The sequence below is a fragment of the Balaenoptera physalus genome (assembly GCF_965194825.1).
Source record: "Balaenoptera physalus genome assembly, chromosome: X".
Classification (NCBI taxonomy): domain Eukaryota; kingdom Metazoa; phylum Chordata; class Mammalia; order Artiodactyla; family Balaenopteridae; genus Balaenoptera; species Balaenoptera physalus.
In genome coordinates, this window is record NC_138903.1 from 21,186,451 (window position 1) to 21,316,358 (window position 129,908).

Sequence of the window (129,908 nt, forward strand, 5' to 3'; positions counted from 1 at the left end):
TCACTTCCCCTCCATGCCCCTGCCCATGATGGTCAGCTTTATGTATCAACTTGGCTAGACTACAGTCCCTAGGTGTCCAATCAAACACTAATCTAGGTACTGCTGTGAAAGTTATTTTGTAGATGTGATTAAGTCCATAATCAGTTGACTTAAATCTAAGTGGGCCTGATTCAATCAGCTGAAAGGCCTAAAAGCAGAACTGAGGTTTCCCTGAAAAAGAAGTTCCACTTACGGACTATAGCTTCAGCTCACACCTGAGAGCCTGCCCTTCCTGACACTCTGTCCTATGGATTCTGGACTTGCCTAGCTAACCCCCACAATCACCTAAGCAAATTCCTTGCAATAAACCTCTCAATATATATCTCCTACTTGTGCTGTTTCTCTAGTTGAACCCTGATTGATAACACTCAACTCCACTCCCACCCTACACAGCCCTAAGCAACCACTAATCTACTTTCTGTCTCTATGGATTTGCCTATTCTAGACATCTCAAGTAAATGGAATCATACCATATGTGGTCTTACAATACAATATGTGACTGGTTTCTTTCACTTAGCATAACGTTTTAAAGTGTCATCGATGTAGCATTTATCAGTACGTCATTCCTTTCCATGGCTCAATAATATTCCATTGTGTGAAAATACATTTTGTTTACCTATTCATCTGTTGATGGACATTCAGTTGTTTCCACTGTTTGGCTGTTATGAATAATGATGCTATGGACATGTGTGTACCAGTTTTCATGAGGACCATGTTTTCATTTCTCTTGGGTATATACCTAGGAATGGAATTTCTGGGTCATATGAATACTCTAGGCTCAATATTTTGAGGAACTGCTGGACTGTTTTCTCCACATTCTCATCAATGCTTGTTATTGTCTGCCTTTTTTATTATAGCCATCCTAGTAGATGTGATGTGGTATCTCACTGTGGTCTTCATTTGTATTGCCCTAATGACTAAGGATGTTGAACATCTTTTTCATGTATTTATTGGCCATTTGCATACCTTCTTTGGAAAAATGTCTGTTCAAATCCTTTGCCCAGTTTTAACTGGGTTATTTGTCTTTCTATTGCTGAGTTGTAAAAGTTCTTCATGGGCTTCCCTGGTGGCGCAGTGGTTGGGAATCCGCCTGCCAATGCAGGGGACACAGGTTCGAGCCCTGGTCTGGGAGGATCCCACATGCTGCGGAGCAACTAGGCCCATGAGCCACAACTACTGAGCCTGCGCGTCTGGAGCCTGTGCTCCGCAACAGGAGAGGCCGCGACAGTGAGAGGCCCGCGCACCGCGATGAAGAGTGGCCCCCGCTTGCCGCAACTGGAGAAAGCCCTCGCACAGAAACGAAGACCCAACACAGCCATAAATAAATAAATAAATAAATAAATAAAATAAATAATTAAAAAAAAGTTCTTCATATATCTGGACACCGACTCTTATCAGATATACGTCTTATTATACAAATATTTTCTGCACTCAATGGGTTGTCTTTTAATTTTCTTGATAGTATTGTTTATAGCACTAAAGTTTTTAAATTTTGAGATAGCCCAATTTATCTATCCTGTCACTTGTACTTTTGGTGTTGTATCAAAGGAACCATTGCCCAACCCAAGGTCATGATTTACTCCTTTACCAAGATTTACTCCTATGTCATCTTCTCAGAGTTCTGGTTTTAGCTCTTACATTTAGGTCTATGATCCCACACAGTCTAAAAGTCTTACCTATTTGGTAGCGCTTTCCCAGGGAAATATTTATGGCACCATCAAAAAACAAACAAACTATTGTGTTTAAAACAAAATGTGCAATGTGTGCTCTTTAGCATTCTGATCTAGGCTGAGAACAATATTTGAAATGAGCTAGTGCTCTCTCTGTAGGACAAATAAATGCTTTCATAAGTACGTCACTTTTGAATGGAGTGCAGTTTATGACCTATTTACTTATGAACTAGCCCAAACAGCTTGCCTCCATAGCGTGAGGGAAGGAAGAAAGACTCTATTGTAAGAATCAGAAAAAAAAATCCAATCACTAATTTGGTCTAAATAAGGGAGCTTAGAGTTTTTGGTGGCTTTCAAAAACTACTTTCTCTTTGCTTGAGGAAGACGAATAAAAACTGCTTTTTTAATGTTTTGTGACCTGGAAATATTTAATGTAAATATAATAGTCCTTTTATATTTATGTTTTTCCTCTAAAGCAGAGGGGAAGATGGCACAACATAAATTAAACAAATAGCATCTCAACATGCTGTTTTGCGTGTCCCCAAGATTACCCACACATTCGGCAATTCGCTGAGATGACTCACAGGACAGCATACAGTTGTCCTCGTGGCTTAGGTTTATCACGGCAAAGGGTACACAACAAGACCAGCAAGAGAAAAAGACAAGGGCAGAATCTGGAGAAATGCACGCATAAGCTTCAGAGGCTCTCTCCCTCCCAGCCTAGCAGGGATACATGAGTGTCTTCCTTTCTCCAGCGGAAAACCTGCAGCCACACAGGTGCAATGCTTCTGCCACAGGGAAGCCCATTATAGAGACTCAGCACCCAAGGTTTTTACTGGGGGCTGGTCGCAGAGGCAGCCCCTGCCTAGCAACTACCAAAATTCACGATCCCCAGAAGGAAATCAAGTGCTTGCCATAAATCACATCATTTGCACAAACAATCTATGTGACCTGACAGAGCAGAGTCTGGTGCCCCAGCCTTTATCAGCTTGGGGAACTTCTGAGAAGCTGAGTTTCCTAAGGGCCAACCCTGCAAGCAAGTCTTTCTAAAGATGGCAGTCTCAGGCCTGCTATGTTAACTCTCTTCTGCACAGAGGCCATCGCGTTCACTTAAGCTCTAATTTGAAATTTACTTAAGGAAACATTCAAATTTGGTGTCTAATAATATTCTGATTTTGTCATCATTTTAGTGAGATGAAGTTTATACTATCAATGAATTTTAAAAAGTATATTACAACAGTAGATATTGTATGGTACATGTTTAAGCTAAGAGATTTTTAAAGGACAGTGGCATACCTTACTATGCAAACAGATATTAATTTTATAGCTACTTTATTTATTTATTTATTTATTTATTTGGCTGTGTTGGGTCTTCGTTTCGTGCGAGGGCTTTCTCTAGTTGCGGCAAGTGGGGGCCACTCTTCATCGTGGTGCGCGGGCCTTTCACTATCGCGGCCCCTCCCGTTGCGGGGCACAGGCTCCAGATGCGCAGGCTCAGTAGTTGTGGCTCACGGGCCCAGTTGCTCCGTGGCATGTGGGATCTTCCCAGACCAGGGCTCGAACCCGTGTCCCCCGCATGAGCAGGCAGATTCTCAACCACTGCGCCACCAGGGAAGCCCAGATATTAATTTTAAATTAAACATATCTATCCATTAAAGCATGACCTGCAGGATCTCAACTGGTACTACTCTTAGCCAGACATTTAAATTCCTATTCATACTGAAAGTAATAAGACATTAAATCTTGTCTAGGACTTCCCTGGTGGTGCAGTGGTTAAGTATCGGCCTGCCAATGCAGGGGACATGGGTTCGATCCCTGGTCCGGGAAGATGCCACATGCCTTGGAGTAAGTAAGCCCGTGTGCCACAACTACTTAGCCCGCACTCTAGAGCCCGCGCACCACAACTACTGAGCCCGCATGCTGCAACTACTGAAGCCCACGCGCCTAGAGCCCATGCTCCGAAACAAGAAATGCCACCGCAATGAGAAACCCGCGTACTGCAACGAAGAGTAGCCCTTGCTCGCCGCAACTAGAGAAAGCCTGCGCGCAGCCAAAAAAAAAAAAAATCTTGTCTATATGCAATAACATTAAGGAATAAGCTAGAAGAATAAAACAAGGGTGCCTCAAAAGCCCAACCTGGGCTAACTCCTGCTGAACTTACTACGGAAGGTGTTCCAAGGGGCAACAGTGATTACACAAAGAGAGCACAAGTTAGGTCCTAACGCAGTAAAAGTAAAATCACGCATTCAATGTCATCTGTTTTACCAGGCTTGTTTCCTCTGATTACTCTTCTTTCTCTAAAAAACTTACTGTACACAAAAAACGTATAACCACTGCCTAGGTACATTACGTTCATGTTTTAGACAAATATCCTTGGGTGCTTCTTTGCACAAGACCAATATACGGAATCACTATCTATTAGATAGTTAATCTGTATGTTACAATGATGCTCCCCTGTAATTATTCTGATTGTTTTGTGTACTTGCTTTGTCTTTGCATCTGAATTGTAAACTGTATTTCTCCTCTCTGCCTATCAAAACAAAATATCTAGACCATGCGCTCAACTGATGCTTAATAAATCTAAGGAGGAAAAGTTACAGGGACTGAAGGCCTTTACAGAGTACCTAGCCCAATCTCCTCTGTTCGTAGATTTGGAAGTCAGAAACACAGGGACACACACTCTCAGGTTGGTGGCAATGAAATAATTCTAATACCTATGGGTACCCTCAAAGGCTCGACTAAAACAAAATCATAATGCAATTTTGAACTTTAAAGAGTTCACTCAACACACATTTTGCAATGTATACATCAGTACATTAGGTCAGCACTGGGAACACAAAGAAGAAAGATACTTGCCCTGGCCTCAAGGAGATTATAGTCCACTAGAGATCAGGTATGAGCTAACAAGGGTAGAACATGCATAAAGCCATAAGAAATCTAGAAAGTGATCCAGGAGTTCAGAGAGAGAAGATTTTTAATGTCTGGAAATTCAGTTCTTCAGAACTGAAGAGTGATGGTGAATTCAATAGGAGTACAAACAAGTTAAAAATGGTTTGCAAGGGTGCAAGTTTTTCCTAAACCTCACATCCTGCCTAGAAACAAGTAACAAGAACAGAAGATGTCCCAAGGGGTAACAGAAATCGCACAAAGAAATCTATTAGTAATAAGTTAAGCCTCTTTAGGTCAGTGGGACCACAAAGAGCCAGTAACACAAAGTGAGGGGTAGGAAACAGTGCCATGTTTGCTTGATAGGATAGAGGGCAGGTGCGGAAAGGAGACACATTCTCCTCTCCACCCTCACCAACAGGAGGCAAGTGGGGTGCATCAAGTGGGGAAGGCCCTGGAAGCACTACGGCCACTTCCGGCCCTGAAGAGCCTCAGCCAGGCTAATGATACACTAAGCACTTTCTGCTTTTCTTCACGGAAACAACGGACTTCCTATTCCAGAGAACATGCGCCCAAGTGCATCACAGCCTCCCTCTTGAGCAATGTTGCAATAGAAAGTTGCCTTCCCAAGGGAGGATCCAGAAAATGAATCAGAGATATGACCCACAAAATGCCATAGATACAAAGACACACCAAAACCTTCTCAAACTTTAAAAAATGGGGAGAAATGTATCGTATTGCATTCATTACAGGAAGGGCCCCATTGGACATATGGAACCAAAGTTTACAAAGTAAATATGACACTTTTAATATTAACTTCCTTGCTTTTCTTAGAACTTGTTTTTAAATGTTTTTGTTATTTCTATTTGTGTCAATTTTATATGGGTTCAGGGTTTCAAGAGTCAAACAGTTCCACTAAGTCTGTTGCAAAAAACAGGAGTCCTATTGTCTCCCTCTCCCCAGCCTTTCCTTGTGTGCTAGTGCCATCCCTTTCTTCTTGGCTTCCTGGGGTTTCAGGCGAAAGTAATGTATGTGTTCAGACACTATCATTACCCGAAAGCCATTTTCTCATAATTTAGAAGAGATATGGAAGATAAATGAGATGGCTGATACTTAAAAGCTGATATTTTCCCTGTAGTGAACGAAAGCATTTAAAATCATTCCTCCAGACTTCCCTGGTGGTGCAGTGGTTAAAGAATCCGCCTGCTAACACAGGGGACATGGGTTCGAGCCCTGGTCCGGGAAGATCCCACATGCTGCGGAGCAAGTAAGCCCGTGCGCCACAACTACTGAGCCTGCACTCTAGAGCCCGCGAATCACAACTACTGAAGCCTGCGCGCCTAGAGCCCCTGCTCCACAACAAGAGAAGCCACCATTATGAGAGGCCCGTACACTGCAATGAAGAGTAGCCCCCGCTCACCGCAACTAGAGAAAGCCTGCGCACAGCAGCAAACACCCAGCGCAGCCAAAAATAAAATAAATAAATTTATTTAAAAAAAAATCATTCCTCCAACCACACTCAAATTTGGGGTCACTAACAAAATCCCAGTATTGTGTCAAATAAGCATTTAAAGGACTCACTAATGACTTCACTTTTGAGTGTGGGGAGCAGTCTTTGCATCCTGTATTTTCCTCCATCTTTGCATTTGTTTTTTGTTCCACCTGTCCTGTACACTCCCAAAACAGGCCAGCACTGAAGTGAGTCTTCAGTGTGTACCTTCAGGGTGTACCTGAGAGGAGAGAGAGTTTACGGAGTGACTTTGCCAATGCTGAGTCTGAAGACTACGTCACAGGTGGGAGGGTGGGCAGGGAGAAGAGTCACTTCCTTCGCTTTTCTTTTGCCTTTAAGAGTCACAGCTAAAGTTGAACAACTAAGTTCTAGAGCTGATTAAGATGATAAAAGCCCTTAAATATGAAATACAGGTGACTCAGCACTGAACAAAATGTGAACAAAATGTGAAATAGTGAACACTTGTTTATGAAAACAAACTTTTCTCCCACTGAGAAATGTGCTTGGCTATCATTTCATAAACTTAAATAAGCCTGAACTTCGGTTATATCTGGAGTTTGACCTAATTGTACCTTTAGAACTATGTGCTGGCTAATTATTGACTTGAAATCTGAACCTCTCAGAAGGGAAACAAAACATCAGACAGGAGGTGGACAGGGTGAAAACCAAAACCTCAGGCAAGTTTCTTTCAACCAGTGGTGAACAAAACCATTATTGCAAATATTTACTTTTAATTAAAATTAAGCCTCGGATGAGGGTGTAGTCCCACAAATATATTGCTGGTCCCTCTGACAGTGGTTTTTGCATTAACTTGGGTGGGTGCAATGAATTAAAAAGTGAAAACTTACACTCACGGTAAATTCCTCAGCTCCTATAAATAATCATGAATAGTGCTGGTCACAGACGAAAATGATCCTCTAAATACCCAGCCTTTTCCAAAAGATTGTGCCAAGTGTGTTCATCAAGATAGGAGAATGAGGAAAACATAATCTGTCTCTTTTTTTTGCTGAGCTCAAGCATTCTGAATTTTATCTTTAAACTAATGAAAATCATCATTACTCATTACTTGGCCTAATTTTAACTGTCACAGATTTGCTATTTAACCACAAGCTAGTTGCATTTTTCTATCTCTATATGTGAACACAGGCATTTTACATATATTCTGAATTTTCTTTGAGCCATTTAGATATAATGTCATTGATCCATTAGGGAAGTGCCTTGCATCACACAGGCCTCTACTGGGCTGGGATCCAGCACTGCACTTAGCACAAAAGTTGCTGACCCAGCGGCCCAGGCACCTGCTACTCCACTGCCTGGGTGGGTGGTCCCTCAGCGGGGCTGGATTCTTCTATCTACTACTATTATTGTGACTCTGTCCCAAGGCGTGACATAGGTGATAAGATTGATGAAGGCATTCTTTAGCGCCACTAGTCCCTTTCTTCCCCACTGAAACAATTGCTTTTAAATCTTGATTTTTGACAAAGCAATCTTTCTCAGGACACATTATTACAGAACAAAACATGCCACATCTGTCTCTTCAGAGAAGCTTAAATCACTCCATATGGTAAAGAACGTTCTCTCCAAAGCCCTAAAGTTATTCAAATAGATCCATACTGATTAAGTTAGAGATAAACTGGATTGAGAGTCAGTCTTATAATAAAAAATGGTCATAAGAAACAGAATAAAGAGTGTAAATGTAAGTAGAGAGTATTACCTCAGGACAGAGAAAAACAGAGTACAAATGCACTGAGGTCAGGAAATAAGCCAAAAAGGAAAGATATAAAATAGCACTTAGAAAAGTATAAACAGCTAGGGAAATGCAAGATACTATAATATGCAAAATTTATATTCCCTGCAGTTCAAAGTTCATGGAAGGCACGCAAAAAGTATTAAATAAAAAAAAGGCAGCACTGGATACAAACAGCCATGAAAGGAAAATATCATAGTATAAAAGCAACTGAGTTGCCCTGGGTGGGAGGTGATTCTCTTGTTATCCTAAATATGGGCCAGATACTACCGGGTGCCAGCTCTGTGAGACCCACCCTCCTTGGAGGAGTTAAGAGATTTTAAGGCAATGTTTCAACACGACTAAAGTGTTAAAAATGGAAGTAATACCTTCCAATTAGGAGACTCTGAAACACCTTTTGATTGATGATCTCCAGAGCACGCTGTGGTGGGGGCCATTCCTTCATCTTCTCTAGATCAACAGTGAGGAAACCTGTGGATTCTCTACTTTCTGGAGGCGACAGAGGAAGCCAAGCCAATGGGAAAAGCCTGAAACAATAATAGTATATTTATAGTGAGATATTATAATTTAGGCACAGCTTTAATGTATTTGGTTGACTGGTACAGTAACACGAAAGTATTTCAGTATAGCAGGAAATAAAACATTTCTGGGTCACTAGGGGGATTATTCTAGAGACAAACATGCTTCGGCTCATTAATCCAGTAACAATGCTGGCACCATTCCTGTCATCTTGGCTCTGTCAAATGTATTTAACATTAACATGTGCATGTTCCATTCGTGTATTGCTATCTTACCAACTGCTATCAGTTCTGGAAGGTCAACAATTTAGGAATTAAATTGACACTATAAGAATACAAAGATGACTTATAATTTCTAAGCTTGATTGAAATTTGGAAATTCTCAACCCTCTTTCATATAGTTTCCCCACCCATCCTTCCTGGCTGGCTGACAAGTCAAAAGAAACTCCTGCTGTTCCCACCAGCACTGGGAAGACGGAGTTCAATGAGCTGTGCATTTAGAGGCCACAAAGGCAAATACAAGGCCTACACACAGAGAACCAACACACACAACCACATACCATTCCTCCACTGGCAGAGGACAGAGACTACGTCATTAAGCATCTCCCGCTGGCAGTCAAGAACTGGAAGATCTGTACAAGCTGGGAGGCAATGGCACACAATAAGGGGTCACGGTCATTGTTTTCTTTTGTATGTCTTCTCATCACGGTCAGGCAAACTATTACTTACAAGTTTTGTTCCTTGTGCTGGCAATAGAAGCATCGTCTCTCAGCTCCAGAGCCACTTTTCCCAACTTGACCTTTGGAGACTGCCTGACAGCTGATGCTAAGAAGCAGAGTGAATGGTTTTAACACACACACACACCATGCACACACGCACACACGCATACCCCCCCCACATACATGTACACTCAGAGACACACACAGGGACATCAGATACACTTAAACTGTCACTCAATAAATAATAAGAGAAAAAAAAGCAGGACAACTTTTTTTTTTAACTTAGAATTTTAATTATGTACATAAATAGCAACATGAGAACGAGGAGTTCTAAGGCTTATACATTATCTCTAGGTGAAAGAACTTCAGATTAGTCCACTTGGAGTATGGCATCACCCAAGATAACAAAGAGGCCTAGTATAGTTTCTCCTGAAGAAGAATGCCAATTTACTACATTCAATACTAACTTCTGCCATTTTTCTGTAGAAATACTGGTTTACCATATGGAGTTTCCAATGTTTACCTATAACTAAAAGAAAAAGAAAAACATAAATAAACAGTTCCTCCCAAAATAAAAACAGCTCTAAGATTTTGCATTTTGAAAATTCTTTAGGTTTAAGTAATCACATCAAATACTTATAATACCATTATATGACCATGAGGATCACAATGAGCCAGAGAAAACAGTAATTATTCCCATTTTATAAATGGGTACACTAAAAACCAGAAAGGTTTTGTGTTACATCAATACTACATGCAGATTCTCAGCTAGCTGTGTATCTGAGATAAACAGATGGATGGGTGAATAAATTAAAAATAAATGCTTAAATGGCACAGGACACACTACATCGCTCCCCTTCTGAAAACCAAACAACTACATTTCCATCCACCTGCTGGAGGAGAGCATGATTATATCATTGCTAGTCTGACGCATACCTTTCCTCACATCACCCCATCATTCTTTTCTGGAATGAAACACACATCAAATCCAAAGACACCAAAGACAAACCAATTCTTCTCCAGATTGCCTTTTTCCTAATACGTAATGAATCTACTTAGCAATTAGAGGTTTATAAATATTTTAGAGGCCAGTGACTACCCACTTGATCTTTTAATATAAAACTAAAAATTCTTAAACATCTAAACCACTAACTTACCTTTTCTATCTCTGTTTATTAATCTGTTTTGAACTTCTCTAAGAATTCAATAGATTTACTGCACTGTTAAAAAAACCCTACAAACTGCCAGTAATCTATATTAATAAGGATTCAATAGATCATGGTAGTCCATACTAGGAAATTATGAAGCAGCTAAAGGAGGAATGAGATAGACCTATAAGTACAACAGGGAAAGATGTACACAACATATTAAGTGGAAAAAAAAAGCAAGTTCATTCATTCATTCAACATAACTAAACATAACACTGTCTACAAAGTATTCTTACCAAAAAATTGAACCAAAATCTGATTTAGCCTTCAGATCCAACTATCAGTTTATGGGAAATGCAGAGAGGAGAGGAACCAAGAGATAAACAGAATGACACTAAATGGATGCACTCAGCCACAGCCAGAGCATGGGAAATTTAAAGGACAAATAAGCCCAGTTTTTCAACAAATAAATGATAAGAGAAAAATGAGGGAGAAGGAACTATTACAGTTTAAAAGGGACTTAAAACATCTGAAAATAAAGACAGTTTATATCTTTGTAAAAAAATTTAAAAACAAAAAAATAAAAGGGACTTAAGAAACTCATCAGTCAAATGCAGTGGGCAGATCTTGTTTGGATCCTGACTCAAACAAAATAACTGTTAAAAAGTTATTAATGAGACAATCAGGGAAATCTGCAAACTATCTGAATATTAGATGATATTACGGAATTAGTGTTAATTTCTTTAGGTGTGATAATAAAACTGCAATATGTGCCTGCATGGAGCTTTCAGTGTACTTGCAAAACAGTACAAGGAATATGATCTCATTCTATCAAAAACCCAAAAGCATGTATGGATGCGTGTGTGTGTGCGTGTGTGTGTATGTGTATGTTACACATAAAGAAAAAAGTCTGGAATGATGTACCAAACTATCAACAGAAATTACCTCTGGGAAAGGAATGGAGGACAAGACAAGCTTTAAAAATATTTATCTAAAAAAAATTCTTTACAACAAATATGCATCGCTTTTATAATTAAAAATTACGTCTCCAATAAAGAGCTAACAAAAATTAAAAATGAAATCAAGGCTGTGTATATAGTAAGCTGAACTCTGGCCCAGAATATTTTTGAAAGAATGAAGTGGATATGTACACAGTTTTCCTTTATTCTGTGGCTCGTTGCCCCTGTAAAGAAATATAACAATATTCAGTGTAAAGTCTCTGAAGGACACGTGTGACTTCCTGGCTGCTTACCCACCAGTCGCCTTTCTAACAGCATATCTGATGCACATCGGGTCCCACTTTCCAGAGATGCCAGTTCTAGGGTAGGGCTTATGCCGCTGCTTTTTAACAAGCTTCCCAGGTAACTTGTATAACAAAATTTGAGAAATGCTGATTTGGGGTTACTATATGAAAGGCTGTGATGTGAAAGAGGATCTGGATTTATTTTCTGTGACTGCTAAGGCAAGATCAGACCATTGTGTAGGAGTTACAAGGAGACATATTTTTGCTTAGTATAAGAAACAGCTCCCTAAAAATTAGGACTGCCCAAAGATGGCTGTCCTGTGGGATGCTTTTCCTATCAGTGGAGGTGAAAAGTGGGAACACACAGGGCTACAGAGAATTTACGCTTGAGGCTGGGGGTTGGGCCAGATGATCCTTTTCAAATTCTAAGATTATATGACTCTCTAGGTCTCTGAAAACACGGAGACAACTTGAGAAAGAAAACCTCAAACCCAGAGCTTTCATGAGTTTTAAATAGTAGCCATGACTTATGATAAATGTGACACTGATTTTTTAAACAAATTTCTATTATAAAGAAAATGCATATTCATTGCAAAAAATTTAAAAATACATAAAGTTACATAGAAGAAAAAATATAAAAATCATCCATAATCCTACCATCCGAAGATACATACTTAAATTTTTTGTTGTGCTTCCTGGTCATTATCCTCTCTAAATATGTATCACACTAGCTTTTTTTTTTTTAATTTAATAATTGTGCATATGTTCCCATGCAATTAAATATTATTGAAACACAATAACATTCCTCTTTATGGACATACCATAATTAAACCATTTTCCTGTAGCTGAATATTCAGATTGTTTCCAAATTCAATATAATCTAATTACCATGAAATCATAAGTGCTATTATATAATTTTTAATATATACACAAAATAATATTAACATAACTAGTGTTTTCTACTTAGCAAGTACTCAATGGGTAAATATTGAACATATGAATGAAAACAAATGGTGAATTGAGTATACGACCAGAAGAAATCACACTGATTGACTTTATCAGATACCATCCTAAATTTCTCTATAGACTCAAGTTACTCAAATCTTCAGAGAAAGATGACACCTATGAATTCCCTATGTCACTTACTCTATATAATCTTGAGCTTCTCTACAATAGTCATGCATTCAGCAAATGTTTATTGAATGATTATTAGATGAATACAACTGTGCTTACTATAGTGAAATGCTGTCTGAAAAAAAAAATAAGCCTAAGAAATAATTGTTTGAAATAGGTTTATAGACAAATCCCAAATGTCGAGTTCTAGCTTGTCTAAAAAACCCAGGTACTTCTCAGGAACAAACACAATTAAAAACTCATAGCACTTAAGCCCAGAAATTAAAGATGGAATGAAATATCATCCTGACCCTTATGTGTCCACACGATGTTGAAATGGCTACAATTAATCAAATTAAATTAATTAAAGACAAGTCATTTCAATTGGTGCTAATAATGCTAAAAATAACCACAGAGTTTTCTTGTTCTTTACCTGATTAAAATGGGCAGAGCATGGAGTATTCTACTTATTTCCGGGTGAATTCTTCACATTTTCCGACTTGTAAAACAGAAAGTAAGAATATTAATGCAGTTTGAAAAGAAATAGTAAAACTTCTAAAGAAATAGTAGACTATCTCAAAGCGCACATCTTCACTATGTGACTGAATATTATCTGATGCAAAGTGACCCATGTTTCGGTAAACTGAAGGAATTACTAGGGCTCCCTGAGGGCCCTGCTGTAAAAAGTGACTCAGGCACAGAGAGCAGGAAATAAAGCTCCATTAATCCTCACTACACAGATTCGGCCAACAGCTGATTTGATAAAAAATCCAATCAATAGTGAAAAGATTTCTTTACTACTTCATGCCACTGTAATTGTTAAAGAAGGTTACTGAATCACTTTGCTGTACACCTGAAACTAACACAACACTGTAAATCAACTATACTCCAATTAAAAAAAAAAAAAAGAATAATCATCATGATCTGAAACTAAAAAAAAAAAGGTTTTACACCTATGGGACGGTTTCCGGTGGGTACTCCACTCCGTATATCATCCACCATAGGGGCCAAATCACAAAACATGTTTACTCTGAAAGAGGTTATAACCAGACCGCACTCATTCCGCCTGGCCACCATCTGGGAACATATAATTAGGTCACGTCATCAATGAGAAGTAAGGTAGGAAAGGTTCTAGTGGGAAAAGTTCACGTGCTAAATGTTTAAGGCCTTACTTTCTTTCCCAGATGTTTTTAAGACTTTAATTCTGAAAACACGTTAATAAGACCTGATGTACGTCAAGGATCTGAGCTCTCATGAGATGGCAATCTGAAAAACACTAGGCTGTAGTTGGGTGGGCAATAGGGCTGTGATTCTGTGGTCTAGACTTGGTGCAGGTTCTGCCGGTGGCCTTCTCTCAGAGTTATCCACGGGTGAAGGAGGGGGAAATGTGAGAAAGCAGGACCACATGCCTAACCCTGTAATTTCAGAGCATGGTTTCTAGGCAACTTCAGGCTTACTGAAGTGGTTGAGAACCTGTCTCTAAGCATAGTGATCATACATCTTGGCTTGCCCAAGTTATACATACTGGTTTATACCTATTGTCCCAGCATAATTAATAGTGCCCCCTTTCACTCTCAAGAGTATCCTGGTTTGGATGATAAATTATATGGTCACCCTATCTACAGACCACATTCACTTGATGACGGAGTTCTGGGGAAAAAGGCCATACGTATTGCTTGGTGGATCATCATACAATATCCAGGTCTACTTGTTGCTCTGAACAGAGCTCTACAGGACTCAGCGCCTATGCCTTACGCTATTCCTTGAGAGCCACTTTCACACACACACACACACACACACACACACACACACACAGAGGCCTTCTTGCTGTTGCTCTTCCAACTTGCCAAGCTCTTTCCTGGGATAAAACCTTTGCAAAATAAATCCCTTGACCTAGACTGGTCCATCCCAATTTTGGCCTGGCTAAATGCTATTCATCCTTTAGATCAAGGCTTTCCCCTGTCCTCCGCCCTTCGATTCAGATAAGAACCTTTTATTCACATTGATAGCACCCATGCACTTCCTGATTTGTGTAATTCTTTCATTCATGTTTGAATCCTTCACAAATATATGTAAGTTTCATGAGGGCACAATACTCCTAGAACCTCCTAGCACACAGTATTCAAACATTCGTTGAATAAACAAATGAAATGAGGTAGAACCTAGAGACCTGATGAGTGTTTAAAAAAAAGTTTGGGTATTAATGAAGAAGAGATAAAAAGAGGCTTATGAAGGCAAGTGAGATAACCATGTCCAACAACTGGGTCTGTCATAAAAACCATGTGGTTCCCTACTTAGTTAAATGTATTTTAGGTCTGAATTACCTTAACATAATGCTTGCCAAATACTTCTAGTGATATTCTTATATATTCTACTACCTATATTTGCCAGCAACTCAATCTCAAAAATATAAGATAAGATATATGATCTTAGAATAAGATAAGAATATAAGATGCTAAATTCATAAGCTTTTTTTATCCTTTGGACATTAAGAAAATGAGCACATAAAAACATTCTTCTGGTTGAAGAAAACAACTCTGTTGCTAGGAAATTTTTCTTGTTTGATTACATATCACTTATAGTATAACAAAACATGACAGTCAAATATCTCACTAGTGAAGTACTGAACCTATCCACCCTATTACAAATCAGATCTCTCTTGGCAGAAACCATCATCATCTCAGCAAAAACAACATTATGACTTCAAAAGACAGTTTGTGACTTAGCACAAGCCAGAAATTAAATTTTTTTGCATTTTCGGACAGTTTTATTTAAAATATTTTACAATGCAACCATTCTCCTTATAATCTAATTTCAATACATATTGGGTTTCATCGTTTTTTAAAAGTGATTGATACATTTTATTTAACCCAACACATCTAAAATACTATTATTTCAACATGTAATCAATATAACATCAATCAACATTAAAATTATGAGATAGTTTACAATCTTTTTTATCTGTACCATGTCTTCTAAATTTGGTGTGAATTTGCGCTTACAGCATACCTCAGTTCAGATTAGCTACACTTCATGTAGTCAACATCTGGTGCCTGCCATATTGGATTGCAAAGGGCTAGAGGAATAAGCTAAACAGCACTGCACTGTGATGGTTAATTTTATGTGTCAACTTGGCTAAGCTACAGTAGAAATTTTATTTTCTTACCATGTCCATGAACATGAATAATAATTTCTATTAGCAAAATTGAAACATTTGTTTTAATCAAAATATTTATTTCTAATTAGTATGCACTGCCATATGAAGGGGGATTTCCAGCCAAACTTTTGAGGTACAGCAATCCACTTGAAATGTCTGATCCCCTCACCAGTTGAATTATTTTGATCAATTACTTAACTCCTCCAAAATGCAGTTTCCTCGTTTATAACATGGAGATAGTAATAGAACCTGCCTCACAGACTCTTCCTGAGCATACAGTTAGCACCCAGGGCCAAGCTCACAGCAAGTGCTCAATAAAAATGACCTATCCCAAAAGAAACGAAATTGAGTTATATGTAGTGACGTGGATGGACCTAGAGACTGTCATACAGAGTGAAGTAAGTCAGAAAGAGAAAAAATAAATACCGTATGCTAACACATATATATGAATCTAAAAAAAAAAATGGTTCTAATGAACCTAGGGGCAGGACAGGAATAAAGATGCAGACATAGAGAATGGACTTGAGGACACGGGGAGGGGGAAGGGTAAGCTGGGACGAAGTGAGAGGGTGGCATGGACTTATATATACTACCAAATGTAACATAGATAGCTAGTGGGAAGCAGCTGCATAGCACAGGGAGATCAGCTCGGTGCTTTGTGACCACCTAGAGGAGTGGGATAGGGAGGGTGGGAGGGAGACGCAAAAGGGAGGAGATATGGGGATATATGTATATGTATAGTTGATTCACTTTGTTATAAAGCAGAAACTAACACACCATTGTAAAGCAATTATACTCCAATAAAGATGCTAAAAAAAAATTACCTATCTTATGTGGTAGGTCACTTAAGTTTTTTGATGAGGAAATAAAAGCTAAACATAAATGACCTGTTAAAGACCCCAGTGAAATTCCAGTTCACTGGATGTGGTAGGCAGAATAACGGCCCCCTCAAAGATGTTTGCACCTTAATCCTGGAACCTGTGACTGTGCTACCGTACATGGCAAAGGAGAATTACGGTGGCACTGGAGTTAAGGTTGCTAACCAGCTGACCTTACAATAGGGAGATTATCTTGGATTATCTGGGTGGGCCCAATCGAATCACATGGGTTCCTATAGTCTAAGAGGACGGAAGACAGGGTCAAAGAAATGGGACATGAAAAGGACTCATCTGCAGCAGCTGGCTTTGAAGACGAAGGAAGAGGGCTGGGAGTCAAGGAATGCTGCAGCCTCTAGAAGCTGGGAACTACCCTCAGCTGACAGCTAGCAAAGCAGACCTTGGTCCTATAACTGCCAAGAAACTAAATTCTGTCAACAACCTCAATGAGCAGGAAGCGGATTCTCCCCTGGTACCTCCAGAAAGGAACGCAGCCCTGCTGACACCTTGATTTAGCACCGGACTCCTGACCTACAGAGTCTAAGATAATAAATTTGTATTACTTTCAGCCAGTAAATTTGTGGTCATTTGTTATGGCTGCAATAGGAAACTAAAACAGATAGGAGGACTTTTGACTAAGGAGTATAATAAGCCCTAGGGCTCCATTTTCCATCAGGAAATGCTACCTTCTCCTATGCAGATGTCACATGACATCTATCATGGCTACCATTTCTAAAGTCTGTCCATTTTCTCAGCTTCTCACATGGATAAACTCAATCCTTGAAACAGCCCCATGAGGTACCACCCCCATTTCCCAAGAGCACCAGAGCAATTTCCCAAGGTTTCAAGGCTTGTAAGAGGTGGGGGTGGGGTGGGAGTGGGGGAAGAGCCCGGTGCACCCACTCTGGAGTCCACTCTCTTGGCTACCAGGCCATGCTGCATCCTGCCTTGTCTACCTTTCCTCATACCAAAAGTGTATGCCTTTCGAAAAAGGAGACATTTTTTTTCAAGATTTCTTACTTTTTATTTTGCTAAGTAATGATGTTTTTTTTTTTTTTAATTTATTTATTTATTTATTTTTGGCTGTGTTGGGTCTTCGTTTCTGTGCGAGGGCTTTCTCCAGTTGCGGCAATCGGGGGCCACTCTTCATCGCGGTGCGCGGGCCTCTCACTGTCGCGGCCTCTCCTGTTGCGGAGCACAGGCTCCAGACGCGCAGGCTCAGTAATTGTGGCTCACGGGCCTAGTTGCTCCGCGGCATGTGGGATCTTCCCAGACCAGGGCTCGAACCCATGTCCCCTGCATCGGCAGGCAGATTCTCAACCACTGCGCCACTAGGGAAGCCCAGTAATGATGTTTTTAAAAAAAGAAAGGGACTTCCCTGGTGGCGCAGTGGTTAGGAATCTGCCTGCCAATGCAGGGGACACGGGTTCAATCCCTGGTCCAGGAAGATCTCACATGCCGTGGAGCAACTAAGCCCGTGCGCTACAACTACTGAGCCTGCGCTCCAGAGCCCACGAGCCACAAATACTGAGCCTGTGTGCCACAACTACTGAAGCCCAGGCGCCTAGAGCCCGTGCTCTGCAATAAGAGAAGCCACCGCAATGAGAAGCCCATGCACCGCAACGAAGAGTAGCCCCTGCTCGCCACAACTAGAGAAAGCCCATGCACAGCAATGAAGACCCAACGCAGCCAAGAAAAAAAAAAAAGAAAAATCATTGCCTAGTACCTTTATTTCTTAGAATTTTAAACAGCAAAAACTAGAAAGGGCACAAATTCAGAACAAATTTAGCTTTATGGAAAACCCACCACACTGTCCTTTTTATTTTATTGTGGTAAGAACACTTAACATGAGATCTGCCCTCCTGACAAATTTTTAAGTGTACAATACAGTAATGTTAACTACAGGCACTATATTGTACAGCAGGTCTCTAGAATGTATTCATCTTGCATAACTGAAACTTTATACCCATTGATTAGCAACTCCCCATTTTCCCCTCCCCCCAGCCCCTGGCAACCACCACTCTACTCTCTGCTTCTATAAATTTGACTATTTTAGATACTTCATTTAAGTGGAATCATACAGTATTTCTCCTTCTGTGACTGCCTTATTTCAAAGATGATCATTTTAAAATCACATAACTTACAGCAAAACTTGAGTGTGTTTAGAAAGCTAAGGAATTTCGAATGGAGAAAAAGAAAGCAGGACACATTTACTCAGGATGATGGCTGCTGCTTCCCTTTCATTTTCCTGCTGAGCCAGCAAAGGCTTGAATACAACTATTAAAAGCTCAGCTTTAGAAGTTCTGCTCAGTTTTCATGTTAGTAACAGGTTTATATTTCTTTTATAGTTTCCTTACCTTCAAAGAATTATTAAGATTTTTTTTAGTTACTGTTGGTCTTTAACAGTCATTCTACAATTCTTTGATAGTAACTTGTCACATTTTTTAAAAATCTAGTGAAAATTAAACATGACTTTTACTGAAACACACTGCTGTGTTTGGCTAATGTAGAAGACAACTCCAAAAGAGCTATCTGTGACCCTGGGGACTGACACCCACAAATAGCCTCCATCTCTGAAACTCAGGCTTTGAGCTGGGACTATTCTGAAAGGGTTTCAGATTAGCAATGGACAATCAATAGTTTCATGCTTTTATTAAACACCAAGAGTCAAAGAGTGAAAACTGTAATGGAAAAGATCTATGAATCAACTACATTAAGTACTTCTGATCATCAAAAGACACCAAAACTGAAGAGACAAGCCTAAAACTGGGAGAAGACATCCGCAAACATGTGACCAAAAGTATTAGTATCTAGGAAAAAATAAAGAACTCTTACAAATCATTAAGAAAGGAACTAATGACCCACATAAAAAATGGCCAAAAGACATGAACAGGCATTTCAAGAAGAAACCAATAAACATGTGAAAAGATGCTCAACCTCATTAGTAATCAAAGGAACATACAATAAAACAACAATGAGAGATTCTGAGACCATTTTGACATGCCAGACAGCGAGGAAACTATTGCAGTCCTTGCGTCATGTCAAAAGGACGCAGAGCCAACTTCTACTAGCCAAAATGGAACAATCTGAACTCCAACAAGGATAAGAAATATAAAGCATTCAAACCCAAATATATTTAAGTCTACAAATTCAAAATGATTCTAAAAAAAACCCCACTAATTGGTGACCTTCTGAGGATAAGAGGGAACCAATTTATTATTTTGAAAACCAGATAAATAAGAGCAAAAATTGAGCATTTATCCTATCTTTCCTATAACTGAGTAACTAAATAGTATATGAGGGGAAGTCGTTCCTTATTAAAGTGTTCTAGCTATTATGTGAAAATGAACTGACAGAAGTAGAATATCACCATTTTCCAACTCCCAGTGGATCAGTAGGTCTAGGCATTGAGCCTCAACAGCCACTAACGCCAAAATGGTAAACTGAAGCAAAAACTTAGATGCCTACATAGAACTATAGCCTTGCCAATAGGATCAAACACGAACTTGATTAGGCAGCCTCTGGATCCAGTGGCCAATCTACAGGAAACGTAGAGAAGAAAGGAACACGTTCAACTGCACCGTAAGCGTGCAATCCGCAAAACCCAAACTGTTGGAAACTCTACAGGTCCGACACGCCAGGTTCCTTCAACAGATACAGTGTAAGGAAAATAAGAGGATGGAAGGGGAACCTGTAGATTAAAAGTGACTTAAAAGGGAAAAAAAGACTTAAAAGGAATATCAAGTCAGAAATAATCATGGGCAAGACTAAAGTGACAGGGATAAAGACTTAGGTGATAAAGCCATTAAGAAAAACAGGGAAGTTACTTCCTACTATGAAAGTCAGGATAGTAGGTAGTTTTGGATGGAAAGAGAGGAATGTGATTGGGGTGAGCTACATGGAAGGGCTTCTGGGGAGGCTGGCAAAATTCCGGGTTTTTGTCCTAGATGATGGTTACAAGGGTGTGTGCCTTATAAGAATTCACTCAGGTATAAAAAACTCAATTTAAAAATTGTTGAAGGAAAGCACATTATTGTGGCAACTGAAGAAATCTGACTATGGACTGTATATTAGATAATGATTATGGAAACAATGAAATGTCAACTTTCCTGAGCATGATAATGGTATTGTGATTATATCAGTAAATGACCATGTTCTTTAGAAATATATGCTGAATTAGATATGGGTAGAAAGCGCAATATCTACAACTAACTCCTAAATGGTTCAGAAAAATAAAATACACGTGTGTGAGCACCCAAGCATGTGTAAAAAGACAAAGCAAATGTAGCAAAACGTTAATTGGTGAACCTAAGTGAGGGGTATATTCATTATACTATTCCTGCAACTGTCCTGTAGTTTTGAAATTTTTTTTCAAAATAAAAATTGGGGAACAGGGGCTTCCCTGGTGGCGCAGTGGTTGAGAATCTGCCTGCCAATGCAGGGGATGCGGGTTTGAGCCCTGGTCTGGGAAGATCCCACATGCCGCGGAGCAACTGAGCCCGTGAGCCACAACTACTGATCCTGCGTGTCTGGAGCCCGTGCTCTGCAACAAGAGAGGCCGCGACAGTGAGAGGCCCGCGCACCGCGATGGAGAGTGGCCCCCGCTCGCTGCAACTAGAGAAAGCCCTCGCACAGAAACGAAGACCCAACACAGCCAAAAATAAATAAATAAATTTATAAAAAAGAAAAAAAATTGGGGAACAAAGTAAAGACACACACACGCACACACACACACACAAACACACAAACACACCCCACAGTGAAAAACTATTTTAAAGGCACCAGACTGGCAAAAATGGAAAACTTGTCATCTAGTAAAATTGATGTGCAGACCCTATGAACTAGGAATCTTGGCCTAGAAAAACTCTTTTTTAAATTAAATTAAATTTGATTTAATTTTTGGCTGTGTTGGGTCTTCGTTGCTGAGCGCGGGATTTCTCTAGTCATGGCAAGCAGGGGCTACTCTTCGTTGCAGTGCGCGGGCTTCTCATTGCAGTGGCTTCTCTTGTTGTGGAGCATGGGCTCTAGGCGCGCAGGCTCCAGTAGTTGCAGCATGTGGGCTCAGTAGTTGTGGTGCACGAGCTTAGTTGCTCCGCAGCATGTGGGATCTTCCCAGACCAGGGATTGAACCCGTGTCCCCTGCATTGGCAGGCGGATTCTTAACTACTGTGCCACCAGGGAAGTCCCTGGCCTAAAAAACTCTTAATAAACCATGACACATACAAAAATATGCTCAAAGCTGTGTGTGCAACAACAATATACTGAAAGCCATCTAGCTAGCCATCAACATGGGTATTTTCCCACAAAGAAATATTCCAGAGCAGTGTAAATTAATAAATTATGGGCACACAACCCATAAACATAATGTTTAGGGAACAAAACAACTTGCAAAATAACACATATAGTAAGACTCCATCTAAACTATATATTTATTTATATGTATATTTGATAGTTATTTATATTATAAAGGCAAAAAACAGGCAAGCTCAACTACAGTGTTTTAGAATAAATACGTTATGTGGTTCAACTAAAAGAAAAAGTTTAAAGAAAAACAATGGAATGAAAAGCACAAAATTCTGGATAGTGGTTCTCTCTGGGGAGATGGAAGGGCCCAGGAAGAACTTGGAAGACATTGGTAATTTCCTATTTTTAAAGATGGATGGTTTGTTGGTATATGTATGGTCATTATATTGTTGGATTTTAAACTGTAAATATACATATATATGCAGTTATTTTATATATATATGTTGTATTTTATGACATATTTTATATGTTCTTTTATCTCAAAAAAAGAAAAAAAAAACCTAGACCCATTATGATGACAATATTTCTGGACACACCCATCTTTGCTTCACAGTTCTGACAAAGAATTCATTTTAGCTGAAGCAGATAAATTCCTCTTCACTGACCAATGACAGGACTGAAAGACCACCTCATCCAAACTTCGTTGATAGAAGACTCAGTGCAAACATTTAGAATTAATTCCTAAAAGGGAAAAGGGATATGGCAGAGCAATGCCACAGACTGAGGGTTTCTGAGAGTAATACAGCTCTATGGGAAATAATATAATTGAGAACTGAACCATCATTCATACCACTTAAAATTTCAGGGCCCCATTATTTGATAGTGAAATGCCATTGTCTTTTATTGATTTCCCTGCCCCCCACTTGTTGGACTTTGTGGGTTTCAGTATTTTTTGTTTGTTTGTTTTTGCTTTATTAACGAGAGCAAAGACTTAAGCTACCCTGGAACAGGAATCTTTTGGGGCCCGGGAACTCTTTGAAGGGAACTGAAGAACACCTCATGGAGGAGATATTTGTTTGTTTCTTAGCGTGTTTGGAAATTGGTTTTCAAGTTAGGCTTCAATTACCAGTCTCAATTAGGTGCAATCTGATTCATAATTGTTTGTACTATAATAATGTAACAGATGTACCTACTTTTGGTTGTAAATAGTCAAAGAAATTTGTGGCATGCAGGGATCTAGTTCCCCTGCATTGGAAGCACAGAGCCTTAACCACTGGACCACCAGGGAAGTCCCTCAGGGCCCCATTTTAAACACAATGTCCACAAATTTCTTTGACTATTTACAACCAAAAGCATGTACATATCAAATAATTCCCAAAATCTAACTATATCAAATCTTGAATTAATAAGGCCTTCTGATATTTTTCATTTAAAACTTGTGCTAGGGCTTCCCTGGTGGCGCAGTGGTTGAGAATCTGCCTGCCAATGCAGGGGACACGGGTTCGAGCCCTGGTCTGGGAAGATCCCACGTGCCGCGGAGCTACTAGGCCTGTGAGGCACAACTACTGAGCCTGCGCGTCTGGAGCCTGTGCTCCGCAACAAGAGAGGCCATGATAGTGAGAGGCCCGCGCACCGCGATGAGGAGTGGCCCCCTCTCGCCGCAACTAGAGAAAGCCCTCGCACAGAAACGAAGACCCAACACAGCCAAAAATAAATTAATAAATTAATTAATTAATTAAAAAAAACACAAAAACTTGTGCTAAATGTTTAAGTAGTCAACATCCATTTTATTATCTTCTATTCACAACAGATAGCTGTCAGGACAACTGTGCTTTGAGAGTAAATGAATGGAAGAACACTAAGCTCTCAGTGACGCTCAAGAGGGCAAGAGCATAGAAAGAAGACCAGAGGAGACATGCAGACCAACTCCAGGCTAATTAGGCATCTTTACTATCTCACTCCCCAAAGACTTGCATGTAAATACGAGTAGCTGTAATAGGCAACGTTTTCAAATTACCATAAAATGCTGTTCTGCTTAGCTTGCATTCCAACCACAGTCCCATTGGTGTGCACGTGTCTGCCTAACACCACAGTGAGCGCTCAGAGGCTCCCAGGGGATCCCCCCCACCATAGCTTTCATGTGCATCGGTTCTGCACTGACACCACAGTGAGCACTCAGAGCTGAGGAGGAGTTTCATTTTCCACATTTCTTTCTAAGGCTGTGTATAGCTTTCCTGACATTCTGTTTCCTTTCCCATATTAAACTCAGTGTGGACTTAAGGAATTTTTTTAAACAGGAAAGAAAGCTTCCAAAGAAAATGTCAGAGAAATGAAAATAAAACTATGAGCGTTTATTCTTTAAAAGGGATTGCCAAAGGGCACTTGATATTAATACAGAACTTCCTACTCAAGAGCTAGTATAAACAGGCTCAACAGAGACTAATTCATTTACAAATCACCAGTACAATAATTAGTCTTATGATTTCACTGGAAGATTATTTATGTAACTAATGAGGAGGGCTTATAATTTATTCCGTTAATGTTACTTCCATTCCAGTTCGAAATCCTGGGTTTTGAGATAGGTATGTATGTATGTATCTATTTATCTATCTAGCTATTTATTTATGGGCCATGCCGCATAGCATGCGGGATCTTAGTTCCCCGACCAGGGATCGAACCCATGCCCCCTGCAGTGGAAGCTCGGAGCCTAACCACTGGACCACCAGGGAAGTCCCTAGGTATTTATATTTTTAAAAAGGGTATTCTGATTTGAGATGACAGGAGTCAAAAGTATTCTATGATACAGAAGGTATGTTAATAATAAGAACCCTAATTCTTCCTTATCGAGCTGTGCCTCTGAGTGCTTGGAGGAGACATGATGCCTTGTTCTATATTCACTAATCCTTATCAGAGGAAAGAGAGAATGTCCCAGCAAACATGGGCAACATTTAATCAGCTAAGTGGCTGTGAGAAGAGACAAAAAAATGACCTGTCCTTATAATTCCACAACCTTTTCCCCTCTGCTGTTCGCCCACCAATCAGCACAGTGGCCTGTAACTGGTGGCTGGTCCTGTATATGCCCTTAACTGGGCCCACAGGCTAGGGGATGAACAGTTACAGTACTGATAAAGTGAAGAATGAAGCCTATGATGAATGAAATAGCAAGAGGAGGAGTCTCGGTTATTTGTCTTTTGCTGGGAGCATAGCATGTTCCCTTTGAATCTAGTTTTGAAAAAACTTTCAGATAATATGCAACACTTTGAGCCAACTGTAAATACAATACAGTGGAAATTATGGTCTAAGACTGGGGTGGAATGTATTTTATGGTCCCCACTTATTCAGCCCTGCTGAAAATAATCAAATGCACAGAGGTTCTATTGCTCCTCCAATAAAGGCCACCAGAGAATCTGAGCTAGAAGCATAAGGAAATACAAACAGAAAAAGCAAGAGCAAGCAACAGGGCATCAAGAATTTTATAAAACCCGAGAGAAACCACATATTTAAACCAAAAGGAAGATAATGAAAAAGATCTTTCTCACCTTTTGGATATTCTCCTTCCACAAATCTTCAACGACTATGTATCCTCGTAAACCCCAGTCATATAATTTCTCCCCACTGACCTTGAAACAAAATATAAAAGATCCATTGCTATTCCATACATGAAGTGGTAAGGAAGAGAATTTTCTGTTTTCTTTTGTCCTGTTTCCAAAAGAACTGTATTTAAGCATACAACAAACACAGGAATCTTGGGACATACACATTAAAACTGTGCAATGTAAGCAAATAAAAGATAGTAAGAATGATAGCATAAAAAGAAAAAATAGCTTGCCCGTGTATAGTTACTGTTTAAAATAATTTGCCATAAATTATAGGTGTATATTTCAAACTTTCACAATTTCAAGGAAAAAAAAATGTGGATCATTGCTGATATGGGAAATGCCTGAAGATCAGACAAGAAGGAAGGCTACTACCTATCACATCTAGCACGTAACAGCCAAACAAGTCTGAAAATCAAGCTTAAAATCAATCATTCATTTTAGGGGCTACGTAAAAAAATAGGTGAGCTCAGTAAAGATGCTCTCAGTCTTCCCAGATCCCTCAAAACATAAAGTCTTTGAGTTTCTACAGTGATTTTGCCTCCTGTTTCAAAATCCTTTCTACAACATCCTGAGAGGTAGGCCCCAGGGTCAGAGAATATTTTGGGGTCAGTGAGCTCACTACCTTAAAATGCACTTGTCCAACTTTGGCCTGCTGGCTTTAATTGTTGGAAACTTTTTTTTTAAGTATTGAGCTTTCTTTAAAAAAATGCTTCCAATAATTTGCATTCGTTGGTCCTACTTATGACCATATTGATTATTCTTCTAAATGACAGTACTTCAATTTTCTGAAAGCAGTTATTATTCTCTTCCTAATTTTTACAATAATTTGTCAATGTATAGCATTTTACTTTACAAAGCACATTCACATGATTTATCTCTATTCTATATAACAACCCTATGTGGTAAGTAGGCAAAGACTGTAAGGAAATATTCAGAGGCCAAGTGACTCATCCAAGATCACAGTGCTAGTAAATCCAGGGGTTGCTGCAACATGCTGGTTTTCTTACAAGTTACATTCTTCCAGTTGCTCCAACTGTTCTTAGAATATGATATGATTCTCAGACCCACTGGTAGACATATCAAGCATTTATCATGAGTATGGCACTGTTTTCAGTGCTTTAAATTTGAGAGAAAAATAATATTTGCCATCACTTTAAGGGTTTTCTTACAGTACTTTTCTCCAAACACTACTGAACAGAAAACAGAATATAAGTGATTAAGTGGCTTGTCCAAGGTCATGGCATTCATTAAAAAAAAGAATAAAAATGAAGAGGAAGTAGAAAAGAAACTGTGAAATAGGAACTAAATGACACTAAAACAGTATCAGAAATTCTCTTTCAGTCACTGATGTTGTTTTGTTTTACTGTGGCAAATACACATAATATAACATTTACCATTTTAACCACTTTTAGGTGTACAATTCAGTGGCATTAATTACATTCAGAATGCTATGCAGCCATCACCACTATCCATTTTCAAAACGTTTTCATCATCCCAAACAGATCACTAATGTTTTATATCTAGTGAAACTAGTTAATTGCTTTGCTCTGGCTTACCCTAGGTACAAAATAAAAGACAAAACTCCTTCCCACTGACTTTAAAAATAAATTAGAATACAACTCATATTTGCATGCTACTATCTTGGTTGTGAATACAAAAAATCTTTTGCAACATATGCTGTGGCATATAAGATAAAAAAAGACCTCTACTCTGAGGGCAGCCACATATGCTTCTCAACCAGCAGCCAATTTACTATTTACACCATAACAGACTGAGATGATGTTTGATCATTTTTATGATCTAGGGCAGGCAGACACGATTCACTGTTCCAGAGCTGGGGCTGAAGCAGGCAGAGGATCAGTAACTGTCTGCCTCCAGGACTGCTGTAAACAATGTTAAGGCCATGCCACGAAGATCTTACTGGTATTTGCCACCAAAGGCAACAATTTCCCGCAGCTGGAGCCACTGGGCTCCCACCTTCAACTGCAGCACCGTCTAGGAATCTAGACTCGATACTGTCACAAGGACTCCAGGGGGCACAGTTTCAGGTCAGTTTGGCTCAGAGCCCTCAGGGCCCAAATCTGGTGATGGCACTGCTATTCCTCCTAGGACCAAGTCTCAGTGTGAGATGGCAATTCTGGCAAATGAGTCCTTGTCTCCATAAGCTGTCTAGGACCTCAAAACCTCGAGTCTGCCTTGCTCTTGCCAGTTTTCCAAGGGACTCTACATGTAGAGTCGCACTAAGTCCACATACCACTGCCCGGAGAGAGTCTAGTCTTTATCAGTGGTTCTCAAATATTATGGGCTTGCTAAAAATCCCCCGGAGGGCTTGCTAAACCACATATTGCTGGCCCTAACCCTCAGAGTGTCTGAGTCAGTAGGCCCGGGTTGGGGCCTGAAAATGTGCATTCCTGACAAGTTCCCAGGTGATCCTGATGCTGCTGGGCCGGGGACTACACTCTGAGAACTGCTGGTCCAGCTGTCATGGACTGAATTGTACCCCCCAAAATTCATATATTGAAGCCCTAACCCACAGTGTTAATACAGTAGACTGTATTTGGAGACAGGGCCTTTAGAGAGGTAATTAAGGTCAAGTTCGTCATAAGGGTAGAGCTCTAATCTAACTAGTGTCATTATAAGGCAAGGATGATAAACCAGGGGAGTGCACGCACAATGACAAGGCCATGTGAGGACACAGGGAGAAGGTGGCCATCTGCAAGTCCCGGAGAGAGGCCTCAGGAGAAACCAACCTTGCTGACACCTTGATCTTGGACTTCCAGCCTCCAGAACTGTGAGAAAATAAATTTCTGTTATTTAAGCCTCACAGTCTGTGGTATTTTGTTACGGCAGCTCAAGCTGACTAAGGCATCAGCTTTATCCGTGTTCTTGCCACTGTGTTCTACTTGCCAGGATGCCATCAAACTGAGGCCTGAAGGGTAGGAAAGGAGCAGCCAACTGACAGCCCTGAGAAAGGTGTTCCCAGCAGAAGGGACTGCACTCCCTGTAGTCCCCAGCAAGGAAAGCGAGGCTAGCACCAGGATGAGGGAGAAGGCGCAGAGGGCCAGAGCACAGGCCCGTGCCTGCAACTCCAAGGAGGGCAGGTTGTGACCAGATAAGCCCAAACTGAGAATGACCTGTAACTATTAGCTTTGGAATTTGAGTCTCTAGATTTCCATGTAATTATGCAAAAAAAAAAAGGCATAGCAAATTTTCTTTGATTAATATTCAAATTAGCATGCATTCTCTGAATACTGACATTGGAAGGAGGGCCAGAACTGAGGTACATAGTGCAGAAAAACATTTAAATTTTTTGTAGTTCATTTATATGTGCAAACAAATTTTAGTCTGGTGTTAGAAAGGCTGCAAAATAAAATTAAATTAAGCAGTAAACCCATACATACATAAGCAAGAACAAAGGACATGCAAGCTTACTGGATCTAACTTACCTGGACAAATACGATGGCTTGTTGTGGATAATAAAGAGAGGCAGCTAATCCCATGAAACCAGGTGGATACACCAGCTTCTTTATTTTTGAACCTATTAAAAAAAAGGTTATGGACACCATCAGAGTATTCATTATCTTCACCATTACAGTTTCCGTCATATATCTAACATTGAGTAAGACTTCTTTGGTCTTAGACTGACAGAGAATGTGCCTAATATATGAACCAAAAAGGACCACCACATTTTCATAGCTTTAGGAAGATACAATTCACACAACTCACCCACTTAAATTGTACCATTCAACGGCTTTTAGTGTATTCACAGAGGTACACGGCCATCACCACAATTAATTTTAGAAGTGATCACCCAAAAAGAATCCCCACATCCGTGAGCAGTCACCCCCCAATTCCTCCATCACCTCCAGCCCTAGGAAACCATTAATCTACTTTCTAGCTCTATGGATTTGCCTACTCTGGACATTTCGTATAAATGGAATTATATAATATGTAGTCCTTTGCACCTGGCTTTTTTCATCAATACAATGTTTTCAAGAGAACTACCATTTCTAAGGAAACAGAAAAAAAGATTGTTTTAAAAAGAAAACCAGACATTATTTTGGTTTCTAAGGTTTACATTCTTTCATAGTAAACTGGCTTCCTATTTAAATACTGAATGCAAGCATTCCTCTCCTCTCCTTTCCAATACCCCATAAAAATAACAGTAAAAGAATAAAATACAGATAATAAACCCAAAACGAAGAGAAAATGTATGGAGGGGCTATTGGCTATTAAGAAGTCTCAAGCAAGTTTCAGAAAACGGAGAGTGGATGGGAGCAAGAGGACAGACAGCCTTTAAATCCTGAGCAGGGGCCACAGCAGAGGAGGGAGCAGAATGTCCCTGGCAGCCCAGAGATGTCAGGTACCATGCAGGGTGGAGAGGGCAACCAGGGATCAAGATAGAGGGAGAAATACAAGTCCTGTGCATGCACCAGGTGAGCCTCTCCTTCCTCCATGCCATGCCAGTGCAAAACTGCCTGTGGTCATGCCATCTCGCCAGACAAAATCTTAAAAGGGGGGCAGGGTATCGCGGAAGAAATGCCATGGATTTGCTGCTGAGAACCGAGACAGCTGGTGTGAGTGCATGTGCGTGTTAGTGCTGAGGGTCCAGCCTTCCCCAGGTGGGCACTGTCACCCCCCCACCTAAGGGCAGTCCCCTTTTGGCTCACCCTGAGGGAGAACCTGCTTGCCAGCAAGCCCCATCTATACGCAAAAAGTTCTTATTAGAGTTTCAATTGCTTTGTTCTTTCTTGTTTTGTTTTTTGCCTTGTTCTTAAACATGACTGTACAACTGAGGAAAGTTGAGGAAAGCCTGCAACATAAAAGAGAAGATCAAGACAAGCAAGAAGGAAAAATGACCCTAAAGGAAAGAGAAGAACTTAAAAACAAAACTAAACCTGTTATTAAGTATCATCAATAAATTCAAGAAGCTACTGCATTAAAAGAAAAATGAGTTCTGTGAAAAGAGAGCAGAAAAGAGCTCTTGGAAATGACCAAAGTAAACTAATGCAAAAAGAATAAAATAGTCAAGAAAATACAAGAGACATAGGGGGTCAGTTTAAATAGCTCAATCACAAATGAATTCGTGTTCAGGAAAGAAAAAGAATGAGAGGAAATTTTCAAATAAATACAAGATATATATTTGCCTACAGCTGAGGGCTGCAAGCCACCAAAATGCCCAACCAAAGAATGAAAAACATCTATATGTAGTCACAGCACCATGGAAGTTCAGAACACTGAAGACTAAGAGAAGATCCTCAAAGCTTCCAGAAAAAAAGAAAAAAATGAATCACTTCATACGGAACAATCATGCAGACTGGTTGCTGACTCTCACACCTGCAACGCTGGGTGCTAGAAGATGCAGCCTTCAAAGTTTTGATGGAGAACAAATTCTACGACCAACCAAACGATCACTAGGTATGAGTCCTTTCAGACTTGCAAAAACTTGGAAAGTTTACCTCCAACATAGGCTTTTTCGAAAGTGACTTAAGCATGTAGTTCAACAACAGGCAGCAAACCTAGGAGAAGACAACATGGACCCCAGGCAAAGGGGGTCAAACCCAAGAGAGCGTGGAGCCATGTCCCAAGACAACAGCTGTGTTGACTGAGTCTCAGTCTAGACTGTGAGAATACGTACAGCCCTGGAAAAGGGGAAATGAACAGACAGAAGGATGGAGAGCTGGGAGAAATGAGAATGAGATTAAGAAAACTGGTAGAGGGTAAAACTGGAGAATACACTAGAAATGGACTTGACACAAGAAACAGTCTCCACTCAGAGGCACGGGGTTTTTGAGATGGGACGCATATAGATGCTAGTGCAATGTATGTTACTCACATTTACAAAGAAGAATGTAAGTGCTGTTTATCGGTCTTAAACTTTAAACAGACAAATCCCCCAAAATGGAACTGGGGTTACAGAAGAGAATACAAATACTATCAATCTAGACTCTTAATATTATGTTTCTCTCCCTGTCCTACTGCCTTGACTGAAAGGCTATAATTACTCTAGAAGAGAAAAGCCTTTTACACCTCTGGAAGCCCACCTGTACACTTGAAGCTTTAAGCACCTGGGCAGCTCATGAAGGTGAGGACCAGGTGAAGGACAGCAAACCCTCCAACCAGCCATTTTTCACTCCTCTAGGGAAAGCTGATAGGCAGCAGCTCTTGAGCTTCTAGCTCCTAGTGGTTCACACAATGAGCTGGGGGCCCCAGAACTTCTGGAAGAAAGTGCAATCCCCTGTCTCCCTGCCTATCTCCACACCCACCCCTCCCAAGAAGCCAGTGGTCTACACTGTAACCGTCAGCATTGCCAGAGGGGAACCACTGGCTGCCAGTGCTGGAGGGAGCCACCAGAAGGCAACAACGGTGGGCAACGACCACCTGCCACCCTTGGGTGTCCTGGCTGGGCCCACTTCCTCTGAATGATCATCCACTCATCTCTCTTCCAGAGAAGTACCTCTTGTCCTCACCACAGTCCTGGCCACCCTCACCACCATTATCTGCCGAATGCTCAAGAAACCTATCCATATGATCCAGCAATCCCTCTTCTGGGTATATACCCAAAGGAAATGAAATCAGTATCTAGAAGTATCCCATGTTCACTGCAGCATTATTCACAATAGCCAAGACATGAAACCAAACTAAGTGTCTTTCAATGGAAGAATGGATAAAGAAATTGTGGTATATATTTGCAATGGAATATTATTCAGCCTTTAAAAGGAAGGACATTCTACCATGTGCAAAAATATGGATGAACCTGGAGGACATTATGCTAAGTGAAATAAGCCAGACAGAGAAAGAAAAAACAGTGCAAGATCTCACTGATATGTAGAATCTAAAAAAGTCAAATACATAGAAGCAGAGAGTAGAAGGGTGGTTATCAGGAGTGGGGAGGTGGGAGAAATGGGGAGATATTGGTCAAAGGGTACAAAGGTGCAGCTATGTAGGATGAATAAGTCTAGAGATCTAATGTACGGCAATGATGACTACAGTTAATAATACTGAACCCTGGACATTTACTAAGAGGAGATTTCAGGTGCTCTCATCACAAAAAAGGTAACTATATGAGAAGATATATTAATTAGCTCGACTCTAGTAATAATTTCACTATGCATACGTGTATCAAAACATCATGTTGTACACCTTAAATACATATAACTTTTATTAAAAAATAAAATTAAAATAAATAAAATGTTAGACTGAAAACAAAGAAGAAATGAAATTCCACCAGGAGGGACCTTCTGAGCCCATCGTACTGCTGCCAGCATAGGGGACCTGGAGGGGCCTGAAAATCACTCTGACCACCCATGAACATAGCTACCCTCCCACTCCCCACTCATCTTGCTTAGGGATCCCCCACCCCAACATTGTTTACCTCAGGCCCTTGTACCCCAGCACCCACAGGAAAAGATCTGTTGTTTGGTATGTGCGCATGAGTATGTGTGCGTGTGTACTTTTCTGAAAAAGAATTAAGGTTTTAAATTATTTTAATACAACCGAGCCCTCTCAGGAAAAGGAAGGAGAGAGAGGAACATATAAACAAGCAAGAAAACAAAAGCAAAGACAAAGGACCCGCAGTAGTGGTGTCCTTCTGCTGCTGTTCTGCCCAGGAGAGCATAGCCCCCAGTCGTCCTCAGGACAGTCACCACAGTGGATATGCAGGAGATAAACACGGTGTAAAGAGCACACATGGCACAGGGAGCTCTCTTTAGGGCTGTAAAACTGCTCCACATGCTCTACCCATGGAGAGGGAAGGAGGAAGCTAATCTCACTTGATTCCACGTTCCTGGCTCCCTAACACCCAGTCAAATTCCAACACCTTGGCCTTGGGATCTTCATAAATTCTAAACACTATCTAAATAAGATAGGAATGCTTTCCTAGACAGCTTTACAGAAGGAGGGGAAAGAAGTTTGGGACAAAAAGCTGGTTCAACTATTGCCCAAGCTGATTAGTAAAAATAAACTCTGCATTTAATTCTTATATATCCTGCACAAGACAGGAGGAGGACACAAAAACTACAACAGGAGTTCACTCCACACACTGGGGGAGTGGCACCAGGGCAGCATTCTTCCAGATTCTAAAAGAGCGGTTAAGGCATGTATAGGAAGGTTTTTAATATTGAGAAATGGTTATAAGACCAGTCTCTATAGTTATCTTTTATGGGGACCGATTACAGGGTTCATAATCTTTATAATTTAGGAATTTTTGTGAAGTCTGAATTTTACAATCAGTGAAACTTCAAGTAGTTCATAACAAATTCATCTCATTATAATGAAGTATTTTACCATCCTGTATTTCCTATGAATGTTTTGTAATCCAGCAGTAAGGTGTAGTAATATCTTTAAGTTGATATTTGTTAGCTTTTAATTTTAAGTATATTTTTAAAAAATATTTATTTATTTTGCTGCATTAGGTCTTAGTTGCGGCACGCGGGATCCTTGTAGCATGCAGGCTCTTCGTTGCAGTGCACGGGTTTCTTTCTAGTTGTAGCGCGTGGGCTCTAGAGCACAGGGGCTCAGTAGTTGTGGTGCACGGGCTCTCCAGTTGTGGTGCAAAGGCTCCACAGCGTGCGGGCTCAGTAGTTGTGGCACGCAGGCTTAGTTGCCCTATGGCATGTGGGATCCTAGTTCCCCGACCAGGAATGGAACCCGTGTCCCCTGCACTGGAAGGTGGATTCTTAACCACTGGACCCCAGGGAAGTCCCTAATTTTAAGTATTTTTAGAAGTTTTTATCATCACTGACTGAAGGTACAAGACATCAAGAAATTAATAAACTCTCCATGAAATCACTGTTACTAGGAATAATAGCCTGATCTTTTATTTTAATATAAATTTATTTTATTTATTTTTGGCTGCATTGGGTCTTTATTGCTGTGCACGGGCTTTCTCTAGTTGCAGGGAGTGGGGGCCACTCTTCGTTGTGGTGTGCGGGCTTCTCATTGAGGTGGCTTCTCTTATTGTGGAGCATGGGCTCTAGGTGTGTGGGCTTCAGTAGTTGTGGCACGTGGGCTTCAGTAGTTGTGGCTCGCGGGCTCGGTAGGTGTGGTGCACGGGCCCAGTTGCTCTGTGGCATGTGGGATCTTCCCAGGCCAGGGCTCAAACCCGCGTCCCCTGCATTGGCAGGCGGATTTTTAACCACTGCACCAACAGGGAAGCCCTAATAGCCTAATCTTAATAGTGAAACATTTACAGTTTCTCAGGTGTGACAGATCTTCATTAATGAAAGTTCACTCTTTCTGTATCAAAGAGCAACAGGAATTTGACCAAGTAAGTGTACCTATAAAGGATAACTAATTTCTTTTTTTTTATTCTAATTAATTTTTTTATTGGAGTATAGTTGATTTACAATGCTGTGTTAGTTTCTGCTGTACAGCAAAGTGAGTCAGTGATACATATACATATATCTACTCTTTTCTATACTCTATTCCCATATAGGTCATCACAGAGTATTGAATAGAGTTCCCTGTGATATTCAGTAGGTTCTTATTAGGGAAAATTATCTTTTTTTTTTAAACATCTTTATTGGAGTATAATTGCTTTACAATGGTATGTTAGTTTCTGCTTTATAACAAAGTGAATCAGTTATACATATACATATGTTCCCATATCTCTTCCCTCTTGCGTCTCCCTCCCTCCCTCCCTCCCTATCCCACCCCTCTAGGTGGTCACAGAGCACCGAGCTGATCTCCCTGTGCTATGTGGCTGCTTCCCACTAGCTATCTATTTTACGTTTGGTAGTGTATATATGTCCATGCAACTCTCTCACTTTGTCCCAGCTTACCCTTTCCCCTCCCCATATCCTCAAGTCCATTCTCTAGTAGGTCTGTGTCTTTATTCCCCTCTTGCCACTAGGTTTTTCATGACCTTTTTTTTTTCCTTAGATTCCATATATATGTGTTAGCATACGGTATTTGTTTTTCTCTTTCTGACTTACTTCACTCTGAATGACAGACTCTAGGTCCACCCATCTCACTACAAATAACTCAATTTCGTTTCTTTTTATGGCTGGGTAACATTCCATTATATATATGTGCCACATCTTCTTTATCCATTCATCTGTCGATGGACACTTAGCTTGCTTCCATGTCCTGGCTATTGTAAATAGAGCTGCAATGAACATTTTGGTACATGACTCTTTTTGAATTATGGTGTTCTCAGGGTATATGCCCAGTAGTGGGATTGCTGGGTCGTATGGTAGTTCTATTTTTAGTTTTTTAAGGAACCTCCATACTGTTCTCCATAGTGGCTGTATCAGTTTACATTCCCCCCAACAGTGCAAGAGTGTTCCCTTTTCTCCACACCCTCTCCAGCATTTATTGTTTCTAGATTTTTTGATGATGGCCATTCTGACCAGTGTGAGATGATATCTCATTGTAGTTTTGATTTGCATTTCTCTAATGATTAATGATGTTGAGCATTCTTTCATGTGTTTGTTGGCAATCTGTATATCTTCTTTGGAGAAATGTCTGTTTAGGTCTTCTGCCCATTTTTGGATTGGGTTGTTTGTTTTTTTGATATTGAGCTGCATGAGCTGCTTGTAAATTTTGGAGATTAATCCTTTGTCAGTTGCTTCATTTGCAAATATTTTTTCCCATTCTGAGGGTTGTCTTTTCGTCTTGTTTATGGTTTCCTTTGCTGTGCAAAAGCTTTTAAGTTTCATTAGGTCCCATTTGTTTATTCTTGTTTTTATTTCCATTTCTCTAGGAGGTGGGTCAAAAAGGATCTTGCTGTGATGTATGTCATAGAGTGTTCTGCCTATGTTTTCCTCTAAGAGTTTGATAGTGTCTGGCCTTACATTTAGGTCTTTAATCCATTTTTAGTTTTCTTTTTGTAACCAAAAGTATATAATTTCTTTCATTTTATTTTTTTACAATTTCTATATATGTTTAAAATCAAATATACTGGAGAAAACAACCATATCAATTATACATCAAGAAGGCCATATTCAGGAACTAACTCATTACTCCAAAAACTGGTAAGTGAAAAGAAAGAATCAAATGTATATGTTATGTCTCCCTTATGAACTGTTTAAAAAAAAAAAACTACAAAATTGTACCTACCTCTAGCCAAAAGGAGTCCAACAACTCCAGCAAAACCAATAACACCAAGTCTTGGAAAAAATCCAGGAGGTGCATTTTGGAGATATTCATAGCTGTCTACAATAGAATCAGACCAGGAAACAGTTTTATAAATTGCTCATTAAAAAACAAAACATGTACATCAACTATATTTCAATTAAAAATAAACATAAACAAAAAGAACAAAACAAAAAAGTCAAATATAAGCAGCATATGTAGTAGCAAATGCTTTTCAAATAATGTATTCTTTGCTTTCTGTTAATATGCTTCTTTTCAACAAGTTCTTTTTATGTAAGAGATAAACATGATTTACTAGTTACATCGCAAGTATCCAATTTTCAAACAACTTTTTAGCCTGATGACATTCTGACAATAAAGTAATGTTAGATTACCTTCATATTCCTGAAGGCAACAGATCTGAATCAATTATTCATAAGGGCAGAAAGACAAATATAGGAATCCCTTGCTATCCAAACACAGAAACAGAATAAATTTGGATAAATCTTTGGATAGATCTGTCGCTATCAGAAGCTTTGCTGCTTGCTCTCTAAAATTCAGGAACCAAATACATTAGACTCTGGAAAAAAAATGTATCTTTTGCCATCTGAATTCATTATTTAAACTCAAGATAAGAATAAATCTGGATAATGAAGGAAACTTGTAGTGCAAGTATATGCAGGAAATAGTCACTGTTGATAGATAAAATAAATACAAATAAGTGCAACACGTGAGTCTACTTGCCACACCTGACCATGCATTATGACCTCATTCACATGATGCCGCCTCTCCTCTCCCCTGAGCCAATGCCACCAAATAAAAGCCAGCTTAAGTCCTACCTCCTCAGAAAAGCCTTTCCTATACTCATCAGCCCACACCTCTCTTTCTCCTCTAAAGTCCCACCATATTTATTTTCTCTACCGTCATCTGATGCCTAATTGTATGGCCCTTGTTTTTAATTATTCAGGGTGTATTTTATGTCTCCTCAAAGAGAATATCTGCTCCTTAATGGTGGACTGCTTAGACTTCTATGTCATTTTCCCCCAGTGGTAAATAGTGGATGTTCACTCAACAGATACTTATTTGAAGCCCTGCTAGGAGTTAATGGATACTGAATGAATTAACAAAGGGATTTCAGCTAGGTCATGACTTGAAAAGCCTGCAGGTCTCTCAATCTCATCTTCAGCACTCCCGACCTGCTTCCAGTTCCCGGCACACGCAACACTAAGTCACCACTCCAAGCCTTGGTCATGCTGTGCCCTCTGTGTGGAATGCCTCCCAACTCCCACCCCCATGTTTTGGTGTGGCTAACTGTTCCTTCAAGACTCATCTCAGAACTCCTTCCCTGACTGCTCCCATCTCCCCAATCTCTGTTAAACTAGTCTCTTTCCTCTGTACCTTCAATGGTGGTCTACGACTGTCTCTGTATTTGTGCTAGTATTGAACACTTTATTATATGCACCTCACTGGCTGTGACCACTGTCTCAATCAGCCTCTCTCTTCAATGCCTGCCACGATGGTGACTTAACAGACATACATGGAACTGAACTAACTGGAATACTCAATAATTCTCTCGTCTAGATAATACTAGGCATGTGCCAGTTATCCTTTTCTTGGTTTCTTTGGGAAATGTGGTGATCATTTTAAATACTACTATACAGCTTGTGTTCTTTGCACCAATTCCTGTCTGGCCTTTTACTTATTTTGCCTTTAACCTGGTTTTAACTTTTCATCCTCTTGTCTGGGTCATTTGAGGCAATTTTCTGCTTCCCTTTATTTTTGCCTACCAGCATGGTATTTTCAATTCTAGACAGGCACACAGAGCAGGTGATAGAAGGACACCCAGATGCCTTGGTGAGCTGAGCCAAAGTGGGAAAATCACAAAGAAATGGGAAAGAAGGTATGCTGTAAGACTACACTAAATATGAAGCCCAGCTTCTAGCAACATGTCTTGGCTATGATTCCTGGGAAATGGACTGGTTGCCTTGGCAGACAACAATGCAACTCATAATGGAACGTTTCTTAAGTCTTTGCAGTAACTATGAGTCCAGGAGAAGAAAAAAAAGACTCATATTGCAAATACTGCCTACTGCTGTGAATCAATGGGAAATGATAGGCGACAATGAAGAGACACCTCAGTCACCCATATAGATAAAAGATCAGCAGTTCTTTAGCTTTCTCAGGTAAAAAATGAAGGTAACAAAGTACCTAACTGCCAAGGTTGTTATGAGGATTGTACATAAATTAATACTTTCAAAGCACTTAGACTAGTTCCTGACACATAATAAGCACTAAATAAGTGTTTATAAAATTAAGATATTAATTAACATACATGAATAATTTAAAGAAGTGGTAAGCTACTGATATGTCTGTCTTCAAATGAAGAATTTACTTATATAGTAGTCTCAGGGGTATCAGTGCATCAGTACTATGATAATCTTCACAAAGAAACAAATTGTACTCATGCTTATTTTATTCTGTCACGGAAACACTTGTAAAAACAAGAGGATGACTGGCTGAGATGTCCAATAAAGGGAATGAAATATGATCAATGTCTATTAATTTATCAGTTCCTGATATTAGTTAGAACACAGTCTGTGAAACCAGTTTATGAGTGTATATGTTAAGTGAATGTGAAAAACAATCAAAGGCAATAAAAAACAAATGAAAACATGTAAGAACACTACGAATTATGCAATAAAGCCTTTCCTAGGCACACCAGCCCAGTTCCTTCCTGCCTCTAAACTTCTATAAAATGTGTTAATAGCTGTGCCAATGAGCTATCCTGATTCTGAAAACCTATAGATGAGTTAGGACATTGCACCTGGAAATAGATTTAAAGAAAGAAAATCCAGTGTATCTGCACCTGCTAGGCCAACAATCCTAATGATCTTGAAGAAACTTACCTGAGTGTTTGGGGACACTAGTTCTCTGAAATCTGATGAAAAACATAGATCCTCTTTCCAGAAAAATCCAAATAGCTCTAAAATTCTACACACAATTTTAAGGAATTCACAGATCTCCTGGAGCCCATCCATGGACTCCCAGTTAAAGAATCCAATGTCAAACAAACTGATTATGCCTAATTAAAAATCAACTTACCTAACCCCCACTGAACCAAACTTTGCATCTTGGGCTTAGTTTGGGAGTACATTTCCTAAAAAGATGAGAAAAAAAAAAGAATCAATAGGATTTGCTGATTAGAATGTAGCAATAAATATATTTGTCTTTACTGAATAAATTATCATGTTATTAGCACTTTTTGAACAAAGGGATACACTGTCTATCTGGGTTTTTTGTGTTGTTTTTCCTTTTCTAATTTCCCCTTCACCACAAATTGCTCAGCAGAATGGCTTATTATTGCCACAGGAAGCAAAGATTTCAAGTAGGGTGGTTTCAACAACCCAGCCTTTTCATTCTTCTATTGAAATTGAAGAGGACGAAAAAAAATCAATCCCCTTGATAATTAAAGTGGATATTCTTTCCCTGTGAGATTAAATCATTCATATTAAGTCTGTTTCCTGATTTGCCATGATTTTAGAGCCTATATCTGAAAACTGCCCATTTGAAGCAGGAATGACCAGCTGTAATGGGACAAAGGAGTCTATATCCAGGTTTGGAGAAACATTTACCCCAAATGAGCAAATGAAGTATTAACATTCTCTTAACGACAACAATAAAAAGGCTTTGTACATGAACATCAGATGATCCTAAAGAAAGCAAGGGACTACTTCAAAAAGTGTACAGTAAAGATGGGAAAAGAGATATGTGGGTATCAGAAGATATCAGAACCAGTTGCCACTTGGAAAAGGATTTGTTTATTTTAATTCAGTTCAAGTCAGAGCAAGTTACCCTAATACTGTTAAATGGCCTTAAATAATAAGTACTGAATTTGGGTGAGGACATAAAGAACATTAAAAAAACCTGAGTACTGCTTCATTAAAATCCATTATTAGTTTTTTTTCTGCACATGAAAAGAGAAAAACTACAGATCAATGTCTAGACTGACTGCCCACTTCTTTTGCTAGCATAATCTGTTTACTATGAAGAAAAATTAAATCAGTTCTTGAAGAAAGGGACTAGAACTTGTAGGCCTGAAAATGGAGCCAGGAATGAGAAAAATTTTCATTCATGAAGACTTCAATCTATAGGAAAATAAAACCAGTGTAATCACAAAGAAAAGCTTTTTTACATATAACTAGTACAAATAAACATGTTGATAACTATTCTGAGGCATTTTGTTGCACTAGGCATCATGCACAGACGAAAACGTAAAAAACAAAAAGCAACCTTGAGTTGAAGGGTAGAGACAAAGTACTTTTATAACCACAAAAAAAAAAAAGAGGAAGAGGGCTTCCCTGGTGGCGCAGTGGCTGAGAATTTGCCTGCTAATGCAGGGGACACGGGTTTGTGCCCTGGTCTGGGAAGATCCCACATGCCGCGGAGCAACTAGGCCCGTGAGTCACAACTACTGAGCCTGCGCGTCTGGAGCTTGTGCTCTGCAACAAGAGAGGCCGCGATAGTGAGAGGCCCGCGCACCGCGATGAAGAGTGGCCCCCGCTTGCCGCAACAAGAGAAAGCCCTCGCACAGAAACGAAGACCCAACATAGCAATCAATCAATCAATCAATCCTTAAAAAAAAAAAAAAGAGCAAGAGAGAAATAACAGTAGCCATGCCTACATGATACAGAAATATTTGCAAATGTGCTGACCTTATCTTAACCACCAGCAAATGGTTTAAAAATCTTCTAGTCCATTCTCTACGTCTGCGTCTTTATTCCTGTCCTGCCCCTAGGTTCTTCAGAACCTTTTTTTTTTTTTATATTCCATATATATGTTAGCATATGGTATTTGTTTTTCTCTTTCTGACTTACTTCACTCTGTATGACAGACTCTAGGTCCATCCACCTCACTACAAATAACTCAATTTCGTCTCTTTTTATGGCTGAGTAATATTCCATTGTATATATGTGCCACACCTTCTTTATCCATTCATCTGTTGATGGACACTATGTCCTGGCTATTGTAAACAGAGCTGCAATGAACCTTGTGGTACATGACTCTTTTTGAATTATGGTTTTCTCAGGGTATATGCCCAGTAGTGGGATTGCTGGGTCGTATGGTAGTTCTATTTTTAGTTTTTTAAGGAACCTCCATACTGTTCTCCATAGTGGCTTGAGGACACGGGGAGGGGGAAGGGTAAGCTGGGACGAAGTGAGAGAGTGGCATGGACATATATATACTACCAAATGTAAAATAGATAGCTAGTGGGAAGCAGCCGCATAGCACAGGGAGATCAGCTCGGTGCTTTGTGACCACGTAGAGGGGTGGGATAGGGAGGGTGGGAAGAAGACACAAGAGGGAGGAGATATGGGGATATATGTATATGTATAGCTGATTCACTTTGTTATAAAGCAGAAACTAACACACAATTGTAAAGCAAGTATACTCCAATAAAGATGTTAAAATTAAAAAATCTTCTAGAACAAGAGAATAAAGTTTAAGTGTGTTACAACACATTATGTATAAAGTCTTTAGGTATTTCATAACTCAATAATATGGTTACGGTACTTTAGTATAATGGCCTAATTTATGCTATTTTCTTTCTAAATTGGTGAACAAAAGTTCAGCACTGGCACAGACAGTGGAAATTAAAAACTTTAAAACAAGTTCTGGATGAAAATTGAGTTTATCATCTCAAGCAAAGTAAATCTAGACCACGTCACACACATCTACATTCTTTTACTTTGTCATCAGTTTTCAAAATCAAGATCAAGTGTGGCAAATACACATATCAAAGCCCACGAAAACATTCTGTAGACTGTAAACTTCAGTTTCCAATGTTAAAAATTGCACACATGCTTTCATGAACATAATGACAAATGCCTGATTTAAAACCTGAGCAGTAAAAGTCAATTTGTATATGCAGATCTTTGGTCACGAAGGGAAACAGTTAAGTACTCAAGTATGTAATTCCACCCTCTTTTAGTTATCTACACTCCTATTATAGCATTCAAAATCCTCTGTACCCATTCCTGTTTAAAGTGGTACTGGGATTCCCCTGGCGGCACACTTGTTAAGAATCTGCCTGCCAACGCAGGGGACACGGGTTTGAGCCCTGGTCCAGGAGGATCCCACATGCCACAGGGCAACTAAGCCCGTATGCCACAACTACTGAGCCTGCGGTCTAGAGCCCGTGAGCCACAACTATTGAGCCCGCAAGCCACAACTATTGAGCCTGTGTGCCACAACTACTGAAGCCCACGCACCTAGAGACCGTTCTCTGCAACAAGAGAAGCCACCTCAATGAGAAGCCGGCGCACCGCAACAAATAGTAGCCCCGGCTCGCTGCAACTAGAGAATGCCTGCACGCAGCAACGAAGACCCAACACAGCCAAAAATAAATAAATAAATTAAAAAATAAAATAAAATAAAGTGGTACTGACTTGTAGAATCTCTGTGGGGAGAGAAACTTCCTAATTTTGATATAAATGTTTACATTGTACCCTTTTCCTTCTTCTGAAGTTCCAGCCCCATATCCTCCCCTGGTGGACAATAATGTTTTCATAGCCGCAACCAACAAGATAGGCACCATGGGGGAATTCCCTGGCAGTCCAGTAGTTAGGACTCGGCGCTTTCACTGCTGTGGCCCAGGTTCAAGTCCTGGTCGGGTAACTGAGATCCCACAAGCCGAGCGGCCTGGCCAAAAAAAAAAAGAGAGGTACCATGGGCCTCTGCTCTCTAGTCAACATGACACAGGCTGCCCAGTGGGAGGGAAACTCTCTCTGCAGCTATGGCGACAGCTGCCACCAGGAAGGTAGGGCTCTCTGCTCCCCTCCAGAGATGGCACTGACGAACATTTTTAAGTCAGGCACTCTTAAGTTGGGGCCCTTTATTCTGCCTTTTTCTGAAAACATGGAGCCAGTATAGACTTTTTACTACTGACTCTAAACAGAAATGCATTCATTCCATTTTCAGAACAGCTGTCTGTACCTGACACCAACTTGTATATGGTTCGCAATAATGTCGGAGATGGGAGATGCTTTCTTCAAGTTGGGTCCTTGGCTCTTCCACATATTTAGACTGACCCTCAGGAACAGAGTAGAGTGAAAGCTGCAAAGATTGAAAAACAAAATAAAAAGAAATTAAGAAGTGTATACAGTAATGAAATAACAATCAATTATTAAATTTGTAATAACTCACAAACTACAGTGAATAAGGGTTATGTGCACCCTGAACCTTGCTTCAGACGATCTTTGCACCTTAATCAATAAGGACAAGGCCAAGAGAGCAGGGCTATGAGGTGTCCTAGCCTCCCCCAACCCTACTCAGAGCAGACAAAGCAGTCCCCTTTTACCCATTTTATATATTAGTATTCGTTATTTCATCTTAGATTTAGTTTGGAAAAAGGATTCTATTACTCTAAATGGTGGGTTGAAGGTGGGATAGGAAAAAAAAGCTTGAGAATAACTGAATAGCATATGACTTAGTTCTAGTGATCAGTCTAGTGCTAATCAAAGCAGAATAGCAGGTTTGTTCCCCACCAGAGAGGAAACGTTTCACAGCCACCACTGGCTGCCTTCTTCACCCTCAAAAATGCCACTGTCCCAAGGCCTGAGAAGAAGAGAGTAAAGGGCAAAAAAACAAGCTATTTAGCTTTAGGTAAACACCATTCAAGTAACCCTGACCATAACTGAAGGTAGATCTTTTTTTTTTTTTTTTTAATTTATTTATTTATTTATTTATTATTTTTGGCTGTGTTGGGTCTTCGTTTCTGTGCGAGGGCTTTCTCTAGTTGTGGCGAGCGGGGGCCACTCTTCATCGCGGTGCGCGGGCCTCTCACTGTCGCGGCCTCTCTTGTTGCGGAGCACAGGCTCCAGACACGCAGGCTCAGCAGTTGTGGCTCACGGGCCCAGCTGCTCCGCAGCATGTGGGACCTTCCCGGACCAGGGCTCGAACCCGCGTCCTCTGCATTGGCAGGCAGATTCTCAACCACTGCGCCACCAGGGAAGCCCGAAGGTAGATCTTTATGACACTTTACTCAAAGTCAAAAGAAACCAAATATCTAAAATAATCAGTGGGAAATATAGACAAAAAGGAATGTAAACAATGGAGAGATGATTTCCTGTTTTATTTATTTAGTATTTATTAAGCATCTACTTATGAGCCTCTAATCCAGCCAAGAAGCAGGATGAGCCCTGGTCTTTAATTTCTTAGGAGAGGGAAAAATGTGAATGTTTTCCTGGCTTGATAAGCAGTCTGGAAGCAGGTAGATCACTTAGAAGTGACTTGGGCTTACAATCTACTGGGACAGAGCAGATTCCCCACTAAAAATCTAGGAGATATTCCTTAACTATGCCCTTAGCTAAGTGCCATTAATTAAAGTTGAAAAAACCATAGTCTAGCAGCTTCCCACAAGGAAAAACTACTTCCTCCTTTTAAATATCTTCTGAATTGTCCTATCTTCCTGATATTCAATTTGTATGCTTCCCATAGTAACTAAATCACATGTTCAAAATATATCACAACATGTTACCTCATTAACCTTCACAGCAGCTTTGTGAGATGAGTCCTTTTTTGCTGATGCATAGACTTTGAAGGTGAGCAGGCTCAGGCTGGCCGGCCCCACAGACCTCTGAATTACCTGAAACACAGAAACAATCTTAAGCTTTCTCTCAATTCTACAAACTGAAGGTACATAACGTGGGCACATTTGCAACCTCAGCCACTCCTGCCCTGAGAGGCTTATTGAGCATTATGAGAAATGTATTCCCGAAGTTTTATGGAAGTCAGAAACTAAAAAACATGTTCTCGGGCTTCCCTGGTGGCGCAGTGGTTGAGAGTCTGCCTGCCAATGCAGGGGACACGGGTTCGAGCCCTGGTCTGGGAGGATCCCACATGCCGTGGAGCAACTAGGCCCGTGAGCCAGAACTACTGAGCCTGCACGTCTGGAGCCTGTGCTCCGCAACAAGAGAAGCCGCGACAGTGAGAGGCCCGCGCACCGCGATGAAGAGTGGCCCCCGTTTGCCGCAACTAGAGAAAGCCCTCGCACAGAAACGAAGACCCAACACAGCCAAAAATAAATAAATAAATTAATTAATTAAAAAAAAAAAGAAGAACCTCTGCTTAAACAAAACAAAAAACAAAAAAACAAAACAAAAAAAAAACATGTTCTCGTGGACTTAAAATTCCAGGTCACCTTTATCTTCATTTCCAAAACAGCAGTTCCTGAGTTTTCTACTTAGCCTTTCAAGGAAAATAAAAGATACACCTCCCCTACTCTCCCCAATAACAAGAGGGGAAGGAGTTTGTTTTTTTTTTTTTTTTTGGCTGCATTGGGTCTTCGTTGCCATGCACGGGGCTTTCACTAGTTGCAGCGAGTGGGGGTTACTCTTGGTTGTGGTGCGTGGGCTACCCATTGCGGTGGCTTCTCTTGTTGTGGAGCATGGGCTCTAGGCGTGCAGGCTTCAGTAGTTGTGGCACACAGGCTCAGTAGTTGTGGCTCTTGGGCTCTAGAGCGCAGGCTCAGCAGTTGTGGCATACGGGCTTAGGTGCTCCGCGGCATGTGGGATCTTCCCGGACCAAGGCTTGAACCTGTGTCCCCCGCATTAGCAGGCGGATTCTTTAACCACTGTGCCACCAGGGAAGCCCGGGAAGGAGTTTTTAATGATCTCACCTAGTGATTCATTGAACAGAGTGAAGATTCTTTCGATAATTCCAATAATCAAACTTTGAGCAGCTCTCCCTTTCCATTCCCACCCAGAACCGCTCTCCTCCAACCTCAGTTCCCAAACTCAGTCTCTTTCTGTGCCTTGCTCTCCCTGACTAGGTCACTCATGCCCATGGCTTCAACATGAAGCCAGTGACCCCTAGATATGCAGCTCCAGCCCAGAGCTCTCTCCTGAGTTCCCAACTCCCTTATCCTATTGCTTCTGGACATTTCCACTTGGATGGGACACAAGCTCCCTACACCAAGAACACCCAAAACCAACTCATCAGGATCCTGTCTGTGCCTCCAAGTCTATACTAGGCCTGACAGGTGAATGTGTGCTGTGGAATCTAGAAAGCTTTTTCAAAAGTGATACATTTTAAAAATTAATACACAGCACTTGACCATCTTGCATCTTTACCCCAGAAATGCCCCCTCTTCCTCTACTTCTTCTCTCAGGAATGGTGCCACCATCCAACTAGACAACCCAGTCGGAAACTCTGAGGTCATCTCCACTGCCCCCCACCCCGCCATCCTACTGGTCATTAAGTCCTGTTAATTCTGCCTATTAAATGAACTTAATTCACTCTCTCCTCTTTATCTTCTCCTGTACAATCTACCCTTGGGCCCTTGTTTCTTTCCTGGATTGTTTCAACAGCTTAATTCTAAATGTTCACCTGGCCCTCTGATGACTCAAACCACCACACTGCAAAAGAACGATCTTTCTGAACTGCAAACCCGAATATCTTCTATCCTTATTTGAGATCCTTTGGTATTCATTACCTAGGACTTTTATGTGAGCCAAACAAGGCCCATTTATGATCTGACCCCAACCACCTTCTTAACTTCATCTGTCACTCTGCCTTTTCCCACAAAACTTGAACTCCCTATATTTCTCCCATGCTGCTTCCCAGCCTCATGGGTTCACACATGCTGGTTCCTCTGCCTAGAATGTTCTATATTTGCTTTGCCTTTCTGTACAATTGCCTAAGAGCATGGAGACTTATTGCTTTTCTTTTCTTATTTATCCATTTATTTATGTCTATCAAGTTCTCCCTCCCAAACTGGAAGCCCTTTCAGGATGGGGCTGTGTTTTACCCTGTATTCTTCATGTCTATAACTGTGCCTAACACATAAGAAATGCTCAAGAACTGTTTAATGCCTGCATGAATGGACAGAAGAGAGGCAAAAAATAAATGACCGGTTGACTTGTTCTAACTACTTAGGCATGATTTGGCATCACGGAAATCATATTCCTGAGATCTGCAGTGCCCGTAATGTGAAAGACTATGCTACTCTGTAATACTCACAAAACATGTAATGCTAGATAAAACCTAAAAAGGTCTGTTGAAATGTATGCCTTGGGCTTCCCTGGTGGTGCAGTGGTTAAGAATCCACCTGCCAATGCAGGGCACACGGGTTCGAGCCCTGGTCCGGGAAGATCCCACATGCCACGGAGCAACTAAGCCCGTGTGCCACAACTACTGAGCCTGCGCTCTAGAGCCCGCGAGCCACAACTACTAAGCCCACGCACCACAACTACTGAAGCCTGCACGCCTAGAGCCCGTGCTCCGCGACAAGAGAAGCCACTGCAGTGAGAAGCCCGCGCACTGCAATGAAGAGTAGCCCCTGCTCGCCTCAACTAAAGAAAGCCTGCACGCAGCAACGAAGACCCAACGCAGCCAAAAAAAAAATGAATAAATAAAATAAAATAAAAATTTTTAAAAAAATGTATGCCTGAAGTTGCACACAAAAAAGGAAATACCCATATTTCAGAAGCAAATAAAGAGCTAGAAGCTATTTTTAAAAGGAGTGGTTATTACTTAAACTGGTTTAAAAATAATTAACACACCCTAAAGCATTAAGTGGAATACTTAAAAGATATTTATTTCCAGGCAATATTGCCACTAATTTTTTTTGCTTCCAGGATAAAGGTTAGTGAGCCACTGCTGACAGTCAGTGTGGTCCCTCCCTACTTCCCAGGAGAGGGCCTATTAGGCTGCTGGTATCTGCAGGTGCCAACTCACTGCTCTCTGCCTTCTGGGTTTGTCCACAACTTACTGACAACACTGCTTAACCTGGGGACTTTCCACTGAGCCAGCTGGCAGGCACCGCCCCAACTTTGTTTCAGATTCCCTTTCTTACCATCAATGGCTGGTGCCCCACCCCTTTTCCCACTTCCTCATCCAAGCATTTTGGGTTCATGTTGTCCCCTTTTTCATCCTCATTTGATATAATGCCTTGTGTTGACCTTTTAAAGTCTTTTCTTTTTTTTAATAAATTTACTTATTTATTTTTGGCTGCGTTGGGTCTTCGTTGCTGCATGCGAGAGCTCTCTAGTTGTCGCGAGCGGGGGCTACTCATCGTTGCGGTGCACGGGTTTCTCATTGCAGTAGCTTCTCTTGTTACGGAGCACGGGCTCTATGCGTATGAGCTTCAGTAGTTGTGGCTCGTAGGCTCCAGAGTGCAGGCTCAGTAGTTGTGATGCATGGGCTTAGTTGCTCCATTGCATGTGGGATCTTCCCGGACCAGGGCTTGAACCCGTGTCCCCTGCACTGGCAGGTGGATTCCTAACCACTGCGCCACCAGGGAAGTCCCCAGATACCTTTTCGAGTTAGTGTTTTTGTTTCCTTTTGATATATTCCCGGAAGTGGAATTGCTGGATCATATGGTAGGTCTATTTTTAATTTTTTTTGAAGAACCTCCATACTGTTTTCCATGGTAGCCGCACCAATTTACAATTCCATCAGCAGCGCACAAGGGTTCCCTTTTCTCCACATCCATGCCAGCATTCATCTCGTCTTTTTTTTTTTAACATATATATTTATTTACTTATTTTATTATTTATTTTTGGCTGTGTCGGGTCTCAGCTGCAGCATGCAGGATCTTCGTTGCGGCGCGCAGGCTCTTCGTTGTGGGGAGTAGGCTTCTCTCTAGTTGTGGCGTGCAGGTTTTCTCTCTCTAGTTGTGGCACTCAGGCTCCAGAGTGTGTGGGCTCTGTAGTTTGCAGCACACATGCACAGTAGTTGCGGCGCATGGGCTCAGTTGCCCCACAGCATGAGGGATCTTAGTTCTCTGACCAGGGATCGAACCCGCGTCCCCTGCATTGGAAGGCGGGTTCTTAACCACTGGACCACCAGGGAAGTCCCTCATCTCTTGTCTTTTTGATGATGGCCATTGTAACAGAGGTGAGGTGGTATCTCATGGTGGTTTTAATTTGCATTTTCCAAAAGACTTGTGATGTTGAGCATCTTTTCATGTACCTTCTGGCCTTTTGTATATCTTATTTGGAGAAATGTCTACTCAGGTCCTTTGCCCATTTTTTAATTGGGTTATTTGTTTGTTTGTTTTTTGCTATTGAGTTGTATGTGTTCTTTATATACTTTATTTTTTTTAATTTTATTTTTAAGGAATTCCTTTATTTTTATTATTTATTTATTTAGTTTTGGCCGTGTTGGGTCTTCGTTTCTGTGTGAGGGCTTTCTCCAGTTGCAGCGAGCAGGGGCCACTCTTCATCGCGGTGCGCGGGCCTCTCACTGTCGCGGCCTCTCTTGTTGCGGAGCACAAGCTCCAAACACGCAGGCTCAGTAGTTGTGGCTCACGGGCCTAGTTGCTCCACGGCATGTGGGATCTTCCCAGACCAGGGTTCGAACCCGTGTCCCCTGCATTAGCAGGCAGATTCTCAACCACTGCGCCACCAGGGAAGCCCTATACTTTAGATATTAACCCCTTATCAGATATATGGTGTGCAAATATTTTTTTTTCTGTTCTGTAGGTTTTTTCGCTTTGTTGATGGTTTCTTTTGCTGTGCAGAGGTTTTTCAGTTTGATGTAGTCTCACCTGTTTATTTTTTATTTTGCTGCTTGTACTTTAGGTGTCATTAATTTCTACTTTATTTTTCCCTCTTGTCCATTTTTCTAGTTTTAATATTATGCTAAGCCTGCCCTTTTATTGCCCAAGTTGTTTTCTTCATCTCCCTCTTCTCCTGTTAGTCACTCCCATTCCACAGCAAGAACTGTGGCCACAAGGGTGGTAGCACTCAAGAAAGGTCCCTCTTGCAGTTGCCCTTTCCATTTCCTGCAAGCTCTCAACAAACAAAACAAAACAAACAAAAAACAAACCTCATCCCCAGAGACTTGGGAGATACAGAGATTAACACTCCCCAGGGCCACAGTTCTCTCTGCAGAGGTTTACTTCAGGGTTTATCAATCTCAGCACTGTTGACATTTTGAGCTGGATCATCCTTTGTTGGGAGGCTGTCCTGTGCACTGTAGGAGGCTTAGCAGCATCCCTGGCCTCTACCCACTAGATGCCACTGCCAACCACTCCCAGCCATAAGTCAAAAATGTGTCTAGACATTGACAAAAGTCTCCTGGGGGGCATCCTCCCGCCTTGAGAAGCACCAATCTACATGAATAAATATTTTCTGATATCTCTCACCATCTAGATTTTTTTTTTTAAGATAAAACACAAGTCAAATTTATTGTTAGATTTGTCCACAGTCAGCAGTGGTGATCTTCTTGCTGGTCTTGCCATTCCTGGACCGAAAGCGCTCCATGGCTTCCACAATATTCATGCCCTCTTCCACCTTGCCAAAGACCACATGCTTGCCATCCAACCACTCAGTCTGGGCAGTGCAGATGAAAAACTGGGAACTGTTTGTGTTGAGGCCAGCATTTGCCATGGACAAGATGCCAGGACCCGTATGCTTCAGGAGGAAATTCTCATCATCAAATTTCTCCCCATAGATGGACTTGCCACCAGTGCCATTATGGCATGTGAAGTCACCACTCTGGCACATAAATCCTGGAATTATTCTGTGACAGCAGGAACCTTTATAACCAAAGCCTTTCTCCCCAGTGCTCAGAGCATGAAAGTTTTCTGCTGTCTTTGGAACTTTGTCTGCAAACAGCTCCAATCTGTTAACATAGCTTTATGGATTGGATGAGCAGTCACTTCTTGGTTTCCAGGTCCCTTACCTCGAAGGAGACACGGCCCAAGGGCTCACCGTCGATGGCGATGTCAAAGAACATGGAAGGGCCGACCATGGTTGGGCAGCATGGGAGGTTCCGGGGTGACGGCGTCTGCAAAGCAGCCACCATCTAGATTTTAAGATCTGTGGCCTTAAACCTAATACACAGTGATAGAAATCAGAATAGTCGATGCCTGGGAGGTGAAGCTTGCATGGGGTAGACTTACTAAGAAGGGGCACAAGGGAACTTTCTGCAGTGACAGAAATGATCTATATCTTCACTGGGTGTGAGTTACAGAAGGTGTATACACTTGTCAAAACTCAAATTGTTGCACGATCTGTACAACGTACAATCTGTGCATCTCACTGTATGTAAATTACATGTCAAAAAAAATCCACACAGACCTAAACCATGTCAAGTTTATGCCAAAATATGGGTGGGAACTGCAGGTCAAGGGTCATTCTTAGGAAGGAGTCAGCCATACACCTGACCATGGTAAGGATCTAGGTGGTACTGACCTGTGCAATGGAAACTCACAGGAAGAGCCTGGGTAAAAGATCCACAGGCAGACAAGCCTGACACTGATGCACTACCCAGCATCTTGGGCGGTTCACTTTCTTTTTTGGCATCAAAGAGGGCTCCTCATCACGAGAGACTACCCCATCCTGCCTTGACCAGATGTTATCACAAATGGGGATTCTCAATGCTGAGTCCCTACTGGGTGGCTATCATGATTTGTTAGAGCTCATATTGATTATACAGGCTAACCCATTCAACATCAGAATTTAAGAAGGAAAGTCTGTTAAAATAGGCAGAGATCACCCCAAGAAAGTGTGAGGGCAATAAAGGGGGCAAAGAATCTTCTTCTTCAACCTTTTGTCTACCCAAGGAAGAAAAAGAATATGAATCTGGAAGTTAGATCTCCTGAAGAAAGATTTAACCAACTGGGTCATAATCACTAAAGCTCTAGCTTTATCACCTTTTCTCCCATGGGTACTCCTGTTGAGTTGCCTTGTGAGACACGAACACAAAGGCTTTCTCTCTCCATGAGGGGTCCTGACCCATTATGGTACAACCAGAATGAAAATACCTCCTGGGAAGTGAGATCTCCCCTGGACCTCTTCTGATGAGGGGCTGGAACCTCTAGACTGTGTGTACCCATGGCCTGAGCACTCACTGTCCCAAGTGACAGTCCTTGAGAATCCTTGTTTGCCAGGCTCACTCTCCACCCAGGGCAGATGGCTTGGCTCAGAAACTGGGTACACATGCACCTTCCAAGAGCTGATTAAACATTCTCTACTTTGGATTAGATGAGTTTGGCTTGCTAGATCAAAGTCAAGCCCACTCTGTTAAGAGCTGTATGTTCAATGAGTGCTAAGCTACAGCTACAGACTAATTAGATCCAAAGGCTGCATTGCTTTACATCCAGCCTATCCTCTGGAGTGTGCCCTTCAGTCACTAGATGCCCCTCCTGGAATTCAGCTAGTTGAGGGTCTCAAATTAAGGACCCAACGTATTGGCTTGTTTGAGGTTTTAAATACAGCTGTAAGAGACCCACAGTCAATAGGGGAAACAGGTGAGTTGGTGACCCTGAGCTTTGCAAACCTCAGAGGGAGTGTCACTGAGTTCCCTGGCTCATGTGGTTAAACACTCTTTCTTTCTGTCTGATTATATTCCCCAGCAAGATATCTTATATACTCTGCTTATCAAGGTATATTCTCCATCTTAGACCTTTGGACTCTCTTTGCTCTCAACTTTTGTTGAGTCCTCAGAGTGCTTAATGGTCAACAGAAACTGAGCACCAGGATTGGCAGTTGGTTGGATGGGGCCCTAACAAGAAGTGTTGTAAAGGAGTAGGTCACCACTGTCTAAAAGGCTTTTGCTTCTTACTCTCTCCACTGGAGCTCATCAAGGACTGATGAGAACAAAACAAATCTGGCTAGGGAAGCAGGGTTATGTATGATATAACAATTAGAAGTGGTCAACTAGAATTTTATTTCAAAAACAAATATTTATTACATATCTATTCCACATCAGGTACCATGCTAAACAGGACACAACACTTAAGCAGACATGGTCCCTGCCCTTACAGAGTTTCCAGGAAGCTTATGAGTTTACTCAGAAAAACTCAGGTTACAACTTTAAAAAAAAAATGTTTTTTAAGACTGAGGCATAAGATTGAGTTTAGCCTTCAGCTCTAGCAGCAAGGGCAGATTCTTGTACACAGTTAACTAAGATATGAATCGGGTGAGGTTACACTCAGATCATAATGGGTACCCAGAAGGCTAAACTATCCTTGTTTTGCAAATAAAAGTGTACTGCCCAGAATTCTAGCTCCAGGACCACTTCCTGATTGTGTCCCAGTAAAACTGCTTCAAGGACAAATAAAACTCTCAAACTGAATAAGCCACCCTCAGAATTATTCAAGGATGCTCAGGAATGGTGGGGCTCAAAACCCTGACAATTTGCTTTCTCTGTCAACTTTATGGAAAACCCAGTATATAGTCTCTCTCATTATTAAGAAGGGTATGCTTTTGGGCTTCCCTGGTGGCGCAGTGGTTAAGAATCCGCCTGCCAATGCAGGGGACACCGGTTCGAGCCCTGGTCCGGGAAGATCCCACATGCCACGGAGCAACTAAGCCCGTGCGCCACAACTACTGAGCCTGCGCTCTAGAGCCCGCGAGTCACAACTACTGAAGCCCGCGTGCCTAGAGCCCGTGCTCCGCAACAAGAGAAGCCACTGCAATGAGAAGCCCGCACACCGCAAGGAAGAGTAGCCCCCGCTTGCCGCAACTAGAGAAAGCCCGTGTGCAGCAACGAAGACCCAACACAGCCAAAAATAAATAAACAACAAAAAAAAGGGTATACTTTTATTCCCCCACAATTACAGATCTATTATTTTATTAGACCTTCCACTAAAAATATATACCAGTTTCCTAACACAACATTTTAAATCAACTATACTTCAGTAAAATAAATTTAAAATATATACATACATACACCAGTTTCCTTTTCGATAAAACGTAAGCCTCACTTTCCAGGACTGTGTAACATAAAAAGTTTCAGAATCACCTGGGGAGTTTTTTAGAATCACAGATTCCATTGCCTTCCCCCAGAGTATCTGACTCAGTAAACCTAAGAGAGTCCCAAGAATCTATTCCCACAATCAACCAAGTTTAGAAAACCACTATTCTAAAAGCAGATGCTTGGGGAACAGTTATTCAACTTAAGTTTGTATAAACACTCAATCGTACTTACTTTTAAAAGCATTTGAAAGAATGAAATGAAAACTGTCCTAAACATAAAAAGAAACAGTGACTGGTCAACCAGTCTAGAGAAGTTATGGGATTTATTTACATTCAAGAAAATCTTTCCCATCTTAAACACAACACAAACAATACCCTCCACCCCTAATCCCCTTTCTAACTACCACCCTATTCTTCTATCTCCCTCCACTGACAAAATTATTTTTTAAAAAAAGACTGGTTAGAAGGCAGAATAATGGATATCCTTAGCAAGCTGGGGAGTGACTAGAAGGGCCCTGAAGGCTTCTCGAGTGCAAGATATACCAGTATGGTCAGTTTGCAAAAATTCCTTGTAATCTGTGCACCTTCCTGTATGTATGTTATATGTCAACACAAAGTTAGAAAGATAGATTCTGCCTCCTTTCTCTGCTTTATTCCCTCCTCCCCTCACTACTCAAGATATCTAAAACTGGCCTTCCCAAAGCCACCAATGGCCTCCCAGTAACTAAACTCCAATGGACATCTGGCACCTCAGTTGTACCCTGAAACTGGTGACCACTCCACCATCTTCAAACTCTCTCTTCCTTTGGTTTCCAAGTTTCTACTCTAGCTCCATTCTATAAGCTTTGTAGGGCACTCCTTCCATCTCTCTTTGGGCCTTCTCTTCCTCTGTCTGCCCATCTCTTCAAGGCTGACAAGTCAGAGTAGTACTTAACCAACCCTCTTCTCACTCCAGAGCAATTTCACTTAAATCTAACTCTTCAACTCCCACCCTATGCTATTGATACCCAAATCAGTATTCCCAGGCCTGGCCACTCCCTAAGGCTCCGGCTTCTGTGTCTAACTCCCCATGGACATCTTCACCAGGTTTCTCAATTGCTACCTCATAACGAATTCTCTTTCTCCAAAAACCTCTTTTTCTCTGGGTTTCCCTACCTCATTTAATAGCCTTACAAGCCACACAAAGGACAACATCAAAGCAACTCTTTAATGAAACAACGAAAATAGACTTCAAAGACAATAAAATGTAGTCGCTGCCTCCACAATCTAATAAAGCAGATAAACGAATAATTACACCACTTGTGATAAGTACATTACCAGAAAAAGGACAGGAGTAACACAGAAAAAGGAATAATGTACCACGACTGGAAATTCTAGGAAACAACTGTAGAGAGAAGGCAGAATCAACAAAGTTCATGCCTTTCTGCCTGCCTTCCTTCCTTTCTTTTTTAAGCAAAGTCACCCAACAGATTGATGTAAAGACTCAGCGTCACTAGGAACAGCCTCCGTAAAGAGCAGTAACAAAAGAAACAAAGGTTTGGAACGTGAGGATGATTTCTGACACACTACAATCTTTTCAGCTATACTCATAAGTAGCTACAATCTCTAGATGGAGCAAATATAGGCAACCATAAACCATGACTGCTACATATCAACATTCTCAATCCACAAGTTCCCTTTTAATATCAAGATCAGATGAGGTGGGACTTCCCTGGTGGCACAATGGTTAAGAATCCACCTGCCAATGCAGGGGACACGGGTTCGAGCCCTGGTCTGGGAAGATCACACATGCTGTGGAGCAACTAAGCCCGTGTGCCACAACTACTGAGACTGTGCTCTAGAGCCCGCGAGCCACAACTACTGGGCCCGCGTGCTACAACTACTGAAGCCCGAGCGCCTAGAGCCCGTGCTCTCCAACAAGAGAAGCCACCGCAATGAGAAGCCCGCGCACCGCAACGAAGAGTGGCCCCCACTCGCCACAACTAGAGAAAGCCCGTGCGCAGCAACGAAGACCCGATGTAGCCAAAAATAAATAAACAAAATAAAATTTTTAATTATGAAAAAATAAATAAAATAAAATTAGATATTCCTCTATTTACAGGAAATGAGACACAGTTATGTATTTTTTCCCTAACTGTTACACTGCTTCTTTGATCTTCAATCAATCTTTTCTGCAAAAATTTCCATCTGAAAGCATTTTTCATTTAAAAACAAAATGCTTTTAATCTGATTCTTTTCCGTTGTTTAAGAGGTAAAAATGTGATAGGGATTTTTAAAGGTCTATGAAAAGTGACAATACTTTTGAGGTTATTCTTGTTCTAAAAAAAGAACATAAAACAAAAAATAAATTATGTAAAAGAATTTAGGGTAAAACAAAATGATGAAAACAATCAACAATTTTGCCCACATCAGGCTGCATTGCTGTCCTTAGTAATGTGTCATAAACTGAATTAATAAAGAGAAACTAAATGAGTCCATAACCTCCAAAGATCAAAAGAATATGCCTCCCCCCACAGTGAGCATTCAGTACAGTTCCTACATTTTATACAGCAATCCTTTCTAATCTGGAGGGCCATATACCAAACTGGCAACAGAGGCTTTCTCTGAGAAGAGAATTAGAGGGAAGCAGATGATGGGAACCATATAATTACCATTAACTGTACTGTTTGACTTTTTACAAGTTATTTCAGCATTACTTATACAATTTTTAAAATAGGTATTTTCTCACCTCATACCCCTCAGGATGGCCACTATCAAAAAAACAGAAAATAACAAGTGTTGGAGAAGATATAGAGAAACTGGAACCCTTGTGCACTGTTGGTGGTATTATAAAATGGTGCAATCACTAAGGAAAACAATATGTAGGTTCTGCAAAAAATTAAAAATAGAATTACCATATGATTCAGCAACTCCCCTTTTGGGTATACATCCAAAAGAATTGAAAACAGGGTCTCAAGGATGTACCTGCACACCCACGTTCATAGCAGCATTATTCACAACAGCCAAAAGGTGAAAAGTCACCCAAGTGCCCATGGACAGATGCATGGATAAATAAAATGTATATACATATAATGAAATATTATATAGAACCTCGAGGATATTATGTTAAGAGAAATAAGTCAGTCACAAAAGACAAATACTGTATGATTTCATCTATATGAAATGTCTAAAGTAGTCAAGTTCATAGAAACAGAAAGTAGACTGGTGGTTACCAGAAGCTGTGGGGGAGGAGAAAATGGGGAGTTTTTGTTTAATGGGTACAGAGTTTCAGTTTGGCAACAAGAAAAAGTTCTGGAGACCTTTTCCACAACAATGTGAATATATGTAACAGAACTGAACTGTACACTTAAAAATGGTTAAGATGGTAAATTTTATGTTATGTGGGTTTTATCAGCATAATTAAAAACTATGGAACTTAAAAAAAATGCAACCAGAAAAAAAATAAATAAACAGTATGCCTCCTCCTCCTCAAAAATAAGTATTTTCTCTCCAAAGCAGTAACCTTGATGGATCATATCAGAACTCACTGTAACTATTTATATAACAAATTAATAAAGGAAATTTACTTTTTTTTTTTGGAAATTTACTTTTAATATGTGATCATACAGCTTCCATTTCTAAATACCTTCACATCAAATTTTAAGCCTATAAGAAAATCAGTCTCAATATATTTGAAATAAAAGCAGATTAGAAAATGAAATAAATTAGATTGTTTTAAAAAGAGGGGGGAGGATTTGTGAGGTTTTTGAAAATGTTAGACTGAGGAGGTCTATTTAAGTATGCCCAGAAATGAGTCTGAAAACGATGTTAACAATGGTTATCTACAGGTGGTAGGATTAAGGGTGATTCTTCAGTATTAACTGAATTTCCTGAAGTTTTTGCAATGAATATTAATTTGTTTTGTAACATGCAAGAAACAAAAATAGCTGGCTCCTGAGGATATTCTAAAGAATCTGTCAGAGAGTATGACCATAACTCCAAGTGAAAAGAGACAAAGTGTTTTGATCAGGGATGATATTTCTGGAACAAATACATTGATCAGTGACGGCGTGTTTGGAAGAGATGTATTGACAAGATAATTAAATCTGTCCTCTCAATAACGACTGTTTTGACAGGCACTCATTTGGATGTATAAATCTGGGAGCACTTACACTTCAACAACAACAAGACAAACCACAATCATTTCAATCTGTTTCATAGTGAATGGATTATGAAGCCAATATTTTAAGAGTTCAGACTTTAACCAACAAAAAGAAAAACTGTCTTCCAACTATGACAAACATAGAACTATCTTATGATAAACTTTCAATTCTGTAATTCTGTACTGGGGTAACTGATATTTTCTAGTTCTTCCTCATCCACTATAAACACGCTGTGGTCTAAAGAGATAAGCGAAGAAAAAAAACCAAGTGAAGAAAAAAAAACCAAGGCTGTTTTCAAGATTAACATCAACTTTTTTTTTTTTTAAAGAGAAAACCAGCTTCTATTTTATCTTTGGAGGGCAGAATTCACCCAAAATTAGGTCAGCAAAGCAAAGCAAGTATGTTTCATTTGCAATTGTTTCACCTTTAAAAATAATCATTGGATTTTGTTAAATTCACGCAAAAAAAATAATAAACTTGTCTGATAAACAGGAAGGAAACCTCAGAGCCAAAGAGTGAGATAATTGTTCGTTCAGGCAGGTTTTGAGTCATCTGGTTGGGCTGTACTGGTTTCACAGTCTTGGAACACAGATGACACATAATTTACCATGTTGCAAATTTATTTTGAACTTCCTCATTCAGACAGAAACTTAACAGTGCTTACCTAAAACTCCAAAATATAAATATATTTCTTTTCTCTCTTGGAATGGCATCCCAAGATCCATTCAGTCTTTAATGAGTTAAGAAAATAGAGGCAGGAAAAAAAAATCACAGAGGAACATTTACTTCAAAATTTGCCTTTCAAATGCTTCTATATTTTCAAACAACTAAAAAAAATTCCATTTTCTAAGAGGAAGAGGTATTCTGTCAAAGTAAAGTCTATCTAGACCCAAGTTTCGTTTCCTAATAGACCGCTGTGTGCACAGAGAATGCCGAACTCACTGACAACAACTGCCTTCAACCTCATCTCAGTTATTCACAGGCTCTTCCTTCTTTAAGGAAAAGGAAACTACAACATTCTTTTGGAAAAAAAATCATGGGCAAGGCTCAATTCAGCTGATGACAATCTGGATTCATAATGAAAATCTCTGTGAAAATAAGGAACAAAAACAAGAGAAGTCAATATTTGGACTAAACACAGCAATTTTTAACAGTGCTCCCGAAAGATGTGACTCCACAAACAGGCTCAGTCAATATTTGCCAAGTGAGGTAAGCCATCAACAAACGATTTAGGAAACTTGTTGGAGTCCCTGTATCACTTGGTTCTTACTTACTCACTCACCAGTTTAACCCATGTCATAATACGACACATGAAGCAGCACCTCTAATGGGAGAGATTCATTTCAGCAAGCACAAAGAAAAGCAGGCTGTTATTTCACAAGGACTGACATCTATGGAATGGGGGAAAAAACAAAAATGAACGTTTATTATTTTCATATATCCTATTTAAAGACTGTTCAAAGGAATGAACAGGAACATCTGAAAAAAAGAAACCACTGGGTATCCCTCCCAACTAAAGCAATGAACATGCACTTGTGAACCTATCTCTAGCTCCCACAGAGGGGCTCCTCATCCTCACCCAACCAAAGACGTCCTTAAGTTGGAGCCAGTGTGGGCTTTGAACAAAACACGCTGCATTGCTTCAAAGACTTAGAAAGAAGTAGGAAGACAAAGGGTGACTGTATTTAAAGTGCCTTTAAAACAATATTCATTCAAAATACAACTTACTGTCTATAATGGTATTATCATGAAAATATAGCTTAATATTCAAAGTTATAGGCTCTCGGTATAATGAAAACTCTACAACCCTTGCTCTAAATTCCTCCTTCTACAAGTTTTAGTGTACAATGAACACAAGTTTTTTTTTGTTTGTTTGTTTTTTTAAATTTATTTATTTATTTATTTTTTTGGCTGTGTTGGGTCCTCGTTTCTGTGCGAGGGCTTCCCCTAGTTGCGGCGAGCGGGGGCCACACCTCATCGCGGTGCGCGGGCCTCTCACTATCGCGGCCTCCCTTGTTGCGGAGCACAGGCTCCAGACGCGCAGGCTCAGTAGTTCTGGCTCACGGGCCCAGTTGCTCCGCGGCACGTGGGATCTTCCCAGACCAGGGCTCGAACCCGTGTCCCCTGCATTGGCAGGCAGACTCTCAACCACTGCGTCACCAGGGAAGCCCTGAACACAAGTTTTAAAACCCACTAAATTAAGAAACTGGCACTGTTCCAGTTTTCTAATAAAACTGGCATAAGGCCATGCAAAAATCAGGAAAAACTCAGCAAAAGTGAAAAACAAATAGCTTCCAAATTCTACAATATACCTCTAGACTGAGTTTTTTTTCCCCTGAAAATATCCACATAAACTTTCATGCTGTATGCACTAACCATAAATTTCCGCTTAAGCATTACTGGGGAAAATTAACTGATACAAACTATAATTCCTCAAGGAGAATTCCCTCGGAGATGTTTTAACTGTAAGGGCAAAAAATCTTTATCATCTTTCAAAATATGTGACATTTAAAATAATATTCAAGTAAAATAAACTTACAGTACTTTTCCAATTTACAGATGATTTTCCTTTTCCAGTTATCAGTGTAATTCTCCCCTTAGTTTGTAATAGTAACATACTATTCACGATAGGAAAATTTATTTCAGGACTTCCCTGATGGCACGGTGGTTAAGAATCTGCCCGCCAATGCAGGGGACATGGGTTCGAGCCCTGGTCCGGGAAGATCCCACGTGTCGTGGAGCAACTAAACCCGTGCACCACAACTACTGAAGCCTGCACTCTAAAGCCCGCAAGCCACAACTACTGAGCCCGTGCGCCGCAACTACTGAAGCCCGCGTGCTCTAGAGCCCGTGTGCCACAACTACTAAAGCCCGTGTGCTCTAGGGCCCACGTGCCACAACTACCGAGCCTGTGTGCTGCAACTACTGAAGCCTGCACACCTAGAGCCTGTGCTCCGCCACAAGAAGCCATCAAGCCACTGCAATGAGAAGCCCGCACACCGCAACAAAGAGCAGCCCCCGCTTGACGCAACTAGAGAAAGCCTGTGCACAGCAAGGAAGACCCAACGCAGCCAAAAAAAAAAAAAAAAGGAAATTTATTTCAGAAAGATAGGCAATAAAGGCATTACATCAAGACCAAACAGCCACAACAGGTAATAATGCCTTATAGCCAAGGATACGGTCACCTCAGGCTCCTATGAGCAGTGAGCTCTGAGTGGAGCTCACATCTCCGTCCTTCAGGAAGAAAGTGATGCAGACCAGCTTTCACTAGGCCATCTTCTGGCCCTTGAAGCATCTGATGATTCCTCCATCTCCAGCCCACATCTCTCTCAGGAAAACTCCTCACTCCTGGATTCCATGTCAACTGATTACCACCTCTTAATGTCCACAGATACTTCTCCAAGTCCAACCTATTCAAAAGCAAGTTATCACCTCCCCGCAAACCGAACTCAGCCTTCTTCCACTCTCCCATCTCAATCAACAGTTCTAAGAGCCACTCAATTTTCCAAGCCAAAAGCCTGGGCAGCATCCTTAAATTCTCCTTCTCCCAACTCTGCCACATCCAATGAACTACCAAGATTTGACACTAAAAAATACTTCTGGAAAGTTCCAAGACTGTGCACCACCATAACACTACCATAGCAGCCTCCTACAAGACGCCAACTAAAAGTTATTAATAACTCACGTTTACAGAGAGCTTACTTTGTACCAAACACTGTGCTAAACTTTGGGTCTGAGTTAATTTAATCCACGCAACAATTTAAGGTTGGTACTAGTCATATCCTTGTTTTATAGATGAGGACACAGCTACAGAGAACTTTAGTGTCTCACCCTAGGTAACAAGGTTTTAACTTGGCACTGATCTCTCAGTTCTGTGTCCTTGCATGAGCGTTTCTGCTCTGCTTGGAAGGCCCTTTCAACCATGTCTGCTCAGCTTCAAAGGCATGTTCTCCTCTATCAAGTCTCCTTATGCCCCCTGCTGGTGCTTGTTCCTCTAAGTCAGTAGTTCTCAAGGTTGGCTACATGCCCTATATGCCCTATAAACTAGATCCCTAAATCTCAACCCCAGAGATTCTGATAGCACTGGTCTGGGTGCAGTCTGGGCATAGGGACTTATAAAAGCAACCCAGGTGGGTCTAATATGCAGTCAAGGTTGAGACCTACTGCTCTATATTTCCCCAACCCTTTTATATCAGAGCACTTATCCCACTGCATCTGAATGAACTGTTCCTGTCTGTGCCACTAATTACATTGTGAGGTCCTGAAACCCAAGTTTCACAGTCACCTGGGGGGCTTTTTCAAAACTAGAGATTCCTGGACCTCACTTAAAAACTAAATCCGACCCATGGGCAGGCCTTGGAAACTGTCTCACAAATAATTCTGATATGTGGCCACACTGGGGGACTCTCTCCTAGGTAAAAAATGGGTCTTTTCATTTATACCTGCCAAGGTACCGCAGAGTGCCCAGCCCATAGATGAACTGTGATAAACATTTGTGCAACAAATGAAATCTAGTAACATGAATCTGAAGACTGGGTGTATGTAGTCAGTATTCAAGCTTCTTGCAGCAGCACCTGGAAAAGCTGCTTCCTGCAATAGAATGCAAACACTGGGCAGCTTTTCAAATGTGTTTTGTGATCCACCAGTGCCCCCTACTGACTTGAAGATGGATAGCTAAATCAAAACAACGGTTAAAACACAAATATTTTCATTGTATATGCACATAACTAGCCACACAAACTGTACTTTTTCCACCAACACCTATACTATCAACTCTTCTGCCCTCCAGTCCTAGTTGACCCAAGCTGATAAGTCTCAAACCTGATCAAGCCCTACCATGTGCTCAGCCCCACTCCCAGGCTGCAATCATGAAAGACGGCCAGTAGCAGTTCTCAGCAGCGCCCTCAAAGACTCTCACTTATCTTTTTTGTTCTTTGGTCAATGCCTCTTCCAAATCCCACCACACTCATAAAATCACTCACCTGGAAAATACAAGAAACCATTCATCTACCAGTTTGCCTCAGTTCTTACTATTCAACGTATGACAGGAGACGACCAGCATCTACATCACCCAGGAGCTTGTTAAAAAATGAAGACTCTGAGGCCCCCACCCAGACCTCCTGGATCAGAATCTGCATTTTAATAAGAGTCGCATGCACATGAAAGCTTGAGAAGCACTGGTCCTCACCTACTAGACCTGACACCGCCATTTTATGACAAATAATTTTCTAAGTAACTCTTGCTATCTTGAAGTAAAATTCATCACCCACCTACATACATAAGTCCAAAAAAAAAGAGAGACCCGTATATCAATTTGATGGTAACACAATGGAGAAAAGGAAAGACTTATAAGCATTATATTTCAGCATACGAATGTTCAACACAACTAAATGAAAGATGTGAAGAACAAACCAAGTTTCTAAAACACGCTCGAGGCAGGTGGTACCATCCAGATGAGAACCACTAGTCTACAATTACTGCCATCCTTCGTTCCCTTCCATCTCACAGGTGGAAGGGACTATCTCTCCTCCTTTTCGAAGATAAGGGATTCTCTTTTATAAAAGTTCCCTCCCTACATTCCTCCCGAGGCCATAAACATTGCCAAATCTTGAATACTGGAACAACCACAAAACAACTCTAGAATCTTGACCAAACATGTCCCTCAAGTTACTATATTCTCCCTCCTTCCCTTGACAGTCAAGCTTATAAACCCCATTTACTCATCTTTCAGCCACCAACCCATATTAATCTAGCTTTCACTTCCATCAGTAAACCTACATGTATAAACATTGTGAAAGCCTTCCAACCAAATTGCCCAAAACAGTGAACACTTCTCCAAACCCATCTAACTCATCTTTCTGTAACAGACATTGTCGTTGCACATCCAGTCTCCATTCCCCCACTGTGTTCGTGGATTCATTTCTCTCCCAGGTGATTAATGTAGTGATCCCATCCTGAGCTGATCCTGTTTAGTCTAAGCCAATCAGGGCATGGCATTCCCCTGGCACTGGCTATTGGGTCAGGGGCACTGGTCCAATCAGACTGAAGAGTGTAATCCAAGTCTGGGAGTTTTGTCCTCTCTCTTTCTCTTGCTCTAGTGGATGGGAAAGCATGTGTTACTGGCAGTCATCTTGCAACCATAAGGAGAACCAATCTTACTTCGGAAAGCCAAGAAAAGAGATGGGGACCTTGAGGACATCGTTGACCCGCTGGAGTCCACCCTTTCTCTGGACTTTGTGAAATAATTTTCCTTACTATTTAAGCAATTGGGTTTTCCCAACTGGAAGCACCCTAACATAGCCTGTCCTTGAAACTTCCCTCCCTTAATTTTCTAAACATCACTCTTGTGCTCCTACTTCTACTTATCAAAAGTTGCTTCTCGAAAATCTCTGGCCTTCCCTCTTCCTCTTTCTCCTCCTTCCATTTTGGTATCCACCAAGGTTTGTCGTTAGTTTTTCTACTCAAAGCACATATTTCAACAATTTCAGCTCCCTTTATCTTTCCCTTGACACAGCACAGCTGAGCTACTGGCACTTCCTCAATGGAGTACCCCTGCTGCTGTTCCCCAGCTCATCCACCTGAGGAACTCCTGTCTCTCAAAACTTGCCTCCCCTGAAGTCCCCAGGGGTTCCTTCCCTTTTTTGTGCCACTGACCTCTTTGGCAGTCTGGTGAGCGCTATGGACCCCTTCTCAAAATAATGCTTCTAATTGCATAAATGCCAATTATAGTGCAATATAATTGTTTTTTAAGACCCAAAATCTGATACAGTAATATGTGCTTCTTTATTAGCTCATTAATACTAAAAAGATCTAGTAGTGAGTCATAACTACTATAACTTTGATGTAGTGATGAGCATCAATGATATTTGGAGATCTGTAAGAACTGTAATGTGACATGAAAATGTCTGTGACATGCACTGGTCCTGTTAACTTCGACTGGTGACAGGTACTGCCAATACTACTGTAGTTTGTTGCTGTAGTAGCTTATTAAATGAATTGCTCCCAAGCAATCACATGTCCTCATATCCATGCTCTGTGTAGTCCCCCACCATATTGACTCTGGGCTTGGCCATATGACTCATTTTGACATCAACAAATGTGATGCAAGCAGGTGTTTAGCATCAGGACTAGCCTTCTTGGAACCCAGTAACCATGTTAGGAAGCCCAAGATAGCCACACTGAGGGGCCCTAGGCCCACAGATATGGGAATAAGTCCACCTCATAGTCTAGCCACCAGCTGAATTCAGCCACTGGGAGATGCCAGCAGAACTGCCCAGTCAACCTATAGATGGTGAGAAATAATAAATCATTGTTGTTTTAAGGTCGTTATCTGGAAATAGATAACAAACAGTTACCTACATTCATAACTGAAGGAAATCCTAAACTGCAGTGAAAGATTAGTGAAAAAGAGTATTTTTTTCCCCTCAGAGTTCAGGGACCCCCTGAATGCTATTCGCAGACCCTCTGAAGGGCCAATAACCACAAACCCCTGGTAAGACAGATCCTGCTCTTTTTACTACCACAGTACATTGATAACCATATAAGCTGATCACAGCATATCCTTTGTTGTTCCAACCTTAAAACTGAGCCGAGCTCCTAGCACATAATAGATGTTCAACATAAATTTATCAAATGAACCAAGTTTCTTATGGGATCTGTTGTCCTAACTAAACTGTGAGCTGCCTGAAAACAAAATAAAAGCAAATACTTGGATGTCACTTCTATGTCCCAGGACCTCTTCCAAGTGCTTAACACATACTAACTTATTTATTCCTTATAACAACCCTATGAGGTAGATATTATTTCCCCAATTTCACCAATAGGAAAACAGGCTCAGAGAGGTTAAGTGACTTGTCCAAGGTGACACAGCTAGAAAGTGGCAATGCCAAGATTGGATGGCCAAATCCATGTTCTGATTTTATTGTCTGTCCTAATGCACCCAAAGCACATTGCAGAAGCTCAATAAGAGTTTTAAATGAGTAGTGCAATTCTGATATTTCATTAGCAATATTTTATGGGTGCACTGCTTCTTCAAGACTCGATTTTGTAGACTCCTTTCTAGTAGCCTGTGATTTGTTTTTCATGATAGAAAATATCATTTACTTTTTTTTAAACTAGGAATAACACCTTCATGTGTACAGATTTTCGAAACAGTCTTCCCCGTAAAAGTGTATTTCTTTCAAAGGACATGAGTTCACAGAATGTAAATGGAGTTGACCTATCCATACTATATACTGTTCACTGGAAATGGCAGAGAAGTTCCAGCTTCTCCCTCTCACCCAGCCATTCCCATGCCAGCCTCCCCGACTTCCTGCAGCAGCTTCTCCGAAGGTGACCCTCCCCCATTCATACACCAGGTTCTGAAACCTGACCTTACCAGGCAACCAGAACCGAACCCCGCAGTGCCCTGAGGTGGCCTAACCCTACTCACGAACCCAAGAGGGCACCAGACGAAGGGTGGATACTTTGTACTTTAATTTTTTAAGTGTTTTATTCACAAGAGCACAACCCAAAGGGCCCCACCCACCCACCCCCGGGTCTCACGCCTCCGCCCGGCAGCGCCTCGCTCCACGCGGACCGGTGAATGAACTGCGGAGCCGGGACGCAGCCGGCCCGGAGGCGGGAAAAACCTCGGGGCGAGCCGGGCCTGATCCCCGGAGAGGCCCACGAGAGCGCGGGGAGGGCTCCGGGAGGCCGGGAAGGGGCGGTGACAGCTGTGACCCGGCTCCACTCTCTCACCTTGAACATGTCGCTGGCAGCGGCGGCTCCGGCGGGGGTCACCCGGCCTTGACCCCGCCCACTACAGAGAGGTGGCTACGGCGGCCGGCTAGGGCCCGATTCCTCCGACCGCAAATGGGCCTCGGTGCGGGTGACGGCCGTACAGCCAATTCGATCCGACCAAGGCTTAGCTCGGAAGCCTCGGGGGGAAACCGCGACGTTGAGCAGCAGCGCGTCGCGCCTCGAGCGGCGAGCGAACGCAAGCCCCGCCTTCCAGAGGCTCCACCCCTGCGCCGACGGTTGCTAGGCGGCGGGAAAGCGCCACCTCAGTGTGGGCGGCACGCGGGGGTGAGAGGAGGGAGGTACCGGCCCCGCGCCCCGCTGGGAATCGGCCTTCGCCGTTGCGATTGGACGCCCAGTGGTGTGGGCTGAGAATCGTGTGTGCGGAGGCCGCCGGGCGGGGGCGCTCGGCAGGCCTCGGGCGGCTTCGAAAGCCTAGCAGCCGCAGCTGCCGACCTCTGGGGCCTGGATTTACCTCACAAAAGGTTTTTAGTTTTGTGGGGATTTTGTTGTTGTTGTTGTTGTTGTTGTTTTACTCTGGGCTGGACATTTCTAAGATTTTAAATTTAAACTAATTTGCCACGTCCTTTAATCTCGAAAGACCTGACATTTTATTTTTCCTCTTGAAAATACTTAAGCTCTGTCCCTCACTGGGAATCAAATGTCCCTTAATACTAGTAGAAATAAGTAATAATGACAATAATTATCTTTTTTTTAAAAATTAATTAATTTATTTATTTTTGGCTGTGTTGGGTCTTCGTTTCTATGCGAGGGCTTTCTCCAGTTGCGGCAAGTGGGGGCCACTCTTCATCGCGGTGCGCGGGCCTCTCACTATCGCGGCCTCTCTTGTTGTGGAGCACAGGCTCCAGACGCGCAGGCTCAGTAGTTGTGGCTCACGGGCCTAGTTGCTCCGCGGCATGTGGGATCTTCCCAGACCAGGGCTCAAACCCGTGTCCCCTGTATTGGCAGGCAGATTCTCAACCACTGTGCCACCAGGGAAGCCCCGACAATAATAATCTTATTAACAAGAGTAGCAACCACCAATAGCGTTTACTATATGCCAGGCTCTGACCTAAACTCCTCATACATAGTCGTCTTCTCTTTCCAACAACCCAAGTAGGTGGGCACGATTATTACTTCCCATCTAATAGATGAAGAAACTGAGGCACAGACAAGTAATATGTGCAAGGCCACACAGAAGGAAAGTGGGAAGTCTGGATCCAAATCTAAGTTGTCAGCCTTTAAACCCTGTGATCTCACCTAAACAATTGTTACAGTGGCTCATAATGGGGTTGTGTTTCATATTTCATTCTGTATTTTATATTCTAAACCTATAGCAAGTGTAAGCCCATCCAGGCAGGCATCCAGAAGATTTGGGGGATTTTTGTGATGCAGTGTCACTGCCCTGCAGCCAAAGACCACTAGGAACACATCTGTAGTTGAACAAGTTGGGTTTTTTTCTTGTTGCTGCTAGGAAAATGCACACCTTGGGAAACAGTGGGGCATCTCAGTAAGAGGGTGTTAGAAAGATTTATTCTAGGATTGGGCTTTGGTTGGGTGATTTGGGGGCGGGTTCAAGGAAGCAGGGCTTTGCTCTGGGTTCGGTGGTGTTAGGAAGCCAGGGTTAACACTAAAGCCCAGCTGTGAGTGCCAGGCCAGCTCCTGGATATATATTTTTTTAATATAGATTTATTTATTTTTTTATTTATGGCTGCATTGGGTCTTCATTGCTGCGTGCGGGCTTTTCTCTAGTTGCGGTGAGCAGGGGCTACTCCTCGTTGCGGTGCGCAGGCTTCTCATTGCAGTGGCTTGTCTTGTTGAGGAGCACGGGCTCTAGGCACACGGGCTTCAGTAGTTGTGGCTCTCGGGTTCAGTAGTTGTGGCACGCGGGCTCAGTAGTTGTGGCTTGCGGGCTCTAGAGCGTAGGCTCAGTAGTTGTGGTGCATGGGCTTAGTTGCTCTGTGGCATGTGGGATCTTCCTGGACCAGGGCTTGAACCCGTGTCCCCTGCATTGGCAGGTGGATTCTTAACCACTGCACCACCAGGGAAGCCCCAGCTCCTGGATATCAAGGCATGCTTTTCTCTTTCTCGAGAGAATAGTGTATTCCAAGCCATCCACATCCCCATCCCTAAGGAGAAATATTAAGGAGACTCTGAAGGCTCTGCATCAGTAATGGAATGTCACATGTATATAAAAGTGTGACTTATAAGTGATAAATTAGGGCAGAAATTCTTAATTTGGGGGTACATGAACTTGGGGAAAAATTGCAACTTTATTTTCACTAACGTCTAACTGAACTTTAGCATTTCTTTCAATTATAGTGTAGGTAACAAACCACAGTAGTATCAGCAGCACCTGTGACTTTGTCATCCATAGAAAGCACAGTATTTTCATATCATGTTACAGTCACGGCAGATTTCTTGAAATATCGTTTCTGCTCATTACCACTTCACAAGTACAGTGATTATTAGCACTCTCGTATTATTTAATGCATAAAGAAGACACATTTCTATAATTTTGTTTTTGAAAATGTTTTGACAATGATTTCAATATAATTGGAGTCTTTTGTAATCCCATATAGTTTATGTTATGCGTCTTAAAAAACATAGTTCGTAGAAGGAGTTTGTCCATAGGGGTCCATGGCACCAAAAGAAAAGATAAAGAGGACCTGGTTTAGTACAAGATACTAAGCAGCGACTAAGAATTTGGCAGCTGCTTCCAAATTGGAGTAATGTGTCAAAGGATAGAAAACCAGAGATGGAATCAGATCACTTACTACACGTCCTCTCACTTTACCAGGGAGGGAACTGAGCTACTGAAAGGTTAAGGGACTTGCCCAAAGTCTCACAGCTATTCCATGGTAAAAACCAGGATGAAAAGTTTTTAGAAAGCATGTAAAAACCCTCCACTGTGATAGGCACTGGGGATTCCATAGTTAGCAAGATGCCTCCTGCCTTCAACAAGCTTGTTGGGGTGACGGCCAAGAAACCAAATTATGATGCAATATGAGAAGTACTGTAAAAGAAAAACACATACAGTATTATGGGACCTTGGAGACAGTAGTCAGTAGTTCTGGAAAAAAGACAGTGGAAAACTTCAGAGAAGAGGCATCAATTAGCTGGGGTCTTGAAAGATGAATTGATGTTTGCTGGTGGTAGGGAAGCATTCCAGGTAGAGGAAATGGCATGATCAGCAGCACAGAGTCGTAAAACATTGATTTTGGCAAGAAGTTCTTGTTCTCACAGAGTATAGAGAGGAATGCTAGTGGAAAGTTGATATTTTGAGATTTGAGAAAGAATGGAACTAGATTGTGAAAAGAGTTGAACGCAATTCTAAGGAGTCTGGACTTTAGCTTGGAGGAAATGAGGTGTCCCTGAAAGATTTTAAGTTGAAGAGTGATAAGGTTGGATTATTGCTCTGAAAAGTTAACTCCAGCTGCAGTGTGGAGGATGGAAGAGGCTGCAGACAGGGAGACCAGTTAGAAGGCTATGGATAGATCCACTTGTCTTTCCCATATACCTCATAATATTTGTAGTACACAAAGAATGTAAGCAACATTAAGAGATCTAGGAATAAAGACGCAGACGTAGAGAATGGACTTGAGGACACGGGGAGGGGGAAGGGTAAGCTGGGAGGAAGTGAGAGAGTGGCATGGACATATATACACTACCAAATGTAAAATAGATAACTAGTGGGAAGCAGCCGCATAGCACAGGGAGATCAGCTCAGTGCTTTGTGTCCACCTAGAGGGGTGGGATAGGGAGGGTGGGAGGGAGACGCAAGAGAGAGGAGATATGGGGACATATGTATATGTATAGCTGATTCACTTTGTTATAAAGCAGAAACTAACACACCATTGTAAAGCAATTATACTCCAATAAAGATGTTAAAAAAAAAAAAGAAAAAAAAGTGTTACTCATGGCTCAAAAAAAAAAAAAGAGATCTATGAAACCTTCCTTTTTCAGGGGTTTTGGAATTAGCACAACAATCATAATGGCACTTGAGTCTCATCCAAACAGTATAATAACATAGATTGTGACCTCAAATGTTTAATTTATGTATTTCAGAGTACTTCATTGTGAGGAAAATGAGTCATTCCCCAAAGACATCAGTTACTGGTGTCCCAAAATCAGATAGTCCACACTTGGGAAAAGGTCACAAAGTACATTTGTCAAATACTGTAAAGACAAAGGGAAAACAACAGTAAGTAGCCATCTTTCGCCTTGTATCATCTTCCACAACTGAACAGTTTCCGTATGGTATTTACCCAGCTAACATCAAACACTTCTTGTTTGAAGAATTTGTAAATTAGAGGTTTTTTGTGTGTTTTAAAATTACTTGTGAATTGAATAATAATTATTATAATTATAGTATTTCATAACTGACAAAGCATGTTAACACACATCTCTTTGATCCTGACACAACCCTGTGATGCAGTCTTGTTATTACATTTTATAAGTGAGGAAGTAGCAACTGGAAGAAGGTAAATGATTTGCAGAAGGTTAAACAGCTTATAAATGGCATCAGCTAGTATTCAAGGGTTTGTTTCCATACTTCAGGCCTTTTCTACTCTACATCTTGTAGTCTGCACTTTGCCAGTCAACAGTGGCATTATACAGGAGTACCTACCTCTCTTTGTAGCCCTATGAGGGGTAATGATGGGGTTGGGGGGGGCAGTTCTTGGAGAGTGAGATCCCTATTATCTGCCAGTGCTGGGACATGATCCAAAGTAGAATAATGCTGTGACCTGACTGGGATGAGCCTGGTTCAAACAAAGATCAGAGAAGGGAGTTTCTTTTTCTAGGGCATGGTCATCTGCTCCCAGAAGAAAATTGGGCCTACTGTAACTTCAACTATTCTACATTCTATTTTCTTAGCACTTGAACTAGTTGGACAGTGTTTTTAAGAACTATAATGGAATCATTTTAGGTCATGGATGTTTTTAGAAAGCACATTTTTTTGACGATAAAGTTTTAGCCAGGATTTTTTTTAATCTCAAGGGAAATATTCTCAAGCATTTCATATCCTCATTCTGACTAGATTCTGCAGATGACCAGTTCTAATTACCACATCCAAATGTTCCTCATTAGGTCAGTCTTAGGGTGGAGGATGGGGAGATGCAAGAGGAGGAAGCATAAATTCAGAGTTCCCCAAGACTTTAGGAAAATGAAAACTACTTCACAAATCTTAAGCTCTTTTTTTTCCTCTCAGAAATAATAAAGATATTTCAGCTCACACGATACAGAGAGTGTGGTTATCTCATCTCGACAAATCAATGTTTCAACTCCTTAAGTGTACAATTTGTGCAGCGGTATGTATTTTGCTTTTTGTTTGCTCTGACAGATATAATTACTTATCAAGGTAAAAGGTGTGTTAAATAGAGAAAGAATATATAACCTTTTAAAATCTCTTCTATTTGAATATAATAATATTGCATGGAATTATGGGATTTCTTCTTTGGTTGACCCTAAATGAATATTTCTGGATTTACTTTTAACATGGGTAACTACTGTGTCTTTTTCTGAAACCAATATGATTTTTTTAAAATCTATTTCGTATTTGAAGATGTGAGACAGTGATCTTCCAGCACTAAAAATCTCTGAATTAAAAGTGCCTTTGCCTTCCACCCAGCAATTTCACTTGTAGGAATCCATTCTACAATCTATGTACAGTTTCATTGCAGTATTGTTTGTAACAGCAAAGAGAGTAAACCCTATAATGTCCATCGATAGGATACTGGTTAAATAAATGTTGGTGCTTTCATACTGTTAAGGCTTGCAGCCTTGCATATGATTCTGCAATAGAAAGATAGCTAAAATATCTCATTAGTGAAAAGGCAAGTGCAGAACATTATGAATAATATAGTCCTATTTGAATAAAAACAAACAAACGAACAAAAAGGTGCACATCCCCCACTCCCCAAAGAAACAACTCTGGCAATGCTGGCAGAGTATTAAGCCTTCTTTCATATAGTACTAAATATTCTCCTAATAAAATCACCTGTGATTACAGTAATCTATAATTAGTAATAGTCACATTAAGCGAATTTTAGCAGCTCTGAAAAAAATGATAAACTCTGAGAAATGTGTATACTTTTTCACCGTCTGACCCACAGACCCATTGCTTTATTTATTTTTTAAATTTATTTATTTTTTTAAATTTTTTTTCCCTCTTGTGTCTCCCTCCCTCCCACCCTCCCTATCCCACCCTTCTAGCTGGTCACAAACCACCGAGCTGATCTCCCTGTGCTATGCGACTGCTTCCCACTAGCTAGCTATTTTACATTTGGTAGTGTATATATGTCCATATATACACTACCACTCTCTCACTTTGTCCCAGCTTACCCTTCCCCCTCCCCGTGTCCTCAAGTCCATTCTCTAGTAGGTCTGCGTCTTTATTCCCATCTTGCCCCTAGGTTCTTCATGACCATTTTCTTTTTTTTTTTTAGGTTCCATATATATGTGTTAGCATACGGTATTGGTTTTTCTCTTTCTGACTTACTTCACTCTGTATGACAGACTCTAGGTCCATCCACCTCACTACAAATAATTCAATTTTGTTCCCTTTTATGGCTGAGTAATATTCTATTGTATATATGTGCCACATCTTCTTTATCCATTCATCTGTTGATGGACATTTAGGTTGCTTCCATGTCCTGGCTATTGTAAATAGAGCTGCAATGAACATTGTGGTACATGACTCTTTTTTTAATCAGTCATCAATTTTATACACATCAGTGTATACATGTCAATACCAATCGCCCAATTCAGCACACCACCATCCCCACCCCACTGCGGTTTTCGCCCCTTGGTGTCCATACGTTTGTTCTCTACGTCTGTGTCCCAACCGCTGCCCTGCAAACCGGTTCATCTGTACCATTTTTCTAGGTTCCACATACATGCATTAATATACAATATTTGTTTTTCTCTTTCTGACTTACTTCACTCTGTATGACACTCTCTAGATCCATCCACTTCTCAACAAATGACTCAATTTCATTCCTTTTCATGGCTGAGTAATATTCCATTGGATATATGTACCACATCTTCTTTATCCATTCGTCTGTCGATGGGCATTTAGGTTGCTTCCATGACCTGGCTATTGTAAATAGTGCTGCAATGAACATTGGGGTGCATGTGTCTTTTTGAATTACGGTTTTCTCTGGGTATATGCCCAGTAGTGGGATTGCTGGATCATATGGTAATTCTACTTTTAATTTTTTAAGGAACCTCCATATTGTTCTCCATAGTGGCTGTATCAATTTACATTCCCACCAACAGTGCGAGAGTGTTCCCTTTTCTCCACACCCTCTCCAGCATTTTTTGTTTGTAGATTTTCTGATGATGCCCATTCTAACTGGTGTGAGGTGATACCTCATTGTAGTTTTGATTTGCATTTCTCTAATTATTAGTGATGTTGAGCATCTTTTCATGTGCTTCTTGGCCATCTGTATGTCTTCTTTGGAGAAATGTCTATTTAGGTCTTCTGCCCATTTTTGGATTGGGTTGTTTGTTTCTTTAATATTGAGCTGCATGAGCTGTTTATATATTTTGGAGATTAATCCTTTGTCCGTTGATTCGTTTGCAAATATTTTCTCCCATTCTGAGGGTTGTCTTTTCGTCTTGTTTATGGTTTCGTTTGCTGTGCAAAAGCTTTGAAGTTTCATTAGGTCCCATCTGTTTATTTTTGTTTTTATTTCCATTACTCTAGGAGGTGGATCAAAAAAGATCTTGCTGTGATTTATGTCAAAGAGTGTTCTTCCTATGTTTTCCTCTAAGAGTTTTATAGTGTCCGGACATGACTCTTTTTGAATTATGGTTTTCTCAGGGTATATGCCCAGTAGTGGGATTGCTGGGTCGTATGGCAGTTCTATTTTTAGTTTTTTAAGGAACCTCCATACTGTTCTCCATAGTGGCTGTATCAATTTACCCCACCAACAGTGCAAGAGGGTTCCCTTTTCTCCACACCCTCTCCAGCATTTATTGTTTGTAGATTTTTTGATGATGGCCATTCTGCCCAGTGTGAGATGATACCTCACTGTAGTTTTGATTTGCATTTCTCTAATGATTAATGATGTTGAGCATTCTTTCATGTGTTTGTTGGCAATCTGTATGTCTTCTTTGGAGAAATGTCTATTTAGGTCTTCTGCCCATTTTTGGATTGGGTTGTTTGTTTTTTTGATATTGAGCTGCATGAGCTGCTTGTAAATTTGGAGATTAATCCTTTGTCAGTTGCTTCATTTGCAAATATTTTCTCCCATTCTGAGGGTTGTCTTTTCGTCTTGTTTATGGTTTCCTTTGCTGTGCAAAAGCTTTGACGTTTCATTAGGTCCCATTTGTTTATTTTTGTTTTTATTTCCATCTCTCTAGGAGGTGGGTCAAAAAGGATCTTGCTGTGATGTATGTCATAGAGTGTTCTGCCTATGTTTTCCTCTAAGAGTTTTATAGTGTCTGGCCTTACATTTAGGTCTTTAATCCATTTTGAGTTTATTTTTGTGTATGGTGTTAGGCAGTGTTCTAATTTCATTCTTTTACATGTAGCTGTCCAGTTTTCCCAGCAACACTTATTGAAGAGGCTGTCTTTTCTCCATTGTATATTCTTGCCTCCTTTATCAAAGATAAGGTGACCACATGTGCGTGGGTTTATCTCTGGGCTTTCTATCCTGTTCCATTGATCTATATTTCTATTTTTGTGCCAGTACCATACTGTCTTGATTACTGCAGCTTTGTAGTATAGCCTGAAGTCAGGGAGCCTGATTCCTCCAGCTCCGTTTTTCTGGTGTACTGTCACTTTGCCATGCCCCCTCTGTTATTTTCAATAGATTGTGCCTGGGCAGGGTACCGCATTCCATTTATAGCACCATCATCTATTTCAGGAACATCATGTGACACATGAAATTTTGAAGAAAGTGAGCCCTTTAGAGGCTGAGCTTGTTAAAGATCCTTGCATGAAGTGTAAAGTTAGATTCAGGTAATGTTTTTATGCTGATTTATTTCAAGCAGTACTTCGTTAATGTGAAGGAATCTTAGAAATTTATTTTCTTAAGTCCTCATATGTAATTACAAAGTAAATGTGTTGTTCTTATTTACATTTATTATGTGAAGAAACTGAGGCATGACTCTTGGGCCAAAAGTTGCCTTGAGAGTAGCTCTCATCTCTCATGATGTGTTCAGTCTGACACACATATGAGAATAACTGTGAGCACACATGCCAAAGTGTGGCTCTTTCATACTCTGTGATCCGTTTCATTATCAGTTCTTTTTATGCTCTGGTATAGCCTTTACCCTGCATGCAAAAAACTATGTGAATGATCTTAAGTACAAGGAGGAGAAGTAACAGCCCCAAACCTGATGCCAAATGACTAATTTTGGTCTTTATTTCAGATTTAGTGGCGAAACATTTCCACCTTTCATCGTGTTTAAAATTTTTCTTCATACTGAAGGCCTTGGTTACAAGTATTTCAGTGGAAAAAGTTTATTAAAGCCATCAAGTGAGGTGATATTTCATGATGTAGAGTTTGTGTTAATTTAGCTTCTTAACATCTATGCAGTATCTGAATTGCATTCAAAGTGTACAGAATACGTTATTTCACCCAGCCCAGCAGGCAGGTAGTATTTTTTTAAGCATCATGTTTCAAAGTGTCTCTGTTTATTAGCTAAAAAAATATTTGGAATGAATTTCTTATATAAGGCCCTAAAAAATACCCATCAGTTTTCTTTGTATGAAAATTTTGGTTTGTTAATAATGAATTACAGTGGCCTATTGGTCAGGGCTTTTTAATTATGCAGAACATTTGATGCAATTTTGTTTTAATGGTATTTTATCATTGTTTCTTTGATTCTGGTAGCATGTTTAGAAAAAGTGTGCTAGAGTATTGAAAAGGAACTTTTAAAATGTTTATCCTTTTTTACATGAGTTCTCATACTTTTAACTTTCATGAATATTCATCATAATTGTGTCTACAGCATAGGACTCACCTGAGGATCTTATTAAAATGCAGTTTTTGATTCAGTAAATCTGGGACGGGTCCTGAGATTCTGCATTTCTACCCAGCTTCCAGCAGCTGCCACTGCTGCTGATGCATGTACCACATTTTTAATAGTGAGGATCTACAGCATAGGTTTTATTCCTTTGACCCTTATATATGACTATAGTTGAGAAAAATGTGTACATTCTCATATTTAGCCTTTTATAAACCACATATCAAAGGTTGTGTTCTTGTAGCCTTCTGGAAATATCTTACATGAAAAGTATGACCCACCCGAAATCATCAGTAATGGCATGTATTCAGGATAGAAGACCACACCACCTGGCAGTTTCTGACCAGATCCAGCATGTGCAGCATTTATTCTCTGAAGAATATTAGAAAAGGAAAAGAGACTGCTTTTCTATGTCTTCTCAGGCAATATCAGAGAAAATTTAGCTTGGTTTCAGAAATGTATCAAAAGGACTAGTGGTTTCATGTGGAATATGGTGTTTCAGAAACATTAATATTTGTTCATTTATATAGAATGACTTCAAATGGGAAAGTAGATGTTTATTCTCCATTCCAGAGATAAATTCATGCCACATTTATCTACAGAGTAAGCTTATAGTTGTCCCTATAAAATGTCATCAACTTTTGCTTTTCTGAGGTTATATAATGGGGCTTTTTTAGGAACTGAAATTTTCCCAAGACAGCTAATGGCAGACCCTGCTATGCCCAGGCTGGGGCAAATGAGAACCTTAGAGGCCATGACTGAAAAGCACTGTGTATATATCCAATGCATTAAAATGCTGTATAATAACTTAAATTTTATTTTAATTACAAAGTAACTGTTAAAAAAGGGAAATAGCACAGAGATTTTTTTTAAAAGGAAAATATGCCTTTATGCCTTTCTTCTTTGTGCTGCAACTTTCATTCACCTTGGGTGATCACTGTTAATAGTTTGTTGTGTATCCTTCATTTTTTTCCATAAAAATACACATATTATTGCGCATATTTTTCCATAAAAATACACATATTATTGCGCATATTTTTCCATAAAAATATTTTTTTATTTAAATATATTTTTAAATTTTTCATTCTTATTTTAAAATGTGATTATACTATTCAGCTTGAGTTTTTCACTAAACATTATAAGGGGTTTTAAATGATCAGAACATACCCAACTTGGAGAGAACAGTTTAGGATTCCTTTTTCCTTTAGTTCAGGTTCAAAACAAACTCTGGCAATACTTGGATTCATAGTTAATAGAAAGCCTGTAGAAATGGAAATTTTCTCACTTTAAGTTCACTCAACTTTTTTGCTCTTTGAATGTAGACACTGTGTCTTTAGCAAACTGATACAACTTTACTAAGTTTATTTATTTCTCCATGTGAAAGAAATAAGTCAGTTGTAGTCCATTCAGATGTTTAATCTAAGTTCATTTATGAAGGAGGGGAGTTTCACCAATTCTTTTTTGTTCCATCTTTTCCCTCGTTCTTATATCCAATTCTAGTTTCATTTCCTTATCATTTTCCAACAGAATTTCTCATGTATTTACAAACACACACACACAGAAGCAAAAACAAGTGAAAGGATGTAGAATAGCCTGAACAACTTTGGAGAAGAAGAACGAAATTAGGCTATTTACACTACCTGATTCCAAGACTTAAAACGCTATAGTAGAGGGCAGACAGCAGAAGCAAGAAGAACTACAATCCTGCAGCCTGTGGAACAAAAACCACATTCACAGAAAGATAGACAAGATGAAAAGGCAGAGGGCTATGTACCAGATGAAGGAACAAGATAAAAACCCAGAAAAACAACTAAATGAAATGGAGATAGGCAATCTTCCAGAAAAAGAATTCAGAATAATGATAGCGAAGATGATCCAGGATCTACGAAAAAGAGTGGAGGCAAAGATCGAGAAGATGCAAGAAATGTTTAACAAAGATCTAGAAGAATTAAAGAAGAAACAACCAGAGATGAACAATACAATAACTGAAATGAAAACTACACTAGAAGGAATCAATAGCAGAATAACTGAGGCAGAAGAACGGATAAGTGACCTGGAAGACAGAATGGTGGAATTCACTGCTGCGGAACAGAATAAAGAAAAAAGAATGAAAAGAAATGAAGACAGCCTAAGAGACATCAGGGACAACATTGAACACAACAACATTTGCATTATAGGGATCCCAGAAGGAGAAGAGAGAAAGAAAGGACCCGAGAAAATATGTGAAGAGATTATAGTTGAAAACTTCCGTAACATGGGAAAAGAAATAGCCACCCAAGTCCAGGAAGCTCAGAGAGTCCCATACAGGATAAACCCAAGGAGAAACACGCCGAGACACGTAGTAATCAAATTGGCAAAAATTAGAGACAAAGAAAAATTGTTGCAAGCAGCAAGGGAAGAATGACAAATAACATACAAGGGAACTCCCATAAGGTTAACAGCTGATTTCTCAGCAGAAACTCTACAAGCCAGAAGGGAGTGGCATGATATACTTCAAGTGATGAAAGGGAAGAACCTACAACCAAGATTACTCTACCCGGCAAGGATCTCATTCAGATTCGATGGAGAAATCAAAAGCTTTACAGACAAGCAAAAGCTAAGAGAATTCAGCACCACCAAACCAGCTCTACAACAAATGCTAAAGGAACTTCTCTAAGTGGGAAACACAAGAGAAGAAAAGAACCTACAAAAACAAACCCATAACAATTAAGAAAATGGTCATAGGAACATACATATCCATAATTACCTTAAATGTGAATGGATTAAATGCTCCAACCAAAAGACACAGGCTTGCTGAATGGGTACGAAAACAAGACCCATATATATGCTGTCTACAAGAGACCCACTTCAGACCTAGGGACACATACAGACTGAAAGTGAGGGGATGGAAAAAGATATTCCATGCAAATGGAAATCAAAAGAAAGCTGGAGTAGCAATACTCGTATCAGATAAAATAGACTTTAAAATAAAGACTGCTACAAGAGATAAGGAGAGACACTACATAATGATCAAGGGATCAATCCAAGAAGAAGATATAACAATTATAAATATATATGCACCCAACATAGGAACACCTCAATACATAAGGCAACTGCTAACAGCTATAAGACAGGAAATCGACAGTAACACAATAACAGTAGGGGGCTTTAACACCTCACTTACACCAATGGACAGATCATCCAAACAGAAAATTAATAAGGAAACAGAAGCTTTAAATGACACAATAGACCAGATAGATTTAATTGATATTTATAGGACATTCCATCCAAAAACAGCAGATTACACTTTCTTCTCAGTGTGCATGGAACATTCCCCAGGACAGATCACATCTTGGGTCACAAATCAAGCCTCAGTAAAATTAAGAAAATTGAAATCATATCAAGCATCTTTTCTGACCAAAACACTATGAGATTAGAAATCAATTACAGGGAAAAAACCATAGAAAACACAAACACATGGAGACTAAATAATATGTTACTAAATAACCAAGAGATCACTGAAGAAATCAAAGAGGAAATCAAAAAATACCTAGAGACAAATGACAATGAAAACACGACAATCCAAAACCTATGGGATGCAGCAAAAGCAGTTCTAAGAGGGAAGTTTATAGCTATACAAGCCTACCTCAAGAAAGAAGAAAAGTCTGAAATAAACAATCTAACCTTACACCTAAAGGAACTAGAGAAAGAAGAACAAACAAAACCCAAAGTTAGCAGAAGGAAAGAAATCATAAAGATCAGAGCAGAAATAAATGAAATAGAAACAAAGAAAACAATAGCAAAGATCAATAAAACTAAGAGCTGGTTCTTTGAGAAGACAAACAAAATTGATAAACCTTTAGCCAGACTCATCAAGAAAAAGAGGGAGAGGACTCAAATCAATAAAATCAGAAATGAAAAAGGAGAAGTTACAACAGACACCGCAGACATACAAAGCATCTAAGAGACTACTACAAGCAACTCTATGCCAATAAAATGGACAACCTGGAAGAAATGGACAAATTCTTAGACAGGTATAACCTTCCAAGACTGAACCAGGAAGAAACAGAAAATATGAACAGACCAATCACAAATAATGAGATTGAAACTGTGGTTAAAAATCTTCCAACAAACAAAAGTCCAGGACCAGATGGCTTCACAGGTGAATTCTATCAAACATGTAGAGAAGAGCTAACACCCATCCTTCTCAAACTCTTCCAGAAAATTGCAGAGGAAGGAACACTCCCAAACTCATTCTATGAAGCCACCATCACCCTGATACCAAAACCAGACAAAGATACTACAATAAAAGAAAATTACAGACCAATATCACTGATGAATATAGATGCAAATATCCTCAACAAAATACTAGCAAACAGAATCCAACAACACATTAAAAGGATCATACACCATGAGCACGTGGGATTTATCCCAGGGATGCAAGGATTCTTCAATATACGCAAATCAATCAATGTGATACATCATATTAACAAACTGAAGAAGAAAAACCATATGATCATCTCAATAGATGCAGAAAAAGCTTTTGACAAAATTCAACACCCATTTCTGATAAAAACTCTCCAGAAAGTGGGCATAGAGGGAACCTACCTCAACATAATAAAGGCCATATATGACAAACCCACAGCAAACATCATTCTCAATGGTGAAAAACTGAAAGCATTTCCTCTAAGATCAGGAACAAGACAAGGATGTCCACTCTCGCCACTATTATTCAACATAGTTTTGGAAGTCCTAGCCACGGCAATCAGAGAAGAAAAAGAAATAAAAGGAATCCAAATTGGAAAAGAAGAAGTAAAACTGTCACTGTTTGCAGATGACATGATACTATACATAGAGAATCCTAAAGATGCCACCAGAAAACTACTAGAGCTAATCAATGAATTGGTAAAGTTGCAGGATACAAAATTAATGCACAGAAATCCCTTGCATTCCTATACACTAATGATGAAAAATCTGAAAGTGAAATTAAGAAAACACTCCCATATACCACTGCAACAAAAAGAAAAAAATACCTAGGAATAAACCTACCTAGAGAGACAAAAGACCTGTATGCAGAAAACTATAAGACACTGATGAAAGAAATTAAAGATGATACCAACAGATGGAGAGATATTTACCACGTTCTTGGATTGGAAGAATCAATACTGTGAAAATGGCTATACTACCCAAAGCAATCTACAGATTCAATGCAATCCCTATCAAATTACCAATGACATTTATTGCAGAACTAGAACAAAGAATCTTAAAATTTGTATGGAGACACAAAAGACCCCGAATAGCCAAAGCAGTCTTGAGGGGAAAAAAACGGAGCTGGAGGAATCAGACTCCCTGACTTCAGAGTATACTACAAAGCTACAGTAATCAAGACAATATTGTACTGGCACAAAAACAGAAATATAGATCAATGGAACAGGATAGAAAGCCCAGAGATAAACCCATGCACCTACGGTCAACTAACCTATGACAAAGGAGGCAAGGATATACAATGGAAAAAAAGACAGTCTCTTCAATAAGTGTTGCTGGGAAAACTGGACAGCTACATGTAAAAGAATGAAATTAGAACACTCCCTAACACCATACACAAAAATAAACTCAAAATGGATTAGAGACCTAAATGTAAGACCGGGCACTATAAAACTCTTAGAGGAAAACACAGGAAGAACACTCTTTGACATAAATCACAGCAAGATATTTTTTGATCCACCTCCTACAGTAATGGAAATAAAAACAAAAATAAACAAATGGGACCTAATGAAACTTAAAAGCTTTTGCACAGCAAAGGAAACCATAAACAAGACGAAAAGACAACCCTCAGAATGGGAGAAAATATTTGCGAACGAATCAACGGACAAAGGATTAATCTCCAAAATATATAAACAGCTCATGCAGCTCAGTCTTATAAAAATAAACAACCCAATCCAAAAATGGGCAGAAGACCTAAACAGACATTTCTCCAAAGAAGACATACAGATGGCCAAGAAGCACATGAAAAGCTGCTCAACATCACTAATTATTAGAGAAATGCAAATCAAAACTACAATGAGGTATCACCTCACACCAGTTAGAATGGCCATCATCAGAAAATCTACAAACAATAAATGCTGGAGAGGGTGTGGAGAAAAGGGAACCCTCTCGCACTGTTGGTGGGAATGTACATTGATACAGCCACTATGGAAAACAGTATGGAGGCTCCTTAAAAAACTAAAAATAGAATTACCATATGACCCAACAATCCCACTACTGGGCATATACCCAGAGAAAACCGTAATTCAAAAAGACACATGCACCCCAATGTTCACTGCAGCACTATTTACAATAGTCAGGTCATGGAAGCAACCTAAGTTGCTTCGTCCCATCGACAGACGAATGGATAAAGATGTGGTACATATATACAATGGAATATTAGCCATAAAAAGGAACGAAATTGGGTCATTTGTAGAGATGAGGATGCATCTAGAGACTGTCATACAGAGTGAGATAAGTCAGAAAGAGAAAAACAAATATTGTATATTAACGCATATATGTGGAACCTAGAGAATGGTACAGATGAACCAGTTTGCAGAGCAGAAATTGAGACACAGAAGTAGAGAAAAAACGTATGGACACCAAGGGGGGAAAGCGGCTGGGGGTGGGGGTGGTGGGGTGATTTGGGAGATTGGGATTGACATAGATACACTAATGTGTATAAAATTGATGACTAATAAGAAAAAAAATACATAAAAGTTGAGTGGAAATATAAAGAAAAAAAAACGCTATAGTAATCCCAAAGGTGTAGTGATGGCAAAAAGGCAAACATGTAGATCAATGAAATAGAATAGACAGTTCAGAAATAGACCCACACATATATGATCAGTTGCTTTTCATCAAAGGTGTGAAGGCAGTCTAAATGGTGCTAGAACAATTGGATAGCCATGTGTATAAAAAAGAGATCTCAATTCAGTTACCTACTTCGATGATCTATTTTCAGAGCTATGCTTATTTAAGGAGGGTTGTCACTATTGTAGTCCACCAACTATACTTAGAATATTCTAAAGCCTTGCTACTGAAAGTGTGGTCTGCAAAGATAAAACTAAAAAAAATCTTTCTAAAACAAAAAATTTTTTTAAGTAAATAAAAAATAAAATAAACAAAGTGTAGTCTGCAGACCTGCAGCAATGGCATCCCCTGGAGCTTATTAGAAATGCAGGCTCTCAGGCCCCACCTCACACCCACTAAATTAGCCTATGCATTTTAACCAGACCCCCAGATGATCCTAGGCACAATATAGTCTGACAAGCACTGTCCTAAAGGTGCCCTCCCCCATGACCTGGACACCCCTGGGTAATTGACAATTCTTAAACATTAACATCCAGTAACTGTTATTTTAAATTGAAGATCCCTGTTCTTTTTGAGGATTGGGCATTTATGTAAAAAGGAAAAACATTATTATTAATAATAGCTGCCCTTATTGAGCACTATCAAGTATGATGTTAAACATTTAATGTGCATTATCATTTAATTCTCATAAACTCTAGAATGTAGATTCTGTTATTGTCTTCATTTTAAAAAGACTAAGTAACTTGCCTAAGGTCTCACAACTACAAAGTGAAGGAACTGACATCAAGACCCAGTGAGCCTGACTCCAGAGCCCATGCTCTTAACCACTTCTGTGTCAGGAACCCTGCTAAATACATTCTCTTATATGGCCCCCTGATAACTCTGATGAGGTACATGTCATTCCCATTTTGCCTGTGTGGAAGCTGGAACTTGGAGAGGCTCTTCCGGGCCAGAACTGAGACTTCACTTCTCCATATTTCCGCTTGACAAGCCTAACTGTAGATCTTGGCCAGCAGGTAGCCGCAGGGCTGTGGGGGACTGATGCTGGCTATCAGGGGAGGAGTCAAGTTTAGAGATGCCCCCCTCTGACCCTTTGAGTTGCCCACCAAGAATGGAACCTGCCTCTTGAATCCTAGTCTGATTGGCTGCTCTCCTGGAATCGTTGCCTAGTTTTCACCCTTCCCTTTCTCCTGGGGCTGGGCTCTTTATTCCAATCCCTTCCTATCCAGAAAGACTTTCCTGAATCTGGCCATACACGGCAAATGTCTGAGAAAGAACATCTTGACCACTGGAGGGCAAACTTTTTTCAAACCCCTGTCACAAGTGGGCAACAAGCCTGCCCTGTGCTGCCAGGCATGGGGTTTTTTTGGCTGAGAGCCTGGGATGGGCTTGACACACCTGAGCCACACAGCTGAGGCACTGTATGAATAAGGAAACTGGGGCTTGGAGAGATTGGTGGTGATGGCTGAGTGGAGTAGAGTAGGAACTGACAAGAAATACCTTTTCTAAGTAACTTGAGCTAGTAAAATATATCTAAAGAAATTCTCAAGGCAGAAATTATATGGTTTTCAGACCTGTTCAGCGTACAACTATTTGCTTTTACCTTTAGTGTCACTGTGGAGATGGTTAATTAGAACCCACAGGAAATAAATTGCAAGAAAGCATAATGGAGATAGGTGCCAATACTGCCTTTTCTTTAGATGAATAGTGTTTAAAGAAACTAATGAAACGGAAAGCCAAAATGATCTGCCTAAAGGAAGTTTCCATCACATTTTTAGTAAACTGTTTCTGTCCCTTCGATTTAGTGCATTAGGAATCAAACTACAACCATTTGAATATTTTCTTTCACTTTCCCTATGTGTCTGTGTTCTAAGCTTTGGAATTTAAATAAAGAAATAAATAGGAAATATTCTGGATAACAAAAGTGAGAATTGGAATAAGAAGTACATTAAGGCTTGCTATTATTTTGCGTGTTAAGTAAAAACAGAGATTCCGAGTTTTAGTCCTGTCTCAACCACTATTCTATGGTCTTATATCAGCATTAAAACACAGAGTTCCCATACTTTCACAGTATCACATTCTGAGATACAAAGGAAAAAAGAAACTGATCTGGAATCAAATGATGCTTGAATTTTCATCTATGCCAGTCTCCCTTCACATAAGCATAACCTTTGTGGCCAGAAGCACAGATATGTAATACAAATATGTATTAGAATAGTCAGCACATATTTACGGGGGGTGGGAAGGAGGGTGGGGAAGCACTTAATTCTCTATTCACAGTCTATGTATAGCTCTTAGCACAAGGATAGGTATACGTGGAAGGGTATGGTGCAAATACAGCCAGGCTGGATTCGAGCCTCCATGTTTTCTGTGATTCTTCTGTCTCTGCCCTCTCAGGTGCTTTCCTTGAGTAGAAAATGTTGACATTTGTGAGAGAAAAAAAACCCTTTGTTTGCTACTCTTTTGCTACTGAGAAAAGCCTAAAGGAGAGGGAGGTCTCAGCCCTCTGAAATGTACATGTTTCCGTTTGAGGGCGAGATATTAACAACCACATAAAAGAGAGCTGGCCCTAGTACCTTTCATTGCGGTTCCTAGGGCAACCTGTTTAATAACCAGATAAGCTTTCTCTGCATTCACAGCATGAATAACGTTAGAGGTTTGTTTTGTTTTTTAAAGGAAAATAATGTTTTTTCAGGGGGAAAAACTTTTTTTTTTTTTTAAAAACCTGTTGTCCTCTGAGGATTGTGGACTCAGCTACTCCTCTAGCTACATTTTAAAACTATTTAGATATGGTTATGGAAACAAATTTTAAGTGGTTTAAAAATCTATATAATCTTTTCTTTGTAAATACAGTCTTTTTATTGAATAGCAAGCTACTAGAAGAAAGGAACAATATTTGATGTATTTGTCTCAAAAAATATGTAAACTGTGTGCTGATAGTTATTGCTATTATACTACTATTTTAAAAGTATTTTTTTCCTCTTTATAGGCTGTGGTTGATGCTTGCAAAATAATGGGGAAAAAGAAATTTTATCATCAAATTATGGAAGATGAACGTCTTTTCCAGAAGTTCAAAATAACTGATGAAAAAGATATTGTCACCCTGAAAGATTACATGCAAGTAAGGAATTTAGATTTGGATATTGAAAACAAACAACAAAATAAGCCTTGTGACCCTATCCTCCAGGAAGAAAGAATCATGTATCAGTTTACTGTGGTGAAATACACACAATATAAAATGTACCATTTTAAAGTGTACAATTCAGTGGCATTAAGTACCTTCACAGTGTTGTGCAAACATCACTACCGTCTAGTTTAAGAACCTTTTTGTCACCCCGAAGGAAACCTCACATCCATTAAGCAGTCACTCCCCATTCCTCTGTCACTCCAGCCCCTATCAGCCACTAATCTGCTTTCTGTCTCTCTGAATTTGCCTGTTCTGGATGTTTCATATTAATGGAATCATATAATATGTGGCTTTTTGTGTCTGGGGAGTGATAGGTAAGGAATGTAGGGTGTTTTTCGGGGGTGATGGAAACGTTTTGGAATTAGTAGTGATAGATATTGTGAATTTACTAAAAAAAAACCAAAACACTGAATTTTATACTTTAAAATGGTAAATTTTATATTATGTGAATTTTATCTCAATAAAAAAATCAAAAATAAATACATGGTGCTAAAAAGAGTACCTGACGGGGATTTGACCTAGTAATGAAGGGGTCTATTATTGTTTCGATGCTTTCTGCTACAAGGAACAGAATATCCCCAACCACAAGAGGCTTAAACAATAAAGGACATTGTCCCATGTTAGGGAGCCCCTGGACAGGTCCGTCCTGGGATAGCTAGTGTCGCAGCTCAAGGACATCAGGGTTGTTTGTCAGCTTCTCTACAGTCCTCTCAGCTTCCTTCACACAGTAACAAGATGACTATCACATTCTCAACTACATTCAAAGGCAGGAAGAAAAGGACTCAGCATCATTTTCTCTAAATCTCAAGAAGAAAAATCTTTCCCAGAAGCCCCCAACAGACTTTCTCTCAGGTCCCATTTGTCAGAACTGGATCACATGCTCCCCCTAAACCAATCACTGTAAAGGGAAATGGGATCGTTTCCCATGTGACTTAGAACAATCATGGTTCATGTGCTGGGGCCTTCCTTCCCAGAGCATATGTCTGTTCCATATGTGAAAAAAAAATCGGGGCTCCATAAGTAAGGGAGAAGAGGGAAGTGGGTGATAGGCAGGCAATCAACAATGTGTCACAGCCTCGGTCTGCGGCTGAACGGGTGGTGCACCCCAGGCAAAGGCTCTGTGGCAGGACAAACTGCAGGGCATGAAAGCAGGTTTGTGGGCCTGAAGGGAGAGCACGGAAGGTGTGGTATGCAGTCAGGCTAGAGGGCTGGTGAGAGATCATGATGCAGGGCTTTTGACCATAGTAAGGTGTTTTTTTTCCTTGATTCTGTGTGCAATGAGAAGCTGGTGCAGTGTTTCGGGAAATGAGGTGACCTAATCTAATATGTGAAGAGATCCGTCTGGCTGCAGTGTATTATAGATAAGGGATTAGAAGACAGCAAGAGCCTCCTTCTAGTTTGGAGATTCCTGCAATATTTTAGGAGAGATGGTGGTATCTTGGTTTAGGGCTGTGAGGCTGGAGATGCAAGAGATAACTAGAGAATAAAAGCAGTGGGCCTTGGGGACAGAGAGGTAAGCTAAAGGAAAGTGTCCAACATGGCTTCTAGGTTTCTGGTTTGCATAACTGGTCGGACAGCAGTGCTGAATCAGGGAACTTAAACTAGATACCTGAATAGTAATAATAGCAAATGCTGGTGTAATAACAACTCCTTTTATTCTCATAACAACCCTAAGAAGTAGGTACTATTATTACCCCTGCTTTATAAGTTCTAAAGAAACAAGGTATCCCAAAATTCTAGCTCATAATAATAATAATAATATATGGCCTTAACTGTTCACCTAGTTGCTTGCATGTGAAACATGAAATTAACACGGTGCTTTAGAGACTCCCAATTGTGTTATCTTTCTTTTAGAGCAGTAACCTAGAAGATTCAGGGACTGAACCAGGAAATAAGTAGAGCTTGGGGATGTCAGCTATCTTTGCTAAGGACATGGGTGGCATACTTCCAGATTGTCCCTATGCCAAGGACTGGTGTCATAGAAAGAAGTTCCCAGATAGACATATTGGAAGAGAGAGATCTGATGATTGCTGACGTTTATTGGGCCCTTTATGGACACAGCATTGTTTTTAGCTCTTTAAATGCATATTATCTCCTTTTATCTCCAAGTTTGTAAATTATGTGACCCTTTAAGAGATGAGAAAAATGGAGCTTAATGAGATTTTTAAAAACTTACTCAAGGTCGTATAGCTAATAGGTGCAGAGCAGATCATTGACAGTTCTGAGATGTTTACCCATTTTACCATTCCACTGTCGGGAAAAAAAATATACAGGCAGTCCTCACTTTGCATGATAGTGCAGGGCCATAAAAAGGACCGTGCAAGCTGAAACCATGCAGAGCAAACTTAATCATCACTGGGAAAAATCGTGATTGTTCCGTGCCTTTAAAAAATCTTATGAAAACATTAAAAACTCTCTTACTCTCTGTTATAAATATATAGGAAAATGGAAAAAGCAAAGCATTTCTTTAGTACACTATAATTTAAAACATTAGAAACATTCAGAATTTAAAATGTTTTATTTCTTTGTAAAAAGCTTATCAACTGTGAATATACTAGAAACTCTTGAATTATATACTTTAAATGGGTGAATTATATGAGATGTGAATCTCAATAAATCTGTAAAAAAATCGTTTTATCAAGAGTAGTTTAAACAGTGCTTACCTTCTTGTTCTCATATAATTTACAACAAGGAGTGAGCATCTTCTCTATGCCCTGGCAAATTGTCATACTCCTTTCTAAGTTTGGATCACCCGCCAACATTTTATCCTTGTACTTTTATTGGCCGCACCACGCAGCTTGCAGGATCTTAGTTCCCTCACCAGGGATCAAACCCAGGCCCCTGGGAGTAAGGGCACCGAGTCATAACCATCGGACCGCCAAGGAATTCCCTATCCTTTGTACTTTGAATGTTATGAAATGTTTCAGAGCTCCTTTATTATGAAGTTTCTTTTTTGCCAACATTACTTCCTCTGAGAAAACTTTACCCTTTTCAGCAGTGCCATTTTCCCCATTTATGTTGGTAAGTTCACCTTCACCGAATTCCTCTAGCAGCCTCTCTGCAGTGTCTTGAATGATGGCAGTGTCAGCATCCCCATGGTCACCTATTTCTTCTAGAACTCTGTTTACATTTGATTTGAATTTCACTTCCAGCTTTACCACTTTTTGTTTCTTTGTTTGACCTTTCCCTCTTTTGATTATCTTTATTTGTAAAATGTCACATGGATTTATCACTGGGAGACAAAGAGGTAGCACAATTACACTCTTTGCTGTCTGTGAGTGAACTAAAAAGCAGATCTACAGTGACCAATCACTGACACACTTCGAAAGAACTGATGTGATTTGTCATCTACCACCATGCACATCTGTTATTTATGTAGTAATCTATGGACTGAAGAGCTAGCAGCAGAGTTTGTACTTTATGCATTTAACTCAGTTATACTGTGGTAACTGAAATTTGAACTGTGTTATTGAAGGACTGAGCTTATTTGACGAAATGGTGGTGACTGACTGAAATTCGTGCGTGCCTAAATGATACAAAGGGAGCACTGCCTGTACGTGTGTGAGTGCGAGAGCGCAAGAGGGAGAGAGAGAGTGTACGTGTGTTATACCCTAAATGCCAGGATTGTAGCTCCTCCTGCCCTATTCCTATCTCTTAAATGAACATTTATAAGGTTGAATTGATTATATATATTTACATTTTTAAATTCCTAATTTGATATTTTAAATTTAAAAAGCAAAAGTGGGATTTCTACAAATACTCCAAATGAAAATAGTGAAATTTGCCACTTAGCCCCAGAGGTGAACTAATTATTTCTAAAAAGGTTTGTACAAATGTCCTTTCAATGCAAGCCTGTCATGAACAAGCATTGCCAGGTATGTAGATCACATAGCTATTTTCAACTTTCAGGCCCATCCTGAGTTTAATTTATCTGAGTTATATTTGCCTTAAAGATTTAGTGTTTATGCATTAAATAAATATTTAATGAGCGTGGTACTATGTGCATGATACTGTGTGACAAGGATCCTGCCTTGTCACAGTAGGAGAGCTAAAACATACACAGATAGCTAGAACATCAAGTAGTCAGTAATAAGAGTCATAGAAGAGAGATACCAATACAGTTCAGAGACGGGATCAAGGAATGCTTTTGCATGAAGTAACATTTGAGTGGATCCTTGGGAAATGTGTCTAAAAACATTCGAGAGCACCACAGCCAATCATGCTTAGTTGTTTTTTCCATATAGTATTCCAGTCTTCTGGATGAGATCCCTGCATCTTCTGGTGGCAGAAATAACTATTGGCGAAGATTAAATCTCGAAAACATTCCCAGGACAATGATAATGTATGACATAGTTGATTATGCAGAGTCTGGAATAATCTCAAACCGTCTAAAAAAAGAAATGAAGTATCTAGTACAAAGACCAAAGACAGAAGAGATGCGTCAGCACCAGCTACGGATTGTTTCTCAAGTTAGGTAAAAAGTGATCCTTCACTGGGGTTACAATACTAGGGGCATTTCTGGAAATGTTCACATTCTGCCAAATAGCTCACGAAAAATAATAACAGAGCATATGGAGAAAAAGGGGTTGGGGCAGGTTGCTCAAGACTTATGCAACTTTGCAAACAGAGCACTAACAAAAACGACAATTGGTACCTGGGAAGATACCTTGTACCACCAGACAGGCCACCACAGCAAATATAAAAAATGTACAATAGAGTGAAAATGCTGGCGACTCTTTCATTAGAGCAGGTAGTGGGCACCGAGACAGTGCAGATGGAAGTGGAGCCCTGGGCCAATGTGGTGGCCTTTTAAGTGGACATGAGAGGCAGTGTGACCTGCCAAGAACCATGAACCACTCAAGGCAGGGAGTAGGGAAGAGGGCAGTAAGGGTGGATTGTGTGTGTGTGCGGGGGAGTGCCTCTCTGGGGAGAGAGCCCTAGGTGCCGGTGCTCATTCTTGTTTTCATGAATGCAGCCAAAAGGGCTCCCTTTGCCCATGCTGCACAGAGGAGAACTTTTTCCTTTTCCCCTGAAGGTTATAATTCTAGTCTTGATATTCTGGCTCCCTTTGCAGAGGATAAATTGCATATAAATTACAGTGACATTATTCCCTTCTTTACCAATAACATGTGCGCCATTTCACATTATAAAAGAACATGTTGTAGCAAAATAGACTGTGTTATGATTTGAAACAACATGGACAGACCATGACTGCACCAATTATCTTTCTTTTTTCTTTCCATTACCAAGTCTCACCTAGCCCATCTTATTTACAAATTAAGCTTTTTTCTTAAGAAAAAGAAAGAGATTATAAGACTGAAGAGGACCTGTTCGTAGTCTATTTCACACAGTCATATTTGAAATGAAAAATACTCCTTTAGTACATGAAAAGACACTGGTGACCCACTGTCAGGCAAACACACTGGTTGTTTTTTTTTCAGGAGTAGAGATGAGTGGGTGCTGACCCAATAACATAATTTAGCCCATTTATTTTATGATCAAGGCTATACATTTGCCAGACAGATGGCCTAGTGTAGGGCGCAGTCTGTCATCATGAAATAGATTTTCTCTAACTCATCCGTCTAAGCACTGAATATGGAACTTAACCCTGTTACCACCAAGGTCAAATAAATGATGTAATTTTCTCTGCCACCATATATAACTGTAGGCTCCCTGCTATTTAGACTCATGCTACTGATTATCCTAGAATGAGTCACTTAAAGAACCAAATAAGTAGCCAAATTCTAAATCAACTGAAGAGGGAAAAGTACTTTCTTAAAGGCTCCTTTGAAGGCAGTTCAAAGTTTGTGATCTCCCAGAAGCAAACCCTGAGGTAAGTATTTGAGTATGAGTAGTTTATTTGGGAGGTGATCCCAGGAACCACTGATGAGAGGGGGTAGAGAAGTGAAACAGGGAAGAGCAGGCAGCCAAAACAGTGTATGTTAGCAAGCAGGTTGTCACTGTGGGTAACTGGAGCTTAATCTCTCCTGGGAATGTCCTAGCCAGTGTAGAACACACAACTCAAGTTATCCCACAGAGGGGAAGGGAGTTGGGATATTTATACACCAACACCCATCAGTCACTGGTTAAGGGTAGCTTAGGAGGGGAGGTATTAATTCTGGGGCCCTTTCCCTGCACATGGGCTCTTGTTTTCATAAGAAAGCTCTCAGGCTAAGTGAGGCCAGTGTGCACTATGGCCAAGGGGACTATGAGCATGGCACCAACTGTGTCTGGTCCCAACACTGATCAAAACAACTTGTCTCAGCCATTATGAAATTTAATACTTTTTGGTGTTAGTATATACTATATCTTTTCAAAAGATTCAATTGGCTACTACACAGTATTTTCCAGGAAGACTGATTTTAAATTGATATAACATTTTATAATTTTCATTATTATTGTTGTAAACATCATCTATACACCTTCATAAGTGGCAAAGAACTATGCTATGTAACTCAAGCAGAAATGATAACTTTGGCCTAAAAACTTATGTGCAGTATTGCTCCAAGCACAGGTTTAGGATATATTTACCAGAGGATGCTTTAATAAAATTTGGAACTTGCTTATTTTGTACAATTTTTCTGTCTATACTACAAATATTTTCTAGGTGCCCTTCATCCTTATCAAGTCTTCAACCTTTATATCGGCCCTACCAACAGCAAAGTCAAATTAAACATCTGGGTCGTCGATCCCAGCAAGCTCAAATGAAAGTTGAAAAAATGAAAAAAGCTTATAAGATGGCTAAAGAAAAAATTGCTTCTGCAGGGACTGTAAGTTTAACTTGTACTGAATTCATTGTTTTGGACAATATTCAAACTGTAAGTAATTCTAATTCCTTAAGTAGAATTTTCCTAATCTACAAGTTCAAGGATGAAACACATACATTTGGTATATACCTTGGGTAGTATAAAGCTACATTCCTCTTGGTAACGCATATTTTAAAAATTCTTAAACAATATGAGTAGCTAGTCTGATAAATACCAGCCATTTTGACTCCACATCAGCATGAGTTGGCAAAAACCCTATTGTTTCTGTATATTGGCACTGTTGATTCAGCACATCGCTAATGGTGCTTTTCTCAAAGTGGAAGTCATTTCTATTTACACTTATTAAGAGCTGTAGTGTGGAAAGTCGGCTTCAGTATACTACATTGCAGGAATATTTACAATGAACATGTATTCATGTTTTACTTTGTAATTTTTAAAAAATCTGCTATATATTTTTTTGAGATGAGGCTAAGTGTGAAGAGTCAAATATAAAAAACATAAAATAGTAAAAACCAAATATAAAACACTTTCCGCTTTTATTTATAATTCTACCTAGGAACCGAAAATGGACACACCAGGTACAAAGCAAAAAGAGACGATGGTCTTCTCCACCCCATTCTTTGACGTTGTAAAAGTTAATGAACTCATGTCAGATGACGAATTGGAAAAAGAGGAAAAGGAATTATTTGCCTGGTGTCAAAACTTGTATATTAATAATTCTCCATCACGTTAAAGCACAGCTAATTGACAGAAAACCAAGTTATTCAACAATCTGCTTGTCTATCTATAAATGATGAGTATGTGCGTTAAAGGAAAACAAAATATAAACAAGCCCTCAGTATGCTCTCTTAACCAAATGTGTGACAGATTTTAAAGCCCTTTTTGTATTACTGTAGGTACAGGTATTTTTTACTAACAGAAGTTTAATCTAAATAAATTAAATTGAATCAACTAGATGCCCTCAAACTAGCTGTATATGGTTTTGTTCAAGAAATGGTATTTCGTCCCTGGAACTTTTATTCAATTGTGATTTTCCTTCATTTAAAAAAAATATCGAACAGGCCATGCTTAGCATAAATATTAGAATTCACAGAATAAAAGGCTGCTCTTGAGTCAGCCTCCAGTGTCTTTTTTTTTTGTAGCATGTTGTTTTTACAGAACAGCTTGTGATTGATCTATTCTGAATTATAATAAAAATAATAATGAATTTGTTGCTACAGTAGGCATGACATAGCATACCTAGTCATTACTGAGCATTGTAAGCACCTGGGGCAGAATGCTGCATCTGCTTCAATGTTGTACTTTGTATTTTTTTAAGTATAAAGACTGTTTTGAGTAATATTTATCAATTTCCTTTTAAATTGATAAATTCTCATTCCTGATGTAGTACAAATTATTGATATTTTTTTTGATCCAGGCTATTAGATTATATCAAACCTTACTTGAGGCTGCGATAATTAAACAAAGTGCATTATTTATTGAACTTTAAAAATACAATTTTTTTTGAATTTTTGAATTTTATTTAATTTTTATACAGCAGGTTCTTATTAGTTGTCTATTTTATGCATATTAGTGTATATATGTCGATCCCAATCTCCCAATTCATCTCACCACCACCACCTGCCCCTGCCACTTTCCCCCCTTGGTGTCCATGCGTTTGTCCTCTACATCTGTGTCTCTATTTCTGCCTTGCAAACCGGTTCATCTGTACCATTTTTCTAGATTCCACATATATGTGTTAATATACGATATTTGTTTTTCTCTTTCTGACTTACTTCACTCTGTATGACAGTCTCTAGATCCATCCACGTCTCTACAAATGACCCAATTTCATGGCTGAGTAATATTCCATTGTATATATGTACTGCATCTTCTTTATCCATTCGTCTGTCGATGGGCATTTAGGTTGCTTCCATGACCTGGCTATTGTAAGCAGTGCTGCAGTGAACATTGGGGTGCATGTGTCTTTTTTTTTTTTTTAAACATCTTTATTGGAGTATAATTGCTTTACAATGGTGTGTTGGTTTCTGCTTTATAACAAAGTGAATCAGTTATACATATACATATGTTCCCATATCTCTTCCCTCTTGCATCTCCCTCCCTCCCACCCTCCCTATCCCACCCCTCTAGGTGGTCACAGGCACCGAGCTGATCTCCCTGTGCTATGTGGCTGCTTCCCACTAGCTATCTATTTTACATTTGTTAGTGTATATATGTCCATGACACTCTCTCACCCTGTCACATCTCACCCCTCCCCCTCCCCATATCCTCAAGTCCATTCTCTAGTAGGTCTGTGTCTTTATTCCCGTCTTGCCACTAGGTTCTTCATGACCTTTTTTTTTTTTTTCCTTAGATTCCATATATATGTGTTAGCATACTGTATTTGTTTTTCTCTTTCTGACTTACTTCACTCTGTATGACAGACTCTAACTCCATCCACCTCATTACAAATACCTCAATTTCGTTTCTTTTTATGGCTGGGTAACATTCCATTGTATACATGTGCCACATCTTCTTTATCCATTCATCTGTCGATGGACACTTAGGTTGCTTCCATGTCCTGGCTATTGTAAATAGAGCTGCAATGAACATTTTGGTACATGACTCTTTTTGAATTATGGTTTTCTCAGGGTATATGCCCAGTAGTGGGATTGCTGGGTCGTATGGCAGTTCTATTTTTAGTTTTTTAAGGAACCTCCATACTGTTCTCCATAGTGGCTGTATCAATTTACCCCACCAACAGTGCAAGAGTGTTCCCTTTTCTCCACACCCTCTCCAGCATTCGTTGTTTGTAGATTTTTGATGATGGCCATTCTGACCGGTGTAAAGTGATACCTCATTGTAGTTTTGATGTGCATTTCCCTAATGATTAGAGATGTTGAGCATCTTTTCATGTGCCTGTTGGCCATCTGTATGTCTTCTTTGGAGAAATGTCTATTTAGGTCTTCTGCCCATTTTTGGATTGGGTTGTTTGTTTTTTTAATATTGAGCTGCATGAGCTGTTTATATATTTTGGAAATTAATCCTTTGTCCATTGATTCGTTTGCAAATATTTTCTCCCATTCTGAGGGTTGTCTTTTCGTCTTTTTTTGTTGTTGTTGTTCCATTATTTATTTATTTTATTTATTTATTTATTTATTTATTTATTTATGGCTGTGTTAGGTCTTCCTTTCTTTCTTTCTTTCTTTCTTTATGGCTGTGTTAGGTCTTCGTTTCTGTGCGAGGGCTTTCTCTAGTTGTGGCAAGTGGGGGCCACTCTTCATCGCGGTGCGCGGGCCTCTCACTGTCGCGGCCTCTCTTGTTGTGGAGCACAGGCTCCAGACGTGCTGGCTCAGCAGTTGTGGCTCACGGGCCCAGTTGCTCCGTGGCATGTGGGATCTTCCCAGACCAGGGCTCGAACCCGTGTCCCCTGCATTGGCAGGCAGATTCTCAACCACTGCGCCACCAGGGAAGCCCTGTCTTTTCGTCTTGTTTGTAGTTTCCTTTGCTGTGCAAAAGCTTTTAAGTTTCATTAGGTTCCATTTGTTTATTTTTGTTTTTATTTCCATTACTCTAGGAGGTGGATCAAAAAAGATCTTGCTGTGATTTATGTCAAAGAGTGTTCTTCCTATGTTTTCCTCTAAGAGTTTTATAGTGTCTGGCCTTACATTTAGGTCTTTAACCCATTTTGAGTTTATTTTTGTGTATGGTGTTAGGGAGTGCTCTAATTTCATTCTTTTACATGTAGCTGTCCAGTTTTCCCAGCACCACTTATTGAAGAGACAGTCTTTTCTCCATTGTATATCCTTGCCTCCTTTGTCATAGATTAGTTGACCATAGGTGCGTGGATTTATCTCTGGGCTTTCTTTTTTTGATTTTGCTTAACATTTAAAATGTAGAGGTTGATTCCCGATTTAACTCAGGCAAAGCAGCCTATAAATGGATCTCATCCTCTGATAAAACATTCTCTTAAATGATAAAGAATATTGGAGTAAATGTATATAATTCCCACTAGAATATGTTTTACATAAATGTGTACTCTTCAATATTAATATATCCTCATTCGATTTCCAAAAATAGGATGGATAATTCTGTTGTTTTCAGAGCTTGTACTGGACACTGGTTGAATAGAAAACACATATTTGTCCTCATGAGTCACACATATTCTCATTCATTAAGTTGGGAAGCAGTCCCTCATCTAATCAAATGCATTATCAGATCTAGTCCACCCATAGTATGTGCAATAACAAAACTAAGGAAGATTTCAGATAACGAGATGAAGGAAAAGGTCAAAGGAAGGACAGACTCTTTACGTTTAAGGGCACACACTTCTCATATTTTATTAGCTATGACTTTGTCCCATCATAATGCCTGACTACAGGGGAGGCTGAGACATGTACTCTTGTTTTGGGCAGTTATGTACCCAACTAAAATTCTGTTGTTATAAAAGAAAGGGATAATGGATATTAAGGCATAACTAGGGGCTTCCCTGGTGGCACAGTGGTTAAGAATCCGCCTGCCAATGCAGGGGACGCAGGTTCGAGCCCTGGTCCAGGAAGATCCCACATGCTGCAGAGCAACTAAGCCCGTGCACCACAACTACTGAGCCTGTGCTCTAGAGCCCATGAGCCACAACTACTGAGCCCGCATGCTACAACTACTGAAGCCCGAGTGCCTAGAGCCCGTGCTCTGCAACAAGAGAAGCCACCGCAATGAGAAGCACATGCATCGCAATGAAGAGTAGCCCCCGCTCACTGCAACTAGAGAAAGCCTGCGCACAGCACCGAAGACCCGATGCAGCCAAAAATCAATAAATAAATAATTTTTTTTAAAAAAGGCATAACTAGCATCAGCTACCAGAGATGTGTCTTCTATTATTCTTTTAACTCACATTAAACAATGAAGCCACATCACAAAAAACCCTTTTAAAAGTAGAATTACAGGATTTCCGTGGTGGCTCAGTGGTTAAGAATCCGCCTGCCAATGCAGGGGACACGGGTTCGAGCCCTGGTCCAGGAAGATCCCACATGCCGCGGAGCAACTAAGCCCATGTGCCACAACTACTGAGCCTGCGCTCTAGAGCCCGCGAGCCACAACTACTGAAGCCCACGTGACTAGAGCCCGTGCTCCACAACAAGAAAAGCCAACACAATGAGAAGCCCGTGCACAGCAACGAAGAGTAGCCCCCGCTCGCTGCAACTAGAGAAACCATGTGCGCAAGGAAGACCCAACGCAGCCAAAAATAAATAAATAAATATTTTAAAAAAAGAATTACATATAATCCCATCACTATAATGTAACAACTGTTTTCATTTGCTCATATTTTTCTTTCTTTCTTTTTTTTTTTTTTGGCTGCGTTGGGTCTTCGTAGCTGCGCGTGGGCTTTCTCTAGTTGCGGTGATCAGGGGCTACTCTTCATTGTGGTGCGTGGGCTTCTCATTGCAGTGGCTTCTCTTGTTTTGGAGCACGGGCTCTAGGCACGCAGGCTTCAGTAGTTGTGGTGCACGGACTTTGTTGTTCCACGGCATGTGGGATCTTCCTGGACCAGGGCTCGAACCCGTGTCCCCTGCATTGGCAGGTGGATTCTTAACCACTGCACCACCAGGGAAGTCCCTCATATCTTTCTGATCTGTCTAAATGCACACATATTTTCACATACAGTAAGTCCTCTACATATGAACCTCCAAGTTATGAACTTTCAAAGATGCAAATGTGCATTCAGATGTCCAATCACATAAGTTAGTTCACGTGTCTGGCGTACCTTGTCACGTGTGTGCATCCTTTACATATGGACCAGGGAGTTATAGCGACTGTCAAGAAATATTATTTACATCACACTTTTCGTCAGGCAGTAAAGGCAAGTGACGAATCAAGAACAACCTTGAGACAATTTTGGAAGGACTATAACATCTACAAGGCCATAAAATATATTGACTTTCCTTGGCGTGAGGTTACGGCTGTCACCATGAATGGGGTTTGGAGGAACCTTTGCCCGAAGTTTGTTCATGATTTTCGTGGATTTGAGAAGGTGGATGAGGAGTCCAAAGAGGTCTTCAACAACTTAGTGACCCTCAGCAAGAAGCTGGAGCTAGATCTGCAAGAAGACAACTTCATTGAACTCCTGGCTGTGCAGCATGAGGAGCTTACTAATGAAGACCTGATGGAATTGAAGGCCCAGAGAAAGGACGAAGAGAGACAAGAGGAAGAAGAAGTAACTGAAGAACCGAAGATATTCACAACACAGCAAATGGCAAGGGGATTCTCTTTATCTGAGGAGGCACTGTTAGTTTTTGAGGCACAGGACCTGAATGTAGAACAGTACATGAAGGTTGCAGCAGCCATTCAGAATGCAATCCAGTGCTACCATGTCATCTGTGATGAGAAAAAAAGAGCTACTACCCAGACATAACTGGATCGTTTTTTCAAGAGGGTAGATAGAATTGAGTCCAGCAAGGAACCAGAACCTGTGCCATCAACGTCAGGCATGAGTGAAATTGCAGCTTGCCCTTCATCTTCTATTACTGACGATCCTTCAGTTCTACCATCTCCCACCTCCTCTCCCTCCTCCAGTCAGTAATTCTTCTTGCCTGTTCACTCGATGCCAGCCCCTGTATACCAGTTGTTGTACTGTACTACTGTACTTTTCAAGGTACTGTGCTGTAAGATTAAAAATGTTTTCTTTATTCTGTGTGTTTGTTTTTTATGTATTATTTGTGTGAAAAGTATTATAAACCTGTTACAGTACAGCACTGTATAGCCGATTGTGTTAGTTAGGCACCTAGGCTAACTTTGTTGGACTTATAAACAAATTGAACTTATGGACGTGCTCTCGGAACGGAACTCGTTCGTATGTAGGGAACTTACTGTAGTTGTAATCATAAGTAACACATATAATATTAAGTGAAAATTTAGAATCTATCTTAAACATAGTCTATTTTAAAATAAATTAGGAGTTTGGAATTAACATATACACACTACTATATATAAAATAAACAACAAGGACCTACTGTATAGCACAGGAAACTATATTCAATATCTTGTAATAACCTATAATGGATAACTGAATCACTTTGCTGTACACCTGAAACTAACACAAAAAATAAAAAATAAAAAAAATTTGGGAATTCCCTGGTGGTCCAGTGGTTAGGACTCCGTGCTTTCACTGCCGAGGGCATGGGTTCAATCCCTTCTCGGGGAACTACGATTCTGCAAGCCACATGGAAAAAAAAATTAGAAAGTAGAATTACATATAATCTCATTACTATAATATAACAACTGATTTCATTTGCTCATATTGTTCTAATGTGTCTAAATACACACATTTTCACATGGTTGTAATCATAAGTTACATATAGATTCTAAATTTTCACTTAATATTACATCTTGAACATAGTCTATTTTAATAAAATAATTTTTAATAGCCACATGATACGCCATTGGGTTGATGAGGCATAATTTACTTAACCATACCCATATCATTGGATATTTCAGTGATTCTAATTTTTCACTATTGTAGGTAATTAACACTAGAGTGAACATCTTCATACACAGTCTTCTTCCTTTTGGTTATCTTTCTGTTATTTATTTTTAACCCAATTGCACTGTAATCAGAGAACATGATTTGTATGATACTGATCCTGGGAAACTTGTTGAGACTGGCGTTATAGCCAAGTATATGGTCAGTTTTTATAAGTCTTTCTTGTACTCTTAAGAAAAATGTACATTCTCTATAGTTAGGTCCAACATTCTATACATGTCCTTTAGATCAAGCTTGTTAATTTTATTATTTATATTTTCTATACTATGCTACTAATATTTGGTCTGTATGATATCAGTTACTGAGAAAGATATATGTTATATCCTACGATGGTGGTGGACTTGTTGGTTTCTCCTCATAAGTATGTGAATTTTTGCTTTATGTTATTTGAAAATATCATTAGGTACATATATAATTTCAGAAACTGCATCTCTTCCTGGTGAATTGAATCTGTTATCATTATGTATTATAGTTACTATCTTTATTCCTAATAATACATTTTTCTCTGAAGACTTGTCCATTATGAACAGAGCTACTCTAGTATTCTTCTGGTTAGTGTCTGCCTGGCATATCCTTTTGCATCTTTTCTTATTTTCAACATTTTTATGTGCCAGAGACTGGCTAGATGTTCACTAATTCCATTTCCTCTTCCTGGGAACACAAGACTACATTTCCCAGCTCTTTTTGCAGTTATGTTGGGACCACCAGAGGAATGTGGGCAGAAGTGATGTATACCCCTTCTAGGCTTGGCCCCTAAAATGTTATACATGGTCTTCGATGTACTCTTTCAGCTGCTCACATGGCTCAAGGCAAAAAAACTCCAAAATGGTAGAACTAGGATTGAAAGATCTTAGATTCCTATGTCACTGATTGAAGGCGCAACAGTCAAAGCAGCACCCTGACCTGATGAATTGTGATGTGAGCAAGAAATAAACGTTGTTGTGTTAAGCCCCAGGGATCTTAGGGGTGGTTTGTTACAGCAGCTAACATTAATTATTCTGGTATACCATGTCTTTGTGTTTTAGGTTTTCTCTAGGATAGCAGCAAATATCTGGATTGTTTTGTTTTGTTTTGTTTTGTTTTAGTCCAGGCTGAGGATATCTTCCTTTTAACTGGTGAGTTTAGACCATTTACACTTTATTGTGATTTTAATTAATTGTTGATGTGTGGAATTATCTTTACCATTTTATTTTGTGCTGTCTGTCCTGATTTTTTCTGTCTTTTCTCCCATTTCCTGTTTTCTTTCAGATTGTTCTTTTGATTCCACATTTTCCCCTCTATTATTTTGGAAGTTATAACTCTATTTTTTTCTTAGTGATTACTCTTAAAGTTTAGCATGTGTACTTGAAATCTAAATCAATAGTTCCACCCCCTCTCCAAATTTATCCAAGGGTCTTAGAATGCTAATCACCATCCCCTTGTCTTAAAAGTTATTGTTATCCAATATTTTAGCACCACCTTGTTTTCAACCTCCAAATTAGACATTATTGTTGTTTTATAAATCTCAAACTTTTTTCTAAGATTATTTTTCTTTATCCTGATGAATAATCTTGAAAACTTCTTTAATGAGCATCATTTGGTGAGAACTCTGTTTTTGGTTTTCTGAAAATGTCTTTATTTCACCCTTATTCTTAAATACATAATTTCAGTAGGTATCAAATTCTGCATTGACAATGGTTTTCTCTCAGCAATCTGAAGTTATTGTTCCCCTGTTGCTGCCAGTCTAGTTGTTGTGCCTTTTAGATGCTCTCTCTTTTCTCTTTGTATTTTGTGCTCTTCAGTTGTACTGAAGAAGATTGTCCCACATTCTCTCTCTTCCATCTCCGTTTTGTTTCACCTCACTGTCCTTTGAGAGTCTGGCTTTATGCGGAGGTCTCAGTTCCAACCTTACCTGAGCCCAAGATTTTGTCTCCCACATACATGAGGTCATTAAAACCTGAGACTTCAGGGACTTCCCCGGTGGTCCAGTGGTTAAGACTCCCCACTTCCACTGCAGGGGGTTTGATCCCGCATGCCATGTGACATGGCGAAAAACAAATAAGTAAACAAATAAAATTAAAACCTGAGACTTTAGGTTCCAGGGAGTGACACATGTGCTAGTGTGTAGCTCCCTCTTTATTTTTCACTCCTGAGGATTTTCATTCTTACAAGCTCAACTATACCTTTTTTTTTCTTTCTTTTCTTTTTTTTTTTGGCCGTACCGCGCGGCATGTGGGATCTTAGTTCCTCCATCAGGGATCGAACCTGCGCCCCCCACCCCTGCAGTGGAAGCTCAGAGTCTTAACCACTGGACCACCAGGGAAGTTCCTCAACTATACCTTTTAAAAGATTTTAAATTTTATTTTATCTAGGGTTTCTGTGGTTTTTGCAGTGGGATGGTTTTTCAGAATATTTAGTCTACCATTTTCTCATAAGTGAAAGTTCACATTGTCATTTAATTCTGTTGAATTACATCCTTAGGATAAAATGTTGAGAGTGGCACTACTTACTGCATCAGAGATTTTAAACATTTTTATAGCTGTTCATATTTTGAGTGGTGAGTACTATATTGATGTTTGTTTATCCACTTCATGGAGGCAGAGTAGTATCATAGAGTATGGCTTTAAATCACCCAAATCTGCTTCTCTCTCCCTACCCCATCTCTCTCTATTCTGCCACTATTCATACATATACAGATTAGAGAAACTCTTTCCCTAAAAACTTTTGTTGTGGTTTGAGATGCAAGAGAATTAAGAAAGAATTAATTAATTCTTCCCTTTGAAAAGGAGGGAATTAATATACGTGTAGAAGAACTTCTGACTAAAACTGCTGGCTTGAATATCTATCGTAGTCTCTTCTCCCCCGCCAAAACCCACTAAAATAACAGTAAAAAGATTTTTTTTAAGCATAAACTTTCAGTGATAAAGAGAGATCAGAGGAAACAGTGGCAAAATTTTGTCAGCTGGAAAACTTACAAGTTTTTGACATAGTTGATGTAGCATGTCTGAGAAAACTGTATCTGAAACTGGCTAAGGAAAGCTAAGAAGCAAACCAATTTACACCGTGTGACCCCTAGAAGACTCAGGAATTGGCAACAACTAACAGGTTATTTTTGGAAGTGAGGGGTGAAGTGAAGGAGAAAGAACTGGCTGAAAATCTGTTAAAGAAGCAATTAAAACACCAAATCCCTTTCCCACTGTTATGGGTTGAATTGTGTCCCATCCTCTTCCACAGAAAATATATGTTGAAGTCCTAACCCCTAGTACCTCAGAATGTGACCTTATTTGGAAACAGAGTTGTTGCAGATGTAATTATTTAAGATGAGGTCATCCTAGAATAGGGTGGGCCCCTAATCCAATAAGACTGGTGTCTTTATAGGAAGACAGCCATGTGAAGACAGAATCGGTTAAAAGAATTGAAATGATTGCCTGTAAGGATCAGAAAATGGGAGAAAGAGGAGCAGTCTAGTGGATTTTAGAGCAATCATTGTAGAACTATTTGACTTTTAAAACTCTGTGCAAGTATGCATTTGATTTTAAAAACTAAATTTTTTGAAAAATACAAGAAAGCAAGAGAATTGTTGGGATGCAGACAGTAGTGTGTCAGAGCAGCTCATACTTAGCTTGCTCAAGCTGGTTGTTAAATTTCCAGGAATTTCATAAGCCAGTTGTTAAATATAGCCATTATTAAAAATTAAATTATATATGCTTACAATTAAATAAACTATTATATTAAAAGCACAGTTAGTTACTCAAAACTCATCACTTCCTATTTATCTTACTACATTTTACTATGATCTATGACCTTGCTGTTATTTATATCTATTTTATTTGTCTGGTAGAAATGATATATAATGTTGTGCTACTGGACATCTCTTCTGAACTCCGTGTTGTGGTATCATGTTGGAAAGTAACTTGAAAATATATGTATTGTTTACTTCTTAAACTTATTTATTGTTAAATATAACACATCTATAGAAAACTATATAAGACTAATATATAGTTTAATGAATTATTGGAAGCCAAAACACCTTTGTAACTACGATCCATGTCAGAAAAAGAACCATGGCTAACCACCCCAGAAGCTCTCCAGCTGCTCCCCTTCTAAGAGTAACCATACTTCTGACTTTTATGGTAATCACTTCATTACTTTATAGTTTCATCACCTAAGCATGCATCCACAAACACTACGGTTTAGTTTCACCTATTATTTTTATATGGCTTTTACCTCTTTTTAATCTGTAGGTTCCCCATCCACCTCTTTTTCTCCCCCTTCCAATGTGTTGACAAAACTGGATCATTTATCTCTAGCATCTCCCATGATCTGGATTTTGCTTATTGAATTCCCATGGGGTAGCTTAACATGTTCTTCTGTTCTGTGTATTTCCTATAAATTGGTAGGTGGATCTAGAGACTCGCTCTTTATTATTAACAACAATGACAACAACAAAAATAGTAATTCAGTAAATATATATTGAACATTTATTACATGCCTTAATGGGATGCTATAAAAATACGAAGTAATTTTTAAGGACTTTCATTATTTTCAGGTAACTGACAGAATCTTCTTGAGGGACAAATTGTTATACTTCACTCTATATAGCATTAGCTTGGTCGCCAGCTCAGGATGCATCTCCAAAAGTGTGAGGTTTTATATGTGAAATGTTTATTAACTGACAGAGGGACTCCTGATAATAGCATAGCAGTAGTGCAACAATGCCTTCCTGAAGAAATTGTTAACTGCATAACCACTTGTATAGAAACCTCTGTCTGTTTTTTCAAGGCTAGTACATTTACCAGACACCACTGACAATGATTGCAAATTTTATAGAAACAGTTTGTAGGAACTCAGCAGTAAAGGACTTTTTAAAAGAAAAGGAGGAAATTTGATTACATAGTTCTAAGTAATCAGAACCTGGGAATTCCCTGGCGGTCCAGTGGTTAGGACTCGGCGCTTTCACTGCCAGGGCCCAGGTTCGATCACTGGTCGGGGAAATAAGACCCCGCAAGCCGTGCGGCGTGGCCAAAAAAAAAAAAAAAAAAATCAGAAACTTAAGTTTAAAATAGGACACAGAACAGTAAGATTCTATAACTTGATGCTCTCTGTAACTTTTTCCCATGATGAGCCAATAATACAGTCTCCTTAACTAATACTAATTATTTCTAGAATAATATTGAAACTTGAAGAACTGTTGATTTGCTTTAAATCAAACATCAAGGCTTCCTGTTCATAAACAGTACTAGGCTAAATTATTTAAAGTGTGGTTTAATTTAGAATAGTTTTGTGGCTTATTTTCATAGTGTACTAGTGAATGTTTTACATATGTATATTATGCTGATAAAATTAATGAAGTTTTAGTAAGAAGAATTTACTTCACCTCTACTATTCAATCTTTGCTTGGAAGTAAGGTGAGATGCTCAGATTTGTGGACCAGAAAGATAAGAAAGAATGAAGATTGCCCAAATACCTAAAAATTTCAACCCTATTCTCTAAATTTACAGTATTATATTCAGCTATGATTCATAGGAATGACATTAAGTTTAAAATATTCATGTGTATCATTTTTTAAAGTTCTCCAAGAGTAAGTCATTTCCTTCTGTATTTTTGGAAAAGTGAATATTCATTTCTCCCTGGTAATATTAAATTTTGACAATCTTTGGCATTAAAATTAACCTGTCAAATTATACTCTCCAACATTTGCAGAGATATGAGGAACTTTTAAAAGTGAAAATATCAATGATGGTTATAGACCAGACTAAAAAAATAAATACCAAAAATTATACCATTCCGTCATGAAATATTAAGAAAGAATCAAACACAACCTGAGCTTATTTTGGATCAATAATTATTGCGAGTTTCTATAAATAAAAATCCTCCAGTGTTAAAAGACGTTGGATCAGCATTTCCGGAAATCTATGACTAATGCCATTATACTATCTGTCCCAGGGAGTTTTATTATGACATCATCTCTTGAGAAACTTTAAATATTAATCCATAGGTTATTCTCAGCATGGAATCCATTACGTTTTTTCCTCATTCAGAGTACTTTCTCATTTAGTGCACATAAGTTGATGTAATTCTTTAAACATGCTAAATAGGATCAGATGATGATATTCAGCTTTGCATTAATTTTAAGTGAATAAAAATGCTCTATGCAAAGACTATGCATTGCCAGTCCCTTATTGCCTTCACAGATTATTTCTGAAGGCATAGCATCAAAGGGCTATTATTTTTGACAAAAATTTTATAGTGTCACTCCCAGGAATATGTTCCTATAGTTTGAGTAATTTTGGAATAAATTAAATCATGATATTCATATTTTCCCTCTAAAATCACACAAATCTTTCTCTGCAAGGTAATTTCACTGTCTCCAAAATGCGATTCCCCTTCCCAGCTATGGCAGATGCTGTAGATGTGCTGTGTGTATCCCTTCCCCTTTACCACTTCCGTGCACACAGCCTAACCTCCAACTTAACCAACCCCTGACCACCTTTTTTCCTCTTATTCATAAAATTCTGTATTCATATTTATATCATCATTAGGAAGACCACTGCAATGTACTAATGGTAAACAACTTTTTAAATTTAAACCTGGGAGAATGTATTTGAGAATTGTCAGTATAGAGAGATGAAGAACCACAAAAAGAAGAGAAGAGTGGATTAAGAAAGGAATGCAAAACCTGGAACAAAAATATTGGGACCAACAGGTAAAACCGCTGCTTCTGTTTTTGTTTTGTGTGTGCTTGGCTTTTTGTTTGGTAAGCAGACTGATCTTTGTTTAGGGCATTCTGCTGCTGGTTTTTACATAGCAGGCCAGAAGTGCCAGGGAATTAATGCCTCTCAAGAGTGACTCTAATGCAATGCCTGAAAGAACTTGGTATATAAATATCCCAGCTCCTTCTGTCTTTGGTGGAGTAACTGAGGTGTGTGTGTGCCTTACACTGGTTCTCAGAATTTCACCAGCACGATTAAGTTCCAGTCACCCATAGTGGCAATGGACTTAATAATTCACTCTATTGGCTGCCCTGCCTTCCTTGTCTTACTTTCCCAATAACTTCCTCATTCTCCTACTGAGGTGTTTGTTTGTTTGTTTTTCTACCTTCTAAATAAGCTACCTGTGCTGGAATCCTTGCCTCAGAGTCAGCTTCTGGGGAAAACCAACCAAAGACCAGCCCTTACTGCTTTGGTTCATTCTTTCCTCAACATTTGAATTTATTTGTCATTTCCTGGTTTTATAGTGCAATGAAGAGAACAAATATCACCTTTGTTAGGAAATGACTTTTCAGCTCCTTCTGAACATACCATCTTCTTTCTATTCTGTGTCAAGAACAGTCATTTTAATTCCTTTGCTAATCCTCCAAAGTATAGAAATCTACAATTAAATTTGGCTACCTGGAGAGAAAAAATGGGGTCTCTGGTGTCCCTATAGTCAAATCAAGGTCCTAGTCAGTACTCGATTTCAAAGGTGCCTTCCAGCTTTAAAATTCTATGAGTTTTAGCACCAATTCTACAGAAACTCCTCCACAAAGTTGAAGAGGAGGGAATGCTTCCTAACTCATTTTGAGGACAATATAATAATACCCAAACCAGATGAAAGCAGCGCAAAAAGAAAACTATAGAATAATATCACGCATGAACTTAGACACAAAAATCCTCAAAAAAATTTTTTAGCAAATCAAATCCTGCAATATATAAAAAGAAGTATATACACCATAATCAAGTGGGGTTTATTCCAGGATGTAAAGGTAAAATATTTAAAAATCATATGAACAGGCTAAAGTAGAATAATCACATGATAATATAATTGATGCAGAAAAAGCATTTAACAAAATTAAACACTCATTCATAATAAACACTCAGCAAATTAGAAATATAGGGGAACTTCCTCACCTGATAAAGAGCATTGAAAAAAACCCCTATAGCTAACATCATACATAATGGTAAAAAACTGAATGCTTGCTCCCTAGGATCAGGAACAAGGCAAGGATGTCCACTCTCACCACTCTTACTCAATGCAGCACTGTGACTCCCAGCCAGTGCAATAAAACGATAAAAGGAAATAAGATGCATACATATCAGAAAGAAAGACTGAAAACTATTCCTATTTGCAGATGGCTTGATTGTCTACATAAAAAATCCCAAGGAATCTACCACAAAAACTTATAGAACTAATGAGTTCAACAAGGTTGCAGAGTACAAGATAAATACCCCGAAATCAATCTATTCCTATATACTAGCAAGAAACATGTGGAAACTGAAAAAGAATACCGTCTCATATCATTACTGAAAACACCCCCACCTATGTGCAAATCTAAACAATCATGTAAAACATATGTATGCTGAAAATTTTTAAATATGGATGAAAGAAACCAAAGATTTAAATAAATGGAGAGACATACTGTGTTCATGAATGGGCAGACAATATAGTAAAGGTGTTAATTACCTCTAAATTGATATACAGATTTAACACAATTCCTGTCAAACTCCCAGTAAGACTTTTTTGTAGATATGGAAAAGCTTATCCTAAAAGTTATATGGGACTTCCCTGGTGGCGCAGTGGTTAAGAATCCGCCTGCCAACGCAGGGGATGTAGGTTCGAGCCCTGGTCCAGGAAGATCCCACATGCCTCGGAGCAACTAAGCCCGTGCGCCACAACTACTGAGGCTGTGCTCTAGAGCCTGTGCTCCGCAACAAGAGAAGCCACCGCAATGAGAAGCCCACGCACCCCAACGAAGAGTAGCCCCCGCTCGCCACAACTAGAGAAAGCCTGCGCGCAGCAACGAAGACCCAATGCAGCCAAAAATAAATAAATAAATTTATTTAAAAAAAAAATAAATAAAAGTTATATGGAAAGGCAAAGGAACTGAAATAGCTACAACATTTTGAAAAACAGGTATAAAGTGGCAATAATCACTCTACCTGATGTTAACATACTATCTAGCTACAGTAATCAAGGCAGTGTGATATTGGTGAAGGAAAAGACATATAGATCAATAGAACAAAATAGAACCCAGAAATAAACCAAAATAAATACACCAAATTGATTTTTTACAAACATGCAAAAGCAATTCAATAGAGGAAGAATAGTCATCTCAACAAATGGTGCTTGAACAATTGGACATCCATAAGCAAAAATAGAAGAACGTTAACTTGAACCTCACATCAATGTTTCCCATATTTCGAGCTTGCTTCACTCTGATTAATTTTTCATATGCCATTATTATTGCGTCCAGTTGTCTTTTCAGAAAGGGACATGACTCCTTAAATGTCTGAAATGTTTGCCTTTGCACATGAAGAATAGCTGGAACAGGGGCTGAATTACAGAGTCACATTCCTTTTCTGACAGAACTCCATTTTTTTCTATCATTTGATTCTAGACTTGAAGCTCCATGCTAGTGAAATTAATAATACTTTAATAGTATTTTGGTCAGATTGAGATGAGCGATCAACAATGATAATGGACAAAGCAGTATGGTAAAATATTTCAAATTTAAGTTTTATCTTTCATTTATTTCCTTCCTGACTTTACTAAAATGTTTCACATTTTAGCCAAATGTTGAAGTGCATTGATTGAAGAAGTTTAATTCTGCAAATAAAAGATGAATAATTTTCAAAGAGGAGAAAAATACCTCAGCCTTTGAATCCCTGTTTTTCTGCCTCTGATAACTAATAAATGGCGAGTGCCTGGTCAAGCATGACTATGGTTATAATCCTCACATAGAAAATTGGGCCAGGGAAAAATATTCTCAATACACAGTACAGACTTCCCTGGTGGCGCAGTGGTTAAGAATCCGCCTGCCAGTGCAGGGGACACAGGTTCGAGCCCTGGTCCAGGAGGATCCCACATGCCATGGAGCAACTAAGCCTGTGCACCGCAACTACTGAGCCTGCGCTCTAGAGCCCGCGAGCCACAACTACTGAAGCCCACACGCCTAGAGCCCGTGCTCTGCAACAAGAGAAGCCACCGCAATGAGAAGCCTGCGCACCGCAAGGATGAGTAGTCCCCGCTCGCCGCAACTAGAGAAAGCCCGCGAGCAGCAACGAAGACCCAACGCAGCCAAAAATATTAATTAATTAATTAATTTTAAAAAACTACACAATACACAAATCTTAATTTTTAAAAATTGCAACTGGGCTTCCCTGGTGGCGCAGTGGTTGAGAATCTGCCTGCCAATGCAGGGGACACGGGTTCGAGCCCTGGTCTGGGAAGATCCCACATGCCGCGGAGCAACTGGGCCCGTGAGCCACAATTACTGAGCCTGCGCGTCTGGAGCCTGTGCTCCGCAAGAAGAGAGGCCGTGATAGAGGCCCGCGCACCGCGATGAAGAGTGGCCCCCGCTTGCCACAACTAGAGAAAGCCCTCACACAGAAACGAAGACCCAACACAGCCATAAATAAATAAATTTTAAAAAAATAGCTTTAAAAACACAGCTAGAGAGCATAGGGCACTTCCACTCATGGGCCTATAAAATGGGAAAACGAAAAAAAAAAAATTGCAACTGCTTTGTTAAGGTGTACTAGACATACAATAAATCATACATATTGAAAGGACAATTTGAGAAGTTTTGACCTATGTATATACCCATAAAACCATCACCACAGTCAAAGTAGTGAACATGTCCTCCATCCCCATAAGTTTCTTCACGCCACTTTAGTCCCTCCCTTATGCCTTTCCCAGCCCCCATCTCCAAGCAACCACTGATGTGCTTTCTGTCAGTATAAATTCGTTTGCATTTTCTAGCGTTCTATATAAGTAGAATCAAATGACATGTGCTTTTTTTTGCCCAGCTTCTTTCACTCAACATAATTATCTTGAGATTCATCTGTGTTGTTGCACGTACTCATCTGAGTAGTATTTCATTGTTTAGATAGACCACAATTTGTTTATCCATGTTGGGTAGTTCACCTGTAAATGGACATTTGAGCTGTATCCAGTTTTGGGCTATTACAAATAAAACTACTGCTTTGAACATTTATGTACAGTCTTTGTGTGGACATAGACTTTCATTTCTCTTGACATCATCAGTCTTTTTAATTTTAGCCATTCTGATAAGTGTGAAGTGATATCTTACTGTAGTTTAATATGTATTTCCTCAAGGACTAATGATGTTGAACATCTTTTCATGTGTTTATTTGCCATTCATATATCTTCTTTGGTGAAGTATCTTGCCAAATCTTTTGCCCATATTTTTATTGGGTTGTTTTCTTATTATTGGATATTGAGAGTTTTTATATATTCTGGATACTAATCCTTTATCAGATATATTCTCTGAAGAGATTTTCTCCCAGTCTGTGGCTTGTCTTTTCATCACAAGTGTCTTTTGAAGACCAGTTCTTTTTTTTTTAATATTTATTTATTTGGCTGCATGGGGTCTTAGTTGTGGCACGCGGGATCTTTCGTTGCGGCGCATGGGCTTCTCTCTAGTTGTGGCGCTCAGGCTTAGTTGCCCCGCAGGTGTGGGATCTTAGTTCCATGACCAGGAATTGAACCTACGTCCCCTGCATTGGAAGGCAAATTCTTAACCACTGGACCACCAGGGAAGTCTCCTGAAGACCAGTTCTTAATTTTGATGAAGTCTAATTTATCAGTTTGGTTTTTAATGGATTATGCTTTTGTTGTCCTATCTAAGAAATCTTCACCTAACTCAAGGTCACAAAGATTTTCTGGTATGTTTTCTTATAGTTTTATAGTTACAGGTTTTACATTTAGGTATATGATGCATTTTGAATTAATTTTGGTATATGGTGAGTATATAGTGTGAGGCACGTATCCAAGTTCCTTTTGTTTTTTGGGGTTTTTTGCATGTGGATAACCAACTGTTATGGTACCATTTGTTGAAAAGGCTATTCTTTCTCCACTGCATTGCCTTTGCACCGTTGTAAAAAATAAGTTGTTCATATATGTGTGGATTTATTCCTGAACTCTCTATTTTATTCCATTAATCTATTTGTCAATATTTTACCTAAAAAAAATCCTGCTAGGACTTTGGGATTGCATTCAATTTTTGATCAATGTGGGAGAGAATTAACATCTTAATATTGAGTCTTCAATATTAAGAAGACACATACCATACAATTCACCCATTTATTTTTTTTTAATTAATTAATTTAATTTATTTGTTTTTGGCTGCACTGTGTCTTCGCTGTGCATGGGCTTTCTCTAGTTGCAGCGAGCGGGGGCTACTCTTCGTTGCAGTGTGTGGGCTTTTCATTGCGGTGGCTTCTCTTGTTGTGGAGCACGGGCTCTAGGCACAAGGGCTTCAGTAGTTGTGGCGCACGGGCTTAGTTGCTCCGCGGCATGTGGGATCTTCCGGGACCAGGGCTCGAACCCGTGTCCCTTGCATTGGCAGGTGGATTCTTAACCACTGGATTCTTAGCCACCAGGGAAGCCCCAATTCACCCATTTAAACTAAGTATATCTTGTCATTAATTTAGTCTTTTTAAATCTCTCTCAGCAATATTTTGTAGTTTTCAGAATATAGGTCTTTCACATCTTTTGGCAAGTTAATCCCCAAGTATTTAGTGTTTTATGCTATTATAAATAAAATTTTTTCAAAATTTCAATTTTCAACTGTTTATTGTGAATATATAGAAGTAAAATTGATGTTTGTGCATTGTTCTTGTATCCTACTACCTAGCTAAACTCATTAGTTCTAGTAGCTTTTTTGTAGATTCCATCAGATTTTCTACATAGATAACCTTGTACAAGACAATTTTACTTCCTTTTTCCAATCTGGATGCCTTTTTAAAGCAGCTTAATTGAAATACAATTCACATACCATACAATTCACCCATTTAAAGTGTACAATTTTATGGTTATTAGTATATTCACAGAATTGTGAAACCATCACTGCAGTCAATTCTAGAACATTTTCATACAGCAAAAGGAAACCTCATACCCGTTATCAGTCACTCTCCATTTACCCCCTACCACTGCCCCCACCCCCAGCCCTAGGCAACCACCAGTCTACTTTATGTCTCTATAGATTTGCCTATTCTGGGCATTTCATATAAATGGAATCATACAATATGTGACCTTTTATGTCTGACTTCTTTTACTTAGCATCATGTTTTCAAGGTTAATCATGTTGTAGCATGTATCAGTACTTCATTCCTTTTTTTCCCCATTTTTTTTATTGTGGTAAAATACACATAAGATAAATTTGCCATCTTAGCTACTTTGATGGTAAAGTACAGTTCAGTGGTATTAAATACATTCATATTACGCTACCATCACCACCATCCATCTCCAGAACGCTTCTCTTCTTGTAGAACTGAAGCTCTATACCCATTAAGCAATATCTCCTCATTCCTCAATTCCCCCTCCCGCCCCACCCCCTGCCAAGTCCCTGGCAACCACCATTCTATTTTCTGTCTCTATGATTTTGACAACTCCAAGTATTTCATATAAGTGGTATCATACAGTATTTTTCTTTCTGTGACTGGCTTATTTCACTAAACATACATTACCGAGTCCGAGCTCATGCTGCTTGCTGCGTGACAGGCCGATAAATCGAGAGAGGAGTTGTCAGGGCAAGGAATAGCGACGTTATTCTGAAAGCCAGCAGACCAAGAAGACAGTGGACTAGTGTTCCAAAGAGCCATCTTCCCCAAGTTAGAATTCAGCCTTCTTTTATAGTCAAGGGAGAAGGGTAAAGTCTTGGTTCCAGCCAGACTCCAGAGGGGTCGTGTTAATTTCATCCTTCCTGCAGCCATTCACAGGTGGGCCTGGCCACGATGTTTCCTGTGAGCTAAACAAAGGTATTTTAGCTTAAGGCTCATTACCTGGGCGGCAGGGTTCCCAGATATGGGCCATTATGTATAATTTAAGTTTATAGGCAGCATCCCTTTAGTGATTAACTTGTAATAGAATACAAAGGTTCTTACCTATTACACAAAGTGTCTATCCTCAAGATTCATCCATGTAGCATACATCAGTATAGTATTTCATTCCTTTTATTGCTGAATAATATTACAGTGTATGGATATATGTACCACATTTTTTTATCCATTCATCAGTTGATGGACATTTGGATACTTTTCACTTTTCGATATTAAGAATAATGCTGCTATGAATATTTGTGTACAACTTTTACCCCTTACCACTGGAAACCACTGATCTCTATTCTGTCTTCATGGTTTTGCCTTTTTCCAGAATGCCATATAGATGGAATTACACAGTGTGTAGCTTTTTGAACCTAGATTCTTTCACTTACCATAATGCATTTGAGATTCTTCCATAATGTTGCATGCATCAGTAGTTCCTTTTTAATGCTGAATATTATTCCATTTTATTGATGTACCATACTTTGTTCACTCAGCAGTAGAATGATATCTGGGTTGCATCCAGTTTTTGACAACTGTGAATAATGCTACCATACACATTTGCGTGCAGGGTTTTGTCTAAACATATGTTTTCATTTCTCTTAAGTAAATATCTAGGAGTGGGATTGCTGAGTGGTATGGCAAGTTGTATTAGTTTCCTATTGCTGTTGTAACAAATTACCAAAAACTCACTGGCTTAAAACAACACATATTTATTCTCCTACAGCTCTGGAGGTCAGAAGTCCAAAATGAGTCTTTTTTTTTTTTTTTTTTTTTTTAGTATTTATTTATTTGGCTGCGCCGGGTCTTAGTTGCGGCATGCAGGATCTTTAGTTGCGGCATGTGGGATCTAGTTCCCTGACCAGGGATTGAACCCGGGACCCTGCATTGGGAGCGTGGAGTTTTAGCCACTGGACCACCAGGGAAGTCCCCAAAATGAGTCTTAAGTGGCTAAAATCAAGATGTCAGTAGGGCTGATTCCTTCTGGAGGCTATGAGGAGAGATCCTTTTCCTTGCCTTTTTCAGTTTCTAGTGGCCACTTGTATTCTTTCTTCAAGTAGAATACAGAAGGATGGATGAAGGTCTCTTCTTCCATCTTCAAAGCTCATCACTCCATTTCTCTGCTTCCATCATCACGTTACCTTCTCCTCTTGCGTCCCTCTTACAAGTACCTCTGTGATCACGTGAGGCCCACCCAGATAATCCAGGATTATTCCCTCATCCCAATAGCCTTAACTTAATCACATCTGCAACTTGTTCCTTTTACCATGTAAAGTAACTTTCACAAATTCCAGGGATTAGGATGTGGACACATTTGGAAGGTCATTATTCAGCCTATGTGTGTTTAACTTTGTAAGTGTATGTTTAACTTTATAAGAAACTGCCAAACTCTTTTCCAAAGTGGCCATAACATTTTGCATTCTCACCGGCAACGTATAAGAGTTCTAATGGCGCCACAGCCTTGCTTTGTGCTTGATATTATTAGTTGTCTTAATCTTAGCCATTGTAGAGGGAGTGGAGTGGTATTTCATTATGGTTTTAATTTGTGTTTCCCTAATAACTAATGATGTCAAGCAGCTTTTCGTCATGCATATATCTTCTTTAGTGAGGTATCTGTTTAAATATTTTGACCATTTTTTAGTTAGGTTGTTTGTGTTCTTAGTGAGTTTTCAGAGTTCACTATGTATTCTGCCTACAATTCCTTTATCAGATATGTATTTTGCAAATATTTTTCTCAGACTGTGGTTTGTCTGTTTCCTTTTCTTTTCTTTTTTTAAATGAAAGCTTCTTTATTTATTTATTTAGTTTTGGCTGTGTTGGGTCTTCTTTTCTGTGCGAGGGCTTTCTCTAGTTGCGGCGAGAGGGGGCCACTCTTCATCGCGGTGTGCGGGCCTCTCACTGTCGCGGCCTCTCCTGTTGCGGAGCACAAGCTCCGGATGCGCAGGCTCAGTAGTTGTGGCTCACGGGCCTAGTTACTCCGCGGCATCTGGGATCCTCCCAGACCAGGGCTCGAACCCGCGTCCCCTGCCTTGGCAGGCAGATTCTCAACCACTGCGCCACCAGGGAAGCCCTGTTTCCTTTTCTTAAAAATGTTTTTCAAAGAGCAGAATTTTAGTGAAGTCCAACATCAATTTTTTATAGATTGTCCTTTTAGTGTCAGAGATAAGGATGCCTTGTCTAACAAAAGTCACAAAGATTTCATTCTAAAAGTTTTCTGCTTTAGATTTTACATCTAGGTCTGTGATCTATGCTTAATTCATTTGTGTATATGACGTGAGGTATACAATGAAGTTCTCTTGTTTGTTTTCCCTGTGACTGTTCAGTGGTTCCAGCAACATTTGTTGAAGAAATTATCTATTTAAAAATTGCCTTTGTGCCTATGTTAAAAATCAATTGACCATATATGTGTGGGTTTATTTCTGGATTCTCTGTTCTATTTCATGCGTCTATGGGTCTTTTTGCCAATACCACACTTAATTACTCTAGCTTTATATCACATCTTGAAATCAGGCACTGTGAGCCCTCCAGCTCTGCTCTTGTTTTTCAAAATTATTTTGACTATTCTAGTTCCTTTACTTTACCATATCAATTTTAGAGGCAGATTGACAATTTCTACAAAAAGTCTTTCTGAGATTTTTGGTTGGGATTGCATGGAATCTATCCATAATTTGGGGAAAATTGACATAGTATTATCTATTACTATATAACAGACTAGCCTAAAATTAACTGGTCTACACCATCAAATATTTATTACCTCACAGATTCTGTGGATTAGGTGTCTCAGCTTAGCAGCGTGCCTCTGCCTCATGTCTTTTCACCATCCTGCAATAAGTTGTCAGCCAGGGCTTGGTTGAAGGCTCAACTTGTGGAGGTTCTCCTTCCAAACTCACTCATGTGGTTGTTGGCAAGATTCAGCTCCTTTTGGGGTGTTGGCTGGAAGCCTCCCTCAGTTCCTTTACCCATGGGCCTTTCTGAAGAGCAGCTCACAACATGGTAGCTCGTTTTCCTCTGAGCAACAGGGTGAGAGAGTGCTCAAGACAAAACCACAGAATCTTTGCAACCTAATCTAGGAAGCAACATCATTTTTGCCCTATTCTGTTCATTAGATGTGCATGACCCTATGTAGTCCACCTTCAAGGGGAGGAGTTAGTGCAAGGGCATGAGTACCAGAAGGCAGGGATCATTAAGGGCCATCTTTTTTTTTTTTTAACATCTTTATTGGAGAATAATTGCTTTACAACGGTGTGTTAGTTTCTGCTTTATAACAAAGTGAATCAGCTATACATACACATATATCCCCATATCTCCTCCCTCTTGCGTCTCCCTCCCACCCTCCCTATCCCACCCCTCTAGGTGGTCACAAAGCACCGAACTGATCTCCCTGTGCTATGCAGCTGCTTCTTAAGGGCCATCTTAAAGGCTGCCTACCACAGACATCTTAACAATGAGTCTTCCAGTTTATGAAGATAATATATCATTATGTATTGAGGTCTTCTTTGATTTCTTTCACTGATATTTTGTAATTTTCAGCATACTGATCTTGCACATATTTTATAAGAATCATACCTAAGGATTTCATGTTTCTGGTGCTCTTGTAAATAGGACTATTTTCAATTCTCAATTTCCAAATGTTTATTACTAGTATATAGAAATATAGTTGATTTTCACATATTGACCTCCTGTGCTATGACCTTGATAAACTCACTTATTGTTTCTAGTAGTTTTTTCGTAGACTCTTTGGGTTTTTATACATGGAAGGGTTGTTTGTCAATATAAATGATTTTATTTCTTTTCTGATATGTATGCTGTTTATTTCTTTTTCTTGCCTTTTTTCACTGGCAATGTCCCAGATGTTCCTCTTAGAATCATTTTTATCCTTCTGGGATATATTCTTTAAAAGTTCTTTTAATGATGTCTGTTTATGTCTGAAAATATCTCTATTTCACCATAATTCATAAAAGTTTATTTGCTGGTGGGACTTCCCTGGTGGCGCAGTGGTTAAGAATCCGCCTGCCAGACACTATCAAACTCTTAGAGGAAAACATAGGCAGAACACTCTATGACATACATCACAGCAAGATTCTTTTTGACCCAGCTCCCAGAGAAATGGAAATAAGAACACAAATAAACAAATGGGACCTAATGAAACTTAAAAGCTTTTGCACAGCAAAGGAAACCATAAACAAGACCAAAAGACAACCATCAGAATGGGAGAAAATATTTGCAAATGAAGCAACTGACAAAGGATTAATCTCCAAGATTTACAAGCAGCTCATGCAGCTCAATAACAAAAAAACGAACAACCCAATCCAAAAATGGGCTGAAGACCTAAATAGACATTTCTCCAAAGAAGATATACAGATGGCCTACAGACACATGAAAGAATGCTCAACATCATTAATCATTAGAGAAATGCAAATCAAAACTACAATGAGATATCATCTCACACCGGTCAGAATGGCCATCATCAAAAAATCTAGAAACAATAAATGCTGGAGAGGGTGTGGAGGAAAGGGAACCCTCTTGCACTGTTGGTGGGAATGTAAATTGATACAGCCACTATGGAGAACAGTATGGAGGTTCCTTAAAAAACTACAAATAGAACTACCATACGACCCAGCAATCCCACTACTGGGCATATACCCTGAGAAAACCATAGGTCAAAAAGAGTCATGTACCAAAATGTTCATTGCAGCTCTATTTACAATAGCCAGGACATGGAAGCAATCTAAATGTCCATCGACAGATGAATGGATAAAGAAGATGTGGCACATATATACAATGGAATATTACTCAGCCATAAAAAGAAATGAAATGGAGGTATTTGTAATGAGGTGGATGGAGTTAGAGTCTGTCATACAGAGTGAAGTAAGTCAGAAAGAGAAAAACAAATACAGTATGCTAACACATATATACGGAATCTAAGGGAAAAAAAAGAAAAAAAAGGCCATGAAGAACCTAGTGGCAAGACGGGAATAAAGATACAGACCTACTAGAGAATGGACTTGAGGATATGGGGAGGGGGTGGGGTGAGATGTGACAGGGTAAGAGAGTGTCATGGGCATATATACACTACCAAATGTAAAATAGATAACTAGTGGGAAGCAGCCGCATAGCACAGGGAGATCAGCTCGGTGCTTTGTGACCACCTAGAGGGATGGGATGGGGAGGGTGGGAGGGAGGGAGATGCAAGAGGGAAGAGAAATGGGAACATATTGTATATGTATAACTGATTCACTTTGTTATAAAGCAGAAGCTAACACACCATTGTAAGGCAATTATACTTCAATAAAGATGTTAATAAAAAAAAAAAACTAGAAAAAAAAATAAATAAATAAAAAAATAAATAAATTAAAAAAAAAAAAAAAAAAAGAATCCGCCTGCCAATGCAGGGGACATGGGTTCCACCCCCGGTCAGGGAAGACCCCACATGCCGCGGAGCAACTAAGCCCGTGTGTCACAACTACTGAAGCTCACGCGCACATGGAACCTGTGCTACACAACAGGAGAAGCCCACGCACCTCAATGAGAAGCGGCCCCCTGCTCGCTGCAACTAGAGAAAGCCCGCGCACAGCAACGAAGACCCAACGCAGCCAAAAATAAATTAATTAATTTTTAAAAAAGTTTATTTGCTGGTATAAAATTCTAGGTTCACAGTTATTTCTCTTGCCGCTTCAAATATACTATTTTATTGTCTTCTGGCTACCATTACTGGAAAGTCTTCTGCTTGTCTTTGGTATACTGAAGTTTTATTACTACGTGTTTAAGTGTGAATTTATTTTAATGATCCTGCTTAGAATTCTTAGGTTTCTGCATCTGAAGATTGGTGTCCTTCATAATAACTGAAAACTTATCTCTTTATATATTGCGTTTTCCTCTATTATCATTCTTCTCTCCTTCTGGAATTCCACTTGGAACATATATTGGACCTTTTCCACGCTCTATTTCTCTTAACCTCTAATTAATATTTTCTATCATTGTCTTTTTTCCTATATTGGTAATTTATTTAGATCTATCTTCTAATTCTCTGATTTTATCTTTAGTTCTATCTGCTGTTTATAACATCCTTTGAGTTTCTAATTTAAATTATTACTTTTTTATTGTATAAACTCCTATTTGATTTTCTTTCAAACTTACCCTAGTCAGTTTTGATAGTCTCTTTGCCCTTAATTGTCAAGACTATTTTTAATTTTTTTAAAAATATATTTATGTATTTATTTTTGGCTGTGTTGGGTCTTCGTTGCTGCGCGCAGGCTTTCTCTAGTTGCGGCGAGCAGGGGCTGCTCTTCGTTGTGGTACGCGGGCTTCTCATTGTGGTGGCTTCTCTTGTTGCGGAGCACGGGCTCTAGGTGCTTGGGGTTCAGTAGTTGTGGCTCGCGGGCTCTAGAGCGCAGGCTCAGTAGTTTTGGCGCACAGGCTTAGTTGCTCCACGGCATGTGGGATCTTCCCGGACCAGGGCTCGAACCCGTGTCCGCTGCATTGGCAGGCGGATTCTTAACCACTGCGCCACCAGGGAAGTCCCTAATTCTTTATATACAACAAACATTGCTATTTTATAATTGGTACATGAATATCCCATATCTATTGTTTTGTGTGTGTATGTAGCTGAGTCTGAATTTTGATGTTCATACTGACTCTCATGGATTTATTGATTTACTTATTATTCTGAATTAGTAACTTTATGGTAATTCTTTAAAGCTGGTAAACGTGTTCCTTCAAAGAAAATTTTTTGTTTTCTTCTGGCAGTTTTCTGAGGACACTACCAAGGACTAGTTTGAACTCTGTTTTGGGCATGGGGTTTATTTTGGTCACAGCGATTCAGCTTTAGATCTGGCCCACACTCATGTGAGTTCGCTTGTGCGTGGCTGTCCCCATGAAGTTTACTTCCCCCAGTTCCATCTGCAGGGTGGGCTTTTTCCAGCTGAACTTCTTGAGGCTGTTGCTCTTTGGCTCTCCGGCCTTTATGCAAGCGTCTCCATGCTGACCTCTCACACTGCTTGGGCTCTAGGATTTGTCTCCTGTCCCCCACAGCAATGGCTCATTAAAAGCTGGCTCTAGGCCATCAGGAATCAGCAGATACCTCCAGAGTAATATGATCTCTAACTCTTGTGGATTTGTGCTTTCTTATCATTCCTGCCCCCACCCCAGGAATTCCCTTACTTTCCCACCACAACCCTATGTATTAAAATATTAAAACTAGGGGACTTCCCTGGTGGTCCAGTGGTTAAGACTCCACGCTTCCAATGCAGGGGGTGCGGGTTCGATCCCTGGTCAGGGAACTGAGATCCCACACGCTACACAGCCGAAAAATAAAATGTTAAAAGTTCTTTTTTTAGCATTTAATGTCTTCTGAACTAGGAGTTTCTCTAAATATCTAGTTCAGCATATTGCTGGAAAACACAAGTTCTGCTGTTAAATTATTAGTGTTTTCCTTTACGGAAATTTTTTCCATGCAGATATGTCATCTGTATAATAAGAAAACACCATGCATACTGCTTTATAACTTGTTGTTGTGTCATTTAGCAATATATTTTGAACATCTTTTTCACGTGAATAAATGTGTCAGCTGTGCTGTGGGCGGGGTTCCCCAGGAAACAGACTCTGAAGAGATTTGAGCGCAGGAAGTTTATCTGGGACATCTCTTAAGATCAACACCATGGGGAAAGGGAATAAAGTAGGACTAGGCAGAAGGAGAAGTTAACCAATGGTGCAGTAGTCGCAAGGGCTCCAGCTCTGGAGCTGGGAGGGCCCTGCAAATGGAAGAAAGAAGACTGGGTCTTTACACTTCTGTGGATAGGTTGATGTGGGCTGCCTCCCAGGAGGGGGAATGTGACATTGAGCAAGGCAGCCAACTTCAACTGAGTGCAATTCCTGGAGATAGCTGGCAGGTGAAGACTGGCAGCCTGGAGCACTCCTAGTATCTGGGAGCCCTGAAGGGAGATCTGAGGAAGCACATCACAACATCCATAAAGTTAGAGACACTTTGGGCTCCAAAAAAACAGAAAACCCAAGCAACTCTTGCTTAACAAATAGTTAAAATTTTCTCCCTTAATATAAGGTCTGCAGTAGATGATTACTGGCATCAACAGAATCTTTCCCTTTGATTAGGAAAGCAAAAAACTTCCTCAAAGCCCCCAGTAGACTTCTCCTTAGATTTCATTGACCAGAACCGGATCACATGTCCACTCCTAGGTGCAAGGGAAGCTGGGAAAGTGGGAACAGGATTGTCATGATTTTCTGCCTTCGAAGTGAGCATTGCTGCCCTGAAAAATATCTGGGTTCTGTCACTATAGAGGAAGAGGGGAAAGGATTTTAGACATGCAATTAACAAAGCCTGCCACAATAGACCTCGACAAAATTATTTTGAATTATTAGACATGTATATAACTTAGTGAAGCAGTCCCCATATTGCTGGACATTTTGATTATTTCCAATATTTTGCTAGTATACACTGCACTGCAGTAAACATCCTTGGCTGCCCATATCCTCAGTTATTTACTCGAAATGCCAAATATGTAACTTCTGGGCCAAGAGAATCCTTTTTAAGGATTTTGATATAGATACCAAGATGTACCTGAGAAAGGGTCTACAGATTTATGTTTCCAGGAGCAGTTAATGTAGAAGCCTAGTTCCCCTGGATCCTTACTAACGCTAGATGTTAACATTCTTGTGAATTTTCATCAGACTTATATTCTCAAAAATGTACCTTATTATAATTTGCATTTTTGATAACTTTGTACTCATCGTATTTATTCATTTTTTGAATTATGGTCCAAAAATAGGGTTTGTATGGTTTCAGCATTTTGGAAATTATTGAGTTATACTTTGTGTTTTGCTATTGCACTATAAAGGTTAATCACAGCAGATCTGCAATTAACCTGAGCTGTTTGGTAAAATTAAACCTCCTGATTGACACTGACTCCTGGTCAAAGCACGAAACATTGATGTGTAATGTCTCTATGTAACCATGGATCCAAAGAGTTTCAGGGTTGTTTGGCCCAGCTTGTCTGCCTTGTTTATTAACAGTGAGATTGAAGAGTTGCACCTGGTTTGGTGTGATTCTCCCCAGCCCCCGCTCCAGGGTTCTGCTTGTTCTGCAGCAGGGCTATGCCTAGGTGGTGAGCAAAATGTAAACAACCTCAGCAAAGACTTCATTTTAGTCTCCCTGGTTCTGAAGTGTTCTGTGCATACATCAGTGGTTCCCGATCCACAAGACATCTGGCCTGGCCTTTCCAGCAAGAGGACAATAGGAGCCTGCACCTGGCCTCTCCAGACCCCTGCTGTGAGTCATATGCTCTGATGTATGTTCTGACTTTCACGCTCTTGCTATACTGTGTCCTTTCCCTGTAATAAACTGTACATTTGTAATCTTTGCCGTTTTGGGTCCTGTGAGTCTTCTTCAGCAATTGAACCCTGTTTAAGTGTCACTGTTAGTGCAGCATATATTCAATTTTTGTAAGTGTTCCATGGGAACTAGGAAAAAAGATGAATTGTTTGGTATACATGTTTCTTTCCAGGAAGCTATTAAATAAGACTTACTGTTATTATTGAGGCTCTATCCTTCATATTTTAGTTTTATACATTTCCAAGCCATTTCATTCAGTTTTTGGTCTCAAATTCTACTAATTCAAGTATCTTGATCTTGGTTTCCCTTCATTTGTATCTGTTCTGCATATTTTTCCAATTCTCTTTTCGTGCCATTGTGTGATTCTTTTAAATAACATAGAAATGATTTTTTAAAATCCAGTCTGGGAAATTTTATTTTTAAATATGGGAGCAGATTCCATTTATATTTATCATTATCGCTAATACATTTAGTTTATTATGTTTCATCTTTTTCTATGCTGTTTTTAGTGGGCTCTTTTGCCATTTCCTTTGGTTTATGATTTTTCTTTTATGAGTATTTCCTTTGCTTTAACTTCTTCATGCTTTGGAAGGCATATATACTCCTTTTAGGACTAGTGAGTATGACCTTTAAGCATTCTGTGGATCTGGGGAAGGACACATACAAGGTGTTTTGATAGCAATAAAACTATCAGAGACTACTAGATCATGTCAAAAGGATTCAGGAGCCAAAGTGGGGATAATTTTAGCTAAAGTGGGGATAATTTTAGCATCAATAAAGATAATTGCAGTGGTGTGAAACACATCAAATATGTTAGAATCCATGAGTTCATATTACCAAAAAACCTTTACTGTTTACCTTTTTAAAAAAACTTACTGTTTTTTCTTTTAAGAGATGTTTCTGGCCCCAGCTGTATTTGGAAAACTGCTAAATAAAATATTCAAGCAGAACAACAATTTTTAAAAAAAGCATTCTGTGGCCTGTATTTCTTAAATTATCAGAATTTTTAAAATGAAATAGTAATCTTTTAGTTTCTCCTGATTCAGCCAAGTTGAGCTCACTTTTACTTTCCTCCCTCTTCTCTGTTAATAAAATCTTACATTTAGATGCAGATTAATCATTTAGACTTTTAAAAATTTTGTCGTTTTTACACGATTTTGTAATTTTTTTGAACTCTGTTTCTTTACTCTCGTTCTTGTGGCATATTTTTATTAAATTTTTTTTCAAGAAGTATGTGTTGGGACTTCCTTGATGGTCCAGTGGTTAAGACTCCGCACTTCCACTGCAGAGGGCGTAGGTTCAATCCCTGGTTGGGGAACTAAGATCCCACATGCCACGCAGCATGGCCAAAACAAATATAATAAAATAAAAAGTGTGTGTTGATGATATGCTTTTGAACCCTGACAGTGTGGAAGATCAGATTGCCTAGGCACCATCCTGGCTCTTAGATAAGGTACTCAATCTCTCTGGGCTTCAGTTTCCTCATCTGTAAAATGAGGATAATAAGAATTTCTGTCTTACAGGGTTGTCCATGGAGTGGATGAGTCAATATATATAAAGCACTTAGAACAGTGCTTGTCACACAGGGTGTGGTTTTCTTTTTTTGGGGGGGCCGCCCCGCGTGGCATGCGGACCAGGGATCAAACCCGTGCCCCCTGCAGTGGAAGCATGGACTCTTAACCACTGGACCACCGGGGAAGTCCACACAGGGTGTGTTTAATATCTGTTCCGTATTATTGTGAAAGACAATTTGGCAGAGCACGCAAATCTTTGGTTACAATCTTTTTCTCCACAAAGTCTAGCTGTTGCTCCATTTTCTTCTGAAAGCTGATGTTGCAGAGAAGCCTGAAACCAAACTGGTGTTGTTGCCTTATAGCAGAGTGGTTAAGAGCTCTGGTCAGACTGCCTCGGTTTGTGTCCTGGCTCTTCAACTTACCCTGGATGTGCGACCTTGGGCAAGTTACTCGACCTCTCTAATCCTTACTGTCGTCATCTGTAAAGTGGGGCAGCTCCTAGACCTCCCTGTCGTGGACCCGTTGGATTTGTTAGCCAAACCATCCTTCCTCTCTTTTATTTGTCTATTTTTTCTCACTCTAACCTGTTAGTTCTGGGACTTCTAATCAGAGTGCCCTCAGCCCCTGGCCAAGTATCTTCCTCCCTCCTCTTGGCCACCGTGGTGGATCCAAGGGCAAGCACAGAACATAAAGACAACCGGTGTCCTTCTGTGGTGAAACCAGAAGAGGGACCCTGCCTTTCTTCTGGGGTAACTGAGCTGGGACAACGTGAGCCCGGAGCTGCGTGTGCCGCTCTGGGGGAAGCCTGCCTGCTCCCACGCGGAATGAGAGAGCTGAGGCAGCTGGAGAGCACAGGGGTCCTGACAAGATCGTCCGAGTTTCTGAACCCAGTCCCCTTAAAGGCCAGCACCGCCACTTTCCTGGAACGCTATGAGGGTTAAACGAGAGCGTTCACGGAAAGCACCAAGTGGCGTGTGGAACTCAAGGTAAGCCCTCAATTAATGATGACTTGTTTTCTCCTGCCGTAATGATCGCAGGGTTTTTTCCCCCTTGTTAAAAGTTGTCGCCAAATGTGTCTGTGTGTAGGTAGTTCATTTTCCCTGAAGTGTGGCAAGTTCTTGCAGTCTGCAGATACAGATCTTCCTCAAGCTTAGGAAGCCCTTTTTCTCAAAGATCTTTCATCGCATGTCTTGGCTGGGAACAGCGAGTACCTGGGTGCTGGTGTTCCCTCTCTGTTCTCCGTGTCCATCGACCGTCTCTCTCGTCGTTCTCTCCTCCACCTGTGCCTGATGAGTTCCTGGGGGCGTGCACGTGGGTGACAGTGTGAATCCCAATAGCGCTTGACTCCTTCCTTGTTCTACCCCCAACCCTCCTGGGCCACAGAAGGCCTGGGAGGACGAAGCCCCTGGCTGCCATGAGGCAGCCCCTTTATCCGGAGGGGTCCCGGGGGGATGGGCTTCGGCCATTTCCCGGGCCAGGGCCTCTGTCTTTCTAGCAGCAGTGCTGGCAGGTACCTGCCATACACGACTTCTCAGTGACAGACTTCAGGCAGAGTCGGGGGAAGAGCGGCAGCTCTGCAGGATCCCACAGACCACTGCTGCACAGGCCTAGCCTGGGCGCTCAGAGGAAATGCAGAATCTCAGGCCCCATTCAGGACCCACTGCATCACAAGGAGCGTTTCTCACAACATCCCCAGGCGATTTGTGTGCCCGTTAACCTTTGAGAAGCTCTGCTCCAGAGCACAGGCCACTTTAACCCTTTTGTTCATAATCCTTTTTTTTTTTTTTTTTGGGTCTACTCACAAAGTCATTCTTTACAGCAAAAACCTTCCCAGACTTTATCACCAGACCAGATCATGTCATGTCCTCTTTATTGCTTACTTCAGCTTCATGTGAATTTTCCCTTAATGTAATGTTATTATCATAAAGTGGGGGCTCCATTGCCAGAGACTAGGAGTCTTACATGCACAGTCCACACTTCACTGAAACTTTAACTTTACTAGGTCAGATTCCTGCTGTGTCCTTGGCTCGCCTCACCTTGCCATAGTTGTGTCAGCAGCTTCTGTTTTGTTCTTCTCTCCATAAGAGCTCAATGATTTGAATACTTTCTCCTGGAGTATAGAAACTTAACTAATTTGTTTCCACTCACTAACCCTGATATATTTTCTTTCTCCAGTACTGGATCAATATTGCCCACCCAACAATAACAAAATATTAATGGCTAACATTGGTTACCACACACCGTTGACATGGTTAATCTCATTGTAACTCCATCAGGTAGGTTCAAATATTCCCATTTTTTGGATGAGTTGGAATTGGGATCTTTCTCTCTTTAGGATACTTCCATTCTCATGACAAAATATTATGTGTACTATAATGGGTATATAGAAATTCAATATACAATTTTGTCTACTTTTGTGTACCTTTGCATATTTCCATCAGGAAAACGTACGTAAAAGCAAAATAAGTAAGCACTGTCTGTAATAGTGGATGACTGTCCAATGTATCTCTCCCGCTCCGACCTCTCTTCTAAACTTCATTTAGATTTATATCTAGGGACTTTTTTGACCTTTACACTTGTGAACACCTCACAAGCATTTGAGACCTGATGGGACTGAACCTGCACTCCCGCTACTTCCTCCCCAAATCGCTCTTCTACCCATCCTTCCCATTGTAATTTATGGCATCATCATATGTCCTGTACTCAAGACGGTCCCCTCTCCAGCACCTCTTTTACCCAACCCATCACCAAGTTCTGCCGGTTGTAACCTCCAGAGCATGTCCTAACCATTCGCTTCTCTGTCTGCAGTGTCAGTCACCACTGTTTTCCAAGTCATCATCACCCTTCACACTTACCTGACCCACTCAGTGAGATTCCCAACTCCATCCTTATTGCCATCTGGGGACCAGACGACCCTTTAAAATATAAATCACATCGGCCACTTATTTAGAACCCTTCAATGACTTCCCATTTCCCTTAGAATAAAATACAAACTCCTCACCCAGCCTTAGGTGGCCTTGTGTGATCTGGCCCTAGTACCTCTCCCATCACATCTTGCACCACATTTCCCACCTTCCTCTCCTCAGTCCTCTTTTAGTCTCTCTGCTGCCCCACCTGCTTTTTCGCTGCAGAGCTACACACCCCTGCCCACTCTCTATTTTTCGATCTTCTCTTACTCATCCTTTATATCTCCAGCTATATATTCCTTCTTTAGAGAGACCTTTCCTAACTACCCAATCAGAACTGGCTTCTCCTGAGTAATCTTTATAGTGCCAATTGTGGTAGCCATCACAATTTGCAATTACATGTTAATTTGTGTTTAAGGGTTTAATGGCTGCCTCTCGTACTCTGAAGATAGAGAATATGAAAGCCTTTAGATCCTAGCACCTAGCACAGTGACTGGCACATAATAGGTGTTCATGAAGCATGTGGTGAAGAACTGAATCTCCTTGTCATTTTCTTCTGCACTCTGGGAAAGCATCTCAAAGATGTCTTTCACATGAGCAGGTGAATTTTCTACCACATCCTTTCTATTCTTTACTGACTTCATATGGATTTTAATTCTCTTGTTGCCTTTGGAATTTTCTTAGTCTTTGAGTCAACTACCTTTTCGTCTTTTGCTCTTCATCTTCCTGTGACCTTTTGCTCCTCATGCACAGAGGTTATGATTACTTGCAATCTTTGGAAGATGCCAAGTAGTGTGACTTTTTTCTTCTGGACCTGAAAGCAAATAACGTTCCACAAATATTTCCTTTCTCTGAGTCTTCCAACTACTTCTTTTATCCCATAGTCTTTGTTTGTAAACCC

The 129,908-nt window shown here is 40.0% G+C and overlaps 2 protein-coding genes across 13 annotated transcripts; one reads left to right on the plus strand and one right to left on the minus strand.

Moving 5' to 3' along the window:
- Positions 1–3,024: 3,024 nt before the first annotated feature.
- Positions 3,025–67,351, minus strand: APOO (apolipoprotein O). 10 transcript variants are annotated; one of them, XM_082447288.1, is made up of 11 exons: positions 67,134–67,351; positions 51,233–51,383; positions 45,081–45,188; positions 43,538–43,657; positions 39,647–39,701; positions 36,530–36,625; positions 28,915–29,006; positions 28,219–28,257; positions 25,409–25,489; positions 13,027–13,092; positions 3,025–9,618 (listed from the first exon to the last, which is right to left on the minus strand). In XM_082447288.1, the coding sequence occupies exons 2-10, from the start codon at positions 51,353–51,355 to the stop codon at positions 13,057–13,059; spliced, it is 750 nt and encodes a 249-aa protein (XP_082303414.1). In that variant the 5' UTR covers positions 51,356–51,383; positions 67,134–67,351; the 3' UTR covers positions 3,025–9,618; positions 13,027–13,056. The 10 variants fall into 10 exon arrangements, with proteins under 10 accessions (XP_082303414.1, XP_082303416.1, XP_082303419.1 ...); XM_082447290.1 differs by having other exon boundaries at positions 51,233–51,337; positions 67,134–67,350; XM_082447293.1 differs by lacking the exon at positions 51,233–51,383 and adding an exon at positions 59,677–59,785 and having other exon boundaries at positions 67,134–67,347.
- Positions 59,792–94,889, plus strand: LOC309652914 (uncharacterized protein CXorf58). 3 transcript variants are annotated; one of them, XM_082447217.1, is made up of 9 exons: positions 59,792–66,851; positions 71,241–71,376; positions 72,385–72,484; positions 76,049–76,143; positions 76,557–76,668; positions 86,959–87,090; positions 91,401–91,630; positions 93,764–93,926; positions 94,480–94,889. In XM_082447217.1, the coding sequence occupies exons 2-9, from the start codon at positions 71,261–71,263 to the stop codon at positions 94,654–94,656; spliced, it is 1,125 nt and encodes a 374-aa protein (XP_082303343.1). In that variant the 5' UTR covers positions 59,792–66,851; positions 71,241–71,260; the 3' UTR covers positions 94,657–94,889. The 3 variants fall into 3 exon arrangements, with proteins under 3 accessions (XP_082303343.1, XP_082303342.1, XP_082303341.1); XM_082447216.1 differs by lacking the exon at positions 59,792–66,851 and adding an exon at positions 67,489–67,657; XM_082447215.1 differs by lacking the exon at positions 59,792–66,851 and having other exon boundaries at positions 67,667–71,376.
- Positions 94,890–129,908: the final 35,019 nt, after the last annotated feature.

Coding starts and splice junctions, on each gene's coding strand:
- APOO (XM_082447288.1), bottom strand. CDS start 51,355: ATGGTGGCTGCTTTGCAGACGCCGTCACCCCGGAACCTCCCATGCTGC. Junction 45,189..51,232: donor TGGGCCGTGTCTCCTTCGAG/GTAAGGGACCTG, acceptor TCTGTGTTTCAG/GTAATTCAGAGGTCTGTGGG. Junction 13,093..25,408: donor GGAAGGAGAATATCCAAAAG/GTGAGAAAGATC, acceptor CTGTTTTACAAG/TCGGAAAATGTGAAGAATTC.
- LOC309652914 (XM_082447215.1), top strand. CDS start 71,219: ATGTTTAATTTATGTATTTCAGAGTACTTCATTGTGAGGAAAATGAGT. Junction 72,485..76,048: donor AGTGTACAATTTGTGCAGCG/GTATGTATTTTG, acceptor CATCTATTTCAG/GAACATCATGTGACACATGA. Junction 91,631..93,763: donor CGGATTGTTTCTCAAGTTAG/GTAAAAAGTGAT, acceptor AATATTTTCTAG/GTGCCCTTCATCCTTATCAA.